General features: G+C 43.9%; 2 protein-coding genes across 3 annotated transcripts; one reads left to right on the forward strand and one right to left on the reverse strand.

The window, feature by feature from the left end:
* Positions 1-11,470: 11,470 nt before the first annotated feature.
* Positions 11,471-34,046, forward strand: MFSD1 (major facilitator superfamily domain containing 1; the record flags this gene model as incomplete). 2 transcript variants are annotated; one of them, XM_084769446.1, is made up of 16 exons in its annotated part: positions 11,471-11,708; positions 14,288-14,340; positions 15,272-15,384; positions 16,941-16,983; positions 17,582-17,649; positions 19,644-19,752; positions 22,484-22,586; positions 24,082-24,180; positions 24,563-24,674; positions 25,582-25,638; positions 25,947-26,103; positions 27,811-27,908; positions 29,689-29,801; positions 30,332-30,379; positions 31,044-31,101; positions 32,628-34,046. In XM_084769446.1, the coding sequence occupies exons 1-16, from the start codon at positions 11,549-11,551 to the stop codon at positions 32,629-32,631; spliced, it is 1,395 nt and encodes a 464-aa protein (XP_084625572.1). In that variant the 5' UTR covers positions 11,471-11,548. The 2 variants fall into 2 exon arrangements, with proteins under 2 accessions (XP_084625572.1, XP_084625573.1); XM_084769447.1 differs by lacking the exon at positions 32,628-34,046 and having other exon boundaries at positions 31,044-31,105.
* A 12,130-nt stretch (positions 34,047-46,176) lies between these two features.
* On the reverse strand, positions 46,177-121,275 carry LOC311589781 (P2Y purinoceptor 3-like; the record flags this gene model as incomplete). The annotated part of the gene is made up of 2 exons (XM_084768442.1): positions 46,177-47,228; positions 121,140-121,275. 2 exons carry the CDS (start codon positions 121,273-121,275, stop codon positions 46,177-46,179), a joined length of 1,188 nt encoding a protein of 395 aa, XP_084624568.1.
* Positions 121,276-121,896: the final 621 nt, after the last annotated feature.

The raw sequence follows: 121,896 nt of genomic DNA on the forward strand, positions 1-121,896 counted from the left end.
TCTTTAACCAACAAAGTAAATAAGGAGGAAGTGAAATTGTTTTCATGTTGTATCATCTTGTGTATAGAAGATTCTAAAAAATTCACTAAAAAGTATTAGAACACACAAATGAGTTCTGTAACTTTGAAGGATACAGTATCAACTTTAAAAAAAATGTAAGCAGGAAGCAGTGGCACTTGCCTGTAATCCCAGCACTCTGGGTGTCAGAGGCAAGCGTATCTCTGTGAGTTCGAGGCCAGCCTGGTCTACAAAGCAAGTACAGGATAGCCAAGGCTACACAGAGAAACCCTGTCTCAAAAAAACAAAAACAAAAACAAAAACAAAAACCAACAACCAACCAAAGAAACAAAAAAAGTGTATTTTCACATACTAGTAAGGAATAATCTGAAAATTAAATTAGAAAACAATTTGATTTGTAAGTGGAAGACTATGATATTTGGAAATAAATTAAGAACAGACTAAAATTAAATAAAATGAAAATAAATGAAAAGATATTCTATGCTGAATGTTGTTAAGCTGGCAATATCCCCAAGTTGATGTACAGACAATGCAGTCATTGTACAAAATGTCTAAACATCAAAGTCCAAAATTCAAGTTGAATTTTCTTTAAAAAAAAAAAAAACAGAGATTGATAAATTGTTCATAAAATTCACATGAAAATGCAAGGGGCTTGTAATAGCTGAATATTCTTGGGTAAAAACAAACAACAGGTTGGGCATAGTGGCATACATCTTTAATCTCAGCACTTGGGAGGCAGAGGCAGGAGGATCTCTGTGAGTTCAAGGCCAGTCTAGTCTACAAAGTAAGTCTAGGATGCCAAAGCTACACAGAGAAACCCTGTCTTGAAAAGAACAAAACAACAACAACAACAAAACAAACAACAAAATAAAGCAAAACAAAACACTTTCGAGAGATCACAATACTTCGCTCCAAAATTTATTACAAAAACATTGTAGTATTGTTAAAATGGTAGAAATACATATTAGTGAGATATGATTGACAGACAAGAAATAAACTGTTATGTTTATAGTTGGCTAATTTTGACAAGGTTCCACAGCAACACCATCTGGAAAAAATAGCCTTTTCAACAAACTGTGCTGGATAAACTGGATAAAATTCTCTTCTTACACATAGCAACAGATTTAAGGTGGATCACAGCTGGGAACGCTGGCTCATTCCTTTAGGAACAGCATTTGGGAGGCAGAGGCAGGCAGTTAGTTCTCTATGAGTTAGAGGCCAGTTTAGTTTATAGAGTGAGTTCCAGGACAGCTAGAGCGGTGCGTGTTACAGTTTGTGGGAGTTGATTTTCTTCTTGGGAGTGAACTCAGGCTTGATGGCATGTGACCTCTCTTCCTGTGCCACCTTGCGAGCCCCATCTTAACCTTTCTTCTTCAATTCATCATTCAGTGCTTTAGGAATTTGGTCAAAGATCTTTTTTTTTTTTTAAGGTTATGTTAGAAGAAGGACTGCAAGCCCCCAGATGTTTGCCTGTTCTCACTGACAACTGTTCTCTAAGATGCAAAAGCCATCGCCCTCAGGTGGAGAGTGGCCTGCGGAGTGCAGGGGAGACTCCCAGTGGATCTCTGTGCCTGCATATATTTTTTCATCAGAGGACAGAAACGCCAAGCAGTTAAGGGTTGCAGACACTGAGTTCACGTGATTATGGTTTTATTTACACCACCATGGACTTCGCTCTTGATGTAGATTGTCTGAGTTATCACAGCAAAGCCACCGCACACTTTCTGAGGATGTGCTTCAACTGGGCTACGCTAGCTTTTCAGAAAGGTTCCTCCTGTGAAGCATGGCAGCTCTGGGCTTCTCAAAATAAACTCAACCCTGGGGAAGGCCTGTCTCCATTCATCTAATGAACGTGTGCCTTTTACTTGAAGAAGTTTAGATTAAAATATAATTACATAATTCCCCCTTCCCTTTCCTCTTTCTAGCCCATCCCATCCCTCACTGACCAAGTGGATTTTTAAGAGATGATTATTCTAAAATAAACCAAGAGGACTGTAGCTGTGAAAGTTGTCCTAGAGTGACATCCTCTGGCCACAGGACCTGAGTGACTGGGCGATGGTGACAGGACTCTGACAAGCATGCTAGGAATGCTTTGAAGATATGAGCACATCCACTCCGAGATGAATGATTTCCTGTTTTAAGAAACTTACATCCATTACTGTCCCAGGAAAGACAGGCTGCTGGCTCCCAGGCTAGCCAGCCTCGCCCTACTTGACAAATTTCCAGCCAGTAAAACACTATTTAAGTTTGGGCCATGGTAGAGCAGGAAGCAGAGGCAGGTGGACCTCTATGATTCTGAGACCACTCTGGTCTAGAGAGCTAGTTCCTGGCCAGCCAAGGCGACACAGAGAAAGCATGTCTCACAACCACCACCACCACCACCACTGCCGCCGCTGCCGCTGCCACCACCACTACACACACACACACACACACACACACACACACACACACACAGACTTTTTTTTAAAAAGGTAGATGGTACCAGAAAAATGTTAAGAGTATGACACCTAGAATGTTCTTTGGCCTTTATGTTCATGTGCACACATGTGTACTTACACACCCAAACATGCACATGTGTGGCCATTATTTATATCCATTATGACAGACATTTTATGCAACATGTGCATTACAGACCCTCAAACATCCAAAAGCAGCACATTATCTTGCTTTTGGTTGTGGGAAAAGAGAGATTTTCTTTGGATTTTTAAAAAATTGTAAGGTTTTAATTTCATCATTTGTTAGTATGTGCAGTTGATGCTCAGACAATTCACATTCCCACCACAAGCATCTCTGCTCCACTGCAGTTCTCACAGACAAGTGCTGGACGGGGTGGTGGCAGCTGACTACGGCAAGTCTGCCTCATTTCTTGTTAGTCCCTTTCTGTTCTGACAAGGTGGTGTTGGCACCACTTGAGAAACATCCCAGGTGTAAAATCTGCTTCTGTAGAGGTGTGCTCCTCTCTCCTCAGTGCTGTCATTCCAGTGGCATTAAAAATCCCAAACTAAAATCCTTCCCATCCCCAGAGGCCCTTTGAGAGAGGGGGGGGGGGGAGGGAGGGAGGGAGGGAGGGAGGACGGACTCATTCTGGTTTTGTTTTTTTGTTTTTATTTTTGTTTTTTCCCTTAGAAAAACCACATTAGTCCATGTTGTGAGGCTGTGGTCCAGATCAGCAGCCTTTTGGCTGTGGAAGAAGAGAGATGCAGCTCCTCCCTCTGGATGTCTTTCCTGCGCCATCTACTGGCAGAGGTGAACATCGCAGAGGCTGGCACAGGAAAATACCACTTCACGCAGCCCGGGAAAAGGGTAACCTTGGGCGCAAAGGCAGTAAATCCAAAACTCAAGGTGGAGCGTGCTTATTGACACGCCTCACAGTTATTCCTGCTTCATGTTTGTCTTTCTCTTCAGTGTGTGATTCACAAATACACGTGCACCGTTTTAACAGCTTAATGTATATCGACGTATTTCCTTTACTAAGCTAAAAGTCTTCTTTATGAACTTTGCACACCATGGCTTAATGGGTAGAGGGGCTTGATGTCAAGCACGATGACCTGGGTTTCATCCCCAGAACACACAGGGCAGAAGAAGAGAACCTATTTCAGCAAGTTGTCACCTTACCATATACCTATTCGTAAATAAATGAATAAGTAACTGAAAAACCAAATTAGAACCATTCACGACTATCTGGTTTTCTGATTCTCTCATCCCTTAAGGGGGAGGAAAAAAATATAATGTGTTTATTTTTGCAACTGACTTTAATACAGACTTCCAAGCATCTGAGTAGGAGGGTGTGGCAGAGGAAAACTGCTCATCTTGTGGTGGCCAAGAGTCAGGGCAGAGAAGGAAGTGTGTGTGTGTGTGTGTGTGTGTGTGTGTGTGTGTGTGTGTGTGTGTGTGTCTGTGGTGGGGGTGAGAGCAGAGAAGATATAGTAAAAGAGGAGAGAAGGGGGCAGAGAGCAAAGGGGCCTGGGGCTGGATGTATTTCCCAAGGGCGTGTCCCAGTGCACACTCCCTTAATTACACCCATACTGTTTCCTTGCATCTGTTTCCCTGCAAATGTCTCAATGCCATTTATCTTTGGGATCAAATAGATTTCCATTTGGTGTATGTACCACATTTTATTCATTCATGCACTCTGTTGATAGACATCTAGGCCTTTCCCATGTTGCAGCTATTGTGAATAGTGTATCAGTAAATAGGGATGTGTAAACACCTCTGTGGTGCATTGAGTTAGATTCCTTTGGACATGTATCTAAGAGTGCTATGGTTGTACCACATGGCTGCTCTATTTTTATGTTGAAATTGCCCATATTGATCTTCACTGTGGCTGTGTGTAAGGGTTCTCCTTCCCTCATAGCTTGGGTAACATTTGGTGTGTGTGTGTGTGTGTGTGTGTGTGTGTGTGTGTGTGTGTGTGTGTGTGTATTAACCATAGGGCAAAGGGCGGGGAGGAGGAGGGAATTCAAAGTCGTTTTGTCTTTTCATGATGGCTAAAGGGGTTGAAACCCTTCCCACCTATTTACTGGTCACTTTTGTTTCTTCTTTTGCAATCTGTCTATTCATTTCAACAGCCCTCTTATTAACTGGAAGGTTTATGAGGGTGTTATATTCTTGCAATTCTTTATATATTTATGTACTGCTTGATATAGAGTTGATGAAGATCTTCTAATCTGTAGGCTGTCTCTCACTTGTGATTATTTACTCCACATTTTCATTTAATGAAGTCCCATTGTCAGTTCTCGGGGGCAACTTCATGGACCACTGCAGTCCTTTCCGGGAAGTAACCTGCCTCTGTGGAGACCTTGAAATGTTTCCCCATCTTCTTCAGTCACAAAGTTCCGGGTCTTACTCTTAAGGACTTCAGTACATTCTTCTGCATGTGGATATCCATTCTTTCTAGCACCGGTTGTTAAAGAGCCGCCCCCTCCCCAGGCTTTGTTGTGCTGAGGATCGAACCTGGGGTTTTGTGTGAACTAAGGAAACACTCTACTACTGCACCAAGTCCCCAGCTCTGCAATGTACGCTTAGAAGAAAAAGAATCAGGGGGAGCAGAACGGGGAGATGACACCATGGAGGTGGCTGTAGCCATGTGGTTTTTTTTCTAGGTCCTCTGTTCTACTCCTTCGCTCTACATGAGTTTGTGCCAGCACAACGCTTTTTTTTTTTTTATTGCTATGGCTTACTGGTCCATCCAGTGAGCTCCATTGATCCGTCTGTCTTCACTGCCCAGCACTGGCATCGTGGATGCAGGCCACAGCTTTATGTGAATGCTGAGAACTCTGGGCTTCATGCCTGTGTGTCAAGCGCTTTGCCCAGAGGCATCTCTCCAGCACCCTCTTGTGGCTTTCAGGAGACCGTCTTTGTTTTGTACCTTCAGTGTTTTTACAAACAAAAATGTCGGGCTTTCTTTCCTAGTCTTGTTTATTTGGTGTTTTCAATGCCTCTTTTACCTGGATGGGTATCACTTTCCTTGAATATGGAGAAATTTCTGCTATGATCCCCTGTACAATCTTATTAATTTATCCATATGCCCTTGACTGAGTGTTCCAATTCCCATACCTTGTCTTCCAGCCCTGATATTTGTTCTTGCTATGATCTAGTCTACTGGTGAGGTTTTCTACTGAGCTTTTTATTTAGCTTATTGGAAACTTCATTTAAAGAATTTCAGTTTTTTTTCAGTATTTCTATCTCTATAGAATTCTATATTCTGTATAAACTTTATTTTATTTATTTGTTTTCTCTTGGAATTCATATAGGAGTTTGAGTCCTCTGTGATTTCTTTGAACATACTTAAGATAATTATTTTGAATCCTTTGCCATACATTTTCTAGAATTCACTTTTATTGGTGGCTGTTACTTTGGGATGGGTAATTTTTGGAGGACAAATCTTATCTTGGTTTGTCTTGTATATGTTTTTACATTGGGGCTGGAAGGGTTTTCTAGAAGGATGGAAACTATTATGTCTGGTAACTCCGTCTTGACCTAGTGGTTTGCAGGGTACACCACCAGAAGTGAATGCTTGTCCTTTGTGCCGTTACCAATGTTGTTCAAGTCAGATCCAAGGCCCTGGTAGACCGAACCAGCTAGACTCACTCACCTGTCCTCAATAAGCCAATTAAAGAGTCAGGTAATGGTGAAAGGCAGAGAGAGACTTATTTGGCGTGGCCACACTGGGAAGAGGAGCAGCTCCAGTGACCTCCTCCCCAGCCAACCTTTAGGTTTAAGTAGAAGGTAAGAATACATAGCTAAATGGTCCTGGTCAGGGTGCTAACCCACCCACCAGGGACCCATCGATGCCTTTGTTTTTGTCTCTTCTGCAAGGTGGTCTGATGTGTTGTCAGAACTGTGTAAAATCTTTTCTGGAGACAAGCCTCCACTCTGGCTGCCCGCCACATTTCCCATCCCCACTTTTCCTTTCCCAGCAGGAAATTCGAGGGAAATGCCAACTCCATAGGGGTGCACTGTCTCAACAGTTGTATAGCCGAAGGGATGGTCACAAATACACCCAAGATAATCATAAAAGGCAACTGGAAATGTCTGGTTAATAGGTAAAGCAGAGGAGAGATGCCTCCTGCATTTAGGATACAGAAAGTTGCAATAAGCGGCCTTTAGAAATAAGAGGGAAAAGCCGGGCATGGTGGCCTTTAATCCCAGCACTCAGGACGCAGAGACGGGCGGATCGTTGTGAGTTCGAGGCCAGCCTGGTCTACAAAGTGAGTCCAGGACAGCCAAGGCTAACACAGAGAGACCCTGTCTGGAAAAACAAAACAACAACAACAACAACAACAAACCAAAACAAAACAAAAAAAGAAATAAGAGGGAAAGTCACATAAACTACAAGACCCTTTTACTGATGCCACTAGGTGCAGCTGTGGGTACCTGGTAACCAAGCCACCTGGTGTCCTGTGGAGGGCTTCTTACCTCTGAAGCAAAGAAAGCTCTGCTGAGTCTTTGGGGTGCACAGATCAGCGGGTAGAGAACTGGTGGTCATGTGACTCTGTGACTTTCTCACTTGGACGTTTTTGGGGTGGGCTCCCGGGTTTTAATTCCAGGGTCTCTTGCATGTGAGGCATCACTGAGTGATACCCCAACCCTGATTTCTAAAACAACTAAAAAGGCAATTCTTGAGACTGAAAGCAAGCTTCTGTCTTTTCAGAACAAGTTTTAACAAAACCTTGATCAATTCACAACTGCCTCCATTAATGGCTTTGACTCCCTCCCTTCCCACCATGGAGCTAATTACTTCACTGGTGTATGACGAGGGTCTCAGCAGCACACTTGCTCCCCTCAGAGAGCACAGGGCTTCTTTACCTCTAAAAAGAACTTGCCTGTGCCTGGATTGATTCTTCCTAAAAGCCGTCCACATGCTCAACAGCCTGCTCTGCTCAGGGACACTGTGCCTCATCTGCATAGCCCTTCCTGGAGTATGGCTATGCAGAAAAGCTGGGGTCGGCTGGGCCACAGGTGCCCTGATGGAGCTACACCTACTGCTGCTCAGAGTTTACTATGCAAGGAGGTCTCTGCAGATGAGCGCTCGCAGGCTGTAAGCATCTGGGAGGAGGAAGCTGCACTTGCTGGGTTTTGCACACATCACTTATAAGCACTTGTACTTGGGCCAGAGGAAGAAGACCTTGCGAATTCTGAGCCTGACCCCATGTTGGAGAAGGCTTTGCAATTTACTATGGCTCTGAGTGCTTGGACCTTGTCATGGCTGTGCCCATGTCAACAATAAACATTCCCTCCTGACTTCCCTCACTCGGGGCTTCCTCTGCACCATACAACTCCTGTCTAAGTCTTGGCAGCATTAAAAGCTACATACCTGGGATTACAGGCATGCGATCCCATACTCAGCTTTCAGGGTGTTGAAATCTTATTTCAGACGAAAGCCCTGACATTGAGGGGAAAAATTGATTTGGCATGAAAAACTATATATAGAGAAAAATAAGCACAGTTTAAGAAAATTGCAAGTCATAGGCACAGTGGTGATTCCATTTAAGCAATTAGTAAAGGAATAAACCCCAGGAACTCTTCTGAAAACATGGCGTAAAGAGAACATAAAGAGAATGCGTGGAAAGCTGAAAAACATCCATGTGAGAAAAATACTGACCACCACACTAATGGAAGCAATTAAGATTGAGTCCTTTACCGCTGTCCAGATGTAGCTGATGGACAGCTCATTCTCCATGTGGGGAAGGTGGGGGGGGGGGTGGAGAGTGGAGCAGGAACTCTGACATGAACTCTGGTGCCTGCTATTTGACCGCAGCCCTTTGGCGGAGAGGCCCTGTGGGCACACAGAGGAAGAGGATGCAGACTATCCTGAAGAGATCTGATAGGCTGTGTTCAGATGGTGGGGGAGGAGGATGCCCCCGGTCAGAGGTCTAGGGGAAGGAGAATAGGGTGGAAGAGGGAGGGAGGGTGGGGACAGGAAGATAAGAGTGAGGGGATCACAATCAGGATGTAATGTGAATATATATATATAGTCTTGTAGTTGGTGGGTTGCTAAAATGGGCTCATGCCTCAAAGTCTCTTGGTGCCAGTGCTCAGGCATACAGCATTTTAAAGGCAACCTCCACAAAGATCATAATTTACATAAAAGTTAGATGAGGGTGGGACTAGCACCAAAACATCCTCATCCTCATCATCGTTATCTCAGATACAATATATCTATTGTTTTTGACTTATACCTCCTTCAGCTATCTAAGTTTGTATCTAATTAGTTTTGTGAATTCATCTGGACCTGTGTGGTAAGGGTCGTGGAAATCCCAAATGTGCAGCCAGGGCAGATACAGTGGGGCTTTCAGACCTGCTAGTGCTATGAAAAACAACACAGAGGCTTTTTAATCTTTTAAAGCTTAGGGGTTTGGCTGGGCAGATCCCCAGGCAGCTTTTCTAGCTTGTCCCTACTAATCCTGGCATTTTGGCCAGCTCCACCTCTCGGATCCTGTTCATGCCCCTCCATTCACCTGAGTGTCCCTCTGGTGAATCTCCCACTTCTGCTTTCTTCTCCCAGAAACCATCTCTCTCCTGGAAGTTCCACCTTCCACTCTCTGCCCAGATATTAGCCCTCAGCTCTTTATTACATCCAATAGACAAGTGAGGAAGGATGGGTGTTTACGAAGTCTGAGACTGGTGATGGGCCACAGAGATCACGATACCAAGATTGGGCTAGTAGTTAGCCCTCTACCCCAGCTTGGCAATCAGCAGTCAACTCTACAGAGACACAGCTTCAAACAATATACCCCATCAGGCAGACATGGCTGCTGGGAGGCCAGAGGGCTGAGAACTGTCTAAGCAAACACAAAATGGGGTCAGCACAAGACGGTGTTATCTTTGTCATTTCATTAAAATACAGGCGACTACTGTTCAAAAGAAGATCAACCTCCTTCAGCACAAAAGAACCACAGACTGACTATACTGTGATAGTTATTTCTACTTAGACCTTCGAAGACTTAAATTTTGGTAGCAAACTCAATTAGAGATAGTGGCGACCAGGCTCTTGCCTGTATTGCTGATAGACATGTAAATGGAGACAGTTTTTTTTTTTAGTATGAATACTATTTAAAAAATATGGAACATTATAAATATAACTGCTGTTTGATGTAGCCACTAGACTTGTCTTAGGATTTCTATTGGTATGAAACCTGCTTTCCCTGTATACTCAGGTAATTAATTTTATTCCTTCTCAAGTCTCTGATGGGGTTGAAGACCAGATAGTTTAGTTTTACAATTAAGCTTAGTTGTTTAGGGGGTAAGATGTTTTTAGGTCTAGATAGATGTTTTAAGTTGATAAAGGTAAGATATGATAGACTTGGATTTATATTCAGAATTTTAGAAACGTCAAGATATAGGGAAGATGTTTTCTTCAAGGATACAAATAGCCAACACACACACACACACACACACACACTTCCTGATTATTTCGTAGCTCTTCTCGCTGTGGGTGGTTTATTGTATATATGTGTAATAATGTAAATGTATATGTAAAATATCTAATAAAAAAAGAAATCCATGACCAAAGCAAGCTGGGGAGGGAAGAATTTATTTGGCTTAAACTTCCACATTGCAGGCCATCACTAAAGGAAGTCAGGGCAGGAACTCAAACAGGGCAAGGACCTGGAGGCAGGAGCTGATGCAGAGGCCATGAAGGGGTGCTGCTTACTTGCTTGCTGCCCATGGCTTGCTCAGCCTGCTTTCTCATAGAACCCAGGACCACCAGCACAAGGATGGCACCGCCCACAATGGGCTGGGCCTTTCCCCGTCAATCACTAATTAAGAAAATCCCATGGAGTCATTTTCTCAGGGGAGGTTCTCTCCTCTCAGATGACATAAAAGTACCCAAACAGGACACTTAGTAATCTGTCCTGTGGGCAAAGTCAACAAACGTCAAATGAAATTTCGGGCCATTCACTGTAGTACAGTTGATGCTGAGTGAAAAGAGTAAGCCCAAGATGGCGTATAATCATTGTGCTGGTAAAGATGGAGTTGCTAGTCCGGGGAATGGGAGGCAGAAAGCCGCTGTGTATAAACATTCCAAACTGTATTTCTTCCCTGACACTGTCCCTCAGCTTTCCCATGCCCCTATATTTGACACTCTTTGGAGGGTCCAACCTAGAAATCTGGGAGCCATTCCTCCTCTTTCAGAACTCATTTGCTGTTGTTTAAACTCATCACCATTTTACCTTGTAAAGCTCTGCGTCATCCCTTACTGACCCTCCGGGGTCAGGCTTTGAGTCTCTCACTTTCACTTCTGCGGCGTGCTTCATAGCTATTTACCACCTAAACTCGCTCCACTTAAAATTCTTCTGGCAGAGACGTGGGGCACCTAGAAAAGTGGGGCAGAAGGCTGCGCTGCCAAATCCAATTTCTCAAAACAAGCCTAGGGGTTCTTGATACTCTGCGGCACATCTTTGAACAGCTCCTCTTTTAGGACGTTTCGTGTTTCTACTCTCAACTTCCTTCTCTTATGCCAAGATCACCTAAATGTGTAGTTATAAACCTATGAAACCCAGATCAGACATTAGTGAGAAATTTGATGGCTATTGAGGCTGCAGTCATTCGGCCCCAGGCACACTTTTAGTGTCTCTCCCACCCAGCCACCTTGTTAGTGTCTCTCCATTTCTAAGTAAATTCTGTCACCCGTTTCTCAAGGTGAGGGAATTTGTCGGCTTCCCGGTACATCAGAAACAGTTCCATCAGGTCTGGGAGGATGAAGAGTTGGCTTAAGTGAAGGAGGAAAGGACTCAGCTGTGAGAAGGACGTTGTAATTTGGAGTCCCTAGCTGCTCAAGTCAAGCCATCCACCAGGACTTCGGCACTCTAGACTTTAATGGGGCCCGGACAGGACTCAACCCCACTGCATCCCCATAACAGAACAGAAAGGCATTATACTTGTCCCACGCCACCACGTGAACAGCCGTTCACGTGATCACGACAGGGCGTGACCCGCGGGAGTCACGTGAGCGCACGTGGTCACGTGAACCCTGCCTCTCCAGTCTTCCTTTTTGCTTCCTGCTCCATTGCAGGGCTGCAGGCCGATGGAGGAGGAGGATGAGGAGGCGCGGGCGCTGCTTGGGGGCCTCCCCGCGGCGGACAGCGCAGTCCAGGGCGCCCCGCGCTCTCTGTCCGCGCTCTGCGACCCCCGCCGCTTGGCGCACCGGCTCCTGGTGCTGTTGCTGATGTGCTTCCTTGGCTTCGGTGAGTCGGAGAGGGCAGGGGCAGAGGATCGAGGGATTCCGGGGTTCGGTTCCCCGGATCCGTGCTGCCTCGGGGTTTGGGAACCCGATTTTTCCTAACGTCGCGAGCGAGGCCTGGGGCTGAGCTGGCGACTTTTGTTCCTGCTTGGTACCGGAGCGCAGCGAGAGCTCCCTCCCTGGGGACGCCCATGAGAAGGAACCACAGATCTTCCCCCTGGAGCATCGTGCTCAGGAGAATTTCAGAGCGTTGACTAAGTCCCCTTTCCTCACCCCCACCCCCGGCGATCTCTTCCCACCCCCTAGTACTTTTCTTGGCATTCCTTTAGAGCTCGTATCCGTTTTGCATAGTGCTCACCTTCTTGGCAGTTTAGTAGTGATTTCTTACCTTTACTTTGTAAGGCAGCCCTGCGGGACCGCACTTGTTTGGTTGAAGTTGGTTTCACTTAAGAAATCTGATCCCTCGGAAGGCACTTGCTTTAGATACTTTTACAGATGTCTTTCCTCCGGTGTTACAGTTTTTAGTTTACCCTGAAACTGTTCTGATTCGTAAATACTGACTTGGCTTGAAAGTGTGTTTCCGGGGATCAGATTCAGAAATACATGCCCTGGTGTGTAAAAGATACTTTAGACTTTGTTTTCTTTGCAATTAGTATGCACTATGGACTAGTTTTGGGGAAGATGGTACCCATTTTTTTTTTTCTTTAAAGCATGGTATTTAATCCCAGTACTGGAAGGCAGAGACATGAGTCCCTAAGTGTTAGAGAGGCCAGCCAGGGCTACCAAGTGAGATCTTGTCTCAGTAAACCAACAAACCAACCATAGTATTGATTTTCTTATATGCGGTTAAGTCAGGAACCAGAAGTTTCTAGGTCAATAACCAAGAGCTGACAGCTTATTTTTGGTAGGAAGATTGGACTAAAAGTTTGGGTTTGAGAAGCCAACTCCTGCCTCTCTGGTCACCTTCTCCACCTTTGAACTGGTAGTTTGTGTATTTACAGAGTCAGTATGGGAATAGGCCGTGTTATCTTGGGGCCTCTTCAAGCCTGTCAATGACCTTTGAGGTCATGCATAACGGCTCTTGCTCCACTTCTGTTTCTGATTGCTTAGGAGACATTACTGTATTTACATTTGCTCCTTTAGACTCTCAGTTGTGTTGTTCTTGTTTCTAGCACTGCATGCACTCGGTTATTTGCTCCTGGGTACTATTTATTTGTTTCTTGGCAGGATCAGCCCTTATTTCAATTACTGGTTTGCTTTGAATAGCTGAAGTTCATTCACTTTTCTTTTTCTTTTCTTTCTTTCGTTTTTTTGTTTTTCGAGACAGGTTTTTTCTGTTGTAGCCTTGGCTGTCCTGGACTCACTGTGTAGGTCAAGCTGGCCTCGAACTCACAGCATCCGACTGCCTCTGCCTTCCGAATGCTGGGTTTAAAGGCGTGTGCCACCACGCCCGTCTCATTCAGTTTTCAAGAAAAGTGATGACAGCTAACATTCAACTGTGGAGGGTGTTTGTAGAGTTTTTTAAGTAAGGAAAACGCAGCTATTTCATGTAGACGCTAATGCAGTAACAAGCATGGAAGCACGAAGAAAACAAAATGATTAAAACCAGTCCATGTTGACTTCTTAATTAAGTCTCTGGTATTTGCTGTGTGTGCATATTGCTAAATTGTGGAAGTGCCTTTGGATGGTAGATAAGGAAGTGGTTAAAAAAAAAATCAAAATGTTTTCATAGTGTCAGCTGTCCTGGACTTGCTTTGTAGACCAGGCTGGCCTTGAACTCACATCGATCCACCTGTCTCTGCCTCCCGAGTGCTGGGATTAAAGGTGTGTGCCCACACCTGGCAAGAGTGTAAAACTTAAACACCTCTGGGAAGTTACTAGTTATGAGTTGTAACTTGACACTTTTGAGTAGACATTTGTAGAGAAATCCTAATTGAGAACATGGCTTCTCTGAAGAGATCCCATTCAAAGACCTTCTTCTAGGTCTGTGTGATCTGGCTGGAATACAAACACACCTTTAATCCAGGAGAGAGAGGCAAGCAGATCTGAGTTCAAGGCCAGCCTGGTACAGAGCAAGTTTCAGATAAAGAAAAGCTTAGGTCTAGGCTTGGTGGTACATACCTTTGATTCCAAACAATGAATGTAAAGTTAGTTTGTAGAAGGAAGCACCCATGTTTGAAAGTGATGTTTATTTGGTGAGGACAGAATGTTCCAGAGAGTGGGTACGAGGAGCCAGGAGGTGAGAGCAGATTGCTGGAGTCAGTGTGAGGCCAAGCAGAGCCATTCCGGGGCCAAGAGAGAAGCCAGATTGAATAAGTCAGCTGGGAGAGGAGGTTGAGCCAGAACAGCTGAGTTGAACCAGCCAGCCCAGAGCTCAAAAAGAGCAAGAAAGGGTGAGCGTATCAAGCAGTAAGTCTCAAGAGGCTAAAAGCATCCCAGATCTAGGTTAGAATGTATGGAGGACTAGGCCTAGGTTAGCAGAAGGAGGCAGTAAGTCTCTGAGACAACAACTGAAACAGGCGAATAAAAGTTCCTTTTATAGACACTATTGTTCTGAGTGGAACTGTGCTCTTTCTTTTCTAGGGAGCTATTTTTGCTATGACAATCCTGCTGCCCTTCAGACGCAGGTTAAGCAGGTGAGTGGTTCCCCCCCACCCCCCTCACCCCCCGTTCTTGTGCTGCTTTGTTGGAGCACTGACTTACCAGGCTGAGATACCGTGAGCTCCCAGGGTGCCCATCCCAAATGTCCACTTACTTCCTCTTCTAATGCCTGTTAGCCTCAGACACAGGAGCTGAAGAGTTCTTGGGATCAAGTCTGTTTCCCCAAAGAACTCGGTTTGGATAATACATACATGACTGAGATAGTTTCCTTCCTTAGGTATGCAGTTATAAACTCCGTCCACAGTGTTGCTAAAAATGCTAGTTTGCTTACTTGTCTGAATGCTAAGTGAGTTTTTGGGGGATGGCTTTGGCCTCTTAGATAAACTTTGCTGTTATTTACTATTACAAGTGTGGATACTGGTGGCTGGGTATTGTCCCTATCTGCCTTCTTAGTCTGGTTTTGATTTGTAAAATTATATTTGATATTTGTCGTTTCTTGGGCATTTAGACCATTGATATTGTGTGCCTTCTTTTTTTTTTTTTTTAAATCTCTGAGCAGAGTGAAATGCGCAAGCTGTCCTTTTGCATTCCAGTGGGGACTAAAGAGTCCGTAAGGCTAGGAAGGATGATTTTTTTTCTCTCTGTGGGAGGAGTCCGTAATGCAGGCAGAAATAAAGAAGTGAGAGTGTAGGAGGAAGAAACAGACTGAGTTGGCCCCGCGTTGGTGGCTGGGCCTGGAATCCATGAGAAATAGTATGTGGACTTAAGAGGTTCCCAGGTGTGGTTTTTTTCCCTAAGGGCAAGGATTGTAGCATTCACGAGAGTCTCGAGGAAGTAAATAGTTCACAAATGGTTAAGAAACGTACTGCATACAGAAACACAGCTGTAGCCACGTTTGGTTTGGATTTGTTGATTACTAAACTTGTTTGAAAAAAGTTTTCTTTTTTTCCTTTTCTTCCCACATAGGACATGCAAGTGAATACTACGAAATTCATGCTGCTCTATGCCTGGTATTCTTGGCCTAATGTCATTTTGTGTTTCTTGGGTGGCTTTTTGATTGACCGAATATTTGGAATACGGTGAGCTTGAAAAAAAAATTCATTTGTGGGCAAATTTAACCTGGTCGATATGAGAAAGCCTTGTTTTTGTCTCTGGACTTGGGCCTTGAAGCCTGGTTGAATCATCAGTTAGGTCTGGCCTACCAACTGCTGCTGACAGAGTAAGGCCATCAGCTTCTGGAGGCTAGTTATGCTTTTAATTTGGGTCAGATGAGCGAGGGGTGGGTCCACTCGCTGCCTCTTGGTCAGCCCCTTCTGCGCTCACACTTAGCATTTCAGCTCCCCTGCTGAGTAGGGGTAACTAAGCGAGCGATGGAGTTGTAGAGTCTTTGCACATAGGAGGAGATACATCCCTCAGCTCTGCAAAGAAGTAAGATTTCCTTCCCTCAGTTTCTGTCTTTCTTTGGCCATTGGATTTCTTGTGGCCTCACACATTAGATTCTGAAGAGGAATAGTCCTATAAGGTTTGTCCCTTAACATCTTTCTCATCAGCCGCGGAGTTTCTTCAGAAGGCAGAAGTGAAGCTGCTGGCGTGGTATCAAGCCACTTCTGATGGAGAAGGGTTGAAAAACTCCATGTGCTTAGGTTTGGGGGTTGAGTATGGAGGACGTGTTAATTCAGTTTTCCTGGGTCTCAAGGGGTAGAATTAGCTGAGTTTTCAGGGAAACAAATTCCACTACTTGGAGGAGGAGCTTCCTTTTCATAGGGCTGATATCAACCATCCTGGGACGTTGCCATGGAGCTTATATCAGTCATCCTGGGATGCTGTCATAGGGCTGCTGTAAACCATCTTGGGATGTTGAGTTTTCCAGTTTTAGAGCACATTCAGGTGATGATACGATGATACGGCTGTTTCCCAAGGATTTTGAGTGAATTTCAGTTTCAGAGGTTCATTAGCTCCGATGATGTTTGAAGACTTTTCTAATCCTGCTATCTTAGTGCTCTGGTGAAATATTAATTTTATTTAGACTATAATTGGAATTGTAACTCGATTAACTTGGCCTAGACTTGTCTTCTAAAGTAGTTTTCCGTTGTCAAGAATTACATTATCTACTGTAGAATTTCCTAGAGTCAATTCTAAACTTGTAAAATAAATATTTTTATTGTGTGGTGCACACACGCGCCACATGTGTAGAGGTGTCCACAGAGGCCAGTAGAGGAACTGCCCAGGAACTGAAGGTCCAGGCAGTTGTGAGCTGCCTGGCCTTGGGTCCTCTTCGGGAGCAGTGAGTGCTCCTAACTGCTGAGCCATCGCACTAGCCTCCACTTCTGAATGTGGAGTAGAAACTTAATAAACAATTTCCATTTCGAAATGGCTTGCACCTGGGAACTTTTTGGAGCTTATTACATTTTAAAAGGTGATAATGTGTAATGAGCCCATGCCATGGCAGAAGCTTGGGAACCCTGTCAGAACTTTGAACTTTTGTATATTAGTGGTTGGCTTAGGAAAGTTGCAGGTGAGTGCTCATCTTCCTTAGAATGCAGAGTGGGCAAAGAAAACCCAAACTGCTTATTAATACCGGACTCTGTGATGGTGAGAAATAATGTGAAGAAATGACATTTTCTCTCTCACACAGATGGGGTACGGTTATTTTCAGCTGCTTTGTTTGCATTGGACAGGTAAGAAAGGCCAAAGTATTTAATCATTACTTGACAGTGACTTTGCAGCCTTACATAATTAATTCCCCAGGCCAAAATATGTTAAATGAATGACCAACTTAATTAATCAGGTCCATGAATGGCCACGTGGTAAAATTCACGTTAAGCCTTAAGTTACATTGTCTTAGTCACTCTCCTCATTGCTGTGATTGGCAGAAGCCACTTAGGAGGGGCAAGGGTTTATTCCGGCCCAGTTTGAGGGGAAGGCATGTTGACAGGTGCTTGATATAGCTGGTCACATAGTATCGCAGTCCGGAAACAGAGAGTGGTGGGTGCCTGCTCAGCCTGCTTTCTCCTTCTATGCTGGTGGGTAAATATAATGGTGCCACCCACATTCGGGGAGGGTGTTTGTGTGTGGGTTTACCTAACCCAGAAGACCCCTCACAGGGCTGCCTTCTGGTGATTAAAAATTCTACTAAACGCATGAACATTAATATTTTAATTTCTCAAGATTTATTAGTGCAGGCTAGTAAGATTGTGGTAGAAATGAAGATTTGTCGTATCACTTACTCCTTTCGAATACTCTGAATTTATTTTTCTATTACTGTTTGTATTACAGGTTATTTTTGCTCTGGGTGGAATATTTAATGCTTTTTGGCTGATGGAGCTTGGGAGGTTTGTGTTTGGGTAAGTCACACCATAATTTCATGTTATCCTAGCATGTTTATTAAGGATCTGTGCTGCTAAGGATTAAAGCCGGGCCCTCCCTATTCCAGCCAATCTAGTGGCCCATCTATTGGTCCTTTATTAAGGGTTTAAAAGAAATACATAGTAATTGTTTCTTGAGAGATGTTTATGGTCTTAGAGGTGGTAGAACCTGGGAGAATGGAGCTGAAAACTGAGGCAGGCTAATGTCTCATGCGATAGCCAGCTTCATTAAGTGTCAGACAGTTTATATGCTGAGGCTTAAGAAGAGGCACTTGAGTGAAGTATACAATCACAAGGACAAGCCGCACGTGGGGGCAGCCAGGCGCTTGTGGCCGAAACATGCATAATCAGCAATAGCCAGCTGTGATGATGTGGACTCCTGCCCACCTGGGAAGGAGGCAGAAACACATCAAAGAACAATTTTCCTTTATCTTTTCTTCCTTCCTTCCTTCCTGAAGAAACTGAGGTCACAAGACTCTTGTCTTTTTTTTCTTGGGGTTTCTCACAAGTACTCAGAATTCTCTTCGCATGACTCTGTCCCTGGACCATCAGTGATGACTTATTGAAAATCCTTGAAATGTAGCCCAATTATGTGAGTGTGCTTCTTGGTCACAGGCGTTAACTAAGACTTAGCTTTCTGAGAGATCACGGTTACCTTGTAGAGCTTGAATGTTGTAAGCTGCTTCAGAAACGATGCTTCTGGGCTTTTGGAACTTGATTATATTGAAGACTGATTTAAATCTCATTCACAAAAGCATGGACCATCAATTTCTAGGTCGGTTACTGGCATCTTACTTCTCCTTAGTTAGTGGCATATGTATCTCTCCACTCCCTGTTCAGGTGTCTGGAAGAAGCTCAGTATCTCTAGGGTGACTGCCCCATGTGCATTTCAGTGTCATTACACAAACCTGCTCTGAGTCCAGCCTTCTGGTTTCCTACCCTGGGGGATACAGTTGACAGAAAGGAGACTTTTTTTTTTTCAGAGGCCCCAGGGGCAAGCAGACAGAGGTGGCATATACCCAAAGGAAACAAAACACATATAAGAACATGAAAGAGATTCTGGAACAAAAATGTGGTTAAAATGGCCACATGGGTGAAGTGGGACACTTACAGCAGGAAGTGTGGGAGCTGATTTGTAGCTGAGAAAGAAGGTGACTTCAAGCTAGGACAGAGCATGGCAGCACTTACCTTAAGGATGTGGAGGAGACAAAGCTCTGAATTGGGTCTCAAGGGGTGTGATGAACAGTGGAACTAAGTGAAAGAAAATTAGAACCCCGGAAGTACGAGAGTGTTGACTGTGCAAGAGCTTTGCGTGTTGGCCTGAAGAGTGAGTTTTCATTTGTACAAAATGTGGATGAAGACTCTCCTCCATATCTGATTTGCACAGGACAGATGGCGTAGAAGCCAGGTTCCTTCACTTCCTGTCATGGTTACTGACTGTGCATGCCAGATCACTGTAATCCACCACAATAGAAAATAGTAATTGCATTTTGTTTACAACTGGAGACAGGTAGACTGTAGGGGTGGGCTGTCTGTGTCCAGCTGTGTGGGATCTCTGTTGTGGATATCTGTGGAAGGTGGCGGGGTCAGCATCATCTGGAGATCCGTGGAAGGCGGGGGGTCAGCATCATCTGGAAGCTTGTTCTCCATGTTGAATACTTGGGTCCCTTGAAGAACATGTTTATGTTCAAGTGATATCTCTTGGCTTCCTTGCTTTCTTGTAGCATGAGTGTGGTTGCCTTTCATACAAGTAGCTTGGGACTCCAGCTGTGAGCGTTGGACTTATGTGGCAGATGCCATCTTTGGGCTGCTAATGGTCACACAGCATTGCTTCAGTGTATCTTACTCTCTGAAGCACTCAGGCCCTTCCTCCACTCAAGAGGAGACAAAATCCCACTTCTCTCTGTGAAGAGTGTCAAAATCACTAACTGGTATTTCTTTCAAAGCTGTGACTCTTCTTCTCCCATATTTAGGATTGGTGGAGAGTCCTTAGCAGTTGCCCAGAATACATACGCTGTGAGTTGGTTTAAAGGCAAAGAATTAAACCTGGTGTTTGGACTTCAACTCAGCATGGCCAGAATTGTAAGTATGCAGATGGACCTGGGAGAAGCAAAAGACTCAGTCTTATAATGATCTCTGCAAGGTCATAGAAGGAAGTGTGCTAGGGCATACTTGGACCTGAAGAAGTAGGCGTTGATGTTTATAGGTCACTTTTTAAAATGTGTGTGTGTGTGTGTGTGTGTGTGTGTGTGTGTGTGTGTATGTATGTATGTATGTGTGTGTGTATGTAGGTGCCTCTGCCTGCAGAGGACAGATGAGGACATTGGGTGTGTTCCTTGTCAGTCTCTACTTGGCCATTTGAAGGCAGCCATCTCCAGCCTCAGAGCTGTGTTATTAGGCATGCAGGGGCGCTCGCTTGTTAGTGGGTGCTGTGATGGGAACTCATGCCCTCCTGATTGCACAGCAGGCACTGCAACCATGGAGCCACTGCTCCAGCCCCTGATGCCACATAGTTCTCTAGGGCGTAGACTCCATTTACTTTGTCTTCAGGAAAGTACTAAAAAAAAAAAAAAAAGGTAAGACAGCAAAGTCTTCGTCACTGATTTCTCACCCGTTTTGGTGCCCTGCGTCCAAAGTCTCTACAGCCATCGCTCCAGGCTCTGCTCCCACCTTCCCATTGGTAGGAAGCTCACGCTGTGGTGGGCCTGCCCATCCTCCCCCAGTTAACCTTTTATTTTATATTATTTTATTTTTAAAGGCAGCCTCTCTATGGAGTTCTGGTTGGCCTAGAATGTGCTGTGTGGATCAAGCTGGTCTTGAACTCACAGAGATCTACTTGCCTCTGCCTTTAGAGTACTGTCTTTAAAGACGTATGGCACCACAAACTTCTGAAGCCCAGCGTTCCCCCCAAAGGCCTTCCCTGACTGCCCCCACTGTTTTGCTTCCAATCTTCATTTTTACCTTGTTTGCCACGCGATAAGACATACGTTGGCTCTTCAGTTCTTGGTCAGGGATGTCACCTCCTGTGGTCGCCTAAGCCATCTGACAGGAATTTCAGCTTCCTCACCATAATGCTCTCATCTCATTGGTCGTGTCTCTGTCAGCTAGGTTCCTGGTGTTTAGAACTAGAAGTGATCGTACTGTTTTACAGTTTGTCTCAGGGAGGGTACCAGGAGACCAGCATTAGATTTTGATTGATGTATCCTGCGAGTTAGGCATCCCTAAGAACCCCGACCCCGGCTGATATTCCCGCAGCAGCTCCGCCCCTGAGGAGTTTGTATTTGCGGTCTGTTAGGAAGTTTGCTTTAATTCCCGGACAAGCAGTGCCACCATATCCCCCACCCGCTCCGATACTTCTTGAGATTCAGGTCCCATCTCATGTTTCTCCAGCCGATCTGTCGCGTCCCCCCCTCCCTGTCCTCAGGGCTGTAAATGTGTGAGTGCTTGCTTCCGAGTTAATGCCACGTGTCTAGGCTTTCTCTTGGATTCTTTACTTACACAGGCAGCTGCCTGCTCAGTGTTTCCCCTTGGCTGTCTCTGTCTAGGCCTTTCTCCTCAGTTCCCGACCCATCCACCCTGTTCAGACTTTCCCTGAACTGAACTTACGCTGTCCCCAGTTCTTCATATTCTCCCCCCCCCCCTTTGCTGGAGTTCCTCCTCCTCAGCAAGGGCCACTCTCTTCATGGGGCTTATTATGCAGAACTAAGTTATTTATTATGTCATCCTAAGTTCCACCTCCTTCCGTCCTCCCACATGCTTTTTGTTAGCAGATGCTATTGGTTGCACCAAGAAAACACATACATATCCTGAGCATGCCTTACCGTCGTCCTGCCAGTCGCCTGACCTCAGACCCATCCTTCCTGTTTTGGCCAGTAGCTGCAGTGTGATGCTGCCTTGTATCTGCCTCTGATCAAATCTGAGGAGAATAGCCAGGCCAGAGGTGCTTTTCAGGACTGCGGAGAGAGGCTTCTCCAGGATGGCAGGCTTTCTCACCTCTAGCCCGCTGTCTTAGTTTCTTTTCTATTGGGGTGACAACACCGTGACCATGATCAAGGCAGTGTATTAAAAAAAAAGTGTTTAGTTGGGATTATGGTTTCAGAGGGTTGGAGCCTATGGTGGCAGGAACAGTGGAGAGAGAGCTCATGCCTTGCTCTGTAAGTTGGAGGCAGAGAGAACACTGGGAATTGCATGGGCCTTTTAAAACCATATAGCACATCCAAGGTGTGTTCGCCAGGGCCCTAAAGAGTAACAACTTACAGAATGAATTGATCTCTCTCTCTCTCTCTTCTCTCCCTCTCTTTTCTCCCTCTCTCTCATACACACACACACACATACATACGCACACGTATGTATGTATGTATATGTATGGATGTATGTAAAGGGATTTATTAGGCTGACTTACAGACTGCAGTCTACCTAGTCCAACAATGGCTGTCTTTGAGCAGATGGTCCAAGAGCCTAGTAGTTGTTCAGTCCAGGAGGCTGCATGTCTCGGCTGGTCTCATACACCCTGGAATGCTGAAGAAGTGGGCTCTAATGCCAGTGTAGGAATGGACTTGCTAGCAAAGAGAGAGCAAGCAGGCAGAGAGCAAGAGCTTCCTTCCATGTTTTCAGCAGAAGGTGTGGCTCGCTTAGAGGTGGGTCTTCTGCCTCAAAGGGTCTGGATTAAAGGCGTGTCTTCTCACCTCCGTCTAATCCAGACTATCCTCGAGTAATCTGGTTCTGATTATACGTCCTCTCTTAAGCCACCATAAGTAGGGATTTCCCCCCAGAGTGCTAATTATGAGAGACCTGTCGCCTTCTCCCTCCTCAGGGAAGCACAGTGAACATGAACCTCATGGGGTGGCTCTATGGAAAGATTGAAGCCTTACTGGGTTCAGCTGGCCACACGACGCTGGGAGTGACGCTGATGATCGGTGAGTGAAGCCTTGTGCCCCACGTCGTGTCTCTCTCGAAGGCCTGTGGAAGGAGATACTCTAGACGCAGTGCTGAACGGCTGTAGTTACAGGTCGGGGTTCCCCTCCACAGTACCCTAGTTACTCTGACTGTTGTGAAATAGACAGGCATAGGCCTTGTGTCTGAAGGAGAATCTGATTTCCCCTGTGGGCCTCAGTGCTGTCATTTGCATGTCGTGTGTTCAGGGAGGTTGTGTATGAAGTCAGGTCCTCTAGAGAGTGTGTCCACATGGCTCACAGTAATGGGCAAAAAGAAGACTGCGCGTGCGGAGCAGTGGGAAAGCCACGCAGCTGCAACCTAGGTTCATTCTTTGCTGCCCATAACTAATTCCTTTATCAAGGACAAGAGAATTTTATCTCAGTGTTCTGAAGAACTGTAGGTCTTTGCATACTGTGTGGGTCCCTCCTGTCCCTAAGTTCTCTGAGCCCAAGTTCCATGGTGCCCATTGCTGAGTCTCCAAGGAGAATGCGAAGCTCTGTGTGAACGAGCCATGCTGCCCTCAGCACAGAGTCTCAGACTATGGCAGAGTCCCTTGCGTCACTGGCCTCTCACAGGGCCCAATGGTGGCTTTTGTGGCACAGTGGGATGAAAACTCAGTTTTGCATCTTTGATTCCTTGTGTTTACTTGAAGCACACAGCCTGGTTAATGAGAGTAATGGGGGGGGGGCAGTGCTAACAGTAGTCCTGTCTCGACTGCCCTTTCTCAGACCCTCCTTCTCAAATGCTTTGTCTTAGTTAATTTTATTTATTTATTTATTTTAACTCTCAGGGGCTCTTCACCATTCCATTTAGTTTCTTACAGGGAATTGAGCCTCACAGAATCCAAGTCTGTGCCCAGAACCGTCACCCTGTCAGTGGCGGCATTCGAATCTGTCCCCTGGCTCCTGTTACAGCAGTTTCTAGAGTGTGCAGGTCGGATAAAGATCCCTCCCCCTGCTCTTTCTTTCCGTGATGCATGTATGTGTCCACATTGTTCTGTGCACATGTGTATGTGGCTAACCATGTTACATGCATGTAGAGGCCAGAGGCCAGTGTTAGGTGTCTTCTACAATCATTGGCCTTCTTAGTGTTTATGACAAAGTCTCTCAGTGAAACTTGAGCTCACTCCATCACCTAAGCCTGGCTGTCCAGTAGCCTCCAGGGACCTGTGTGTCTTCACCTCCCAAAGCTAGTCGTTGGCTCCTGCTGACTTACAAGACTATTTTGTTCTAATATTTTCCTTCTAATTTCCAACTTTCTATTGAGAAGCAACTGTGATAAACGGATACCCTTGCTTACTGGGTATCTGCCGTTCCAGTGCTCCTCTGTGTGTACTTGGCGTCGGTAGGCTTCTCTTAGCCCCGTCTCTAATGCTTTTCCTTTCAGTGGCCACGCTGCTGCTCCTTAGGTAGCGTGCTGCCTTTCCCATACTCCTGGAATTTTCTTTCTAAAATTTCTCTCCTTTTATTTTTTTAGGGGGTATAACGTGCATTCTTTCACTAATCTGTGCCTTGGCTCTTGCTTACTTGGATCGGAGAGCAGAGAAAATCCTTAATAAAGAACAAGGAAAAACAGGTACATCAGTGTGAGGGAAGAGCGGGACCTGGGGACCCTTAGAGGGGATTACAGCAACGTGAGCACACGGTCCTGTGCTGTGACGCTCAGTGGTTTTATAGTTCCAGATTCAGTTCGACTTAGCTGAGATTTTGGATGCATCCCCCACTTGTAGTGTTTTAGCAGAACGTTCATTCTTGACTTTGTTTTGTATATTAGTAAAATGATTCCAGTTCCTGTAGAACTAGCTTCTGCCTTTTTCCTCCTGTTACTTGGTAAGTTATCAGAGATGATGCTTATGGAGTTTTCTAGAAAAGTGTTTTATTATTACTACTATATGAATAAAAATGATTAGATGGAAGGTCCTTAGGTTTATGAAATAATGTGTCTTCCCTTTCTCAAGGTGAAGTCATTAAATTGACTGATATAAAGGACTTCTCCTTACCCCTGTGGCTGGTCTTCATCATCTGTGTCTGCTACTACGTAGCCGTGTTCCCTTTCATCGGCCTGGGCAAGTGAGTGCTCTCTGGCATCGCTGAGTCACATCAGTGAGTGGGTACCATCTGGAGTTAATTCTACTGCTCTGGATGCTGTATATTTAGACTAGTTATTTTATTTTTAATTTATTTATTCAGCTTACATCTCAATTGCTATCTCCTTGCTTGTCTCCTCCCGTTCTTCCCTCCCTCCCTCTCTCACCCTATTCCCCTCCCCTAGGTCTGTGACAGAAGGGGACCTCCTCCCCCACCATATGGTCACAGCCTATCAAGTCTCATCTTGGTAGCCTGCCTATTCTTTCTCTGAGCTGTCAGGCCTCCCAACCAAGGGTAGACTAGTTATTTTATATTCTAAGATACGGTGGGCAATTTTAGCTCCAGGATTAGCATTGTTTTAATTCTTACATTATCCTCTTGAAGAAATACTTTAAATTTTTTCTTTCTGTTCTCGAATCAGGAGAATGCCTACTGTGAATGGAGGCTGTGCATCCGATCCTGTCCACTTAAGGCTAATTCTGTCAGGCTTAGAGTTAGGGCTCAAGGCAGGCTCTTGCTCATCGTGTCTGCTTTTCTCATTGGCTGCTGTGGTGTGAGAGTGCACGTGTGATTTTATGTCTTCATAACCTTTAAAGCTACATAGTCAGTCTGTGGCAAGAGCTCAATTAAATGGCAAAGGACCTCTGCAGCCTGCTTTTACACATGGTGTTTTGAAGCCATGGGGGCCAAGCATGGCTTAGTCAGTGAAACAGGTTCCGTGAGCACTTAAGCTGCGGCAGATTGCTTTAGGATGGATAAGAGAGAACAGTGGGAGACTAGTGTCAGGAAGGAAAAGCTTATTAAATGGTAGACTTATTTCTAACTTTTTTATATTTCTTGAAAACAAAGTAGTTCTTTCTAATGTGCATACTTTTCTTTTCAATTTTAGAGTTTTCTTCATAGAGAAATTCAGTTTTTCTTCCCAATCAGCAAGTGCAATTAACAGGTATTTGGTGTAATTCTGTCAGTGCTCGTTGCATGTGATGTATGGGGCTTTCATGAACAGGGGCCATGTATGACAGGCCATGAAGACTGCATGACCGGAGCCTCCAACACGACAGACCCAGATCCCAGGGGCCTGGCTTTGAGCTAAGGGAAAACCCAGATAATTCTGTATTTTTATTTTCTGGCAGTCATTTTGGAAGAGTGCTAAGTTAGAGGAGTTAGGCTTTGCTTTGTCTGGTAGTTTTGGGGATATTTTGACACTTAGTTTCTAACTGGTACCTTCTGTTACCTTCGCATGCTCCCCGGCAGTGTTGTGTATATCATCTCAGCTCCCATGTCCCCAATATTTGGACTCTTGGTGGATAAAACTGGGAAGAACATCATCTGGGTTCTGTGTGCGGTAGCTACCACCCTCCTGTCCCACATGATGCTGGCCTTCACCTTTTGGAACCCATGGATTGCTATGGTAATGCTTAGGGGGATGTTCAGGGCTTTAGAGAGAACCCCAAGCCCATGTTGGTGTGCCCAGAAAACTCAGCTGGCAACTGAGGGGGATATGACTAGACTTTTAATTTTTACCACGTAAATATTTTTTAAAAAAGAATTATCAATTGTTACTTTATAAGGTTTGTTTTTCATTTGGCTTATTCAGTAGGGAATCTTCAACGCTGAAGTAGAATTAGAAAGCTAGTTACTTCCAGTCATTTTTCTGAGCTTCATTAAGATAAGTCACTTCACTAAAAGTGACCAGTCTTTCAGCCCAGTATCCTTTCTCTCTCTCTCTCTCTCTCTCTCTCTCTCTCTCTCTCTCTCTTTTTTTTTTTTTTTGCTTTGATGAAAGATTTAAAAAGTAGCAATAAGGGGGCTGGAGAGATGGCTCAGAGGTTAAAAGCACTGGATGCTCTTCCAGAGGTCCTGAGTTCAATTCCCAGCAACCACATGGTGGCTCACAACCATCTACAATGGGATCAGTGTCCTCATGTACATTAAATGAATAAAGAAATAAATCTTTAAAAAAAAAGTAGCAATAAATCCACGAGATTTTAGTTATCCTCAGGATGTCAGGTTTTGGAGTACAGGCTAAAGTGCTGTGCCCTACTTGCTCATAAAGGAACATTTTGAGCATAAGTAGTTATGGATTTGGTAGGCAGATCCACAAGTAAGTCTTCCTGTAGGGGCACCCAGGTTCTAGGAGGAGGGGTGCTGGCACAGAGCTTTTGCACAGTGAACATCTGGACAGATGTTACAGTGCTCAAGAACTTCTCATTTGTAAGGTTGCCAGCAGTGCACAGATATGTCCATTTTCCTTGGTAGTGTTGGCATCAGCATTAGTTTGCTATTTAACTAGTCTGATAGGTATATGCAATACCTAATTTAAACTCAAGTCATACCTTTCCTTTCTTTTTAAAACATTTTTGAGACATTCCTCCTATATATAGCTACTGTTACCTCCAAATTCACTGTGCAGCCTCGACTGACTTGCACTTAGAGCTCTCCTCCACCCACAGGCATGCCACCACTGTGCTTGGCAAGCCCTTTCTTTCTTTTTTTCTTTCTTCCTTTTTTTTTTTTTTTTTTTTTTTTGAGACAGGGATTCTCTGTGTAGCCTTGGCTGTCATAGACTCACTTTGTAGACCAGGCTGGCCTCGAACTTACAGAGATCCGCCTGCCTCTGCCTCCCGATTGCTGGGATTAAAGGCGTGCACCACCATGCCCAGTGGCAATTTCTTTTTCTATTGAGGAAAAAGCAGTGTTTACATAGTGTGTGACAAGTGCTGGTGATGGCAATTGGGTGTCTGCTCTGCTTTTCAGTTCAGAATTAATCATCGAGAGGCAGCAGCGGAATAATGTCACTGTGCTGCCTTTATCACTTCATCTGTAATTCAGGAAAGTGAGTTTGCCTGAAACTTGGAAAAGAACTTTTTGCCAGTTAGCTGTACCCTTGACTGGACGGTGGGCCCAGAGAGTTTTATATGTTTATGTCACAAGAGAAAATGCATAAAACAGTGGAGGGTACTGAGAGAGGCAAGACCTATATATTTAAGTTTTTAGTCTAATTATAGAAAAATGTGTTCACATTGTGTTTTGGCTAGTCTGTCACTTTCATTAATCTTCATCAATGGAAATCACCCGTCACCTGATATATACCATACCTCTCTGCCTTCTTGTCTAGTGTCTCCTGGGGCTGTCCTACTCATTGCTTGCCTGTGCATTGTGGCCGATGGTGGCATTTGTAGTTCCTGAGCACCAGCTGGGAACTGCATATGGTTTGTAAGTATTGCCTTTTCACTGCAGCACATACATGTTGCCTTCTGCAACACATTACAGTGCAACAGTTACAGTGTGTTCTAATTGTAGTTATGCTTGCAAGAACAGAGCTCTGGACAGCTCTGCAGATGCCTAGAAACATCAGTTGATCTACTTTAGCACGTGTTATGCCTGGAGTTTCTTGTCTCTTTCCCTAATTGTGATCTGAGAAAGCCACCCAATGGAGGAGGGTTTATTTTAGATTCTGGCTCTAGAGATTTCTGGCCATAATTCTTGGCTTTGTGGATTCTGGGCCTGTGGTGAGGCAGATCCATCATGGCGCCCAGGAGCAGGCAGGCAGACAGACAGATGTGCATGTATGCACACACTCATACACATACGTCTGCAACAGATGTACATGCATGCACACACACACACACACACATACATCTGCAACAGATGTACACGCATGCACACACACGCACACACATACACCTGCAACAGACATACATGCGTGCATACATGCACACACATATGTCTGCACTAAGGCTGTTCTTTCTTCTCCCCTGTATTAGTCAGAGTTCTCTAGAGTAGCAGAACCTGTAGAATGTATAGAAAATATCTCTCTATATACAGGAAGGGACTTAGTAGAATGATTAACAGATCATGGTCCGGATGATCCAATGTCTAGTCAGGGTTTTATTGCTGTGAAAGAGGCACCATGACCACAGCAACTCTTTTAAAGGAGAACGCCAACCCCCCCCCCCACCCCCCCAAATCACCACATCCAACAATGGCTGTCTATGTAGGGAAAGTCCAAGAGTCCAGTAGTTGTTCAGTCCACGAGGCTGGATGTCTCAGTTGGTCTTCAGCATGTGCTGGAATAGTACCAGAGAAGGGATAGACCTGCCAGGGAAGTGAGAGCAAGTAGGCAAAGAGCAAAGCTTCCTTTGTGTCCTTATAGTCACGTCTAGCAGGAGGCAGGGCTCAGGTTAGAGGTGTGTCTTCCAGCCTCCGAGATCCACACTAGAAGTGGCTCTTCCCACTTGAGATTAAGCAAATACCCCTCATGACGGGCCCTCCATCTTTGGGTTCTAGTTAATTCAGATGTAGTCAAGGTGACAACCAAGAACAGCGGTCACCCTTCCCTTTTATTCTACGCAGGCCTCCAGCCTGGGTTGCTGCTGTCCATATGCAGGCCTTTTCCACTTAAGTTATTCCTCTTTGGACGTGACTGTCACACACCTGGAAGAGTGCTTTTCTACCTGTTAGGTGCTTAGACAAATGGCTGAAACCCGTGAGAGGCGATTGTAGACATGGCCACGCCTGTCCACCTGAGGTCTTCTCAGTGAGAGGTTGACTTCTATCCCAGGCCCTGAGAGGCAGAGGGGGACATCGGCTGCTGTGGCCGCCATGGCCGCTGTGCAGCAGCTCTCCTTTGCACTCACTAGGCAGACATTTTATACTTCGCTTGCCTTGGAGCAGATGGTTTAGAAGCAGATGCAGTCTAGGATGAAACCCAAAACCTGCTGGCTGTGGTGGTGCACCCCGTTAGTCCCAGCACTGTGGAGGGAGAACCAGGTAGATCTTGGTGAGTTTGAGGCAACCTTGGTCTAGAGAGTTCCAGGCCAGCCAGGGCTACATAGTCTCCTTGTCTCAAAAATCAAAATAATATTCATACGCTCCCTGATGGAAATCTTTCATACACCAGTAGTGTTTGGTTCATGATGTTAATATTAATAGTCACGTTGCTATGTGATGAAGACTTTTGACAATGAAATGCTATTTTATCTTAAAATTGTAGCATGCAGTCTATTCAGAATCTCGGGCTGGCCGTCATCGCCATCCTGGCTGGCATGATACTGGACACGCGGGGATACTTGCTTTTGGAGGTTTTCTTCATTGCCTGTGTTTCTTGTGAGTGTGCCATGTGGCAGCGTCTGGTTCCTGTTTTCACAGTTGGGTTTTGCCGTATTGTTTAAAGTAAACTAGACTGTGTCTCAGCAAGTAAGGGCAGAAAGTCGAGCTGTGCCTTGCGGACCCTGAGCTGGCGCTGGGCTTCTGGGAAGCCAAGGGCGAAGCTTTGATCGTGTTTCTTTGTAGAGGCACATGTTGTTCTCAGAAGAGAAATCCCGCCAGAGCTGCTTCTTTGAAACAACAAGCTGGCCAGAAGCTGCCAGGGGTTCTGGGGACAAGAAGAGAGGAAGCGGGGTCAGGGTGGGTGCTGGGTGGGGGGGTGTGGCTCCCTCTCCTGTGGGGTCTCTTCTCTGGCTCTGCCATGCCTGGGCTAAGAAGTGGTGGTTCCCTGTGGGGAAATGCGTGGCCTGTCAGTGCTCAGAAGTAAAACTGTGCAGTGACTTTAAAATGGCAATTATGAGGAATTTGGGTTGTGCTTTACTTTAGATTTTACAAAGGCGTCACTTACAAGTGTGCCTTGTGTTTTTCAGTGTCACTATTAGCTGTGGTCTCCCTGTATCTGGTGAATCGCGCCCGGGGTAAGCAGCTCTTCATCTCCGGTGGATCATCTCGAGGGCTTGAGCCTCCTTTAGTTTGTGTTAGTGATTTCCCAGTCATAGTGACAAGAATGTGTGTTTATAACTGCACGCGCTGGACGTTCGCATGCTAGGATTGCTGTTACGATGTTTCATCTCTAGTCAATTCAGTGTTTCATAATATAAAATCTCAAGTGTTTATTAGCAAAAACCCCTAAGCCTCTCATATATTCTCATTTCTTAAATAAATAAATAAATAAATAAATAATAGCTTTTTACTTTTAAGTTATTTGGCTTAGAATTAGAAATAACAGTTTTTTTTACTAGTATACACTAATATGCATTAGTGTATTTTTTAATAAGCATTTGATGTTACCTTTATTAATCTTTCTAATTCCTTGCTCCTAAGGGGCATGATATACTTTAAGAGAATATAACATAATATTACCTGTATACATTTAGATTTCATTTAACACAGTGTTTCCATTAAAATCTGAAGCAACACATACCTTCATACTTAATAGCACAAAGCTAAAATTAAAGCATGATAATATGACATACTCTCTTTTAATCTTGCATAACTTTTTATGGAAAAATTTTCTAGTATGTTTGATTGAATTTTAATTAGTTATGTTACTTAAAATGATTATGTTCATTTATGTTTTAGGTGGGACTCTAAATTATTCTGCAAAACAAAGGGAAGAATTGAAACTTTCTCAAACCGAGTGAGTACTAAAAGGGAGGAAATTTTATCTTGAAAATCTTAACTATGAGCATTTTATTTTAAGTTAGATTTAGACTTTAATATATTGGTTGCTTCCTTGATTTTTAAGAGCTAACAATTAGGTCTGGATACAGCACTACAAAATTCTTTTGTTGTTGTTTTTCGAGACAGGGTTTCTCTGTGTAGCCTTGGCTGTCCTGGACTTGCTCTGTAGACTAGTCTGGCCTGGAACTCACAGAGATCCACCTGCCTCTGCCTCCTTGAGTGCTGGAATTGAGGCATGCGCCATCACACCTGGCCAAAATTCGTGCCCCCACCCCCCACACCCCAGACAGAGTTTCCCTGTGTAGCCTTGGCTGTCCTGGACTTCTTTGCAGACCAGGCTGGCCTTGAACTCACAGCAATCTGCCTGCCTCTGCCTCCTAAGTGCTGGGATTAAAGGCGTGTGCCACCATGCCCAGCTCATGGCCAAAATTCTTTTTCAAAAAATTTAAGATGGGTATCAAGGCTTAAAAATGAAAGAGTGAAAAAGAATTGGACTTGCCATCTTCTATGCAGTGCAAGCCGTGGGACTTGAGGGAGAGGAGCAAGGCCTTGCCCCTGCCCTGTGCTGCCTGTGCCTACTCCCATTCTGTTGCTGGGCTAAAGACGCTCTCTGACTGAAGGTAGCTTGGGGAGGAAACCATTTATTTGAAGTCAGAATCCCATCCATCACTGAGGGAAGCTGAAACAGAAGCTGGAGGAAGTCCACTTGTGGCTCCTTCTCACTGGCTCCCTTGCCTGCCTTTCTTGTACAGCCTGTGCTCACCTGAGTAGGGATGCTACTGCCCCACAGTGCATAGGACCGAATCAATTAGCCGCCCACAGGCCAGTGTGGTCTAGCACTTCTTCGAAGAGCATATATATTACCCTCTGTCCCTGGTGACTTGAGGCTGTGTCCAGTTGACATCCTGATATCAGTATGCTGTTTGCTTTTTCTCAGATTCCTTCCTAACAGATTAGAGACTGTAGTATGGGGGTTAACTTACTTTTTCTACGCATGTGTTAAAACATGTGATGGTAATTCTGTTTCCTGTTATTTCTAAAATGTTTAGCCATTAAATGTCTTACGATTTAAAGATTTGTTTGTAAATATGCAAATCACCTGATTGTTATGTTTTGTGACTTAAATAGGTTGAAGTCTGGTGTAACAGCCTGTGTTTTTACAAGTAGGGTGGTAGTCTTGGTGTTATCCATGTTTAAAAAAAAATGGAAATGAAAGGTTACAGAGCTAGCTTGGTGGTTGAAAGTGCATGCTGCCCTTACAGAGGCCAGTTTCCATTGTCCATGAATGGCAGTAACACCAGCCCTGGGAGCCCAGTGGTCTCTTCTGTGGGCATTTGCACTCATGTTCACCCCTGCCCCAATAAAAATGATAATATTTTACACTGTGTATTTGACAATGTTACACTTTTCATTTTGAAAACTGCATGGAGCTTCCTGGTTTTTTCTGCTGCTTTTAGGTATTTCTTGTATTGTGTTTTGCAGATAAGGCTGTGATGACTGTGTCTTGAGAATGGGTGACATGCACCACTGATTGGAAACCTTCATGAAGATTTTCTTTTTAAAGAAGTCATTTAGAAAAATCATAGAGTGGAAAGTATATTTATATTTGAAATACACCTACTTGAAGTGTATTCATGCAGACTGTTAGCCTGTGGCTTTTGTGCCATGTGTTACTAAAGAATTTCATCAGCAGTGAATAGTCTAGAAAATCTGGAACATTCAGGCAAGCTTCAGCAAGGACCACTGTAAGATCTGCATCTTCTGCTGGGGTAATTTTCAGTAAGCACATCATCAGGATGTAGCCCTTCTTTTGTATTATAGCAGGAAAAAGAAAAACCCACACTATATGAGGGAGCAGGGGAGAAGGCTGTTACACAGAGAATAAATGATGGCATTTTAACAGGCACTCACTGTGTCATAGAGGATTGGACACAATTGCATTATATTCTCCACTAGGAGATTATATATGCATGTCGTTAATGGCTGCTGAGTAGCAAACTTTTGCAAGTTTTTTTTCTTTTTTCTTTTCCTTAAAGACAATAAAAGTGTCCTTCAATTTATCATGGCTACCTATGTACATGGGTACATAAAACCAGTGCAAAAGATATACTTCATGTCTTCCTTATATTTGTAAAACATTGCAACAGTGTTTTCAATTTTTCTGTGGAGGATAGTCTCCAGAAATCAACGTTGCAATAAAGAAAGTGTCCTAGATATAGTCTCATTGAATAGGTAGAGGTGTAGGTACATGTGGTAAAAAGTTCAGGAACTGTTTGAAAATGCATTCTTTTTTTTTTATTGTGCCATTATTCACGTGTTAGCTTTAAGGCGTATAAAGTTGAGGACTTGCTGCATTTGCTGGCCGACCCCTCTGTACTGGCCCTGTCCTCTCCACTGTGTCCAGACACAAGCTGTAGGAGCTTGACATGTTTATAAGGGGTTGTGTGCCTGCCCCGCTCACAGGCTTGCCCAATGCTACTCTGTACTCTTAGACTGTTCTCTATGCCCACTAACCTGGTTTCACCTGGATTAAACAAAAACCTGTTTCCAGTCCAGCGTCATTCTTCCATATAGAAACTTCTTCAGGCTACTCAGGCCACATAAATTATGATACCTGTGAACTTTGAAAACCACTTACTGTGCCTTTTTCACTCACCTTGATGTTTGAGGAGTTTGTGGCACTGTGGGTTGGGGGTATATTTTCTCCTCCTTAGATTGTCAGCTCCAGGAGAGCAGGGATGTTGTCTGGTTTTTAGTGACTGTATCCACAGCGTGTAGCACAATGTATGTATAAAACTTTTATTTTTATTTTTAAACAATGTATAAAATAAAAGTAATTGGAGTAACCTGTTTGGAGGATAAATGGCAACACAAATAAAAAGACCCGAACTTTGGCTACAAGCCTTCTGGCTTAGAAACCTTATATTTACTACTTACCCTAAGGAAACCACTGGACAATCACATATATTCTAAGACAGTATCTTCTTTCTTGGTTTTATAATGACAGGGAGCCATTCACATCTGTAGTGTAAGAGTCGTTTCAGTGGTGCCGCAGTTGCCCATTTGAGCCAGGGCAGGCCTGCACGGTTAGGCTTCTGCCAGAGGAACAGCCCCAAGTCGCAGACTTTGGGAAACTCCACAGGCATTCTGTGGATGCTAGACACAGCTCATGGCTAGCCACCTTCCTTCTGTATTACTGGCAAAGGCACTGAGTGTGCCAACTTTAGCCTCTTAGCATTGTACCCACTTGCCAAACATGGGGAGGAGTAACACTTGACTACCCACCCTAGAAGGGAATCCACTACAGACCACACATTGTCAGTCTCTCCTCTTCCCTTCACCCCTCCCCCAACCCCTCTCCTCCCTCCCTCCCCTCTCCCCCTCCCTTCTTCCCTCCTTCCTATTTTGAGACAAAATCTTGCTATTTAGCCTTAACTGTCTTGGAACTTGTTGTGCAGACTATTTGGACTGGAACTCAGATTTGGCTGGGATTAAAGGTGTGTCCCACCACGCTCCAAGAACCAATGGGTTTTTATTGCCATTACAGTGGCAGGGAATGACTCAAGAGTGGTTGCATCACACATACAAACTCAGAGACTGGCTACGCACACAGGGCCTACCCACATTCAGGCCAGATGAGGGAAAGTGGACACCAGCTCCCACTCCTAACCATGATACTATCTGCAGTTGATATGTGTTGGCAAAGGAAAGATTACTTTTTTTCTCATGGAGTCTCACTGGGTATATTAACCACGCTTGAGGGTTGGCCAATACAAAGTGAACTTAACGGTGTATTTGTAGACTTTTGTCTGACTTTGTTTTGTTTTGCCCTTACTAGTCTTTTGCTTGTATAACTTGGTTTCTGTGTCATCGTGTTGTCAGCTCCCCCCTAACCCCCTGTGATCAAACTGCCAAAACTGTCTTGAGGGGATGGGACAGAAAAGCAACATTGTAGAAAAGCAAGAGGTTTTGATATGTCAATCAGCAGGGTGAGGGGGTTTTGAGTTGATACAGGCTGTTTGGACTGGAAACCAGGTGCTATTGCCGGAGGTAGTTGGCCTTTGGAACAGATTAATGAAGGTTCACGCTAAAGAGGCCTGTCTTAAAGTGATTCCTGAAGAATGCTGAACTTAGGCTTCTGTTTAGGGCATTGTCACTAGCACTGCCATTTTGGGGGCCTGATTTGGACCTAACTTTTAAAAAGAGAGAAGGGGCATGGAGTTGGTTGAGTGGGGTGGTAGGGAGGATGTGGGGGGGTTGGGGGAGGGGAAAAGTGTAACCTGAGTATATTGTATGAAAATGATCTAAACAAAGTGGGTTGCCTAACCCAAAACCACACCTCTCATAGTCAAGGACTCAAAGTTGCTTTCTTGGAGCTCTGTGGGCGCAGCTTGCAGGTACCTCACAGCCCTGAGGAAGCGCTGCAGCATGTCTGTTCTGGGCTTTCCCACAGCAGGTGCTTATGGCTTCTGTAACTTTTGGGAGGAGTCTTCTGGTAGTGTAGTACACCCCACTTTTCCCAGACAGAAAGCGTACTTTCCGAGTCTCAGCAGTTCCTCTCTTGGAGGGGATGTTCCAGAAGAAACTTACAACAGCATGCTTCAAGTAGAACTTTTAAGTGGTCATTTTTGGTGTGGTAGGGACCATGCTGCTGTGGAATGGTGCAGATGGTGTTATTTGGTTGTTGCTATTTCTATAAATACAAACATGTATGAAGGATGACTATACAGTGTCTCTGGGGGGATTGCTTCCAGGCTTGTGGTTTTCAATATTTCTACAATAAGTATGTAAAAAAAAAAGTGTTAAAACCCACCATGAAGAGTCACTGTCAAGTTTGAGTTACATTGTTTGAAGAAGGTAACTTCCAAAAAGGGGCTTTTGGGACTAAAACAGGGCGAAGAGTTAGCATTGCATTGATGGGAAAGAAAATTTCACGAGAAAGAATATTCTTGGTGAATTGCCAAAGTGACATGAGGGTCCAGTGAAAATAATGCATGCTTATGGCGGGGGGGGGGGGGGGGGGGAGGTAAGGTGAAAAGGCAGTGCATGTGTGTGTGGGTAAAGTGAAGGAGGCGTGTATTCTTAGTCGTGGTGTGCAGTGGAAGCTAAGAGCTTCTCCAGCTTACTTGCAAGCCGTTGATTCTAGATTGTGTTGTCTGCAGCCTCAGACACCTTAGCGTCTTCTAGAGTGCATGGTGTTCCGTGGGGCAGCTCTGAATAGAGATGTGCCTCTGTGAGGTTGATGAGGAAAGTGCTGGGCTTTTATAAGCAATCCCGGGATCCTCACATCATGCAGGGCAGACAGCTGACCTTCTCCAGCTCCCTTTATTCTCTAAGAGTGGCCAAGTACCCCTGTGCACACACCCATGGTGCTCTTTATCTGCATCCTATCTAGGGACCTGCACAACCTTCTCTGCTTCTGATACTAGGATCTCCCCCTGCCCCCCCCCAGCTCCCCCCCCCCCAAGCAAACGGGTTAGTGACATTCTGTGAAGCGGCACAACATTTCATCTGGGACTGCCATGGTAGGAGTCTTTTGAAGTGGGTTGGGAAAAAAAAAGCTTCTATTCCTTGTCACATTTCCTTTTTTTTTTTATGTTTCATTCTGGATTGAATTTGAGAAACATGACTTTGCAGTGTAGCCCTTGCTGGCCTGGAACTTGCAACAGTCTTTGTATCTATCTTCCCAAGTGCTGGGGATACAGGTGAGACGCTGCCATGACTGACCAACATTTTCTGACATGGAAAAATTGCTCATAATTGTGGATCACCATATGATGTTGTGATACTCTGTATCTTCAAATCAGAACTATCTTAGGGTTCCTATTATTGTAACAAATACCATGACCCATTATGGAGGAATGGGGTTTATTTCACCTTAGAGCTGGCGGTCTACCATCCAGAGAAGTCAGGACCATGGAGGAGCACTCTTTACTGGCTTGCTCTTTGTGGCTTGCTTAGCCTGCTTTCTCATAGCACCCAGGTCCATCAGCCCAGGGGTGGCACTGTTGACAGTGATCTGGGCACTCCCACGTCAGGCCGGAGGTGGTACTGATCACTGTGATCTGGGTACTCCCATGTCAGCCACCAGTAAAATGCACAGGCTTGTTCACAGGCCAATCTGATGGGGTCATTTTCTCAACTGAGGTTTCTTCCAAAGTGACTAGCTTGTGTATAGTGGACACAAAATTAGTTCATACAAGAAAAAAATGTTCTCTTTGAATATAATTTCTTTAAAGCTAAAAAATAAAATATATATTTAGCTTGCATATATTTGTTTATTTTACTGAGATTCTCACATGTAGCTCTGGTTGGCCTGGAACTCACTATTTTTTTTTACTTTTTTTTAAGTTTTAAATTAATTTATTCATATTACATCTAAATTGTTATTCCTTGTATCCTCCCATTCCTTCCTCCCTCCTGCTTTCACCCTACTCTCCTCCCCTATGACTGTGACTGAGGGGGACCTCCTCCCCCTCCATATGATCATAGGGTATCAAGTCTCTTCTTGGTAGCCTGCTATCCTTCCTCTGAGTGACACCAGGTCTCCCCATCAAGGGGGCGTGATCAAATATGGGGCACCAGGGGAACTCAGTATTGTAGACCAATTTGACCTCAAACTTAGGAAAATTCCGCTACCCTCTGCATCCCGAAGGCTGGAATTAAAGGAACATGCAAGCACTTTTGGCTCAGTGTTAAAACACACACACACACACACACACACACACACACACACACACACACACTACATTACTGTGACTTACAGCTGCCCTGCTATGCGTGGACTTGTGTCATCACTGATTCATGGGATCATTGGACATAAGCTTCACTAGTGCTGGCCCTTCAGGGATGCATGGCCTGCCTTGCTCAGGGAGTGGCAGTCCCAGGGCAGGTCAGCAGGTCAGAGACGCTGACAAATGAGTATTATATCACAGAGCAGTGTCTGTGGACTAAGGGTTTAGAAAACCTGAAGCTCCAATATCCCCAGAGGGGAGGATCTTTGAGCCTCATTGTATAGGAGGAGCTTGCTGATTCGTTTAGGTGGAGAAGGGGCAGAGTAAGGGAGAGCAGGGGAGGCAGGGTAGACCTCAAGGCTGAGCAAACCTGCTAGGTGTCTGGAATGATAGAAGCTGCAACAGGAGTTTGGGTTGAAAGGGTCCAGAGTGAGACAGATGGCGGAGGGTCTCTTCTCCACATTTAGCGTTGTGGTCTTTGGAATTTTGGGAAGATTTTTATGCTGGGGATTGTCAAGACTTAGTTTGCATTTTTGGACAACTGGAAGGACAGTAGGAAGGGGATGGATTGTAGTCACAGGGAACACATTTGGAGGCAAGGGTGTGGTTAATAGGTTGTGGAGACAGAATGGTTAATAGACCGGAGCAAGGATGCTGGCACCTCAGCAGGGGCCAGGGTAGAACGGAGAGACAGGCTCTGGCGACGTCTAGAGGTCCAACGGAAAGTGTGGCCATCTGAGGTGGGAAAGAAGGGCGCGAATGAAGGCCCCCCCCCTTTCCAGATTTCTGGCTTGGATGGAAGGTGTTATGAGACCACAGGACAGAGCTGCAGTTTGGGAGGCAAATGAGTTCAGCACTGGCTTTGTGGAGCTTGCAGTTAAGTACCCAAGATGCTTAGAGTAGTTTTTGAGTGGACTTGGATGGGACGGGTTCCTAGTGGGACAAGGTTTCGATTTGGGAGCATCAGGGAGCCAGTGAACTGATCCAGTAAGATGTCAAGATGAGTAGAGGGGTTGGAAGGTCACAGTCCTAAGGGCACACACTCAACAGGATGTAGAACAATCTATAGACACCAAGAGAGCTGGCCGAAGGGGGTACACAGGGAGAAACAGCACGGAAATGTCAAACACAGGCTGGTGGGGTTTGATCATTGTAACTGGCAAGTCATTAGTGTGTTGTTGAAACTGTTGGAGAATGGGGTTGGTGCATGGTGGTGGGCTTTCGTTGGCAGTGGCAGCCAGGGAGAATGATTTAGATTATGAAGTTGGGGTAGACTTGCAAAAGAAAGTGTAGCTTATCCTTGTGAGAAACGAGGCCATAAAAAAGAGCGAGCATAAGGAGCCTTCAGCGCGGGCGGCTGCATTGCTTGACGGGCTGATGCTTTGCGAAGGTCCCTCTCCTAATGTGTTCCTCTCCTTGCGGAGCGGAGCAGAGTTCTCAGACTCTGCGATTCTTTCATTTTCTTGAAATGGCACTTTTGGCTTTGTGTCTGTGATTTAAGCGCTATAAAAATGTCCAGCTCCAGCTTGCTCGGAGAACGTAGGCTCTGCCTCTTCACATGGATTTCTTCATGAAGCCATTACCTTGGAAAGAGTTTGATACATTAGCGACAACAAGCCCATAACAAACCCAGAAGCTGGGAAATGGAAATCCTTAAGAGATTTAGCGTGTTTGTAAGAAAGTAAAAGATAATGAGAACACACAAGTGTATAAGCCCAGGAACATGCTTAACTGCAAGTGATTTTTTTCCCCCCTCAAGAATTGCCACTTCTCAGTGTCTTTGGAATATAGACTGAAAAAAAAAAAAAAAGGTGAAAACCTTTGCAGGTAGTTTGTATTCTGGGATCTTTTCAAATAGAAGTTGGTGGGCACTATGATTTGAGTCTGAAGTGTCCCCCACAGAGTGACATGTGGTTCCCCTGGCTGCTGCACTACTTTGGGGTGGGGAGGGATCTGGAAACTTTGAGAGTTGGGATCTGGCTGGAGGAGGGAGGTCACTGGTTGGGTCAGGAGGACGGGCATAGCCGTGGGGGGCTCTGTTATCGCTGATCACTGTTGGTTCCACTGTGGCTGTGATGTGCCTTTCCCACCATGAGGAACTGAACCTTCTATAACCCAAGCCAAAAGAAATCCTTTATTCGTTTTTATTCCCCCAACATTATATTTTTAATTGATTATTTGGGAATTTCACATTATGCACCCTGGTCATACTTCCCAGTTCTCCCATGACTCCCACCCTTGTGACCTCTCTCCCTCTGACCCCCCAAAAGAAATAAGATTTAAAAAATAGTTCATTTTGTGTAGTCCATATATTCACTGCAGCATGCTCAAACTCCCAGTGGCCTGTCCATTAAGGGAAACTGAGTCCTCTGTCTGTACCACCCTCACCACCTCCACTCCATGGACCAGAAGCCATCATTTATGGAGACCTACACTTCAGCATCCCCATCACATTTTTAGAGAGTTCTCTTTGATGTCTAGGATGTTGTTTGTGTGTTTGTGTTGGGGGTGGGGTGGGGTTGGAGGTAGGGGTTGCCATAGAAGCCTTCTATGTTTCTCTTTCTCCGCTGTGTATCTGCAGTCATTGATATCTCTACAAGAGGAGCTTTCTTGCTCTTTACAGTCAGCAGCAGGAGCATAGGTCTTGGGTTTCAACGTGGGTTCTGGTAACAGCATGGACCATGAACATCCAGATGGGCTCTGGCATCAGCATGGGGCCATGGACCAGCGTGTCCTCCAGGAGAAGTGTGGACCATACAGTGCAATTCACTAAAAGGACCATTCTTCATCTAGAGCATCCTGTTGCTGCTCAGAACCCGGGTGATTGGGCAGCTGCACAGCGTGTTCCTGGGCTGAGTCTGCACAAGCTCTAGGCTACTGCACATCATCCAGCCAACCCTACCGAGTAACTCTCCATTAGCCTCAGCCATCTCTCACAGCTGTCATTTCTCCGGTTTGCCTCCCTCCACCTTGCATGCATCACTCTGCTTCTCCATCTTTCCCACCTCTTCATCACATAATCATAGTGCCATTAGAAGCTGCAGTGGGTCACACAATATACTCTTTTGCCCAAACAGCATTATGTGCAAATGATCATGGCAATGTCATTGATCTGGTTCAAGGCCTCTGCTTTCTGCCACACCATCAATACTGAGCCATTGCTGATATCCTGCTGTGGTCCAGAGTCATGGGATTCCTGCAGCTCTGGTTTTGCAGGACTAGATCCTTCATGAACTCCAGCAGATCATAGGTGGGATAGATGTTGGGATGGACTGACTCAAAGCCCTGGATCTGACCGTGAATAGTAGCCAGGGGTTGTCCCTTTATTCCTTTTAAGTTCTTCTGGGGCCAGAGAGACGGTTCAGTGGTAAAGGACACTGGCTACTTTCCCAGAGGACCCAGGCTCAATTCCCAGCACCCATGTGGCAGCCTACAACCATCTGTAACTGCAGTACTAGGGTTCAGACAACCTCTTCTGACCTCTGCGGGCACTGTACACATATGGTGCACAGACATACATGTAGGCAAAACATCTATAAAAAAATGAAGGAAAAAAAAAAAGACCCATACCTTGTGATTTTTGTAGGCCTACATTAATAAATTGGACTGGGAAGTTATTTCAGAAAAGCACACATGCAGAAAATTTGCTGTATATTCATCGCTGCTGCAAAGGTTATCAAGTTGCCACATGTTCAAGGTCTCGTGAGACCCCATAACCAGGGACTGAGATTAAGTAACACATCTGGCAGAGGTGAGGAGCACCTCAAGTGACAATAACGAGTGGGAGAAAGGAGAGGCCCTGCTGATGTAATTAGTGCGACCACGGGAGGCTTCTTGGGAGAAACGGCCCTTAAGCTCTTTGCTGACACCTCCTCTGCTTGACACAAATGAACCTTGGCTTCTTCCTTCCAAGTGGTCACGTGTTTGATATTTCTATGCTGTATCATCATCCAGTGGCAACCCTTGTCTTCCTGTCTGGAACTGCTGTCTGTCCCAGGTCTTCTGCTCTTTTCCTCAGTCCTTCCTCAGAGAGGCCGTTGACTGATGTGGTCTTGCATATTTGCATACATAGGTGATGTCAAGCCTGGGCCCTGAGTCTGTGTAGCCTCCGTCTTCCATCAAATATTTCTATCTTAAAGTCTCAGCAGCTGTTTACACAGAGCTTGTTTAAGTGGGAACTCTCCTATACACACCCAGTTCCATCCTTCCTTCCATCTGCCCTCCCTTGGCACCACTGAGTGTGTTTTGTGCTAGGTGGTTGCTTTATCTTTCTGTCTTTCTTTTTTTCTTCAGACAGTATCTCATATATCTTAGGCTGGCTTTGAACTCATTATGTAGCTGAGGGTGACTTTGAGCCTCTGGTCCTTCTCTCCTTAAGTGCAAGTGCTAGGCTTAGGGTACAGTGCACCGGGGTTATGGTGTTGGGGGAGTGTCCCAGGTTGGCATGTATGCTAGGCAAGTAGCCTGCCAACTGAGCCACATCTCCACTTCCCAGTGTGTCATTCTTTGAAGCTCAGGGTCATTTTCACTATATTTCCCTTCCCACTGGTTTATTTCTTTTCAGTGTATTTAAAGCATATTTATTCTATGAATGCCACCTTAGTTCTGCCCACTGTCTGGGCACTTGGGTCCCTGCTATGGTTTTCTGGTACTCATCCTTCGGTCTTCCTCCTCTTCATTTTCAGTACCTCTTTGCTTCCTCTGCTCTGACTGTAATGTTGCTAGGGGCAACATTACAGCCCTGTGGGCTGAGAACAGAGTCGTGATGATGGGCATTTCTCTGTAAGAATATCTACGGAAGTGACTGGAAATGAGGGAAGCTGGTGTGTAGAAAAATTCTGCTGCTTCTTGCTTCTTTTTCCTTTGAGGCTGGCTAACCTTGAACTCAGTGTATACCTAAAAATGACCTTGAACTCCCAGTCTTCTTGGGGGTCCAATCCACAGTGCTCAGTGCTGTGCTGAGTGAAAGCATGGCTTTGTGCTTCTTAGGCAAGCATTGTATCAAATGAACTATATCTCCAACCGTCCCCCATCCCCGGCAAGATGCTTAAAAATTGGTGTCTTTCTGTGTGTGTGTGTGTCTGTGTTATGTATGACACATATGTGCATATGTGGAGATCAGAGGACAACCTCTGTTATTGGCTCTCACTTTCCACCTTACTTTTCACAGGCTGTATATGACAGGCTGTCTGCTTTTGATCTCAAGGGATTCTCTGCTCACCCTCTTGCCCTGGTAGTACTGGGGTTACAGTTGTGCGCTAATGCCTCTGCCTTTACCTAGCTTGTGGAAATCTGAACTCTGGTCCCCACAACTCATGCAGCAAGTGCTGGACCCACTGAGGAATATCTGAAGCCCCTTGAAAACACTGTGCTGTGTAAGATGGGTTTGAAGGGAAGGAAATCCAATTTAAGAGAGATGGTAGGCCGCTGTCTATGAGATTTTTCTTTCTTTTCTCTAATTAATTTAAGTTCTGGGGACTGCTAGGCTAATGATCATCTGATGGCTGTGCTCAGATGCACGTGGGAGTCCCCCACATCTTGAGAAGGTGACGCTTCTGCTGGCGTTGGAAGGTTCTGTGGTGGCTGCACTTCAGCCTGTTTTCTAACCATGTCAAATTCCCACCCCACCCCCCCTACCCCATTAGGAGGCAGCTGATGTTTGTCTGCAAATTGGATTTACCCATAACGATCCCACTTCCTGTTTTCTTTGCTGCTTAGAAACTCGTTTGGATAGAAGTCACATTCAGCTTTCAGCATGTGCACACCCCCTTTTGGGCTCCTCTCAGCCAGAGTGCTCCCACCTGACCCCGAAAACCTGGGTGACTACGGGTCTCCATTTGATAATGAATAGCTGACATGGTTTCCTTGTAGCTGCCTCCACTGTTAATTAGTGTTCGCACGTTATTTGTTTTTACGTTTTAATTTTTTCCTCCCGTGGCCTATCACCTCCTGAAGGGCTGGGATCTTGGTGGCTGCAGTCATTTTCATCCGTTATAGCTCTAATTATGGTCATCTGAACATGATACTCGCTGACTTTCAGTTTTATTTTTAGCCTGTCCAAACAACCAGAAAGACTACGGAAGATGCCAAGGAACCAAAGGCTAATGGACTTGAGGGTCCCAGATTTCCCTGCATAGGTGGGCACACTCAGGAGGGACATTTGGTTTTTTGGGTTTCCCCGTGTAAGGAGTTTTTTCACTAGTCATAAAGGATGTGTAGAAAGCTCTCCTGTGTTGGAGGATTCAGGTTCCCTCACGATGGCAACTGACTGATTTGATTCATGATCCTGGGAAACCAAGGATATGGTACTCACTGAGTTAGACTGTTTTTCAGCCCAACTTGCTGCAACTAAGATCAAGACGGCTGCTTACACTTTTTGTTTAGGAGGTAAACAAACAGACTCAAAAATCAGCTTTCCATGTGTCAGAGAGACAACTGCAAGTACATGGGTGAACTGGAGCTTAACGGCAGCAAAACACTGTGTGGGAGTGTGACATAATCTTGAGCTGAGAGGCATTCTGTGCTGAGGATTCCCACCTTCAGGCTTGGAAGGACAGTGGGCATTAGAGAGTGGCTCAGTGTGACACGGCATGGCCCCACACTTTCACTGGGGGACTGGTGCTCTGATTCTGCAGTGTTGTGGACATGTATTAAAACCTAAGTGTGAAAATCAGAATGGTTAAGCTGGCTGAATCTTTCCTATGTGCTGAGCAAAGAAATTGCTAGTGTGTGTGTGTGTGTGTGTGTGTGTGAGAGAGAGAGAGAGAGAGAGAGAGAGAGAGAGAGAGAGAGAGAGAAAGAGAGAATATGCAAACAAACAAACGGCTTTAAGCCCTCTCTGTTCTTGTAGAAACATTTACATGGAAACGGCTGACCTGCTAATTAGAAAGCTTCCTTGCTATTCATTAGACCAATTATCCTAAGGAATTCTTCCAAGCAGCACTTAGTTTTGAGCTAATTATTGCGTGGCCTTGAAAGCAATAAACTGTACTTTTAGAATGAAACTTTATGATTTAGACATATGCCTGGTTTATACAGGCATGTTCCGTAATTAGAGTGCTGTAGTGGGAGGGGGAGGTTTGGTTCTTATGAGAAGGATTTGTTCTTCTCTTCCTGGGGGAGATTATAATGATCATTGTTTAGATCAGAAAGGTCCTTGGGGATGGTATTGTTTCAAAGAAGAGTCATTTTGTGTGTGTCTCAAGGTTATATTATTTTTTGGATTGCTTTGGCCCTTTACTAACTAAAAATATTAATTTATAGGAGAAGTTGGGGGTGAGAGTAATGCATTATATACATATATGAAATTATCAAAGAAGAAAACCAGGGTGTTATATAAAATATATTAAAAGACTGAAAATTAATTTAGAGAATGGAAATTGTGTGTGTTGTCAGGAATGGAAGCACTGTGCTTAAATACAAATAGAAACGATCATTCAGAAAGATATTTGACTCCATAGCTACCATTTTATCCAGTGGAGCTTTTCCTAAGTGGGGCACTGTTGAGAAGTGTAGTAAGAGAGCACGGAGGTAGACTCTATGATCTGTCAGTAATGTGGCAATGAGCCCGCTGCCCTATGGGGACAGGCTGTGTTGTTGAGCACTTGGACATTTGCCATATGGGGGTCACATGCTTCTAGGGCCTCTGACTTGCTTGGAGCTTCCCTTCAGTTATGATCTGAGTGGATCATCTCCAGTTGGGGGAACTTGGCCGTAACCTAACGTGTCGTGCTGCAGTTTCCTTACTGCAAACAGGTGACATCAGCACCCAAGTCTACACAGTGAAGGCTTCATTCACTCCACTCTTCACTCACTCACCCCCTCAGCCTCTGTCCACCGTGCAGCACTCTGCGGGGCCCTGCTGTAGAGACTGGTGTTGGGGGGCGGGGGCTCAGCAGTAACACCAGGTTTCTCTCCTGTTCGAACCAGTGTTCCAACAGGACCACACACATCAGGAAAAAAAAAAATCTCCCACTGACAATGATCAGTGAAGACAAAAGAGTGATCGGGTTATGGGGAGAGGCCAACATCAGGGGATGTGGGGGTGTGGCGGTGTGGCGGTGGGGGAGGGGTGCAGCAGAGGCTTCCAAGGTGCTGACTTTGGAGCTGAGACCATAATGACAAGATATCAGTGTCAGCTTACCCTTGGTTTGGTGGCTTTCTCTATATTCTTATTTCCAAAGCTCTCGCCCTTTCTATAAAGCCCCCCATTTTTTACCAGCACCCCTGTAGGAAGGCTTCAGCCCCTCTCCCACTAACGAGCCCCTGTTCTGTGTCCATTTCTTTCTTTCCAGACTTCATCCTGGCAGGGCCCGGACCTGTCTAGCACCTTCTACCGCACCAGTAGGGTGCTCACCCGCCTTGTTCTGTCTCAGCTTCTGCAGGAGCTGGGCTCTGTTGTTGCCCCGTGACAGGAAGTACAGGACCGGGTTGAGGCAGCTGCTCACACTCACCAGAGGTCTACAGATCTTGTAGGCCATGCTGGCTGCTGACAACAGTCGGCAGTCCTGTGAGTTCAGGAATCGGATGACCAAGTAGAAAGATCGGGCAACGTGGAAGGGCACAAAACAGAGGGCGAAGAGGCTACACACCAGCAGGATGGTCCGAATAGACTTGGCACGGGCCGTGTGGCCCGCGGTGGGGAGGGCCTCCCCTGGATTCGTCAGGCTGCGGATCATCAGAGAGTAGCACACCAAAATCATCAAGGAGGGAAGGACAAAACCGGACAATGTCAGAACCACGCCGTAGGCAAAGAAATGATTAAATTCCTCTGGGCTGGCTGTGTCGTAGCAGACCACCTGTCCATTGACAGAGCCCGTGTGAGAGTAGACCAGCGTGGGCAGCAGTTGGAGGACTACCAGGGTCCAGGTGGCGGCAGCCGCTCGCCAGGCGTGCCGCTGAGTCCTGTAGGACAGTGAGCTCAGCGGGCGGCACACGCCTAGGAAGCGGTGCAGAGAGATGCAGGTCAGCAGCAGGATGCTGCTGTAGAGGTTGGTGTAGAAGAGGAAACGCACCAGCCTGCATGGCGTCTCCCCAAAGAACCAGGTGTCGCCCACTGAGTAGGTGATGATGAGGAAGGGCAGGCTCAGCACGTAAAGCAGGTCGGCCACCATCAGGTTCATCAGGTAGATGGTGGCACAGCTCCAGGGCTTGGTTTGGCACCAGGAGTGCCATAAGACAGCCCCATTGAGGGGCAGCCCCAGGAGGAAGATGAGGCTGTAGGTGAGAGGTAGGTAGACTTGCTTGTAACTCTCTGAGAAGTGGCAGGCACCTTGCTCCTTGGAGGTGTTTGTGTCTAGCTTCTCCATCTCCAGAGAGGCTTCTAAGATGGCCTCTACTTCTGCTTCACCTGGGAGGAAACAAAAGGGACAGTCAGCATCAGGACCTCAGCGGGCTGCTAGTCTCTCCTGACCTGGCATTCAGTTTTGCTCCCAATGTTAGAGTCCTTATTTGAGCACAAGCAATCCAGGGGCCAGATGCCTTAAACCCAGTCTTCTGATTCGGTGCTTAGACTTCTGAGCCTCAGGGTGGTCTTACCTCGACTCTCTGTCAGCTCTCTGCTGTTGATAGAACTGCAACAGGGGAGCCAGTGGGCATGGTGGCTGTCATTTAAATGGAACCTAGAAAACTGCCAGTTCCATGACCCACCCCCGTTGCTAGAATCCTTTGCATAGACTCAGAAGCTCTGTTAGGGCACACACTCTGAGAGGATGGTGCACCCTAAGGTGATCTGATACTGCCCACAGTGTGATGCTAGCCACATATACCATAGTGGAGCAGAAAATGACCCGTGGGGTTTCAGGGGGATTAGGGAAAACACAGGTTTTGCTTATAGGCTCTGTGGGAGGATTTTGATTTGTATCCCTTTCAGGATTTATTAACTGCCTATTTGAATACTGGGGACAATTTGCTTATTAGCCATCTCAACCTCCTGGGCATTTAAGAAAACAATTTCAAACTATGAAGCCAGGTGCAGTTTCCTATTGCTACTCAGGCTGACAAAGCAGCTCCAAAGGATGGGCTTCCATAGCAACAGAGGCTGGAATTTGCTGTCACTTTAGGTAAGCCAGTGTGTGGTCAGCCAATTAGCATGGAGCCCAGGGGCTTGAATGATGTCTAATTCCAGGACTTAACAGTAGGCACTTAATATTTAGAGAGATGATTAAAATTAAAAAGTGATAAAATTAGCGTGGTAGCGTGCACTTGTATTCACACTGCCAGGAAGGCCAAGAGACTGAGACCAAACTAAGCAATATAGCAAGACCTTGTTTCAGGACAAGCCAAATCAAACAACAACAACAACAACAACAACAACAACAACAACAACAACATAAAATCTGGCAAGAAAGAAAATTTTAAAGTAGATATTTGCTGACTGCTGACAACTGTATATAGAGAGCTTTATTCACAATGAAAACAGCAAAACTTGGGTGGAAGAGAGAGATGAGTGGGTGAAGGGCTTGTTGTGTTAAGTGTGAAGACCTGTCTTTGATCCTCCAGATCTTGCATCTCAACAAAAGTCAGGCAAGGTGGCACAAACTTATGAAGCCAGCGTTGGGGAGGTGGAGACTGCAGGATCCCTGTGGCTGGCAAGCCAGTCTAGCCTACCTGGTGAGTTCCTGCCCAGTTGCAGATCTCATCTCTATGAAAATAAAGTAGAATGTTACCTAAAGAATGACATTCAAGTTAACTTCTGGCCTCCACATACATGTGCACAATGTACATATATACCTGCACACACACAAACACACACACACACACACACACACACACACACACACACACAACCTTTGTTCTCCAGAATCTCACACCTTCATGGAGGAAGTTAGAAATGGCTACAGCTAATCGTAATTTGTGAGAAATGATCACAAAAGCTGTGGAACATGGCAGGGTATAGCCACTGAGGGACCAAGTGAAGGTTTCTTAACACAGATAGCATTGAGGGCCAGGCATGGTGGCACACACCTTTAATCCCAGCATTTGGGAGGCAAACAAAGGCAGATCGCTGTGAGTTTGAGGCCAGCCTGGTCTACAAAGCGGGTCTAGGACATCCAAGCCTACACAGGGAAACCCTGTCTCGAAAAACCAAAAAAAAAAAACCCCAAAAACCCCAACCCCCAAAAAAGAAGAAGAAGAAGAAGAAGAAGAAGAAGAAGAAGAAGAAGAAGAAGAAGAAGACAGCATTTGAGCTTCTAGGAGAGAAAGAAAGAGGAGCCTGCTAGGCAGAGGTGAGCAGTGTGAGGCTGGGATGAGGACCATTCAGAGAGATGGCACGTGCAGAGAGTCCACATCTGCAAACAGCAGAGTCAGCACTGGAGATGGTGCCTCTGTGAAGAGGACATTCCTGAGTAGGGTAGTGATGGAGTTAGTCTGGCCCATCTTGGGTGTGCACATGACCGGGTTCAGGGATACCCAGACAGCTGGTAAGATAGTACTTGAATCTTGCCTGTGAGAGTGCTTCCAGATGAGAGACTGCCATCTGCATCAGTGGACTGATAAAGGAAGATCCGCCCTCACCCAGTGTGGCATCATCGACTTAGTTGAGACAAGACAAGAAAAAAAAAATTGAGGAAAGGTAAATTCATCGTCCTCACTGGAGGTGGAAGTCTGTCTTCTGGCGTTGGGCATCAGAGCTCTAAGCTTTCTGGCCTTTAGACTTTCTTCAGGGACCCCGAGTTTACAGATTGAGTAAGCCCTGCTACTAGAACTCCCAGGTCCCAGCTCTCAGATATTACACTGTTGGGAAGTTCAGGTGCATGGTCAACTGTAATAACTCCTAGGTGATGCCTGCATTCAGTTGGTCCTGACTATCTGGAAGCCCCTTCTAACGTGTATTTGAAGAAGACACGGTTAATGCCGTAGACCTGAACCTGGATCAGGAAAGGACCAGCTGGACCGGGAGGGGCTGTTGCAGGATGTAGGGGTGAGTCATCTCTGCCCCATGAAAGGACAATCATGATGGACACAGAGCAGGGAGCTACACGAGAAACACTCCAGAGGCGGGAATGCCAGGCGTTCTGCATGAGGCATGGTGAGGCCTGGGCCGTGGAGGCACAGTGGAGATCTGCTCCTGCGGTTGTCAGGAGGTGGAGGTTCTCTGTGCCTCAGGATGACAACAGTTCACCACTTCTCTGACTGGCTTTAAAATCTGCTGGACAAGAAGGAGGAGGACGAGGGGAAAAAGGAGGAGGAGGAGGAGGAGGAGGAGGAGGAGGAAGAAGAAGAAGAAGAAGAAGAAGAAGAAGAAGAAGAAGAAGAAGAAGAAGAAGAAGAAGAAGAAGAAGAAAGCTTCTTGTCTGGGAGAGGGAGCTAAATGTAGTTTCATTCATTTTGTTCCCTGTAATCTTTCATGCTGGGATGCTGGAAAATACTCAGTTATTTCTAGAGAAGCTCTCTTCCCAGCTGGGCCTTTCCCACATGTGACTGACCTTGTGAATCAAGTATTAACTGGGTTTTACTGAAGAAAGTCAGAGAACCCTTGAGGCACATTGTGGACCTCAGTCTGATGGGCAGCCCCTCTGACTGGGTCACCGATTTGGCCCCATCCAAGAACTCTTGGGTGCTGTTTATAGGACTCAGAAGGCTGAGGCAGGGGATTGTGAGGTCGAGGCCAGCAAGGCTACATTACAGAATAAGTAACAGGCCATCCTAAACTATATGGCAAGATTCTGTTTCTGATAACAACAACAACAACAACAACAACAACAACAACAACAACAATAAAACACTAGAGTCTTACTCTTTTGTAAAGATACAAACTTAAATCTAAGAATTGATTTTAGGGTTTAATATTTTACCTGTGTCTAGAAAAAATGTTTTTGAGGTGATAGGAATTGAAGTAGGAACTCCACACCTGTTAACGCCACTGAGTACATGTAATCATCGGAAACCTCTCTTTAACAAAAGAAGCTATTTAATGGAGGCTCATAAATATCCCTAGGCAGTAATTGGTTATTTTTACCAAGTTTTGTTTTCCAGAAATTGTTGACACATACTTGTATGTTTATATATCAATGTATGTATGTATTTACCTGTTGACACACACATAGTATATATTAATATAATATTCATTTATAAAAAAGAATCATTCAGATAACAGCATACATTTTTGCATTTTTTAAAAAGTGGTGGGTGGTATGTAGGTACAGTTAATTCTATGGTAGATTAATGTAGCAAATGTTTTACCTGGAATTAAATTTGTTTCACATGGCACTAGATAATAATTTGATGTTATTTTGGCAACTGACCACTAGATGGCAATAAAGACCACAGACAGTTTTCACCTCCCCCCCTCCCCTTCATGCAAATGAAAATCTGAATTGGGGTTGGGCTCTGTCTACAGTCTAGTAGCTATAGCAGAAAGCCAATCACTGAGGAACAAACTCCTCCCCCCCCAAAATCATACCAGCCAACCCTTCACTTATCACTCTGCATCTATAGTTACTATGTTGGTTTCACACAAAGAAATGGAGTTACAGTTAGCAGAGGGTAGCTCTTTATGGTGGGTGACTATTGCACAGAATACTCTGGGAGGTAAGCATGGAAGACATTCTTTTCTTCATGTTATAGCGGAAAGTCTAAGGTTCAGAGAGGTTCAGTGGAATTGTGTATTGTGGGGCAACTGATGCAAGGCAAGCTTAAAACTTTTTTTTAAAACAAAACTAAATTTCAACCCCTAACTCACTGTATGTACTGACTTTATTACGTGCAACAGAGTACCGCTTTCAACTCAGAGACTAAACAGATCACAGTAGTTGCTCTTTATCCTGGCTTTCACTTGCTGAGATTGCGGTTGTATGAAGTCAGCCACGGTCCAAGAGTATCAAACAGAAAACCCCAGTAGCACACAATCCCTGAGTTTAAGTTGAGTGCCATGCAGAGCAGTATGGTGCATTCTCTTGATGCACATCCTGTCCCATGAGTCAGCTCTATCAGGGGTATGTACTCTGCTTAGCCTGCCGGTCTGTTAGTCACTTGGTAGCCGTGTAGGTTTTCAGATGCAGTGTCATAGTACTAAAGTGCTTGTGTCAAAGGAACCCTCATTTTACTCAGTAGTGTCGCCAAAGCACAACCTTCCATTATATTGCTATAGTTGCTTTGCTCCGTCATTAGCTACTGGGGTTAGCCCCTTCGTGTGCCTCATTTGTACTTTAGGCTTCATCTCCATACCCATGTGTAGGAAGAAGCAGAGTGAACGTGAGGGTCAGTGCCGAACACAGGGTCAGCACTAAGACACGGTACTAAAGCACAGTACTAAACACAGGTGTCCATCGGGTGGGTGCCTTGGAATGTATGCCCCACAACAAGAACAACTGAATGTGTGCTTTTAGGAAATTGTTAAGTTGCAGATCTACATAGCCACCCACTACCCACTTTTGTAGCTGATACGAAGTCTTAAGAGTTAAATATATGCATACTAGCTTTTTAATGATATTGTATTATAACAGTATGGGCTCATGACTGCTCTATACCTGGACTCTGATTCAACATCTGAAATGAGGGAATCTAAGGATATTTATGTTTTCTTCAATAATTTAAAAGACTATCTAATACAGTGAATACTTACTTTAAAAAAAAGATTTATTTATTATGTATACAGTATTCTGCCTGCATGTACGCCTGCATGCCAGAAGAGGGCACCCGATTTCATTATAGATAGTTGTGAGCCACCATATGGTTGCTGGGAAATGAACTCAGGCCCTCTAGAAGAACCAACAGTGCTCTTAACCTCTGAGCCATCTCTCCAGCCTTGAATACTGACTGTCAGTAGTGAGTTTATATAGCAGTGTGAAGGGTTTTGTTTTCTGTTGACAAGGATGTCAACTGGCAGTTTCAAGTCAGTGTACACGTGGAGATGGATGGCAAACATTGTGTTGTCATAGCAAAGAAGGTTCTGGAGCTGTTATTGCTCTGGACAAGCAGACTTTATGCTCTTGTTGATCCACTGTAGGGGCGTGTGAAATCTTTGTTGTTGTTTTCAAGCCTTGGCTGTCCTGAATTTACTTCATAGACCATGCTGGCCTCGAACTCACATAGATCTGCTTGCCTCTGCCTCCTCCAGCACTGGGATTATAGACATGCACCACCACTCCCAGCTGATATCTTTAAACTCAACTCTGAAATTAGAAACTCAGCTTGGGATGTAAGAAAACATAACAAAACAGCAGCAGCAACAACAAACCCCAGTTATAACATCACTCTATGGCTGTGAACGTAGAACCCGAAGAGATGATGTCTAAGAAAATTTTCTCCTTTCCTTTTCACTTAGCATCAGAGACATTTAACTACATCATGCCTGACTCTCTATGTACTGTGTATGGAGGAATAAAGATTGGTTTGGTGTAGGTCGGGAGAGGAAAGCTTCTTCAGAGCCTGAGGTACAGTTGCTCAGGGCTTCTGAGAGCCAGGATCCTTTCTTCCACGCGTCCTCTCCCCAAAGGCAGAGAGCACCTCTTGTAGCTGGTACTGCAAAAGCTAATAGCAGCATAGCCTGAAGCTATCCAGTGGGAAGACTGGCTCTTTCATGAGGGGAGCAAATGATATTTCCTTAGCTTGCATCATCCAGGAAGCAGAGCCCTGGCTACCTGTGCTTCCATCTTTTTGGGAGGGCACAAAGAGACAAGAGGAACACATTCACAGATAGACTTAAGAGGTATTACTGTGGTGGTCCCCATAAAGGGCACCAGAGTGCCCAGCTCTAAGGGACTGCCTTCTGAGGATCTGAACCACCTCCACCTCAGTGAAAGTCTCTGAGGGACAGGAGGAGGGCAGCAGTGGTCCACTTGCTGCCTCTCCTGCTGGTCAGGCCATGCTACATGGACATCTGTTCTGCTCTTTCTCTGATTTAGAGATGCAGCTTCCTCAGATGGGTCTATAACAACTGATGCAGGGGGTGCCCTGTGATGCAGAGGGCACTGGGAGAGAACACACAGCAAAGTAAAAGCTTTTTCTTTGGTCCTGAGCCTTGTTTTACAACCATCCCTTGAGGTGTCATCCCTTCTCTCCTCACACATTATTTCTTGGGAGAGGAAAGGCGCCTGCATATCCCGACCCAGATAGTTTGGTGTGAAGTGATGTTCCAGAATCTTCTAATCTTTCTTAGTCTGTTTTCTGTTGCTTGATTATTGATAAATTAGTATATATACTTATTTATACATATATGTAAATAATATGTAAACATATTCCATGATGTGTGGGTGGCAAGTGGGACTGAATGGGTGATGAATTGAATATGGGATGAAGGAGGCCTAAAGACTTCTGCCCAAACATATATGTATGTATGTATGTATGTGTGTATGTATGTATGTATGTATGTATGTATGTATGTATGTATGTATATGTATATATTAGGTTAAAATCCTCAAAATTATTCATGTCATAATTTCTTTCCTGTTTCATTCTTTGCTTTCCTGACTTAACGGTATATACATGTCAGTTTTTTGGGGCAGGGGTGGAAAAAAATTCTAAATTTTCTTTTATGACAGGATTTCTCCTTTTGGTCCAGGCTGACCTTAGACTGGCTACAACACCAGCCTCGTCCTTAGTGTGCCTACCGCTCAGCTTGCTGTCTCTTTAAAATTTGTGTGTGTGTGTGTGTGTGTGTGTGTGTGTATGTGTGTGTGTGTGTGTGTGTGTGTGTGTGTGTTTGTAGCAGCTTAAGGATTTTTGTATACTTTGAGTAACCGCTGTGTTAGTGTGTGAAAGCCTGTCCCCTTTGGACACGTTTGGTTGTATCCTCCTCTCTGGGTGTCTGCCTGTGTCCGGGAAAGGCGCAACAATATGGTGGGATTCACATCTTGAAGTCACCGCACCTGCTGTCTGAGTAGCAGAGATGTAGTTCACCGGGGCAGGTGAGGTTCTATTGTGCTAGTCCATGATGGGTGCATCCCATGATGTGTGGAAGTGGGATTGAGTGGGTGATGAAATGAATATGGGATGGAGTAGGCCGAACAGACTTCTGCCTGTACCAACAGCTGTCTCACTCTTCTCCCTTTGCTTCGCTGCTTCATGGCTTCTCTGTTCAGTTTTTTTTCTTTCTACTATCCTCCCATGATTCTCCCTACCCCAGTAGGTCCAACCCATGACCTCTGGGTTGCATGCACTCAGGATAGCTATGAATGGGGCCTGACACAAAATTGTAATCTTTAAAATTATGAAGTATTGTTGTTGTTGTTGTTGTTGTTTTGTTTTGTTTTGTAACTCTATTGAGTATTTCTCAAGCAATGTGTTGCAAGGTTCAAATGTTGGATGAGCCTTCTAGGGTATCCTTTGGTTTCTGGTTTTGCTGGAAATATTTAGATCTCTGTACAAATTCAAAGAAATCTTTTCAGGATATAGTGATTGGTCCCACCAGGCCACTTGTATGATGTGGATCAGCACTTCTATTGTTTGCCTGTGTGGTCCTTCATGGTGCTGGGGTGTGTCACTCATGGAGTTAGGGACAGATCATACGTGGTGAATGAACACCCAGGCCTCCTGCTCTGGGAACACAGTTTCTTTCGAAATGGCTGTATGCTGCTGGTCCACGGTGTGTCCTGTGAGGATAGGAAGCATCCAGAAGAGAAGACACATGGGAAAGAACACGATTCCTTTCTCAACCCATTTTTCTTTAATCATTTCTAAGTTATGAGCTGGATTTCTAAAATACATGACTGTAAAATAAAATGTGGATGGAAAAGAATAATTGAAGTCAGTGCCCAAATGCAGAGTTTCATTTATTAAAAATATATCAGCCAGAGCCTTGCTCTGAGATACTTTGTTTGAGCATAAACCGTAAATTTGAGTTGACATTCCTATTAATGATGGGAGGCAGTTATGTATGTTTATGGTAAAAGAACAAAGTGAAAAAATTTGGAGCTGATTTTATATAAGGCTGATTAAAAACAGTAGTTGTGGAGAATGAGAAAGAGCCTTCATTTCATGTTCAGTAAAACACGTCAGAGGTGAGGTCTCTGAGAGCCCTACAGTGAAATATGAGGGAACAGTGTGGAGTTGCAAGGGGTTTCATTTAAACACAAGGTTTGTGTATTAATATTTTCATTGATTTATTTTCATGCCAATATGTCTTGACATAAATATGGTGATCTATAATGTATCGACCATAAAAGTCAACATTATTTTTAAAGCTGACTCAGGGAAATAAAAGCTTCATTGTTAGTGCTGATATATATGGCTTGTTGCCCTGTGGAAAAGTGCCCTCCTGATCCCAGCTGAGTTCAATAAGAGAGATGCATTTTAGTGGCTCCTAACATTCACCACAAGTTTGGTTTCTTGGCCAGTGTCCAATAGCCCAGGCTATGAAGAAAGGGAAAAGGAGAGCATGTGCTCCACCTGGCAAAACAAACAAACAAACAAACAAACAAAAAACAACAGCAAAACAAAATAACAACAACAACAAAAAACATGGAAAGCTGAGAATGGAGGAAAAAACCTTTACACCTAGTACACAGGATGCAGAGGCAGGAGGATTGCTGTGACTTCTAGGTCAGCCTGGTCTACATGTCAGGTTTCAAGCCAGCCAGGGCCATACCATGAGACCCTGTCCCCCAAAACAAAAACAAAACAAAAACCACACATACACAGCAGCTAAAACAACAACAAAGAAAAAAGCTCTGTTAGGAAGAGAGCTACTTTTCTATTTCCTCCTTTGAGTAATATTTGAGCATCTTCCCTTGGATCCTCCTTGTTACTTAACTTCTTTGGGTCTGTGCATTGTAGTATATTTATCCCATGAAATATAGCTAAAATCCACTCATAAGTGATTATATACCATGCATGTCTTTCTGGGTTACCTCACTCAGGATGATCTTTTCTAGCTCCATCACATTTTGTGATGTCCTTGTTTCTAATAGCTGACTAGTATTCCATTGTATAAACATACCACAGTTTCTTTATCCATTCTTTGGTTGAGGGGCATCTAGGTTGTTTCTAGATTCTGGCTGTTACGACTAAAGCTACTATGAACACAGTTGAGCAAATGTCATTGTTGTACGGTGGAGCATCGTTTGGGTATATGCCCAGGGGTGGTATAGCTGGGTTTTGAGGTAGCCCTATTGCCAATTTTCCGAGAAAGCGCCAGATTGATTTTTAAAGTGGTTGTACAAGTTTGCACTCCCACCAGCAATGGAGGAGTGTTCCCCTTTCTCCACATCCTTGCCAGCATGTGCTGTCACTTAATTTTTTAATCTTTATAGGTGTAAGATGGAATTTCAGAGTTGTTTGATTTGCATTTCCCTGATGGCTAAAGATACTGAGCATTTCTGTAAGTGCTTCTCTGCCATTCTAGATTTTTCTGTTGAGAATTCTCTGTTTAACTGTTCCCCATTTTTAAAATTGGGTTATTTTGTTTACTGGTGTTTAATGTTTTGAGTTCTTTATATATTTTGGATATTAGCCTTTGTCAGAGGTAGGGTTGGTGAAGATCTTTCCCCACTGTGTAGGCTGTCATTTTGTTCTGTTGACAGTGTCCTTTGCCTTACAGAAGCTTTTCAGTTTCATGAAGTCCCATTTATTAATTGTTGATATTAGATACTGAGCTGTTGGTGTTCTGTTCAGAAAGTTGTCTCCTGTTCCAATGAGTTCAGAGCTCTTCTCCACTTTCTCCTCTAAGACAGAGGTAGTGGGAGAAGAGAGGGAACAAAATATCATAGAGAAATATGAGGGTGGAGATCTGACCTGGGGAGAGCGGGATTTGGAGGACAGAGGCCTGGAGAGAAAAGAGAAACTGTGGGCAGGGGTATCTCTGTGCCAAGCTGAAGACCTAACTCAGGGGAGGCTCCTGGGAGAATATGAGAGGGACTCTGGCAGAGACTCCCAAGTAGCAGGGGTCATAGTGGCTGAGAAGGACACCCTCTAACTAGACAAGACCCCTAGTAGATGGAAGAGAACACCAACCCACCCACAAGAACCTCAACCCAAAATTTCCCTGTCTACAAGATGTGCAGGCATAAAGATAGAGCAGATAGAGCAGAGATTGAGGGACCATCCAACCAATGCCTGGCCCAACCCAAGACCCACACCATGGGAGAGAGTCAACCCCTGACACTATTAATGATACTCTGCTATGCTTTCAGAAAGAAGCCTAGCAGAGTTGTTCACTGAGAGGCTACACCCAGCAGTGGTTTCAAAACAGATGCCGAGGCTCACAGCCAAACATTAGGTGATGAGTAGGGGAGTCTAATGGAAAAGGACCTAGAGACGACAAGAGCTACACAGGAAGACCAACAGAGCCAACTAAAAAGGGCCTAGATGGGCCTGTGGAGTCTGAAGCACCAACCAAGGACCATGCAAGAACTGGACATAGGCCCCATCCACAGATATAGCCAATGGGCAGCTCAAACTTCATGTGGATCCTCTAGTAAGGGGAGTGGAGACTGTCTCTGATATCAGCTTTTTGATCAGCCCACCGCCCACCCCCGGCAAGACTGCCTTGTTAGACCACAGGGGAAGAGGACATGTACAATCCTGATGTGACTTATGAGCTGGGGTGGATGGGAAGGGGGGGGGGCTCACCTTTTCTGAGGAATAGGGAAGGAGAGAGAGTAGGGCTGGGAGGAGAAGAGGAATGGGGCCATGAGCAGGATGTAAAGTGAATAATAATAATAATAATAATAATAATAATAATAATAAAAGAAATAAATATAACATTCCAGTGCCCCCCCCCAAAGATAGCTACTTGGCAAACAAGTCAACTTCTTAGGATGAAAGGCCATGAGAACCTCCCAGAACAGACACCATGAGCCCATCACTCTTGTCTTGGGTTGATAGCGAAAGTGGCGATGGACATCAGGGTACTCCAGAATACAGAGAAGACACGGAGATATTGTCAGCTGTGGAAAATGGGAGCAGCTTAGCCTGGGTGCCAGAGGTAAGCTCTGTATACCCCAGCTCTGTACAAGCTACACACAGAGCGATGCAGCCTTTGGTAAAATGATCATCATGGGATGAAACTGAGTCAGAAAGAACATAGTTTAGCAATGTAGTGGGAATGCTAACAAGTGCTGGGAAGACCCGGGTGGCTGCTCTTCTGGCTCACTTTCTGAGCAGTATAAATTTGCTGGAAATAGCAAATAGTGAGACCTTTATAGTGTGTGTGAGGTGGGCTAAGGTGGGAGGTTCCTGGGCAGCAGACAGGAGGAATCACTTAAAAGATTCAGAAACTGTTAAATCTCAAGAAGTTAAACAAGTGATTTGCCCAAAGGAAACAGCTAGTTAGTGCCGAGCCATGCCTGGAATGCACATCCAGGGTGTTCCCTTATCCCACATGATGGATTAGATGCCATATCGACAACATACAGGCATGGAGAACACGCCACAGTATCACAGAATCCTGTTTCTCAGTCACCACTGTGTCATAGCTGGTCTTGCCAAATCTCTGGATGACCCTCAGGGTGCAAAGCCCTGGGTGACCCCTGCTGGCTCAGGTGGAGCCTTCAGCACACACCTCAGCTGAGCTTTCACTCCTGCAGCTCTTTCTCTGGCTTGTATCTGCTGATTGACTTCCCTGCTGGTGAGAAAGACCCGTGTCAAAGGTGACCAAGCAAAAATAGCCATTTGTTGACTCCTACAATCTGTCTGTCCTGGGGGGGCTGGCTTTGGGTAAGGCTTGCAGCAAGAGCCTGCACGGTACCACCTGAACGGCCTAAGCTCTGACTGTTTCCTGTCCACTTTCTCCGAGTCTCCTCTATGCTAATGTACACTGCTTCCTTCTTTTGTGCCATAGACAGAACTCTTCCATCTACACATTGGAAAATCCAGTGAGAAAACTGTGTCTCAGCTAGGAAGTCCTGAGATTAGTCCCCAGCAGCCTTATTCTCTTGTCCCAAGCTTTATGTCTATCCTGGGAAGACATGTATTGGCCAGGCAAGGCCTTTGTTGAATGTTCCACCCACTAAGACCTAAAGCAGAAATGACTATATCCAAATTCTATGCAGAGAGAGAAAGAGCGGAGGGAGGGGGGGGGAGTGAGCAGGGAGCGTTGTCTGAAAACATAATAAGGAATATTTTAGCAGATGAGCTGGACACGGTGCAGCCAACCCAGCCAACACCAGACACTTCTCTGACACAGGAAGTTCATACTGTATCTCTTCCTTACACCTTCATCTTGTTTGTGATGCCATGTTCCCAAAAGTGACCTCTAACACTAGAGTCACCAGGGCCCTAGCTAGCTCCAGGCTTCCTTTCTTCCCAGGTGTGTACTCACTGCCAAGGTGATCTTGTCCAATGCATTATGAAGAGGAAAGAGTCTCATAGCCTTTGCCTACCCCCCTTCCCCCAAGTCAACCTTGGCTAACACTATAGTCAAAACTGAAGGCCATGGAGCTTAATGGGAAATAGTATTTAATGAGGAATCTCAAGAGGGGAAGGAAGGCTGTTGACACAAGTGTTTTGAGAATGGAAAGCACGTGCTGCTCCTCATCCTTTTCTCCAGTACCATGGGGCGCACTAACATGCACACACGGACGCAGTTTTGTAGGAAGGAAAAAGGACTCTCGGAGCTCAGTCTGACCAGTGGGCAGCAAAGTCTCTGAAGAGTGCAGGTGGTTTTGAGCAGTTTGTTAGAAGAGTCCAGATGCAAATGAAAGAGCAGAGAGCTGCTGTCAGGTAGTAGGGGCTGTCAAGGCACAGATGGTGTGAAGAAAACAAACACTGTTTATAAAGTATTCTCCAATAGTCACAAATTCTGTTTCTCAAGTAAACTTACAGTAAGGAAGCTAAGACCGAGGACCTCAGTGATGTCTCTCTAGACCAGTGGACCATGACCCCTTCGGAGAGCGCATATCAGATATCCAGCATCTCAGACACATTACGATTCATGGCACTAAATTACAGTTATGAAGTACAATGAAAATAATATTGTGGTTGGGGGAGGTCACCACAACATGAGGAACTGTATTTAAAGGTCACAGCATTAGGAAAGTTGAGAACCCTTCTTTTAGACAGCGTGTTATGAATTTAAGCGGACAAGGGGTGGTCTCAGAGAGAATATCGTTATGCTGGTGGATGGACACGTGACAGCTCAGGAACATAAATTCAACCTCCTACTCCAAACATCCTAATACATTCCGTTTCTTACAGCATTCAAACTGAGAAGTGCAGTCCTCCATGAAAAACAGGCAAGCAGCCTTGGAATCTCGGGCTTAAAAAGAACATATCCCCAGATCTAGCCAATGGTCAGAACATTCTCCACAGTTTAGTGGAGAGTGGGATATGACTTTCTCACGTACTCTGAAGCCTCACATTTGACCATGTCCCCTGGAGGGGGAGACCTGGTGGCACTCAGAGGAAGGACAGCAGCCTACCAAGAAGAGACTTGATACCCTATGAGCATATACAGGGGGAGGTAATCCCCCTCAGGAACAGTCATAGGGGAGGGGAGTAAGGGGAAAATGAGAGGGAGGGAAGAAGGGGAGGATACAATGGATGGGATAACCATTGAGATGTAACAAGAATAAATTAATTAAAAAAAAAGGAAAAAAAAAGAGGAACATATCCCATAGAGGATTGCAATAAACCTCTATGGAGAAGAAGGAGACATCTCACACAAGAGATTTCATTACTTTTCCAGCAAACAAACCAGCCAGAAATCCAGTTTCACAATGAGAATAGCAAGTATAAAGCATTCTAACCTGACTAGCAGGAGTGCGGCCACCTGGCTAGCTCACTTCATTCTTCCTGCCTCTCTGGTAACTACTTATAAATAGTCTTCAACCTGGTCCCCTACTGTGGAGAACAGGATGAGGAGTCACAAGTCCTTTTCATTCTCCAAACACTTGTGTAAAGGGTGTTTTGTTGTACGTGTATTGTGTGTGTGTGTGTGTGTGTGTGTGTGTGTGTGTGTTTGTGTGTATGTGCACATATCTGTGTGCTCAAAGACAACCTCAGGCTGTCATTCCTCAAGTGTTGTGTTGTCCATTTTGGCTTTTACTTTTCCAAAAAAATGAATCCCATGCCGGGCTCCCGCCCCCAACTCTGGCAGGCTCCAGTGAGAATAACAGAGACTCCCCACTGCACCAAAGGCCAAGCTATCGCCAGAAATCCAGCCCCCGGCCTGGTCAGAGACTCCCTACTGGATCAGAGGTCACGCTGGCCACCAGAAATCCAGGCCACAAAGACCAGAAGACCAAAGAAGAAACAGAAATCAAGGAACAAAACACTGATGCAAGAAAGACAAATCCAGAAGTCAGCACCTAGACCTATAGTCATCCCAATCCCACGTGCCCAAACACCAGTGTAAGACTGCAACAACAGCAGCCAGGGCAATATGGTACCACCACCAGAGCCCAGCTATTCCAGTGCAGCTGAGGCACACAAAATGATCTTCAAGCCAACTTTATGAAGATGATAGAGGTCCTTAAAGAGGAAATGAACAGATCCCTTAAAGAAATTGAGGGAAAGATAAACAAAATCATTGGAAGAAAAAAAAATTCACATATGTATGATTTGCTCACTGGCCATTCTCAACTCTGTACCATTTCTGTACATCCGTCTTTTACCCACAAATCTTTCCCATTCATAGCTGTTCATTTCGTTTGGGACCTAAAAGATGAACCAGAGCCAACTGCGTGACTATAGATTTTGGAGCTACTGATTGTAGCTGGGTAAGATCAGCAGAGAAAACACAAGACAATGATTGTTTCTCTTCCAGAATCTCTATATAACAATAGTGCAAAGATGAAGGCTATGGCCCCGTGAGCCCCTCCTCCTTCTTGATTGACTGTAGGGTCAGTCTTATGTGGGCCCAGTGCAGATAACCACATTTGCCAATGTTGTTACAGCATCCTCTGTGTTCTCAGGTCATGTGGCTGAGAGCTGCAACAGTTGCTCCTTCAGTATCACACTACTTTTCTCATAATAGTAACCCAGACTTCACTGTTGGATTCAGTATGGTGAGTGGACTATAAGTTAGTGCAGGATGACACCTACGCACAGGCTTGCACACATCTTCACACATACCTCCTTATGGTATAGCCAAGGTCCAGAAACACTCGAGAGAAGCGGGTGGTACAGGAGGCAGGAGCAGATGCAGTGGATTTTTAATAGCGCTTTCCTCATCACTAGAGTCCTTATTTGGATGTCTGTTCCAAGCAGGACAGGCCTCCCATGGCTTCAAGGGAAGAGGAAGGCTTTTGACTCACATGTCTTTGATACGCAGGCCTCACATTAAGATGTAACTTTCTTTTTCTTTTTTCTTTTTTTGTACAGTGTGCATGGTCTTGCTTTCTCTGTGCTTAGCTCAGCATCAGCAAAGCAGTAGCACCATTGGAAGGAATCACTTTATAGGAAAAATGTGCCTCTCTCTCTCTCTCTCTCCCTCTCCCTCTCCCTCTCCCTCTCCAGCAGTTTAGAAATTCTGTTTCTCAGCAGCCCTGCTCCTCTGGCTCTGATACAGTCTGCAGTATTCCAGCACTGAGCTGGTCCTAGGACTCAAGGCACAAGTCCACTTCTTGGAAAGCCAATCTGCCCCTGGAATATGTCATGCTCTCTCGGGCCTCAGAATCTTCGTGACCCCTTCCCCCTGCTTCAAGCACACGTTCTCTGCTCTTTCTCCTCCTGACCGAATTCTTATCTTTGGGATTTCAACTAAAATGTCATGTACCACGAGGGCTTTTTACTATCTCAGGAACAATCTGTGCTGCAATTTATACCTTTATCAACTTATTATTTTCCACGTTTCCCACAAAATCTGCCTATTTGTGCTGTGATCGATTTTTGTCTCCCCTCCCCCCAACTGAATTATATAGTAATTGAAGTCAGGGAGCTAGCCTTTGTTTTTACAGCACCGTGCACATGTAGACACTCGGCAATTGTCAACTGGTTTCTCCTAGCTATAGTCTAATGATAGATGTCTAACCTGTAGTCGTGGGCTGCATGTGCCCCAGGATAGCTATGAATGTGGACCAACACAAAATTGTAAAGTTACTTACTTGAAACACTATGTGATTTTTTTGGCATATGTTTTTTTTTTTAAACTTGATTGTGTGGTTCCTGGTATGGACCTTGTAGATGACAACGTCATGTCACAGTGCCAAGGGTCTTGATGTTCCTGCAGGGATGCAAACCTGTGGCTTGCGCTGCTGAGGCTCGCTCTATTTCTCCCGCAGCAGTGGAATGGACGTTACTGATGGATTCATATGGCTGATGACCAGCTGGCCTCGGAGGCAGTGGCTGCTGGTGACTACCATCAGACACAGGCAGGAAGTGAAGCAGTTAGAGTTCAAGATGTAGCTCAGTAGTAGAACATCTGGCTGGTATGCACCAGGCCCTGGCTTTGATCCCTAGCACCTGTTAGTGAATAAATAGATGAGTAAATAGGTAAACAAATAGCATTTAGAAGATTCCAAGGTCTTGGCTTTTTGGATGCTTGAGTTCTTTGTTGCTTCTATTCTTCATCTTCCTTTCCAGGTACCAGCTGTAACAGAGGCATTGGTGCCGACACGGAATGTGTTCTTTCACACTCATTTTGGTATGAAGTGTGTGTTCTTGGGAACAGTAAGTGTGATAAAACAGCTGATCCCACAATGAGCTTTTTGTACTCTTCTTGGAAAAGAAGTTCTGTGCAATGTGGAAGCAAATGCACCAAATCAAAGGATTACTCCGCTATGATTTATCCTCATCTTAAAAAAATAATATGTGATTTGGTTTCTTTGATCATGACTTTCTATGAGGTGTTCAGTGATGACTGGTTAAGTGTCTCTGTTGTTATTGCCATTTGATGTTTACTGTATAAGTCAGCTTTTACTGTGTTACGTTGCCATAACAAAGAGCTCTAAAATTTTAATGGTTTACAACAAAATATTATTTCTCATTCATAGCATCAACTGTGGGCCAATCTCAGCACTTTTCTGATTTGTTCTTTATCTTGAAATCCAGACAGAACAAACAGCTTCCATCAGGGGAATTTAGCTTATAGAAGATGAGTTATAAACTTGTGGCATAGTCAAGCCTGACCTCAATGAGACGGTGTAATCCTCTCAAAGGGAGGCAAAGTATACAACTGAGAAGGTTAACACAATCTACTGAATTTTCTACTGAAGACAGAAGGTTTTGCTGCTGCAAAGTTGTGTGTAGGAGTGTGTGTTATTGTGTTTGTGTGTGTCTGTATCTGTGTGTCTGTGTACCTATGTGTCTGTGTCTGTGTGTCTGGGTGTCTGTGTACCTATGTGTCTGTGTGTCTCTGCACTTATGTGTCCATGTCTGTGTGTCTGTGTACCTATGTGTCTGTGTGTCTGTGTACTTATGTGTCTGTGTCTGTGTGTCTGTGTACTTATGTATCCATGTCTATATGTCTGTGTGTCTGTGTACCTATGTGTCTGTGTGCCTGTGTACCTATGTGTCCATGTGTGTGGATTACAAAAGTCCATGTCAAGCTTCTTCCTCTCTTGCTTTCCACACTATTTTCTGAGACTGGATTTGCCTCTGAATCTGGAGCTCACCAAGTAAACTAGACTGCTAGGCAGTTAGTCCCAGAGAGCACCTCATCTCTGCCCCTCCAAAACTGGGATTAAAAGTGTATGTATGCTGTGTCCAGCTTTTTATGTGGCTGCTGGGGATCTGAGCATGGATCTTCATGCTTGCAAGCCAGCCCTTTGCTGGCTGAGCCATCTCTCTATGGATACAGTCTCACTATGTAGTCCAGAGTGATTTTGAATTTGCTGTGCACAACAGCTTCTGAAATGCTAGGGTTACAGGACTGAACCACCATGCCTAATGGCAACTTCTTAAAATGATTGACAAGCAAAGGAAAAAAAAAGTGTTTTTCATGTGGTATGGATGGAACTTGGCTTTGTGTATGGCAGGCATATGCTCTATCACTGAGCTATAGACCTACTCATTGGGAATAAATATTTTAAATTGCCATCATATATTTTATTATGTGCAATGCACGTAATACAGGCAAGGAGCACAAAATAAAAGACTTTGCAGGCCCACAGCCTACTGTGTGAGCTTGAATACAACACTTCATTGGACCTTTCCCCTGCAAATCAAGCTTAAATTATTTAATGGGCTACCCCCAATCCCTTATAAATCAAAGATACCCATTTTTCTGACTGTACACACATGCACACAGGCACACACACACACTGGCTTGTGTGTCTGAGCTTCAGAATGACAGCACTGAGAGTTCAGTTCACGGGGTCTCTTCCAGATGTTAGAATTATTCTTGGATTCCACGGCAGCTGGCCAGATGTATGACCTCTGTCCTTCACTGGCTTGGGAAGGATGGACTCTGTCATTTTCTCCTATGGAGCTTTGCCTTTCTCCCACAGGGGACTGCTGTTCAGTTTATGTATCTTCACTCTCTCTTCATTTAGCCAAAGGGCAAGTTCTGACAAAGCGGCACTGCTTTGGGTATCACCACAGAGGACCAGTGAAGAAAGTGAAGAAAGCAGCAGTATTGTGTGAACAAAAAACCAGACTCTAGCTTGGCCTGACATTGTAAGATTTGGGACAGAAAAAAAAAATTCAGACTCTGAAGAGCCCCTCTATCTGCAGCTTATGCTGTATGACTGGGTGTTGGATGCACCCCTGGGGTTTTGAAACTTGTTCCATGGAATGTGCGCCCGAACCTGTCAAGGCTTTTTTTCCTCCTTAACACATCGAGTCTCATTTCCTTTGCTATTTAGGTCTCCTTGGCATATATCTTAAATTAGACACACTCAACTCTGTCAACCAGACTTACAGCTTAGATCAAACCCTGCAGAGTCACAGTCAATGAATCAGAGCTTCAGGCTCTGGGCGACTTCTGTGTACCCCACTCTTTATCTCCATTCAGACGATTTTTATATAGTCTCAGTCGTGTCCTGAAAGATGAAACGGCGGCTTCAAAGCACTCTCTGAAACATGGCCGTGCCGTTGTGTTATTTTGATGGTGAGTAATTAGAATGTTGATTTAATTTAGTAGGCTGTGTTTCCTCCAATGTGTTAAAAGTTTACATACACGTCACTTGCCATGTGCATTAGGAGGTAGCTACCGGGCTGCTCATTGGCATGGCTTCTAATCAGAGAAAAGTGAGGAGGAGAAGAAGAAGAAGAAGAAGAAGAAGAAGAAGAAGAAGAAGAAGAAGAAGAAGAAGGGAAGAAGAAGAAGAAGAAGAAGGGAAGAAGAAGAAGAAGAAGGGAAGAAGAAGAAGAAGGGAAGAAGAAGAAGAAGAAGAAGAAGAAGAAGAAGAAGAAGAAGAAGAAGAAGAAGCAGCCTAACATTTATCTTCCAGTGCTACCAGCACACCACAGTCACACAGATGCTAAAGTGAATGAGGCAACCTGCAGAGAATAAGACATCCTTAAATGAGACACCCGTATCATCCCCCCTCCACGAAAGACCCTGTGACCAACACTAAGAAGGACGCAGAAAGATTGTAAGAGCCAAAGGTAGCAGATGACTGCCTTGAAACAACATTTTCTGGACATTGGAGGGCATTGCACACATACAATGTGAAATACTAAAAAGTATAGAAGCATACAAGACCGCACATATTATGCAAACACATAATAAATATTTGGAGAAAGAAGAGAAAATCAGAACAGGTCAATGTATGTCTATAATGTTTTACTTCTAAAAAGAGTTGAGCAAGCAGAGGAAAGAAATAACGACTGTGGAATGTAATGTGGCCTAAACTTTGGTGGTGGCCATGAGGGTGTTTGCCATGGCTTCTTTGTATTGTTGATATTTGGGGGCTGTTTAATCCATTTACTGATAACCAGTTTCTTTCTCCCTTGCTCTTTCCCTTTCTCCTTATGACCTCAGAGAGACACCATAGCATTGCAGTAGGCTACTGAGTTCATTTTGTAAGCTTTGAGGTGACCCTTCTTTTTCTTTTTTAATTGAAAACATCACCTCAAATTCTGATACAAAACAGATTTTTGAGAAAAAAGAAACAGACTCTAGGGGTGTGTGTGTTTGTGTGTTTGTGTGTGTGTGTGTGTGTGTGTGTGTTAATACTACAACCACACATATATTTACTATTCATGAGGCCCCTCTCCTGTTCTGGCCCCTCCCAATGCTTAAAAGCCTCAGCTAGCTCCTTGCTGTCTTCAGAAGCCCGGGCCCCACTGTGGCCACAGCCCTGTAGCATCCGGTCCAGGCATCCTCCCCAGCCTGCTGGGATTCCTCTCAGGCTGCTTTGTGGTCTCCCATAGGGATGGTTCTTCTCAGGTGAGTGGCCTCTGCCTGCTGCCTACCTGGCTCTCTCCACACAGGTACTGGCCTACCATTCTACACAGGAACTCGTGATGGCTGTGGCTATATGTACAGGACCTGTACAAGATCAAGCCACCCCAAACCCCAGTTCCCTTTAGCTCCAGGCTCTAGGTAGTTCTCCAAGGGAGCCTTCCTTTACCCTCTTGTGGGGATCTGCACTGACCTCACTGCAGTTTCTGAGGACGTATGAACAATGCACATTTATTAACTCTCACTAGCCTGAAATTACAGTCATGGGGATTAAACAGAAGCAGCCCATCACCCTATAAACCTAGGTATCACTCTTTAGGAGTGGCGACAACTATTTTTCTATTTTTGCTATGTGGAAAACAATGATAGATTGATAGAACTAGATTAATAGAAATTCCTGCCACATATCTTTGGACCTCCTAAAATGTAACATCACTTTGCATTAGTGACACACAGTGTGAAGGGCGTGTTGCCTCACAGATGAAGTACTGTTAGTTATTTTTAAGTTGGTTACTTATGAAGTAGATTATTTAATCGCCAACTCAGGAGGCCGTGTTGGTGATATATTCCCAAGAATTGCTGTGGAGTAATCAGTACTGGCAGGCATTGTACACAGGAAGGAAAACACTCTAAGAGACCCATCTAAAGCACACTTGTTTTAAACTAACGAGTTTAAAGTCAGGGATAATTTTTTTGATCGTTTTGTTGTGGCAGGCTGCTCTGTGGGATGGATTCATGGGGTGGTGTTAAAATCAGGATCCTCTAAGCCTAATCATGCAAGTGAAAATTTATGTAGTGTCCGTCTTGCTTTTGTGTAAGAGGCCGGATGTCTAGAGATCTTAATAGGGTATATCTAATAACATGTTAATAACCCACAAATTGCTGGCTGTGGACTCTAGCCCTTGAGTGAAAGCGCCTTCATGAATTATACATGCCCGACAAATAGGTGATACATTCTTCAAATCACACAGGCTCTTCAGAAGCAGGAACGCTCTGTGGAGAGAATTAAAGAAAATCGATACGTGTTGATTGATAGAGACTCGACTTGAAAACACATCCTCCATGCTGCCTCAGACCATGGGGCGCCTGAGCTCCAAGATCAGTGTCCTCCAAAGCCAGGGCAAGGCTGAAGGGGCGGGCGGGGGAGCGGGGAGAGGCTCCCTGTGATTTGATTGTGGTGCACAGCTCATTCTAGAGGCTCAGTCCAGCCCTGATCCCTTCTCCCCAAAAGCTGAGGGCAGTGGACTGGGCCTTCTGTCTCTCTCCTTCCCTAGGTCACAGGTGATGACTCCACCTCACTGGGATCCTGGGAGGCTTAATTGGGAGGATGATAAGTGCTGTGTGCATTCTAAGCAACATTATCGATTCAGCTTTTTTTCCCCCCTTGTGGTTAATATAAAATTCTCCACATATCAGGTAATGGGTCAGCATTGCACAAACAGCCAAGAATTCCTGGCAGGAGAGAGGCAGCCTGTGTTTTCTCCTGGGAAAATGGATGTCTATAAAATGCCTTTACTTTCGCTGGAAAAAGACATTATTACATAATTTAAATTTGAGCATCTTGTTACTGTACTTTTATTTGCTTGTTGGAGTATTATTTTCTTTCCTTTATTTATTATTTTTAGTAATTATTGGAAATAAATTTGAGCCAGTAAACCCTTCACATTAAGAAGGGCCTTTATTGGAAACAATTTTCCTTGTCTAATTTTGGTTGTGTTATCAAAAAAATAATAGGAGAATACATGTGCAAACACATGTTCATATGTGTACTGGTATATGTGTAAATGTGTGTATTGTCTGTGAATATGTAAGTGTTATGCAAATATAATGCTAATGTACATTAGCCACAACTCACAATTCTGTTAACTAAATATCAGGGATGTAAATATATATATTTAAGGATATAAGTACATCATGTTAATATGCTTATGTTATTGTTATACTAAATAAGTAACTACTAATATGATATTCAGCCAATCAGACATTTTCAATTTAAAACTTTTCAGGGACAGGGTCTCACACAGCCCAGTTGGCCTAAAACTTGCTGTAGAGTTAAGAATAACCTTGAACTTCTGATCCTCCCAACTCTATGCCCTCGGTGCCATGTATAGGTTTGCCCACATGTGTGGCTTCAATTCTGGATTGTTAAAGATATTTTAGGAATTTCACTCCTGAAGTTGCTTCAACAGAAATTTTTATAAGTATAGAGAAAATCTAGGTCAGTCACTTTATCATTATACTGAATTAAAATTTTTATTTTTATGTTTATGGGCATATTGCCTGTATGCATGGTTGTGTGTCTCTTGTGTGCGTGATGCCGTTGGAAGCCAGAAGAGGGAATCAGATCTCCTGGACTTGTAGTTACAGAGAGCTATGAGCTAATGGGGTGCTGGAAATTGAACCCAGGTCCTTTGGAAGAGCAGCCAGTACTCTTAACTGCTGAGCCATCTCTCCAGCCCACTCATCCATACTTTTTTTTTTAAAGCACAAGTTGGCATAATAGACTTGATTATCTATCTTATTTCATCAGACTTGGATCTAGAACACTTTAAAAAAAATGTTTCCAAATTCTTGGGTAGTAGAGGAAGTGCTTACCCAGCAATTGTAAGGCCCTAGGTTCAACCCCTGTCACCACAACTTAAGTAATATAAACAACAACAGACAACAACCAAATGCCCCAAAGCCTCCATCCCATGTTTCTGAATACTAAATACATCTAGGATTAAACACCGTTGATTATTGAAAAAATTACTGTGCTGTGGGCTACTGCACTGAAAGTGAAAATTCTCTTTTGTTAATTTAAAGTGTATTTTGTTAAAACAGACAAACAAAGCTGTCTAATAGTATTTGTGCTAACATTAAAAATCATCATATTTCACTATATATATTGGATCTAATCAATTTTACAATTTCACAGCCACATTACTTTTGTATGGCTCAGCCATGAAAATAGCCTACATATATACTACCAAGGTTTTTGTTTGTTTGGTTGGTTTCTGTTTTTGGAGACAGTGTTTCTCTGTGTAGCCTTGGCTGTCCTGGACTTGCTTGTAGACCAGGCTGGCTTTTCTCTTGCTCCACCTCCCTCGTAAGGTGGAATCTTTTGTGAAATAATGGACCTTGAATGGCACGTGGCCCATACACTCATTCCATCTGGCCTGCAGAGCACTTGGCACTTGGGAAATGAGTTCCTGGTTAATAACTGAAGAGTTTCACACAAGCAGCCGGAGCCTCAAACCCGGAAGAGTCAGTTCCCACCCAGTAGCAAGTGGAGTAAGTGAGCTAGCACTTGGCCAGGCTTGCTCGCCGGGCTACCCGGACCCACGTTAGTCCCACTTCTTCAGTATCTGAGTTTGAGACCTTTGAAGCAGCCCCCTTTCTCCAGCGCTACTCTTCTCTCGGGTTTCAGTGTCTTACAGCAATCTCTGCTGTCCCAGGCTCCCTCCTGGGTAAAAAAAAAGTGAGCATCCCCCAACCCCTGGTGTTCCTGCTATAGAATCTCACACACCAGCTCTCTGCTGTCTCCCTGGGGAAGAGTCTGACATGTCGCTTTCCTGAAGATGAAGGAGCGGGGTGGTTGCCTGTTGACCACCGCCCCCCGCCCCCGCCCCCAGGAGAGTGATGGAGATTTACTGGCAGAACCCAGGCTGAAAGTCCTGCTTCTGAGCTGCTGCTTGTATGCCTGGCCCTGGAGTTTTCTGCCTGCTCCTAAAGCCCTATAGATGAGCTTGATTGCAGTCTAAAATTAGGAGCAACGCAGTAGTGGGGGACTATTTTTTTTTTTTTTTACCTTCGTGGGATTGTAGGCCGTCTGCATACTAATAGCTATAATTACAGTACAGTTGTTTTATAGGTATTTTTAACTTCCATCACGTACATCCTTCCACTGTGACTGAATGCAGCTCCTCTTATTTGCCCTTGTTCTGCAGATATTCCCATCAAGTGGCACAGAGCACCCGCCCAATGCTTCATTGTCTCTTAGCCCATCAGGCTCTCAAATGTCCATAGTGTTCATTTAAAAAATGAATCAAACTGCATGCTGTGGGGACACCATTTGAACCCTGACTCTTTCGCTCTATGGATGTAGCTTAGCCCCCAAGAGCCTCATGGCTGACAGTTATGTTTACCATGTCACTGAATAACAAATGCCAAAGAGGAAGAAATGCTCCGCCTATTCGGGCTAAAGACGTTCTCAATTGAAATCTCCTGCAGCCTGAACTAAATGGTAAAAATACACATTTTTACTTTAGTGACCATGGGCGTTAGCATTCCTAAGTAATCAGAAACTTGCAAAGCATTATCATTTTATCACTGAATATGCAATTATATTCCTAACATTTAAAACGATTTATTAAGTCTTTATTTATGTATATGTGTGTCCCAGTGTATGTGCATGCATGTGCTTGTGCCTCCATAGGACCAGCAAATACTCTTAACTACTGCTCCATCTCTCTAGCCCCCTATTCTTAACATTTTCAATCTAAATTTATATTAACATAAGCTGAAAAAAATTGGTCACATTTTATAGGCAGTTGTGAGCTGCCATGTGGGTACTGGGAATTGAACCATGGTCCTCTAGAAATGCAGCCAGTGATCTTAACCTCCGAGCTATCTCTCCAGCCCCTTCCCAAGCATTTGTGTTCATGGGTAGAGTTGGTGTGTTGGTGAACACAGAGAGACCAACATGTGTGAAAGGCTGTGTCCTTTGAGGGCCAGGATATCCTCTGCAGATTCTTACCCAACGCTGAGGAGCTGCATCTTCACTTGGCTTTGTGGTGAGTCAGACCTCACGGCTGCCTAAAAGCCTCCATCTCAAGAGCTCACAGGAACAACTGCTTTGTGATTGTGGAGTGTCTCTCATTTTATATGTTAGCTTGATTGGTCTCAGAGACAGTTGGAATATATTTTTTTCATGTCTTACATATGAATGCAAATGAGTTTTAAAGTTGCAACACACTAATTCATCTGTTTTACTTTATATGCTTAGATGTTGAGAATTTTGAACTCAGGCAAAATTATGCACATCATAAGATAGTCATTAATTTTAATAGAATGTTCTGATCCCTTTTTTGCTTTTTAAAGAACAAATAATTTCAAGTACTGAAGAATGGAGGAAAAAAACTAAATGTATTCATTTTGAAAAATCTATTCATGAAAGAAACAACAAAATCAACAGGAATCCTTGCAGTTCTTGTGTGTTAGGAATTCATATTACCAGGACCCAGTTTTCTTTTTAGGAATGAAATTCATTGAATCATCTATGCAGTTCATATAGTAGGGCAAGATGGGGCCACTTTATCACCTTGAGATGTGAGGAAAGGCCTGGGGGAAATGCCCATTGGACTTGTTAAAGGGAAATAAAATCTGGGATATCAACCAATTAGCTTGCTACTTTGAAGACTAACCCACTGCACAACATTACTAAGCATATTTATTTAAAGGTGTGTGTGGCTATTTGGATATGTCTACCCATTCTAACAGCTATAATGGCAATCAGAAAAATTGCAGTTTGGAAGTTATTATATTTTAAAAATGTGTACGTTTGGTTCAGAATAGCTCTCAGAGGGTGTGTTGCTTGTATAAACACCAGACTGCAGGCAGGGTGTGGATTAATAGACCACAAAGGACCATTTTTATGGAGAGTTTAAGTGTATCATATTACTAGTCCTAAATTGTATTAATAATTTCCTACACATGTCCAGCATGTGTGTGTAGGGTTTTGGTGTTCTGCAGAATGATATTGCATATGCCATCTCATTTGTCCCTCCCAACAACCTAGGCAAGGGAGTTGGACCACTCGAAGGTGTTGGTGTTGACGCCCTTTGCTTGAGATAAAGTCCCAGGAATGGGAGACAGGCAAAAGATGCCATGAAAACACAAGCATTCTTCTCAGTAATCAATATCACAACAGTTCATAGTGGCTTAGGAAGTGCTAGTCCAGGGGAGGAGACTATTTCATTATCTCTTCTAGATGCTTGGAGGAAGAAAAAGAAGAAAAAAAAACCACCTTCATGATTAGAGGAAAAAATTATCTCCCATTCCACAATTAATTGTAAGCGCTTAGATTCCTTATTGAACACGGTGCCATCTCTTTCTTGTTGAAAGTGGAAAAAATTTGCCCTTCATACATGTAGCTATTGCAAAAGGAAGTGTCCCATTTTGATATTGCAGTTAACAGTGATGAACTTTATATGTATGTATATTAGTCATGGAATACTGTGGGCCTTCCTGTTTTCCCAACAGAAACACAGGAAAACAGAGACAATGGACTGTGGTAGTACGCCCACAGCTAGAAGGGAATCAGGAACCCAGGACTCCAAAATCCTGTAGTCTGTGCTGAAAAAACACTTAAATACTTTATTGTTATAATTATTTCTACAGGGCACAACTCCAGGATTAGATGGTAATTTTATTTGACTTATATAAAGGGGAATTATTACTGCAGTTACCTTTAAAGAGCTCCCTGGGTTTTCTGGGAGTATCTGAATTAACAGTAAATTGAGCCCCATTACATATTAATGGGTCAGCTGATTTATTGGTGGTGTATCTGGCAATTGGCCACCCTGCACAGTGTCTTCTGTTTGGGCATTACTTTCTTACTACTGAATGCAGGCTCAGGAATGAGCACCTTGAACCAGTGGGCTAGTCTGACTGTCAGCCTAATAGGGCCTTGCATCATCTTAATGGTGAGTTATGGTCTGTCTTGAAGGGTACTTGGACACACTTAATATCTTTGGATGACAACTATTGGAAGCATAAATGAAAGTACATGTTGTCATTGAGCCACTAAAAATCTTTACCCAGTCACCAGGTAGCCGTTATGGTATATGAATTGCTTGGGATGTTTCTTTTCTTTTTTATTTTTTTTTCATATGATAACATTGGCTTTAGTTTCTGTGGCACTTATAGAATGAATTTTTGTGAGTCAGCGGTTGTGTACAGAGTTATGGCCCACAGTATTTATTTGCAAGAGTCACTTTGGGGTGCCTAATTTGTCCTCAAGAGGACAATATATATATACACACACACACACACACTCAGCCTGCAAAATGTTGTAATAGAAATTGGTGACTGATGTTGATTATAAGATGAAGTGGCTGGACCACAATGGCCAAGGTTATAAATCAATGAAACCTAGAGCTGTGATTGGCCCTAGAGAAAGCGTTAAGTACGAGTGGGGTTTTTTTTTTAATGAGTCAATATATTTCAAGTCTTTATAGTATTGACTCCTAAAGTTTATTGAAACTGTATTTAAAACATCATTCTACAGTGTGCTTAATAAGTTTCTAATACAATTTGGTTTTGCTTATCTAAGCATGCAGTTGCAGAAGAAATTACATTAAAATTCTCTTCTAAGAGGGAAAGCAGTTTAAGAGTTGGGGAGGGAATAGGAGTCGCTAAATCCAAGCTAATTGCCTGATCGGTCCATTGGAGAATTAGCTATGAGGTTGCTCAGGATTAATTTCCCTGTCTTAACTCCATGAGGGAAAAAGCTCCCTTTTGAGTGTTTATGGTCTGTCATCATCCTTCTCTGTGTGAGGACTGAGCAGTGCAGACACTGGAAAGATGTGGGGGGTCCCTCATTTCTAGCCTGACCAGACAGAGCTTATCAATCTACTTTTCTGCTTCCCAAGTATGCTTACCTTTGGCCATTATGAGGGCCTGCCACACCTTCCAAATGACCCCCACCCTTCTTAGTCAACTCAGAAGTGGTTTCTCTTGCTTCAAACAACAGACCTTACCTGGGCATCGGTGAACTTATAGGAAGTAAGATTTCTTAATGGGGCTGTATTCATTCATTCATTCACTCATTCACTCATTCATTCATTCAATGTTTCATTCATCTACCAAATGTACTACATTTTAGATATTCTTCTCAATTAGGAAATATCCATAAATTAAAAAAAAATCCCCAAATTGGTCCTTTCATAAAATTAGGGTTTTAACAAATGGAGATATAGAAAAAAAAAAGCAGGACAAGCAAGTAACACACACACATATATAATTATGTTAAATGAAAATATATGATATACACATCAGCTAATGATAAGAACTAAACATGGGGAAAGTATGTTTCACATTGGTCCATTCCCTTTTGGTCCCTCAGGCAGGGCATGCCTGTTTGGTGGTGAGCAGTGGGGTGGAATGGTTGAGAGTGATGCTCTTCCACTTTCTCATACCTTTCTTCCACACATGTCTGCAAAGCTCTCAATGGACTTTCTCCTGGGAGCTGAATCAAGCTCGAGGAACAAGCTAGATAAACAACATGGTAGCCACTGAAAGAGAGGCCTATAGAACGGAGGATTTGGGTTACTCTAAAGTGGCAAGTGTTGGGCAAGGCCTGTAGTCTTCCTCCTAAGGTGTTTCTTTCTTCCAGAGTCCTTAGTTAATTTCAGGTAGGTATCAGGGCAACAAGAGTGAGTGAGGAAAGCTAGGTGAGGACTCGGGCAAGTGTCTGGAGGGTACAAGCTGATCTGTGGTGAGAAGAGAGTTCGAAGGTCAGAAAGGAAAGGGAACATCATGATATCAGGTAGAGATGGCCACTGCCCAGCCTCATCTGAAGCTTTCTGACAGCTGCCAGCCTCAAGCTGGGAGGCCAAGGGAGCTGCAGAGAGTGGGCTGAAAATGGCTGTTACAGCAGTAACAGCAGCCACAGGAAAACCAATCAGTCAGTCAGTCAATCAATCAATCAATCATCAGTCAAACAAACATAAACACCCAAACCAACCAAACAACAATAACAATAACAACAAAACCTAGGCTAAGCAAAGCAGTGGGACACAGCAGTCATCTGCGAAGGTCTTGGTAGCTACCAGGAACAGACAGAAGATTTTCAGAATTTCTCTGTGGACCTGATTGTCGACTTCTGGCAACCGTTGCCTTGCTCAGGGTTCTTCCCTTTCCCCACCAGGTTTGACAACTGTTCCTTGACGAATCTTATTTTTTTCACCTTGTTGCATACCCACAACCAGCCATTTGGGGCCTAGTTGGTACCCTGGTACCTCTGTAAGTTCAGGCAATACAAGGCTGCAGAGCCAGTGGCTGTAGGAGCAACGGAGGATAAGGAAGGCTTCGGGGCTGGCTCCTAGCCAGCCTGTTATTAGAGAAGACTGCCTTTAAGACCTGCTGGGTAAGACCTGTTGGATGCTTCTGCCTTGGGAAGGAAGGTCACTCAAACCAGCCTCCAGGATCTAGACAGACAGACCCCTGCCTCAGCCTCCAAGACTAATTGGCCAAGCTATACAGGGGAGATCATTCTTGAAGCTCCTTTCAACTGCTGCAGAGACATGGGACTATGGTTTTCAACATTTGTTAGAGTCTGGAGTGCTGCTGATCCTGCTACTCCCACAGAAGACCCTCAGCCTTGCTCTGCAGGGGCCGGCTCCTGACTGGTACCCTGAAGCCCTCGGGAACTTTGTAGCTGTAGGACTTCTCAGACTGAATGGCTGGCTTCTGGCGAGTGTTCTGCTGCCTCTGTCCTGTTTCCGTTGTCAAACCTCACGGGGGAATCACTTAAAGGGTTGAGCCCGTTTAGAAGTTGTTAATACCAAATCGACATCAGAGAACCTCCATTTGTATCCTTTGTTGTTTTCCCACACTATTCTTGGAAAAGAGGGGGGAAGAAAGAACCCACTTGAAGGCAGACTGAGTCTCCACTGAGGGCTCCAACGGGCTGGACAGAGACAGGGCTGGGAGTCAGGTTTCAGAATGGTTTAGTCTTGATACCAGGGATGAGAGGTTGTTTCTTTAACCAAGGAAACTGGGAAAAGTATGGAAATCCAGAGAAGGCATCAGATGTCATTGAGGGGAATAAAGACTGAATGGTTGTACGGAGGCTATTTCTTCCCTCCTGTAATAAAAATCTAGAGTTGAGAGCGAGTCCCACACTGGTGTCTGTTGTTTAGGTCAAATGAGAAAGTATTGTTGAAGTATAAAGTGTGCATTTATATGGCTGGAGAGATGGCCAAGCAGTTTAAAGTACTTGCTAGTCTGACAGAGTATCTGGGTTCACTTCTCAACCCCTGCATGGCATCTCACAATTGACTCTAACTCCGGCTCCAGGGGATCTAACTCTCTCTTCTGGCCTCTGAGAGCACCAGGGACACACTGTGCATATACATACATGCAGGCAAAACAATGAAAAACATAAAATAAAAATATATCATAAAAAGATAGAAATAGCTGGGTAGTGTATGTCTGTAACTATGTTGTCATGAAAGCTGAATTAGAGTTTGGAAAACTGACAAGGGCAAAAATAGATTTTTCTTTGGTAGATCCATTTTTAGAGCAAATAAAAATTAGCATACTATTGATTGCTGAACAAAAATAATATGATCTCAGTCAATACTTTTTTTTTTGCATAATGAATGCTCTTTCTTTGAATGCCAAAAGACAAAATAGGAAGGGTCAAAGAGTACTGGAGACTAGGGGTGGGAGGTGACACTTTAAGAGCACTCTGCTTTCTAAATTAGCTATGCATGAGCCACCATAGCTGATTGATGAGGATTCATGAAGAACAAAGTTTCAGAGGTCGAGAGATTCGCACAAGCGTACACAATGGCTGTTATTCACACAGGGGCCTGTGAAAAAGCAGAACCCACAAAATACAGGCCAGATGATCTTAGTGTTGAGGTCAAGCAGGAGTGTGGAGTGAATACTAGTGAGGCAGAGGTCAGTGGCTTTCAGCCAAGGATCAAGGGACGAGTAACTTACTTTCTTTTTTTATTGGATCTTAGACCACAGGTGGCAAAGGCATGGCAGTTGTCAGAATTCAGCGAGGCCTATGATAATGATCTCTGAAACTTCTGCACATGTGTATTTTTGGGAAAATCTATACATTCTTTCTTTGTATAAGTTCTAGAGGATTCAAAGATGAATGAGATTTGTTGCTGAAGAATTTACAGGATTGGTGAGAGATAACTTATAAATAAACACTTATAAAACAGGGGTTGGCAAACCATGACCCATGAGCCAAATCTGGCCAGTTACCCATTTAAATAAGTAACCTGTTGTGGGCAATTGTAATTTAAATCTATTTAACCAAGTCATACAATATTTTAAAAGAATATATTTAAATATTTAAAAAGAACATATTTATGGAGTATCATGTGATGCTTTGATACATGTATATGTAGTGTAATAGTTAAATTAGGGAGAACCCAAATGCATGCTGGGACATTTGTTATTTACTTATGAAAAAAATTCCATTTTTTTGTTCAATTTTTTCAGTAACCTACTCCAGCCAGTGGCTTCTGTGTTATCCTAGCTTGATTTAATACTGACAGGAAAGAGCTCAGTGGTTACAATAGAGGCTACCGGGGCGTCTCCAACTATGGAGAGACCATCCAAGACCCCTAAGGATGCCTCAAGCTGCAACTCATACTGTACTCTATGGCTTACACATTGTCCACATTAACTCACTCATAGTGTGTAGTGTGCCATGGCCATGACCTTTACAGTACGAAGTGTGACAGCAAGTCTAGCATGACTTTATTATTATTATTTTTTCTTCTTCTTCATAATTTCACTGGGAGAAAATTCATCCTCCCTGCAGACTTTTACAACCTCAGCATATTTCCCCCTTAAGTTAAGAACTTTCACCTTTTCATTTAAGGGACACACTTTATGGCTTCTGCTGGCATATGCGAATTGCCAGCACCATGCCTCTTGCCCTTTGCAGCCGTTATTAAATGAGATCAGGGCTAAATGAGCGCAGCACTGTAACAGTGTGGCACACAGGGGAGACAGTGGAGAAAGCAGTGAATTGTGGTGACGGGAGTGCATCTATGAAGGCTCCGAAAGGTAGAAATAGTTCATCTGGGACCAAAAAATACGATAGATGGGTCTAAGGAGATGACTCAATGGGTCAAGTGCTGGCTGAGTTCAGATTCCCAGCACACACATAGAAGCTGGGCTTGGTGGCCCATGCCTTGTAACTGCAGCACTGAGAGTGGAGCTGGGACGATCTCAGGGGCCTGATGGTCAGCTAGGACAACAAACTACAAGTCCACTGAGAGACTGTCTCAAAAACTAAAGTAGGAATAATACACCTCCTAAGAGTGCATGTGTATTGGACACAACAAACACATGCATCTCTCTCTCTCTCTCTCTCTCTCTCTCTCTCTCTCTCTCTCTCAGATACACACACACACACACACACACACACACACACACACACACACACACACACATACACATACAGAGACACACGAGAGAGAGAGAGAGAGAGAGAGAGAGAGAGAGAGAGAGAGAGAGAGAGAGAGAGAGAGAGAGAGAGAGAGAGAGAGAGAGAGAGAGAGAGAGAGAGAGAGAGAGAAAGTAGACATAACACTTTCAGTTCATGATCCAGCTTTCTTAATATGTTTTACTGCATTCTGTTAAAATGTGTGTGTGTGTGTGTGTGTGTATGTGTGTGTGTGTGTGTGTGTGTGTCTGCACCTAACATCTCTTGAGCTTCAATGAGGCAGCATCAGTGGCAATACCAACTTGGCAAATTTTTGTATATCTGGGTTTCTGACTTTCACAACTACCATATTTTTTAAATAGTGGGAAAGTTTCCAGTCTTCTTTTACTAACAGAGAGCTTATCTCTTTCCTCCCCAGACCTTGCCATCATTACAATACCTTCGATTTCCAGATAATTTAAACACATTTGTTAAGTGGATTCATTAGCCACTTCACTGAAGCTCAAACTCACAAGCTCTGTTTCAAACACAAACTTTATGTTGACAGGGGCTGTATCTTTTGGGAACAAATCCAAACTTAATGAGCATGTAAACTTCCAAAGCAAATCCAACAGAATTTAAAATGTTGTATGAATGAAACCACAAAGAAACAATGATATGATTTAATGAAACCTGAGAGGATTATAGGAGGAGACATTCCAGCTTCGTTTCAGTTGCTGTGACAAAATACCATGACGAAAGCAACAGTAGAGGAGAAAGGGCTTATTTTACGTCAAAGTTCCAGCTCTAGTACAGCAGAGAAATCAAGCAACTTGAAATTGTTCATCGTATCATTTCCACAGTCCAGGAGAGAGAGGAATGGCTATAGGCATGCTTCCTGGTCTTAGTGAATTTTCTCCATTCACATGCAGGAAATGGTGTCATCCACAGTGGGCTGGGTTTTCCTACACCAGCTAACAATCAAGACCATCCTCCACAGACATGTCTATGAGCTCACCTGATGGTGCATCAGTAAGACTCCCTTCCCGGGAGATCCTAGATTGTGTTATGTTGACACAATTAATTGTTTTAGACAGCTTCAGTAGAAAAGATTTTGCCTCTTTGGGAGGTGCCTTAATTTGATTTCTATTGCTGTGATAAACGCGCTATGCTCAGAATCAACTTGTGTAGGAAAGTGTTTAGTTCAGCTTATGGTTGTAGTACAGCATGAAGGGAAGTGAGGGCAGAAACTCAAGGTAGGAACCCAGCTATGGCAGGAACTGAAGCAGAAGCCAGTGGACCTGCCTTGTTCAGCCTGCTTTATTATACAACCCAAGACCTCTTGCCAGGGGTAATGCCACTTATAATGGGCTTGCCCACCCAAAAACCATTAATAAAGAAAATACATCACAAGCTTGCTTACAGGCCAGTCTGATAGGGGTATTTTCATCAGTTAATGGTCTTTCTGCCAGATGAATGAAGTTTGTATCAAGCTGATAAACAACAAGAGCAGCAGCAGCAGCAACAACAACAATACCAACTACAACCACTACAACTATCCTTCATCAAACCTAAGTAGCACAGGGGTCTGTATCCAGACCTTTAAATAAAAATTTCAGCATATACAGGGGACGAGGTCCCCCTCAGTCACAGTCATAAGGGAGGGGAGTAGGGGGAAAGCAGGAGGGAGGGAGGAATGGGAGGATACAAGGGATGAGATAACTATTGAGATGTAAAATGAATGAATTAATAAAAAAATAAATTAAAAAAATCTCCCTGTCTAGATCTTTTGGAGGGTGAAAGATTGATTTTTTTTCTTCCTTCCTTCCTTCCTTTTGGAGACAGATCTTACCATGTAACTCAATGCGGTGCCATCCTGCCACATCAAGCGTCCAACTTCTAGGATTATATGTATTTACCACCATGACTTAAATCAAACACACACACACACACACACACACACACACACACACACACACATACACACACTCACACTCACACACACACACACCCACTCACACTCTCACACACACACATGAAGGTCCCATGATTCTGAGAAAATATGTTAGTTGAGGACTCAGATCTATGGAAGAAAATATTTTTTCTTACCTGAAATCACCCAAAGACTGGGCAATAGCATGTTCTTATCCAATTCATTTTACACCCTGATCACAGCTTCCTCCCCCTCCTCTCCTCCCAACCCCTCCCTCTCACCTCAACCCCCTGCCTTCCTCCAGTCCTTCTTTCTTCTCAGAAAAGGTTCAGAAAAAGGGAGGCCTTCCATGGATATCAACCCACCTTGGCACATCAAGTTGTAGTAGGACTAGGTATATCTTCTCCTATTGGGCCTAGGAAAGGCAGCCTTATCATATTCTAATTACAGACAAACATTGTTACCTATTAATGGTTTGTAGCAAGGAAGAGACCAGAGCTATGGGAAAATTTTTCTTCCTCATCAAAAGTTTGTTTCATGGGTATGTTATGTGTTCAGTACTGATGGGTCCTAGCTTTTACCTAGGACTTCCCTAGACAGTGTGAGGTTGTGAAGGTGACAGGGGCAGTGTGAGGATGTGAAGGTGACAGGGGCAGTGTGAGTGTGTGAAGGTGACAGGGGCAGTGTGAGGATGTGAAGGTGACAGGGGCAGTGTGAGGATGTGAAGGTGACAGGGGCAGTGTGAGGGTGTGAAGGTGACAGGGGCAGTGTGAGGGTGTGAAGGTGACAGGGGCAGTGTGAGGGTGTGAAGGTGACAGGGGCAGTGTGAGGGTGTGAAGGTGACAGAGGGAGTGTGAGGGTGTGAAGGTGACAGGGGCAGTGTGAGGATGTGAAGGTGACAGAGGGAGTGTGAGGATGTGAAGGTGACAGGGGCAGTGTGAGGGTGTGAAGGTGACAGGGACAGTGTGAGGGTGTGATGGTGACAGGGACAGTATGAGGATGTGAAGGTGACAGGGAAACTGTAAGGGTGTGATGGTGACAGGGAAAGTGTGAGGATGTGAAGGTGACAGGGGCAGTGTGAGGATGTGAAGGTGACAGGGGCAGTGTGAGGATGACATGGCTGATGCCAGTTCTGAGACTTTCACTTCTCCAGATCATAGTGATCATGACAGGATGGTTTTGATCGTCAGATCAGCACACCTCTCTGCATTAACGTCTGGTTAGTGTAACTTGGTGGCTTAGATGTAAACAGGGTGGGACCACTGGAATCATTACAGCTTTGGTCTGAGTGACAAACTGAGCTTTTCTTCACTCAGCCTCATGCATGGCTTCTTCCAATGCCTTAATTGTTCATTGTGATTCATACATTCTTCTGACAGGATGGCAAATGGAAAATGTGAAATGTAATTAAAATAAGTGTGTGTTTCCAATTATGGAAATCTATCGTCCTGAGATGAGTACCATTATCGGGGAGAACCCTGAGAAGGGTGCATTTGGGCATAGAGGACAAATAGTTTCTTGGTTTGTCTTTTGTAGCAATAATTTATCTCAGGAACATGGGCCAAGAAAATGAAGACTGACAGTTTTTTCTCAGAACTTAAAAATAAAAATCCATTGCCTTTGGTTATAATAAAAACTTTTAGGGCAATTATATATATACATATACATATGCATATATATACATATACATATATATATCAGGAGTGCTGTGAAGTGTGCATGGCAATATTGGCCTTATTTCCTACGGAAATAAAATAGCAATGCAATTATAGTTATTTCTATAAATATTCTTTTAAATAAAACTAGGTGTCACTATACTTTTTTTTTTAACAGAATAAATCTTGAGAACTTAAATATTTAACCTTTGGAGAGTCTGAAACATATCCTCTGATAAATGTTTAATATTTATTATTAAAATACAACAGTGCAAATGGACCACAGTTTCTTTATCCATTCTTCAGTGGAGGGACATCTAGGTTGTTTCCAGATTCTAGCTATTACAAATAAAGCTGCTATGAACATAGTTTAGCAAATGCCCTTGCTGTATTGTGGAGCATCTTTTGGGTATTTGCCCAGGAGTGGAATAGCTGAGTCTTGAGGTAGCACTATTCCCAGTCTTCTGAGAGAGTGCCAGATGGATTTCCAAAGTGGCTGTATAAGTTTGCACTTCCTACTAGCAATGCAGGAATGTTCCTCTTCCTCCACATCCTCTCCAGCAAGTGTTGTCACTTAACTTTTTGATCTTAGCCACTTTGATAGGTGTAAGATGGAATCTCAGAGTTGTTTTGATTTGCATTTCCCTGATGACTATAGACATTGAGCATTTCTTTACGTGTTTCTCAATCATTTCATATTCCTCTGTTTTGAATTCTTTGTTTAGCTCTGCACCCCATTTTTAATTGGGTTATTTGGTTTGGTGGTGTTTAATTTCTTGAGTTCTTTACATATTTTAGATATTATCCCTCTGTCAGATATAGGGTTGGTGAAGATCTTTTCCCCTGTGTAGGCTGTCGTTTTGTTCTCTTGACAATGTCCTTTCCTTTGCCTTACAGAAGCTTTTCAGTTTCATGAGGTGCCATTTATTAATTGTTGATCTTAGAGCCTGAGCTATTGGTGCTCTTGTTCAGGAAGTTGTCTCCTGTGCCAATGAGTTCAAGGCTCTTCCCCACTTTTTCTTTTAATAGATTTTGTGTGTAGTTTATCAGAGGTCTAGGGGAGGGGAATAGGGTGAAAGAGGGAGGGAGGGTGGGAACAGGAAGTTATGAGTGAGGGGATAACAATGGGGATGTAATCTATATAAATTATAATAAAAAATCTTTAAAAGCTAGAAGAAGAAGAAGAAGAAGAAGAAGAAGAAGAAGAAGAAGAAGAAGAAGAAGAAGAGAAAACAGAAAAGTCTAGGTGAGCCGGTGAGCCTGCAATCCAGGAAGAAGGGTCTCACCAGACACCAGCCCTATTGTATGTGCTTCCCATGATACTAAATTAAAAGGTTGATGGCCTCGTGCTTTAAAAAAAAAATGCAACAGTTTCATAGAACAGACTAAACTGTGAAGAGAAGCCTCTCACATTTCCAGTAGACTAAGGGAATCTGATCTTTAGATATGTGATGCGTTTATATATTTTTTAAAATACAAGTTTGTATTTTTTTGTACCATTTTTAGTCATTTCATTTCATTGCAACTCACAGAAAAGCTAGTTTTAATGACTTCATTAAAACTAGTTAAAGTCACTGGGCCACACTCCTCAGCCTCTATCCAGACAATTGGTGGTGACTCTATGACTGATGCCTAAACACATGGTCGCCCAGTTTCTCCATCTACCTATGACAGTGGCAATCTCATGTCACTCGTTAATTTCCTGACATACTCATTACCTAATCTAAACCACATTTCTTACCTAAGGATACTTCTCCAAAAGTCATTTCAAGGAACAGGAAACTATTTTTTTGTTTGTCTTTTTTTGCAGAGGTATAGTCACTTCACAGGATATTTGTCTACTTTTTAACGCCTGAAAATAGGTTCTTCTACATGCTAAAGCCCACACCCTTGAGGGCTATGGCATATATTTCTGCTTGGCTACCTCAGCAGAGTTTGACCCAGAGACAAAACTACAGAGCCTGAAGCAGGATAACTTTAATGTAAGGAAGAATGGGCTGTAATTTTTGGTTTGGACTAGTGAAAAATGAGTCAGCAAGTAAACAGAATTCTGAAAAATACAGCCCGGGCAGCAATAGAAGCACTCACATCTTTAAGTCTGAGACAGAACACCTCAGCAAGGGCCCTATTGTCTCCAATGAGATACTGCAGTGAGGGTATGGCCATAGCTAGGGTTGATGGAGATGACATGTACCATGCTTCCAGAATTTGCTGGAAATCTTCCTCTGTGGTGCTAGGGAGAGCATGTACGGGAAGCGTCCATATCTAAGCGCCCGCCTTGAAGCTGCCCAATGGGAGATTTGGAGAAGCCATTTGCAGGAGATGCCTCGTCAGTGGCCTTTCTTAAGAAGCTTCTTCATGGGTGCTGACTAATGGGTGCTGCTGGGCCCAGCATTGTAGGAGTAGAGTGTGGGAGGAATGTGCTGTAGGGATGACGCTGGCAAAGCTGTGTGGGCCGCACGACTCTCAAGAGAAGAGCAGCCAGAGCCTGGAATGGGGTCTCTTTTTCCTCCATAAAGATGCCTTAAGCACTACCAAGTCCCAAGGACTATCAAGGTGACAAAGAAGAAATATTTATAGCTTTCAGTCACAGAGAAAGAGATAAAGAGTAGGTCAGCTGCCCAGGGGCTGCGTATGGCGAACTGCCACAGTTGTTTGGCTGTTTAGTTTTCATACACAATCTTCTATACACACTTGAACTTGAACTTCTATACTTCAGAGAAGTAGCTCTATATGTCTTTGTGTGGGTGTTGTATCTATGTATTTATGGAGACCAAAGATAGATTTCTTTGCCTTCCACCATAGTTCTTTGAGACAGAGCCTCTCACTGAATGCTGCGCTCCCTTGTCAATCTAGGCTGCGTCACTGGCGATCTCCGGGTTTTGCCTGTTTCAGATGCCTGCGAGCACTGGGCTTATAGATTAGTGCTGCATAGCCCAGCTTTTGACCTTTCTCTGCAGCCCCACAATTGTGTTTATCCCTATCAGGACACAGCTGTCCTTCTTACGGGTAAGGAAATTCTCAGCCATCTGCCCAAGTGAAGCACACAGTCCTCCTATCCGGATTTATTAGCAGCTATAGTCACTGCGCATCAATTTTTATTAAACTCCCCATGTTAGTTTGTTACTGTGTTAGTCAAATCCTTCATCAGAATGACAAATAATTGATTTGAGTCTACGGCTTTCAGGGTTATAGTCTGTGGTCATTCGGGGCTCCATCGTTTCTGGGCCTACAGTAGCACATCATGGTTGAGGGGTGCAGCAAACCCGAGTCTCCATCTCATGGTAGCCAGCAAGCAGACAGCCGAATGGGAAGAGCCCAGGGACAACACGTGCGCTTCAGAGGCAAGCCTCTGGTGACTTCCCCTCCTCCAGCTAGTCTCACCTTCCTCGGTGCTATCACTTCCCCACTGCAGTTGCATTTTGAATCCATTAGTGTGATTAGCATCGGATTATGTTGAACCCCTTTTGGTATAGCCCCTCCCCTTCTCTGCATGTCTGCCGGTGGTGTGTGCGCATGCGCACGTGTTCTCTTGTGAGTTCAGAGAACTACTTCGGGTGTAGATCTTTCCTTTCTCCCTTGTTTGAGGTGAGGTCTCCTGTTGCTCACGGCCACCTGTAACTGTCTACTTGGCTCATGAGGTTCTCGAACCTTTCCTGTCACTGCCTTTCATCTCACCAGAGGACACCTGTGGTTACATCACTGCAATTGGTTTTTATGGACATTCTGGGGACTTGAACTTTGGTCCCCATGCTTGTACAACAAACACTTTGTCCACAGAGCCATCTCCCTAGTCGTGAATGTAATCATTTCTGGGAAGTCCTTTGCAGTCACACACAGAAGTATATTATGTGTCTCTCAATCCCAGTAAGGTGATAAGCTTAACCATATCACTTACCTCTGAATGAAATTACAAGGTTAACACACACACACACACACACACACACACACACACACACACGGAAAATAAAAATTCAGAGACAGAAGAAAATTGCTAGCATATAAAATTAAGCACATACATGAGAGCAAGCAAGGATAAAATACGAAAAGCTGCTACAGACCTTATTTTAAATGAGTCAAAAGCTGTGATTCATGCAAGGACCTCTCTATTCTACTATGGTTGCCACATATGTTCCTTCTGCTTTCAAGACAGCACTGTCGCTGTTTGGATTCTTCACCTGGTATAGAAACCCAGTCCTTTCTGCGATGCCATAATCCTTAATTGTCCTTCTTTTTCCCTTTGGTTGCTATGGGTTTTCATTAACCTTTACTATTATTCTTGGAAGGACTGAGCGAGAAGCACTTTAAAGGACCCCATGTTCCAGATGTAGTTGTTCATCCCTATTTTTTTTTTTGAGGTCTGATTTCCCATGGGTAATTAGTAACAAACTCTCTAGCCAAAAGACCAGCAGCTCCATTTCATTTTTTATCTGCGGCTTCACTGTCATAGGCCTAAAACAGCACCACATAGCTGTTTCCTCTGGATGAACCATCTCCTACTGGAGGAAAGGGGAGGCTTGCTGAGAAACAAGACTCAGAGGCTCATGAAACCTACAAGGCTCAAATAAGCCCGGAGGTCACACCAGCAGTAGGAATAAATGGGGGAGATGTTGTACTCAAATAAGTTAGGGCAGGAACTCAAACATGGCAGGAACCTCGAGGCAGGAGCTGATGCTGAGGCCATAGAGAAGTGCTGCTTCCTGGCTTCCTCCCCACGGCTTGATCAGTCTGCTTCCTTATAGAGCCCAGGACCACGAGCCCAGGGGTGCTACTGCCCACAATGGGCTGAGCCCTCCCCCATCAATCACTAATTAAGAAAATCCCCTACAGGCTGCCTATAGCCTGATCTTATGGAGGTGTTTTTCTCAATTGAGGCTTCCACCTCTCGGATAACTACAGCTTGTGTCAAGTTGACATAAAACTAGCTAGCCAGCACAGCAAGTTAGACTAAGATCCTTTCCTTAGTCTGTTTCTGCCCTTTTAAACCTAGAGTAAATAGAAACAGACTCCCCAGGAAAAGAATGGAACACATAGGCAAGCTGCAATCTCATCTTTCAAGTTAATGTTTCCTTTGTTGTATATCCTTATGTAAATAGTTCTTCACTAGGGAAAGTGCACTCTCCTGACCAGCAGGTGAAGAGCAGCAGGGCAGGATGCATCAATAGTTACCCAGTGTACGAGGACCTGCTCTCATGTGTAATGGGGCAGGGTGTATCAATAGCTACACAGTGTAAGAGGGCCTGCTCTCCCTTACAACTTAGGAGTATCTCCTGACTCCCAAGTCTATGTCTTTTGGAAATGGGAATCTTGACACTACATTGTAGTGTGTCTTAGGAAACACGTACTGAGTTCTGTAAGACAGAGGCCCACTTAAGGGTACAAGACTTCAAGTATTCTGGTAATCTAATACTTTGAAAGCAGTTCTGCCTCTCAGCTCCTTTAATGGTTATACTGCCCTTCCTTTGTGAAATGTGTTCATGGATCCTAACCAATATTAAGGTGAATGCTATGATGGTGGACAAAGAAGTTGGTGGCTGTAACAACAACAGTGCTCAAATGAAACCTTCCTTTCCCAGGCATCACTTTGTAGAGAGGCAAATGACTATCCAGAGTATGTACCTATTGTAGTGAGGACAACTCTCTTTCATGCCCTTGTGGTTGGTTACCTGTGGAAATGATGGTGTGCGTGAGGACAAGTGTTGTTCCCAGAGACTGGCAGATTATCTACTTTCGGCAAGATGTGGAAACTCCATGTTATTTAACCCATGTACAGTCTTCCTCACCTCCATACCCCCTGTGTTAGGACATGACCAAGTCCATGTGTGCAGTACACACATTTCATCTTTCTGATTAGTAGAAGTCTTCCCTGCAGTGGATAAGTTTGGAGACCTAGATGGAATATAAACATTTTCCTAGTAGGTATCAGGAAGCCATAGTCATGAATTAAGAGACAGGAGGAAAGCAATGAACAACTGGATTGAGAAACAACAGTGGTCTGCCTATTCAATATCCTCAACCTCTCCAAGCTTCCTTGGCCTTGGCCTGGCTACATAGCACTCAGTTCATGACAAGGAAGTTCAGACCTCATAGTCACCTGATGGCTCATTGTTCAAGACAAATTACTGAATTAAATGGGGGGTGAAGTAGGTTGCACTATCCATGACCTCTGACATGGATGTTTCCTATATTGATGTCAAGAAGTCTTCCAGAGGCCTCAACTCACAGAATTCTTCCAGCTCCCAGGCATTTCTATTTTACTTATTCATTAAAAAATGAGAGTGACTGTAGCATAGTACCATGGACCAATTGTGTCTACTATAATTAGAATTGATGTTAGAATCCAACCATCACCCGGCCTTGTGAGCCCCGAATGCTCACAGTGGCACTTTAGTTTTCTAGGAATTAGTGTCAATTTAGAGTCAGCGTTTAGTAATCCCTAAAGAGTTTGGGCATTTCTTTCTTTTTTTTTCTCATGTACACATGCTCAGGCTGCTGCTGCAGGCTTTCTGGAAGAAGAACTAGAGAAAGAGTATGAATATATAGTTTCCTTTGAGGCAAAATGCTTCACAAATAAATAGCCAGGCAATACACAAGGAATATAATAGATTTTTGTCTGATAGTAAATTTTATTGGTTAATTTAGCAAATAGCATGGGGAACAATTCTCTGAAAGATGCAGCGTAGGAAAAAAAAAAGAAATCTTGTTTTCTCCTGATTTTCCAGCTGAAATTAAGTTCTGTGGTGTTTTAAGGGTATCATAATTCAAACGCTAGCCCTTTGCAGAATAGTATTTATAATGACCCAGGGCTGATATTAGAAGCAATAAATGTAAGAAAGCCAAGAGATTCATTCTCTTACAGTCCAGAACGAAGCAGATTATTATGATGAAGGTCTTTGTAGCCAGTAAAGGTCAACTTGTCACCCTTCCTTTAGCTGCAAATCCCTTTAAAAAGTCGACTTTGAAAGTGACTTAGGGCAATGGGCCAAGTATGTGTTCCCTGGCTACCTGAAAATACAAAGCACCAGAGAGGCTGAGCATTTTCGGCATGAAAGTTACCCAACTTAAAGCAATCAATATGCTTTAAAATGCTGCCAAGTTAAGAGAAATATTATATTTATGCTTGGTCCTTGTCCTGGTTGACTTTAACTATCAACTTGACACAGTTTAAGAGTCATCAGGGAGGAGAGCCTCAGCTGGAGAATTTTCATGAGAGAATGTGTATGGGGAGATTGTCCTGATTGTTAATTGATGTGGGTGAGCCCATCCCACTGTGGGCAGCACCATCCCTATGTAGGTGGTCCTGAACTACGGAAGAAAGCCAGTCCCGTGAGCCAGCTATCAAGTAACATTCTCCCTAGGTCCTGCTGCACGTCTTTGCCTGTGAGGTGAGTTTTCTTGGTCAGAGGAATGCTGCATGGAAGAGCCATCAGGTCTGCCTTCATGCTGCTGTCTTGAGCTCTATCTTGGCTTTCTTAAATGGTGGGAAATGACCTGGAATTATAAGCTGATTAAATTCTTTCCTCCCCTGTGTTGCTATTTGGCAAGGATATGTAGACACGGCAATAGAAATAAAATGAGGATCATCCCCAAGTCCAGTTAAAAACTGAAGATTCATCATGTACCCAGTTGTGTTTACTAGTCCTACAGATAACATCTGGATCTCTTAGCTTGAGGGGCTTCCTTCCCGTACTGAATGTGCTTTGTTTTTTGCTACTGAGCAGGGTCATGGTTCAAAGCAAGTGAGAACAGAGTGCAAATTAGAAAACCTGACAAGTAATTGATAGTCTAAGGGGCTACACAAGCACAGTCCTGGAGCCTGTTGCTGCAGCCTGAGACTTCCTGGCAGAAAGCATAACCTATGAATTCTGTACTGAAGCTGTCACCATTCAGGCTGAGCTTTCTGTTAAAAAGTATCACCTATTTAATATAGCTCATTTTAAGTTTTTGAGGGCAAGGCTCATTTTCTAAGACCTCCTGTAAGAATAATCCCCTTTATAATCATAGATAATTTTAAAGCCATAGACTCCCCTACTCTAATTTAATTATGGACATTAATAATTATTAGATCTTTTAAGTGGTGAATGCAGAGATTGGGCTGCTTCTTAAGACTGCTTCTATTTATTTATTTATTTTTAAATAGTAAACGCAGTAGTGATGCTCTATTCTTAGAATTATTTTTCTCCTATGCTCCATTTTTGACTTCTATTATTAATTGGAAATTAACCAAACAACAGAAAAACAAATCTCAGGAAACAAATCCCAAGCCACACCATGTATGGATATTACTTTTTTGCTAGGTAATTTTATTATTAATAATAAGTATCAAGTTACATATAGTTTGTAGCTTTATCATTACTTTTTTTTCTTTCAGACAGGCTGTCTCTGGGTAGCCCTGCTTTGTTACAAACTCAGAGATCTACCTGTCTCTGCCTCCTTAATGTTGGGCTAAACTCCATGGGCCACCATGAATGGCATATATATTGCTTTAGAAAATGATAACCACCAAGCCATCAAGGAATTGAGAAGATGGCTTGGCAGTTGAGGGTACTTGCTGGCCCTGCAGTGTACCTGAGTTAGGTTCTTAGCACCCATGCAGGGCAGCACACTGCTACCTATACCTTCAATTTCAGGAGATTCAGTGCCACTTTTACCAGCTGTGAGTTTCTGTGTTAATCACCATCTATTGTACAGAAAAATTTCTCCAATGTAGTCTCAAAGCTGCACTGATACATGAGTAGAGGGATATGGACTTAGAAGGTAGGTTGATATTATGTCTGTTTAGCAGAATAGTAGTAGTGGGTTCATGTCTGAGGCCTGCATGTTCCCGACCATGGGTTCTTGGCCAGATTTAGCAGGCCAGCTATGCATTTCCTCATATGGAGTGGGTCTTAAATTCAACCAGAAAGCATTTGGTGACCCCCCCTCCCCCATTGTATTCCTGCCACGATTGCACCCATGGGAACATTTTGTTGTGCTGGTCATTATTGTAGTTCATATGGTTTACAGATCTAAAAGGCTATTGACAACTGTCCTCTCAAAGTTTTCATAGCTCCTTTCAGTACTCTGAAAAGTAGCCAGCAGTGAGAAAGGCTCCTGATTGGTAACGTGTACTATTGCATGTACTGTTAACAATGTGTTCAGTATCTTCAAGAATAGGGTGGTACCATCAAGTGCTGGTGGACAGCCAAGAGCAATCGCGACAGCTTATATTGCTTTGCAGGTTTCTGGGATAATGCCACTCAACAACTCAGGAGGCAGCATCTCACATTTGATGCTGGGCTTTTTATTCCTGTGGCTTAAGGGATGAGTGTTATTCCCCCACGTAGGTTTTTGTAAGGCATTTCCATAGTGTTAAGTGTTCTCCTAATATATTCCAGGTAAATGTCTATGCAAGAGAATCTGTTTATTATGCATGGTATTCTTCCAAGATATATGTGAATTCATTTTAAATTCAAATATTCAACAGCTTTAAGCCTACTCAACAATGTTTTCCACCACCCCTTTAAAAGTCACAGAATTTGAAGGTCATGTATAAGCCTCTTCAATGCAACTTTTTTCCTATTGAGTTACCCATATTATTTGTGATGAAAGAAAGCATTTATGATAGTACACAACACTACCACCCCATTTGCTATTAGACATGCCTCCAGTTTCATACTCACAGAGGCACTTTAATGACACTCACCTGGATCTAGGAGGAATAGGGTTTTACTTTAATAATTTTTATGTGTACTCAAACATCTCTGCAAGCAGTCCAAAATTCAAGTCATCAGTGATAAAATACAATTTAGAGATAGGAGAGTCGAATATACAAAGAGAGCTTGTAGAATGTGCCCCTCCGCTCTATCACATGGGTCTGGTTCTCGAGGTTCAAGTCCATGGCATCATTGATGAAGAAAGGAAATACACAGGTGAGGAAGGATGTGGGTAAATACCCTGATTTTCAGAAGGGTATCCTGGGTACAGTGGAACACAATCAGTATAGATTCCCTAAGCAAAACTAGCCTTAGTAAATTAAGAAGTGAAACATGGGCTAGCTTTTAGTGGTTTTAATATGGAATGGCTGGTTTTGAACCATTCTGACTTAGGAAGATCAAAGACTTTATGTACACTAAGTATTGTTTTGTCTTCAACAAAGAACTTGAAAAGCCTTTTGAGAGTAAGATGGAATCTAAGCTGCTTTTGCTTAGAGAGAATGGACACTGCCTCAGGACTGCCTTGCCTGAGCGTCTCTTGCCGAGAACCTAAGGGCTCCAGCCTGTCCAGTGTTTTCACTGACGTCTTAGGTAAGGCTGTAAAAGCACACTTATTACATTTAGAGGGAATATGAACGAAGAGACATAACTATCCCTGAGTCTAGACATCGAGTGACATCAGCTAACTGAATCTTGTGGCTGGAATTCAACAGTGAAGTAAGAATGGTGAATCAAGACTGTGATATCACATTTGTTTACCTTATCAGTATTTGCAAAACTCCATACCACTTGATAGAGGCCATTACAGATCCCAGGCCTACTGTGAGAACAAAATCAGCGAGCATCCTATGATGGGGTTTGCATTAAGGACACAGACAAGAGTTAAACCACCGCTGTTCAGGCTAGGAAAGCAAAGAGCCCAAATAGAGTAGGTTTATGCAGAGACAATCTGGAGGGTTTTTGGTTGTCAGAACTTTAGAGTCACAAATGTGTTCAGAAAGTACCATGTGTCAGCAATTGTACCCAAAAATTGTTGATCAAGTTGTTAAACGACAAATGGTCTATGACAGCCTAAGATTTGATACCCAATATCATTTGACCCCAGTTTTCTGAGCATTTCAGAGAATTACCAGGGTGAATCATGAAGTGAGTGAGGGGGAAATCGTATTTTAAATGGTTGGCAAACCAAAGTGTAGACAAGTGGGGTCACAATGTCAAAGGAACCAGAAGTCATGTATTTTAAGGAAGTGTAAATATATATATATATATGTAACTGTAAGGATGTGAAGGTATGTAAAAGGCTGAGGAGAAGACGAGGGAGGAGCCTTACTCGTTACTGTATGTAACAGACATAATACAACGCAGTAGAGCTTTTAGATAAGGAAAACTGTAGTTTCGGAGAACTGTGGTATATCTGTGCTGAATAGTTTTAACTAACAACGTGGCACAATCTAGAATCACCAGGAAAGAGTACTAAGAGTACCAGCAGGGCGTGGCTGGCATGGCCAGCCCTCTACCTAGGGGCGGGGCTTCCCGGCTCGAAGAGACTCACTATATAAACCAGACATTTTGGTTTCACTGGCCCCTTTTGTCCTTTGGCTTGCCCTCGCCCTCGCCATTTCCTCCACCTCCCTGGCCTCTCTCCTTCCCTTTACCACCCTTGCGGCCTTTGTCCTTTTCCCACCTCCCTGCCCTCTCTCCTTTCCTTCCCTCCTCTCTCTGCCCGTCTCATGCCGCTTCCAATAAACCTGCATTTATGTATTATAGCTTCGTCGCCAATTAGCTCATTCCGTTTATTTAAGCAATCACCAAGGAGGGATTGTTTATGTCTGGCTGACCGTGGGCGTGTTAAAGAGTATTGTCTTGTGTTGTTATAAAAATTAAATACCAGTTGTTTGATTTTACCAATGAAGACTCAGGAGCCAGATGCTATGTTGAAAGCCTGTTAGCTCAGAGAGGCAGAGAAAACACCCAGCTGATCTTCCTGCTCAGCTGATGTCCCAAGGGAAAGAGCCTATCTACTCAGCTCATGTCCCAGAAGGAGGAAAAAGCCAAAAGCTAAAAAGCCAAAAGCCCCAAACTCCTCTCCTCTTCTCCACGCTGCCTTAAATATCTTTTTCTCAATGGCCCTTCTTTCTATTTAACCCCTGTCAGATGGTTTCTTACTCCGCCTTTTACCTAGGGTTAATTTTCTTTAGCTGTTGTTTACAGAAAGCTCTTGGGTTAAAGGTGTGTGCTAGGGCTGAGCCGCTCCACAACTAGACACAGGTTTTTCCAGTTCACAATGGGATCAAATACCCCTCAACAGTCTTGGTTACTAAGTGAAGTGGAGTACTGGTCCCTGTGGATGGCGCCATTCCTTTAGCTTGGGTCCTGGACTGTATAGGTATAGAGATGAGTCTGAACACAAGTACGTATGGATGTGTTCGTTTCCTCCTGGCTCTAGGCCATAGATGTAACTAGCTGTTACAAGTTCTTGCCTTGACATCCCTTCAGTGATGGACTGTAATCTGAAATTGTAAGCTGAATATGTTGTCAGGATATTTTATCACAGCAACAGATACAAAATTAAGACAATGTCTCGGACATAGAAGTCATTCATCAGTGTAATGGAATGATACATTACTACAAAGAATCCTCTGCTTCTGGGAATATTTAAAGAGAGGCTGGTCAATTCTTGGCCAGAGACAATGAGATGTTACTCCTACCCTGAATCAGAGGTAAGAGAGCTGCTCTCTCTGTCTTAGTTACTGTTCTATTGCTGTGAAGCAACACCACGACCATAATAGTGATATACAGAAATTCTGAATCCATCTTAGTTACCAAAGAAACTGATATTTTAAACCTTAAAGATACAATTAAAAAAAATAAGCTGGAATGGGTATTTCTCTCATTGGAAACAATTTTATTGGACAACTTCTTTCCCTTGGAGGATTTAATGGTAAAGGAGACAGAATGAACAGCCCCCGCAAACAGCCACTGATACTGACTCATGGGTGGAGTGTGTGAGGGGACCCTGGCTCACCTAGGTGACAACAAAGATGGTGGTGATGCTGACGTCGTGGACATGAGTGGCTTTCCCACCATAACAGTCAGAGCTACAGCCTCAGGGTGGGCCAATCTCATGGGGCAACGCTCAGGGCTCTGTTCTAAATCCTTTCACCTTCGTCATCAGCGGGGCTGTGCATGATGCTGGCAATGATTCTGAGGAAGGAAATGAAGACATAAAAGAGAGCTTTACCTATGGAGTCTTTCTTTGAAGTCTGGAAGGAGCTGCGTTCTCAAATGCTGGAGTGTGTCAGTGGTTAAATCTGATAAGGAGACTATAGGAACATGCGAATACAAAGGAGGAAACTTCCTGAACAGAACACCAACAGCCCAGGCCTTAAAGTCAACAATTAATAAATGGGACCTCATGAGGCTGAGAAGCTTCCGTAAGGCAGGAGACACTGTCAACAGAACAAAGCGACAGCCTACAGACTGGGAAAAGATCTTCACCAACCCTACATCTGATAAAGGTCTAATATCCAAAATATATAAAGAACTCAAGAAATTAAACACCACCAAACCAAATAACCCAATTGAGAAATGGGGCTCAGAACTAAACAGAGAATTCTCAACAGAGGAATATCGAATGGGTGAGAAACACTTAAAGAAATGCTCAATGTCTTTAGTCATCAGAGAAATGCAAATCAAAACAACTCTGAGATTCCATCTTACACCCATCAGTCAGAAAACTGGGAATAGGGTTTCCTCAAGACTCAGAAAATGCTCCACCACACAACAGGGACATATGCTCAACCATGTTCATATCAGCCTTATTCATAATAGCCAGAACATGGAAACAGCCTAAATGTCCCTCAGTTAAAAAAATGGATAAAGAAATGGTAGTACGTTTACACTATGGAATACTCTCAGCTATTAAAAACAAAGAAATCCCCAAAATTGTGGGCAAATGGATGGAACTAGAAATGATCATCCTGAGTGAGTTAACCCAGAAGCAGAAAGACTCACATGGTATATGCTCACTTATAATTGGGCACTAGCCCAAAGGCACATGCCATGAAAGTCTTCACTTACCAGGAGATTGGGATAGATGTGAGGACTTCCTAATGGGACTCTAGGTAAGAGAAATATAGGAGATGGGGAAATAGAAGGATCCAGAGGGTCCTAGAAACCTACAAGAAGAACATTGTGACGGGTGGATCGGGGCCCAGTGGGGTCTGCTCAAACTATTGCACTAACCAAGGACAATACAATAGTAAACATCGAACTCCTACTGTGCTCTAGCCAATGGACAGGACATTCTCCACAGTTGTGTGGAGAGAGGGGACTGACTCTGACATGAACTCTGGTGCCCCATATTTGACCACCTCCCCTTTGTGGGGAGGCCTGATGGCACTCAAAGAAAGAATAAGCAGGCTACTAAAGATGAGACTTGATAGCCTATGACCATATAGTGGGGGAGGAGGTCCCCCTCAGTCATAGACCTAGGGGAAGGGAATAGGGTGAAAGTGGGAGGAGGGAGGAATGGGAGGATACAAGTGAAGGGATAAGAGTTGAGTTGTAATTTGAATAAATTAATAAAATTAAAATTAAATTAAAAGTAAAACAAAGGGGGAAGGGCTGTGATTCTTCTAGTCTAGGAGATGATTCAGTCTTTTTGGGGTTCTCTTTCGCTTTGTTTGTCATGGCCTTGCCTCATTCTGCATGACCCCCTTTCCCTTCCAAGTCTAGTTCTACAGGACTTGATATATGCTGATGTTTGGTGTAAAATTAATGCTTTTTTTCTCCTAGCACATTTATCCTATTTGCTCACAATTTTGTTTTTTAAGCCGTGTTCTTCCCATATTGTTATTATAGGATTAACTCCTGGGTGATGCCATGCACAAGATTTAGAATGATTAAAATACTTGTAAGACTGACAACTCTGAATAAAAACTGATCTAGCATTATTGTGTAAGCAACCGGTTATTAAAGTGCCTCAGAGTCAATAGAGTCTCTTTTGTATAAATATGACTCCAGCATTCAGCATGGATAAGATATTAAGCATCATTTTACTCATGTACATATTTATCTCCTGTTAAATCATGTCTTTCAGTGCTAGCATCTCAGCTAGGATCAGATAGGTTGTCAGCTATTCAAGGAATGAAAATGACAAGAATGCTCATTTCTAGTCAGATCACAATGAGGCATTTTTTTTTGTGAGAGCAGTCTTATTTTTATTCTGGTTTTACATAATGCCCACAGATGTTACCATTGCTCTATCTGTGATAGCAAGTGACATATGTGGTGGTAAGAACATATATAATTAGCTTCCAGAGAGTACTGTATCATCCAGACGGGTAGGAAATCCACTTAACAAGTGCAAATAATTATACTTTGCTAAATTATTAATATGATTGTCTAAAAATATTAAAAGTCCCAGTGCCACATGAAATGAGCAGGTTAACATCTGTGATTGGTGAATCCTAGGAGTCTGACAAGTCAGCTTATAGGGAGGAGGGAAGGAGAGAGAGAGAGAGAGAGGGAGGGAGGGAGAGAGAGGGAAGGAGGGAGGGAGAGAAGGGGGTAGGGAGGGAGGGGGAGGGAGGGAGAGGTGGGGAGGAGATGTCTAGGAGCTGAATGGAAGGCATTTATTTCTTCAAACCTTCCTTTTTCTGCTTGTAGAATTTCTAAGTGCTATCTAGGAATGCTTTCCACTTGAGGAAGCTGTAGCTTCGTTCTTTCAGAATCTCTATAAAAGCCACTTGGGTATTCAGTTATTTTCTCTAGCTTGGAATTTAAGCTGTAAATGCAATAGGTGGAAAAGGGCAAATGGAACATTTTATAAGCTTGAACATTTTCTTAGAAGACTGAAAGTTTTATGTAATTCTGAACATCAGGTGCATCATCAGGTGCATCACAGAGAATTTTAATAAACACAAAACATCCTTTCAAGGCAAGGTTTAATTTTAAAATTGTCCACATATCCACCCTTCTCCTCTAGGCTATAACCAATATATTAGTGCTGGAAGTACAAGTGGTTTCCCACTAAATTATATTACACAGTGCAAACGTAGCCAATATTCTTCAGCATTCCTCTTACTTAGTAACTTGTATTTGTGTGTGGCTTTCTGGTGTTGTCTTGACAGATTTTGCATTATTTGAGTGACTGTGTATCTTTTGGCAGATAGACTTGTTTTTCAAGAGGGCTTTGCTATTGTCTTTATATGGTGTCCAGGAGGTGCCAATGTGTGCTTCTTTTCAGTTTGGGTTCTGGCTCACAGAGGTTGATTTCTGTTCAAATAGTGTGGATGGTGCCTGGCAGAGATCACATGATAGGTGTAGGAGACCTCTGCTCAGTGTCTATCCCACTTGGAGGGTGCCTGTAATTCCAATTTATGGCTTTGGTGCTTTGGATTAAGCATTGCTTTCTTTGGTTAATCTTCCTTGAAACTCATAAGTCATATCATTAAGTATGTTTTCTCCTAGTTGTAGTTATCCTGCATTGTTAAATAAACTTTTTATTCATTAGTAGGTATTCCTAAAAGAACAGCAAGTGAATAGAAGGTTTTTAAAAATTTATTTATTTATTTAATTATTTATTTAATTATTTATTTATTTTTAACGTAAATCCAGAACCTTGAATTCAATTGTGGAATAACAATCTTGATGGTTAAAAACATTCTTCTCTTTACTTTATTTTCCCCTAATATAATATTTTTATTTGAGAATTTCATACAATGCACCCCAATCACACTCTGTTCCCATAGCCCCCGGATCCACCCTCCCATCCTTACACCTTCTCCACTAAAAGAAAAAAAAAAGCACACTAAAAAAAAAAAGTCCATTTTGTGTTGCCCATATATGCTCACTGAAGCATGGTCACACTCCCAGTGTCCAGCCCCTTAAAGATAACTGAGGGTCCCATCCTACACTTCCCTGAAGCCATCAACTGTGAAGAGCTGCTCGTGAGCATTGGTGTTTTCATTTTTAAGGTCTCTCTTCAGTAGCTTCCTGTCTGGACTGTTTCTTGTTTGGGGGACAGGGAACGTCTCTCATTCTCAGCTCTGAGCCTGCAGAGGAAGCTCCCCTGTTGCTAACATGCAGCAGCTTTCCCATTTTCCCCTTATTCCCCTCCCCTATGACTGTTCCCGAGGGGGACTTCCTCCCCCTGTATATGCTCATAGGGTATCAAGTCTCTTCTTGGTAACCTGCTGTCCTTCCTCTGAGTGTCCCCAGGTCTCCCCCTCCAGGGGATAATTGGATCACTTGTTTTCTTGATTCTTGTTTTGTTTTAGTTCTTTATATCTTCTGGCTATGTATCTTCTACTGAATGTGTAGCTGAAAAATCTCTCCTACTCTGTAGGCTTCTTCTCCACTGGGCTAGTTATTTCCTTTGCTTTTTAGTTTTATAAGCCCCATTTGCCAGTTGTTGGTCTTAATTTCTAAGTGAATAGAGTTCTATTCAGGAAGTTCTGTCCTGATCTATGTCTTGTAGAGCACCCATGTTTTCTTTGAGCAGTTTCAGAGTTTCATATTCCATCTTGAGGTCTTTGCTTTATCTGGAGTTGGTTTTTCTGCAAGGTGATGCAGATCCAAGTTCATCCTTCTCCATGCGGCCATCTGGCTTTCTCACTATTATTTGTTGAAGATGCCGCCTTTCCTCCAGGATGCGTTTTTGGCATCTTTGTCAAATAGGAGATGGCTGTAGCTATGTGTGCTAACGTCTGGGCCTTCTGTTTTGTCCCGCTGATGTGGATGCCTGTTTTTGTAGAATTTCTTTTCGTAGAATAATCATTTTCACAATAGTAGTTTTCCAATCCATGAGCATGGGAGGGTTTTCCATCTTGTACTGTTTCCTTCAGTTATGTTCTTCAGAAATTTAAAGTTTTCATTGCAGAGGTCTTTCCCCTCCCTGGTTGCATCATTCCTTTAGTTTTCTTTTTCCGCTTTTTTTTTTTTTTGAAATAGTCATGTAGCCCAGGCTGGCCTCAAACTCTCAGTATGTAGATGAGGATGATCTTGAACTTCCGATCTTCCTGCTTCCACTGCCAGAGTGTTGGGACCACAGGTATGTGTCGCCACACCAGGCTTAGGTGGAGTGGGGATTGAATCATGGAGTCTGTGCAAGTTAGGTAAGCATCCTACTAACAGTAGCATTAGCTTTGCCTTTTCTTTTCTTCTTTTCTTTATTCTGTTCTCATGCAACACATCTCAACTGCAGTTTCTTCTCCTTCCATTCATTTCAGTTCTCACCCTCTTTCCCCCCCACCCATTTACCTTCAGAAAAGAGCAGGCCTCCTGGGGACATTGATGGAACATGGCATAACAAGATATGATAGGACTAGACCAAAACATTCATATTAAGGCTGGACGAGGAAACCCAGTAGGATAAAAAGGTCCCAAGAGCAGGCAAATGAGTCAGAGATACCCCCACTTCCACTGTTAGGAGTCCCACCAAACCTCAAGCCAAACCACCCTAACATATACGCAGAGGACTCAGTGCAGACCCGTGGCGGCTCTAATTGTTGCTTCAGTCTCTGTGGTCCAATATGAATCTTGCTTAGTTGATTCTGGGGGCTGTGTTCTCCTGGTGTCCTTGACCCCTATGGCTCCTATAATCCTTCCTCCTCCTCTTCTGTTGAGTTCTGAAAGCTCTGCTTAATGATTTGCTGTGGGTCTCTTCATCTGCTCCCATCAGCTGCTGGAGGAAGCCTCACTGGTATTGATTAGGTTAGGCACTAATCTATGAGTATAGCAGATCATCAGAAGTAATCATTTCATTGACTTTTTTTTTCCGCCAGTCATGTTTGGTTTTATCGTAGGTCTCTGGCCATCCAGGTAGTGTCTGGCACATCCACCTTCCCTTGGCATGGGTCCCAAGTTAGACCAATCATTGCTTGGCTACTCCCACATGTTCTGTGCCACCATCGCCCCAACACATCTTGCAGGTGGGACAGGTTATGGGTCGAAAGTTTTGTGGCTGGGTTAATGTTCCAGTCCCATCACTGGATGGCTTGCCTGGTTACAGAGGATGGCAAGTTCAGGCTCCGTATTCTCCGTTACCAGGATACCTTGGCAGGGTCACCTTATAGATTTCAGGAATTCTTCTCTACTAGGTTTCTACGTCTGCCCCTAATACCACCAGTTCCAGTTTTTTCTCCCTCCATCTCTTACTCCCACCTATCCTTCCTGTTCCCATCCTGACCCACCCCTAATCCAACCACAAAGTCTATTGTATTTTCCCTTCCCAGGGAGATCCATGTGCCCTGCCTAGAGCCCTTCTTGTGTCTTATCCTCTCTGGGTCTGTGGGTTAAAGCTGGATTATCTTTTACTTAACAGCTAACATCCACTTGCAAGTGAATATCATGCTTATCTTTCTGAGTTTGAGTTGCTTCACTCAGGTTAAGAATTTTCTAGTTCCATTCATTTGCCTGTAAATTTCATGTCACTTTGTTTTAACAGCTGAGCAATGCTCCATTGTATAAATGTACCACATTTTCTTTATCCATTCTTTGGTTGAGGCCTGCTTTTTAGTTTTAAGACAGCTTCTTGCTATGTAGTGATGTCAGGCTTGGCACTCACTGTGTGGTTTAAGGCTGTCCTCAAACTCATCGACATCTTCCTCCTCAACTCACTAAGTCCTGAGATTATAAAAATGAGCCACCATGCCCGGCTAGTATTTAAAACTCTGCTTTAAAAGATTGCCTTTGAGCTATTAATATTAATTCTGAATTATTAATATGTTTACCAAATTGATTTATTTTTTTGAGACAAGGACTTTGTAGCCTATAATAGTCTGGAACCTATATGTAGTTCTGGCTGGCTTCAAATTTCCAGCAATCCTCCTGCCTCAGTTTCTAGAGTGATGAATTTAGAGCTAGTCTTTGAATTTTAAAATATAGATGAAAGCATTATTCTCGTTTAAACAAGATTCTGCCGGGTTTTATGTAGACAATCAATCATACACATGTGAACATTGTAAATATATCATTAATAATTTATGTATACTGTACTTAGTTTCATAGTGATGCTTATATGCACTTTACTTCTTTTAAACAAATTATTCATGTATTTGAGCATCTAGTTACTATTTTTCTCCCCCACACAAATAACCAGGAATGAGGCTTCAGGGTCAAATCATAGGCTTACTGGATTGTAGCTGTGATTTCTATGCATGCCATTGGGTGAGACTGTGTGTTCCAGGCTTGCTTCCACACTCTGGATGAAGCTGCACTGGGAAGTTTGCATTCATCTGATATCAGAACAAGGGACTTAATTTTGCTTCATTTGTATTTTTTTCAGCAAACTGCACATCTCTTGCAGGGTTACTACTGCTTGTTACACAACATAGCTTTGAACTATCTTTTAATCGGATAGTGTTTTTTGTTCATTAAGATGTAGAAGTTTCATATGTATTATGAATGATAATTTTTTTGACCATCGGGATTGCAATCTCGTTCACTGTACATCATTTTGGCCCATGGATGACACCTTTGGCAAAGCAAAAATCTCTTATGTTTTGGCTTAAAGATATCTGGTCTCATTTAGAAAACATCTCCAGTCCTAGTTTATAAAAACATTTTTCTTACTTTTTAAAGTTTTTATATTAAGTCATTAACAATATATGTAAACACTGACTACTTTTGAGTTTATTGCTAGAGTAATGGGAGGTAAAAATTCGCCTATTTTCCTTGCAGACATATGAGCAGTTATCCAAGCACTATTTATAAATAAATCATTTTGCCTATTTGAATTTAAATGGTGCCTTTATGTTAGATGTGCTTGCTGATTGGTACAGGTGATTAAAATACACACCTCAAAGTATACACTTTGTCAAGTCTGGTTGCCACTGCTGTTTAATTGCAAGCAAGACATGTGTTTTAAACACAACAGGTGCATGCAGGTAGACACAACCTCCAAACTGCCCTTAAATTCACACAATGCCACCGTTTATTCATGATCTGTTACCAGTTTTCGTTCTTCTACCTTGTGAGGTGTGGCTTGACCAGGAAACATACCTGATGCTTTAGGATGTTTTGTGTTTAACAGTCCCAGTATTTGGTTAATCATAGGCTTTAGTTTCCATTCAATTATAAGCCCTGGGAACTGGTGTTTACTTCTTCAGTTTAGTCCATCCAAACCCAGCAGATTTTAGTATGCAGTCAGCTTCCTTTCTGGTGAATATTGATTCATGGTATGTATTTGTGGTGGTTCATGCAGAAGATGTTGCACTAACGATATTTCAAAACAGAAATGTCCCTAGAAGCCATGAGATTTTAGGCTAGATAAATGTTTTCTTTTCTTTTAAAGTAGTTTATTTTGAGAATGTTATACACAAATCTAATGAAATAATGAAGTATAGTTATATCTACATCCTACTCCATCCCCCAACTCCTGAATTCCCCTACACCACACATCATTCTCAACTTCACGTCATTTTTGATAACAAACTAAGTTCAGCTAGTGCTGTCCGTATGTGCATGGGTGTGGGGCCATATGTCCTGGAGTGTGGGAATCCTACTAGAGGCTGAACAAAGGATGGTTCTCCCTTCCCCAGCAACTGTAGGTGGCCAATAGCTCCTCAGTGCAGGGTAGGGCCTGGAGATCATCTACCCCTCTATCTCACTCACTTTCTTTTACTGTTGTGATAACATCCTATGACCAAGGCAATTTTATAGGAAGGGTTTATTTAGGACTTCCAGTTCCAGAGAGAAAGGAGTCATGCAGTAGGCAGGCAGCCATGTTCCTGGAGCAGCATCTGAGAGCTCATGTCTCAATCCACAGACAGGAAGCTGAGAGTACACTGGAAATGAAAAGAGTCCTTTGAAACCTCACGTCCAACCCCTAGTGACACACCTTTTCCAACAGGGCCACGCCTCCCAATCCTTCCCAAACAGTTCTACCAACTGTGGACCAATTATTCAAACATACATGTCCTGGCCCGCAGGGTCTTCAACCGATACCTGTGGAGGGGGAAGAGGAGTGGGGAGACAGGAGACACAAAGCAATGAGGGCAAGTCTGCGTTCTGATCAAGCCCCGTTTATTGAAAAATTTCACACGGTTTTTATAGTCACGGGGGCATGGGTATTTGTGTAAGCGAGGGTTGCTATGGATACCTAACTGTGAAATGTTTCAGCAAGTGTCTACCTTTAAAGCTAATATAATCACAGAAAATGGAGAAATTCGAGAGAGAAAGGGAAGTTGTAAAAGATCTGGTTAGTCAGGAAAAAGTTCCTGGAACTGCTGCTCGTGGGCAGCTGGCCTTTAATCTGATTTTACCAGTAGTCTTACTGGAAAAGCCAGTTTATAGCCAGAAAGGAGTAGCTCTTACTATGAGCTCGGGGGTCTTAGAATGGACCGTCCCTCACACATACGAGCCCACAAGAGCCACTCTCATTCAAACCACCTTACCATCTACTGACTTGATTATTTTCTTTATCTGATGGAACACCCTTGACCTCATTTAAGGAGATATATTGAATTGGCATTAGTACTTATAATGTCAGAGTAATTGATTTCATGGAGTGCTGGCCTTCAAGGACCACAGATTTGAATGTCACCCATGTTATTAGGTTAGAATCGGTGTTAACAAAAATAGTTACAGACATTAAGTAGGCACACAGGTTTTGTCTTAACTGTAAGTTAAGAGGATCTAAATTTCTCCCCACCCTACTATTAGCTATTTGCAAGATAGCTAATACTGATCAATAAATTATGTCTGATTATTTAATTAAATGCCCAGTGAGTTAGGAATAGATGAAGTGAACAGAAGGGATCAGGGCTCAGTGGGAATGAGTAAATGTAGATCCCGGATCTTCTCATGGCTGGGAGCTAGTGATGCTTCTGAGGAGAAGGCAATCCCTTATTTCAGCATCCTTACTATGGTCTCACCTCTGCCTGTTGACAGTCTAGCTTACCTCCTGTTGGACACATTCCTAGGTACCTCCTCACTGACCCCATGAATTAGGTGTTAGTTTTAATTATTAATTTGCATCACAACTTAGAATCACCTGGGAAGAAACTCTCAATCCTTCATAGGTCTGTCTGGCTCAGACTGGCCTACGGGAATTCTAGGGAATTGTCTTAAATGATGTCATTGATGTAGAGAAGCCCAGTCTAAGGTGGATGGCATCATTCCCTGGCTCGGGACTATATAGCAGTAGAGAAAGTGAGCTATGCACAGAGCATGCGTGCATTCATTATCTCTTCTCTTGACTGAATGTGATATGACCAGTTTGCTCAAGCTCCTGTTGCTATTTCTCTGCCTCAATGAACTGTAATTTGGAATTGTGAACTGAAACAAACCTTTTCTCTCCTAAGTTGATTTTTTTTATAGAGGTTTTTTTTTCCTCCTTTATTAATTTATTCTTGTTACATCTCAATGGTTATCCCATCCCTTGTATCCTCCTTTAAACGAAGAAAACATATAACAAGGGAGGAAGAAACCAAGTTCATCCCTCCCTCCTTCCCTCTCTCATATATAATTTATCTAATCTCTTTACAGCCTGATCCTAGCAGCCTCCCTTCCTGCTCTCCTCCCAGTCCGACCCTCATGCCTCCTTCCCCCATTCCTCCCTTTCCTTCTCAGGGAAGGAGAGATCTGCAAGGGGTACCAACCCACCCTGGCACTTTAAGTCACAGCAAGATTAAGCTCATCCTCTCCCACTGGGGGGAAGGGAAAAGCGATCCTCAGGCAGGCAACAGAGTCAGAGACAGCCCCCACTTCCACGTGTTGACCAGACTGCACATCTGCTACATATGTATAGGGGGTCTGGGTCCAGCCCAGGCATGCTCCTTGATTGGTAGTTTAGTCTCTATGAGCCCCCATGGGCCAGGGTTAGTTTACCTAGTAGGTCTTTTGTGGTGTCCTTGACCTCTCTGACCCCTCCAATCCTTCCTCCCCTTCTTCCCCAGAACTCCCTGAACTTGGCATATTGTTTGGCAATGGGTCTCTGCATCTGTTTTCCTCCGCTGCTGGATGAAGCCTCTCAGAAGACAGTTATGTTAGGCTTCTGTCTGCAAGCACAGCAGAGTATCATTAATAGTGTCAAGGGTTGGCTCTCTCCTGTGGGAGGGGTCTCAAATTGGGCCAGTCATTGGTTTGCCATTTCCTCAAAATCTGCTCCATCTTTATACCTACACTTCTTGTAGGCAAGACAAATTTGAGGTCAAAGGTTTTATGGGTGGGTTGGTGTCCCCCCCACCCTTTACTGGAAGTCCTACCTAGCTATAGCAGGTGGGAACAGGCCCCCACTGCTAGAAGTCTCAGCTAGGGTCACCCCATAGACTCCTGGGAGCCTCCCCTGTCCGAGAGATGACCCCCTCATCCATTTCTGTTCTCTCTCCTGACCCTCCCCACCTTCCCACACCTGGTCCCCAACCCCTCTCCTACCTGCTTACCTCCCTGTATCTACTTCAAATGTCTACTTTATTTCCTATTCTGAACTTTATTTTTGACAGAATATTTTATCATAAGGGAAAGAAATGAAATTAGGATGCCAGCTGACTTGGTTTGGCCAATGAAACACAAGAGAAAGTGATGTTTTTCCATGTGGGCTCAGTATCAGAGAGCTGTGCATGATCACCATGTTGTGGTGTTCTGTTTGACCTGACACACTCCTGATGCTAGAGGCATAGCCTGAGTCCCGGAGTGAGGGTGACACACAGAAGAACGTCCCCTTAGCTTGCGGCGTCACATGATTATAAATAGGAACAAGACCTTTGTTGTTTGAGAGGTTTTATGATTTGGAGGTGGTTTGTTATTACGACACAACGTAGCTTGTGTTTTTAGATGTTTCCTTATGGCTAGTACCGAGGAGTTGCTCCACCCTTCTACAATTATGAAAGGTGGCTGTCGCAAACTCTCTATGCCCTCCTTCCTTATACAGATGCACTCTCAGTAGCCAAACATCATTTGTCTGATCCGCTGTTTTTTGGCTGTAATTGATCGACTGCCTCACTTAAAAATTTTCACGGGATTCGGAGCGGGCTTTGAGAGAACTGCAGTCCTAGGAGGGATGCAGTGAGCAGTGACATCCACCTGGGAGCTGGTAGGCACTTGCAGGCACAGAGAAGCAGGGGATAAGCAGCTGGGTAAGCAGAACCAAGCACGCATGCCTGAACAGCAGCCCAGAGACTGCAGACAGAGGAAGCGGAAGTGTGGAGCAGGGCCCCCTCCTCTCTGGTTTGCCCCGAAGATGGTCTGAAGTGTGTTTCTGTAACACAATAAGAAGTTTCTAGATAAGGCATGAACCCCTCATCATAGGGGCTGTAGCCCAGCTCTGCCAGTGTTCCTAGGAGGATTCAGGGTTGCAGTTTTCCCATTGCCTGGGGTGTAAGTAGCCCTTCCATAGGGCCACCTGGCAAAAATGCCCTAAAAGGCCTGTTAAGGATGCAGGCAGCCTGGCTCCTGCTGCTCAGCGGCGACTTCTGTAGCTGCTCTGCTTCTACCGACACTACCTGAGGAAAACAGAGCCCCAGACATCGCAAAGCATCGAATGTTGTTCCAACACTAATTGTGGAAGACACTCCTCGTTAGAGGGAAAGCAATGGGCATCATATCCAGCACAGAACCTCAGGGAGAGCTCGTTGCTTGTTGGGGATAACTTGGGGGATCAGGTAGGAAGACCTTTGGGGATAATCTCTGTGAAGACAGGGAAACGCATGCAGCCTCTAAGCTGTGAAATGAATAAGAACATTCACTTCAGGGAGAGCCAGGCAAATCCCAATTGTGTCCTTGATGTCTTCCCACGATGGGCAAAATCTGGAAGCGTTGCGGCAGGACTGCTGTAAAACGGCAGCCATGTGAAGGTCTCTAATTGCCAAAGTGTGTCTTGGGACCTGTGTTAACCACTGCTGCTTTAAATCCCAGACTGAAGTGCCGACCCGAGGAGGAGTTGGGCGTGCTGGCTGTGGATGAATGGGGCGGAATAAGGATACGATACGGTAAGGGTGCTGTTTAGATTTGTATTTAAAACGTATCGGAGGAGTCCCAGTCACAGGGGCTTGTGGGAGTAGATATGATCTAGATGTAGAAATGTATGACGTGTTCGAAGAATAAATAAAAAAAATTATTTTCAAAGAAGAAAACGAGGGACGGAGTTAGTTGAAATGAGGAAATATTTCAACTAGATCTCATGTGTGTTCAATGATTGTTCCAGCGGAGAGAATAACTTCAGGTGAATTAAGCGTTCTCATTCATGGGACTGGGAGATGGCTTGGTGGTTTAAGAGCTACCGTCTGCTCTTCCAGAAGACTCAGGTTTGATTCTGAGCACCCAGCTGCCTGTAACCCTAATTCCAGCAATCTGATGCCCTCTCTGGCCTTCTCAGGCACTGCATATATGTGGTGCACACATACACAAAGGCAACACATCCATGCACGTAAAAATAATAAAAATTAAAAAAAAGAAAATAAAAACTTCTCTTCCATCCATTTATTAACACGTTTTTACTAATACACATTTCTGCCAGAAAATGCATAGATAGATCCTAAGATTATTTGGTGGTTCTGTTTTCTTAGGTCTTTTTGTCTAACATGAGTATGGTGGCTATGAAGTTATAGTTTGCTAATAAGAGTTTCATTCATTAATTCTGTTTCTATGCTGCTCTAAGAGAAATCTGAAGAGACTCAAGTGATTTTAATTAACTTCAGATGGGCTGTCTTTGAATTATTTAAGCCCCATTCATCGGAATCAATGCAGACGGCTGTTCTGAGCTTCTAGGCCCATATGCTTGTCCTCTCCTGGTGATGAGTAAGGAAAATAGATGAAGACTCTCTACAGCTGTCACAAAAAAACACCAAACTCTGTGTCCTGTCCACATATCCCGTAACAGATGACAGCCTATGAATGTAGCAAGGAGAATATTATCTTAAGATGTATTTAAAATGTGTTTTATTTTAGGCATGTTAGTGTTTTTGCCTGCATGTATGTAAGTACATCACACGTGTATCTAGTACCCTTGGAGGTCAGAAGAGGGTGTCAGTGCCTTTGGAACTGGAGTTATAGCCACCATGAGTGCTCTGGGAATTGAACCCAGGCCCTCTGCAAGAACAACAGTATCTCTTAGTTGCAGAGCCATCTCTCTCCATTTTTTAATGTTTAATTTAGACTAGGTGATATGACCCCATGCCACAATATTTTAAAGAAAGAAAATAGTATACTGTAAAAAATAAATTTACCATCCTCTCCTGTTCCCTAGTTACTTGCTCAAAGGCAATCAAGTTATTTAATTTCAAGATAATGTATGCAATTGATAAACAAGTGTGCATTAATCCCTACATAAATGATAGCACACTTACATTGTTGTACACCTTCCTCTTTGTTTAATGTGTTTTATAGATTATTCTTCATTCATATGCAATGCCATCCCTTTAACAACTTTTAGAAGTAATTTTTTTTACTAAGTTTACAAGGTAGCAGGCTTCCTTGCAGTATTTTCATGTGTGTGTCCTTATATTTTGTACTTTATTAGAAGCTCATGCACTGTCCAGTGCCCTCTTTGTGCCTCTGCCTCATTCTGGATGGGCCTCTTCTCCTTACAGACTGAAACCTCTTCTGCTTCTGTGCCACATGTATTCTAGCCCCCTTTCCTTCCTCTACCCTTAAGGTCTGTTCTTCCCTGCTCATGATGCCCCCTCCCTCCCTCCTTCCCTCCCTTCCTTTCTCCCTCCCTCTCTCTCCCTCCCTCCCTCCCTTCCCTGCTCTCCTTCTGTCTCTTGTTCAAATCCAGGTTTAAGATATGAGGAAAAATGAAATATTTCTCTATTCGAGTCTTCTGGCTTATTTTGGTAACATAATGATTTTCACTTCTATCTTTCTGCAAATGTCATTTCATTTTTTTTTAACACTTGAATGAAATTCTGTTGTGCATATGTACCATGGTTTTAAAAATCTATGTTAATGGATCTCTAGGCTGGTTCCCTTTCCTGCTATTGTGACTAGTACATCAGTGTACATCTTTCTGTGGTATGTTGACTTACTGACCTGCACGTATAGAGCTAGGAGTGGTATATCTGGGCCATATGATAATTTTATTTGTAGATCTAAAAAAAAAAAAAAACAGCTCCATACTGATATCTATAGGGAGTGATCCTGTTTTTAATACCTTAGAGCATATAACATGTAAATAATCTATAATTTATTTGTCAGTTTCCAGTGTGTGGCCATTTAGGTTTCTAGTAATCTTTTTCTTCTATAAAACAGATCCCTGTTCAAATATCTTACACTTAGAAGTGGATCTATAGAACAAAGAGTGTGCCAAATTTTCTCTGTGTACATGCTCGTGTGTGTGTGTGTGTGTGTGTGTGTGTGTGTGTGTGTGAACGTGCCAACCTCTATTGTTATGTTTGAGACAAAGGTCTTTTCTCTGACACACTAGACTACTTGGCCAGTGATCTCTGGGGATCTTCTTGTCTCTGCCTTGACCCCCAGGACTGGAGCTACAGGTGTTGTTGCCATGCTTGGCTTTTATGTGGGTGTTGGAGATCCAAACTCAGCTCTCCGTGGTGGCACCACAAAGCAGTTTACCCATCAAGCTATATTCCTAGCTCCAGCATACACATGGAAAATTTGATGGCTACTATTAATCATCTTACATGTACATTGTATCAATTTATAGTTTTAATGGTAATATATTCCATCCTCTTTTATATTCTGTGTTGTTAAGTACTTTGATCTTTAATACCTAGTATTAAATAACAATTCAATGTAGTTTTAATTTGTATTTATTTTATTGTAAGAAAAGTTGAATATTTTCATAGGCTTTAAACAGCTCACAGCCTCCCTCTGCCTTCCTAGTGTTGGGGCTAAAGGTGTGCACCACCACCACCACCACCACCACCACCACTATCACCATCACCACCACCATCTAGTATGAACATTTTTTAACATAACATTTTTATCAATCGATCCTCTGAGACTTTCACATCATGCACACTGATCACTTCCCAATCCTTCCATCGTCTGCCTCCAGCCCTTGTAAGCCCCCCTCCCTCCCACCCAAAAAAAGTAAAAATAAAAATAAGATTTAAAAAAAGCCCAATTTGTGTTATCTGGAGCATGCAAACTCTTAGTGGCCCGCCCCTTAAATAGAACTGAGTCCTTCCCCTCTTACACCCCTCCAGAAGCCATCAGTTGTGGAGAGCCACACTTCAGCACCCTGTCACACTTTTAAATAGTTCTCTTCAGTGTCTTCTCGTCTAGGTTGTTACTTTTCGGAGTAGGGGTGGTAGCTGAGGTAAGGGTAGGGGTTGTCACAGAAGCCTTCTGTGACCTTCCCTCTCAGCCGGCACCTGCAGTCAACAGTATCACAACAAAAGTGGCCTCCTCGCTCTTCACGGTCAGCAGGAGCATGGATCATGGACCCCCACATGCTTTCTGGTGACAGCACAGACCACAACCACCACTCCCAGATGCAGTGGGACCAAGGACACAGACATGGCCCTCAGGGGCAGCACACCAGATATAACCGTGGTCTCACATGGCAGAGCAGGTCACTCACATCGATATGGGCCCCTGGCAGCAGCAGGGCCCTATAGACATCAGTGTGGCTTCAGGGTATAGCACAGACCACAGGAGTAACATGGGCCACAGCTATCAATGCAGCCCTGCTGGTGGCTTGCTGGTGGCCCTGTTGGCAGCTTTGAGTTGTGAATATTTTTATCTGATTTATGTTTTAAGTGTGTTGAAAATTTAAATGTCAGTCAGTCTTATTACTGTTCCATTTTTATTGCTTCTGGATTTTGTGTCATTCTTAGGTCTTTCTAAGTCAGTTTTTACAAAATTCTCCTGGGTTTGGTCTATGTGGTTTTCACATTTTGATGTATCTATAGCGAATGAGGAATGACTTCGTGTCCTTACTTTCTTCATTGGCTGGAAATGTCCCCATTTTCTCATTTCCTCACAGCATGTGATGCTTCTTAGGATGTCTTGGGACAGTGTTACAGTTTCTGTGTCACTATGATGTACAGAAAGGCATCTGAGAGAACCAAGGGATTCCCCCAACCCATTTGCTTTTGCCTGTATTACTTTTCTCTCTCTTTTTTTCTATTTCCAGTTGGGTGCTTCTTGAATTTTGATGCATTTGCTAATTCTTAGACATTCCTATCAGAGCAAACTGAACCAGCCTTCCTACCTCATGCTGAAGGAATGGAAGGAAGGGGCAGGTGCAGGACACGGGTAGGCTCATTTGGGTGGGCCTTGGGGAGTTGCCCTGGGGTGTGTAGGGGGCCTGGTGCTCTATGCTGTTCAGTGTTCCAACTTCTTTGGGCCTCTGAATAGTGGCTGGTCACCTAGGGAGTTCAGAGATGCTCACAAAAACCGAAGACTCCAAGCCAGGTGTGTGCATATGCCTGTACTTCTAATGCTTAGGAGGGCTAAGAGGAAAGCAAATTCAGAGCCCACTGTTGCTACTCAGTCATCTTTGTCACAAAACAAACAAACAAACAAGTAGCAAACTCACAAGTCAGTGATGTTATCATATACGTCATTTTTCCCCATTGACTTAAACAATTATTTATTGTAGGATATTGTTTAGAAGTTTGTACACTGTAGCCTTAATGAATATGCTTATGTCTCTGTGGGCAAACATGTTTATCAATGCAAATAATTTGTTTTATTATTTTTTCAGTTCTTTGTCAATCAAAATTCTAGAAGTTGAAGTTGACCCCTCCCTCCCTCCCTCTCTTTCTCTCCTTCTCCCTCTCTCTCCCTCCCTCCTTGTTTTTTAAGATACTAGGTTTGAAGCTTTCCTGATGACTGCTTCTCTGTTATAGCAGTGGGATGCAAAAACACAGTTCTCACTTCCTAGGAAATAAGAGATATCTTATTCTGGAGCCGAATTTGAGTGATCATAGCCCAATAATGGAGATTTAGGTTAGCCCAAGGTCCATGTTCCAACATGAAAGTGGTTTAATGGATATTTTACTGGAACAGAACAAACAATGTTATAAATCAAGGCAGTTTTAAAATAGACTGGTGTTAAGTATTAGAGAGGCAAAGTATAGGTAAGCTGGGGGCATCTCAGCTATTGGCCTCGGATAAAGTCTGATAGCATCCTTAGGCTTTGATTGGTGGATACTATGGTTTTATTAAGTTAATACATTCCTAATGTTTTTATTTATTTATCAGGATGCTAGCCCAGGAGATATCATAATTAGGCTCTGGACCATCAGTGTTCCAAATTCACATTGAAAATTTAATTACTCAGCCTTTGTAGACACAGCTTCTTTTCAGGAATATTCCTTCACAGTAGCGACTTTATGAGAAAACACAGGACAGTTCTCTGTGTTATCTGGAGGAAAACTTGTCAGATGCATGGTAGACAACAGGGTAGTTCTGGATCCAGGCTCAGCTAACTATTTTTTGATTTGGCACACTCTCTCTTTTCCCTTCTTGAACTTCATAATTGGTCTATCTCGGTTGTCTTTGAAAAATCTTATTTTTAAATGTGGTGTGTGCATATGTACATGTTTGGGAATGTGCCTGTGTGTCTGTGTGCATGCACGTAGAGGCAAACGATTGATTTCAGGAGTTTTTCCTCTATCAGTTTCCACATTATTATTGTTATTGCTATTTGTATTATTATTATTGTTTTCTTCTTCTTCTTCTTCTTCTTCTTCTTCTTCTTCTTCTTCTTCTTCTTCTTCTTCTTCTTCTTCTTCTTCTTCTACAGAGTTCCTTGAAGTCAGGTTTTAGATTTGGCAAGACTGGCTGGCCAATACAATCAGAAGACCCTGCTTGCTATACCTGCCTCCCTAGCTCTAGGATTAGAGGTGCCCACTTCCACGGGGATTCATACTCGGGCCTCACACTTGCATGGAAAGTACTTCACTGACTGAACAATGTCCTTAGCCAATAAGCTCTTTTATTATTGTTTACTGTTTATTTTTATCTTGAGACAGGGCCTCACTAGGTATCTCAGGACCCTACTATATAGACCGGGCCAGCCTTGATCTCATAGAGATCCGCTGCCTCTGCCTTCCCAGAGCTGGGGTAAAGGTGTGCCACCATCATGCCTGAACTTAGTCATCTCTGAGACTGTGATGGATACGTGAGAAGAAGAACATATGGGGAGACGTCTGCCTCAGTCCACAGCTTCAGAGACTGCAGGCTATCCCTTGAGCATGAGACAGTGCAGACTATCACAGAGGGAGAGCATTGAGAGAACACAGACTACAAGGATTGGGAGCATGTGAGGTGACATAGACTGTTGTGATGGAGGGGCATGTGTAGGAGGAGGCTACTCAACCTGGTGCAGCTGGGAATGGGGGGGGGCGTGGTGGTTTTTGGAGTTGTCATGGTCAGAAGCTGGGTTCTGCAACTCTCTCAAGATAAGCTGGGCCACCATCTTCCGTACCTCAGTTGAAGACACAGTGAACAGCAGAACAAGGAGAGTGTTTCATACAGAGAAGTTAGGAAGAGGCCCAGTGGTCTCCCAAGTCCATCTTTGGGGTCTCCTCATGAGACTTAGGATCCAATAGAGGGCGATACCCATGCACAACCAAGCAGTCCTGGTCCAGATGTGTGGTCTTATCCCTCATGATCTAGGCTCTAGACTCTCTTGAAAGGTTGTCTGACAAATTGTTGTACCTGTGTGACTATTTCCAGGAGGGAAGCTCCTTCTCTGCTGGCATGGGTTTCCAGCCTTTTCCTTCTCTCAGCAGGAGATGCCTGGGAGAATTTTGTCTGTAGTAGAGGTGGAGTGAGGGAGGGTGGAGGAGGGAGGGGATGAGGGATGTTTATTGTTTCAATAGTCTATACTTAAAGGGAGGACAAGGGCCTCTTTAGAATGCCTTCCTTGCTATTGGCACAGTTAGTCATGAGGTGATCAGCAATGGGTGCCCACTTCCTCTAGCTAGGTCTCCCCTAATAGCCTCCGAATGCATTGATGAATTCTTCAGTGCACTAAAGTTATATAATACACATTGAAGTTAGCACCTTCATTATCCAATCACGGTTTAGAAAGATATAGGTCTTTAGGCCAAGTGAGCCTTGAACTTGCCATGTAGCCAACCTTGAATTCTTGATCCTCCTGACTGCACCTTTCAAGTACTTGGAGTGTAAACTTGTGCTACTGTGCCAATTCATGTGATACTGGGAGACTGAATCCAGGGCAAAGGTAAGCACGCCAATCACCTAGTACTAGCACCAAGAGCTATTAAACAAGTCCTTCATTAGTGAGGCTGAAGGTGATACTTCATATCCAAATACTGACCCTCTGTTTGTTGTCCCCAAGTATCTCAAAGTCTCAACCATTACAGCATTTCATGAAAGTTCAAACCTAGAGTTTTCTCTAACTTGTGTCTGTAAAAGTGTACATTTGAGTATATTCAGAATACAGTGGTGGAGTGGGATATATTTCATCTGGGAAAAAGTATTAGAAAAAAATAGCAAGCAGGAATCAGATCAAAGGAAGCCTCAAGTCAAGTAAGGTAACACTGAGTCCTGTAGCTCCACACCTGGAATCATGGGGGCATGACAAGAGCTGTGATGACCTGGGGAGCCCACTCCTGTGCTTTTGCTATTTATAATCCTTGTAGCATCTTGGGTGGGCTTATGTGCCTTGGGTACCATTAGGGACGTGTGCATCCTCTTATTGTGGTGTTACTTAAAAAGTATAGCCCCGATAGTGAAACGAGATATTCATAAATATAGGACTGCGCAACCGAAGAAGTGTCTTGAGAAGTCTTTCAAGGCCATCCGGAGCCATTTTCCTTCTGAAACACCAAAAAGTCGTAGAACCATCCCTTCAGAATGGGTGGTGTTACTTGGGAGAGGGGACACTGCACTTGTGGTGCCTTGTCATGAATTCCTCCGTGAAGCAGGTACTCAAAACCCAGCCCAGATCCTCCTCAAGTTACCGTGTTGGTAGCAGTCCCTTGAAGGACATGTTTACTGACTGACACCCTAACAACACTGATCACTGATAAATGGTCTTTGGTCATCGTTCCGTGTCACTGAGCTTTCAGCCCTACTCAATCAATCACTGAAGCAGCCTGCTGCATTGGAAACGAGGGTGAGCTCTTGTTCATTAGTGTGTTTGATAAATTCAATCTTGTAAGCTTGGAACTAGGTGATGATATGGCTAGCCTATATTCAAATCAAATAATTTATTGTGATTTTTTTTTTGGCATGGAATTTCACCCCTACTGATCCAGAAACTTATTACAAGGCGGAAGTGAATGCTAATGAAGATTTCCGGACTGCTCCTTCCCTGATAAGTCCTCCTACTCCGCCTACTCTGGGCATTTTATCCCTTCTTTCAGCTGATATCAGCATGTGGCACATCCTGTGTAATAAAAATCCAGAGAAGGCTATGTGATATTTTAAAATATTAGGGCCTAGTCATAAATCATGTAAAACGATTTTCCTATGTTTGGACTTTATGATTGTGGTATTTTTCTAGGGGAGGGGGAATGTTTGAACCTGAGGCTTGTGAGTATTAGCATGACCCATTATCTGGACTCTCGTAGCTTGTAAAGTGCTTCATCATGCCTGCTCCACAACCATGCTCTCCTGAAGCCCTGCCTGGGGGAGCAGCCCAGGGCGGGTGTCTGTGGAATCTTGGATGGAGCTGATGTGACATTTACATCTGGGATGGGAATGTTTCCAGGACTTTGAGAGATGTGAAAGCTGAGGGTGGCATGGCTGAGGGTGGGGTGTCTGAGGGTGGGGTGACTGAGGGTGGGGTGTCTGAGGGTGGGGTGTCTGAGGGTGGGGTGACTGAGGGTGGGGTGACTGAGGGCGGGGTGTCTGAGGGTGGGGTGTCTGAGCATGGAGTGTCTGAGTGTGGGGTGACTGAGGGTGGGGTGACTGAGGGTGGGGTGACTGAGGGTGGGGTGACTGAGGGTGGGGTGTCTGAGGGTGGGGTGACTGAGGGTGGGGTGACTGAGGGCAGGGTGTCTGAGGGTGGGGTGTCTGAGCATGGAGTGTCTGAGTGTGGGGTGACTGAGGGTGGGGTGTCTGAGGGTGGGGTGACTGAGGGTGGGGTGACTGAGGGTGGGGTGACTGAGGGTGGAGTGACTGAGGGTGGGGTGTCTGAGGGGGGGTGTCTGAGGGTGGGGTGTCTGAGGGTGGGGTGTCTGAGGGTGGGGTGACTGAGGGTGGGGTGACTGAGGGTGGGGTGTCTGAGGGTGGGGTGACTGAGGGTGGGGTGACTGAGGGCGGGGTGTCTGAGGGTGGGGTGTCTGAGCGTGGAGTGTCTGAGTGTGGGGTGACTGAGGGTGGGGTGACTGAGGGTGGGGTGACTGAGGGTGGGGTGACTGAGGGTGGGGTGTCTGAGGGTGGGGTGACTGAGGGTGGGGTGACTGAGGGCAGGGTGTCTGAGGGTGGGGTGTCTGAGCATGGAGTGTCTGAGTGTGGGGTGACTGAGGGTGGGGTGTCTGAGGGTGGGGTGACTGAGGGTGGGGTGACTGAGGGTGGGGTGACTGAGGGTGGGGTGTCTGAGGGGGGGGTGTCTGAGGGTGGGGTGTCTGAGGGTGGGGTGTCTGAGGGTGGGGTGACTGAGGGCAGGGTGTCTGAGGGTGGGGTGTCTGAGCATGGAGTGTCTGAGTGTGGGGTGTCTGAAGGTGAAATGGCTGAGGGTGGTGTGTCTGAAGGTGGGGTGGCTGAGGGTCGGGTGTCTGAGGGTGGGGTGGCTGAGGTGTAGTTTGGAGCAGGTCATATGGGAGAAATGCTGGATGTTCTCATTCCTAATTATCTCATGAACCATTACTGTTGAAAAATACTCCTTCATTGCTGGTGGGAACGCAAACTTGTACAACCACTTTGGAGATCTATCTGACGCTTTCTCAGAAAGCTGGGAATAGGGCTTCCTCAAGACCCAGCTATTCCACTCTTTGGAATATACCCAGAAAATGCTCCACCACACCACAAGGACATATGCTCAACCATATTCATAGCAGCCTTATTCATAATAGCCAGAACCTGGAAACAGCCTAAATGTCCCTTGGTTAAAGAATGGATAAAGAAAATGTGGTACATTTACACCATGGAATACTACCCAGCTATAAAAAACAAGAAAAGGCTGAAATTTGTAGACAAATGGATAGAACTAGAAATGATCATAATGAGTGAGTAAATCCAGAAGCAGAAAGACTCACATGGTATATACTCACTTATAATTGGGCACTTGCCCAAAAGGCATGTCCCACAAAAGTCTTCACTTACCAGGAGATTGGGATAGATGTGAGGGCATCCTACTGGGACTCTAGGTAAGAGACATATAGGAGATGGGGAAATAGAAAAACCCAGAGGGTCCTAGAAACCTACAAGAAGAACATTGTGATGCGTGGATTGGGGCCCAGGGGTGTCTGCTCAATCTATTGCACTAACCAAGGACAATACAAGTACTAACATCGGATCCCTACTCTGATCTACCCAATGGACAGGACATTCTCCACAGTTAAGTGGAGAGAGGGCATCACATGAACTCTGGTGCCCCATATTTGACCACCTCCCCTTTGTGGGGATGCCTGATGACACTCAAAGAAAGAATAAACAGGCTACCAAGATGAGACCTGATAGCCTATGACCATATAGTGGGGGAGGAGGTCCCCCTTGGTCTTAGACCTAGGGGAGGGGTGTAGGGTGAAAGCGAAAGGGAAGAAGGAATGGGAGGATACAAGTGATGGGATAACAATTGAGTTGTAATCTGAATAAATTAAATTAAAAATAATAAAATGAATGATCACATAAAAAAAGAAAACTAAAAATTTTGACAAGACATTTGCTTTTGAGATTTAAATCATTAAATGAACTTGATGGTGGTTAATCCACATCTCAGAAAAATATTATTTATACTTTTATATAGCTTGCAAAATATTACTACTTTTATTGAGATGTTCAACAGTTATTCATTGCACTCATCACAGAGTGTGAGTATTCTTCATATTTGCAGGGTTTTTTTTTCTGTCACTTTGAAATCTATTTAACAGCAAAGTCTTATTGGTACCTGAGTAATGAGGAGGTGGGACACTCTCCTAACGCACTAGTTATGAACCAAAATGTGCACACGTTTTTAATGTTGATTTTTAAATGCTGGCAGAGAAGGCTGCATTTAAACAGAATTTCAGTGAAAGCTTTCTCCTGATCAGGATGTTTAAGTGGTAGGCTTATTTAGAGTAATGCATGCAATGATATTCACAATGCCAGTGGATTTAGTATCCAACAGAAAGTAAGGTTTGATTGTGGTTAGATTTAAAGATACAATCTTTTTTTTTTTTTTTTAAATTCTGATTCTTAATGAGCTTTTATGGAACATTCAAAGTGTTATTTTTAAAATTAAAAGTTGGGGCTAGAGAAATAGCTCAGTGGTTAAGGGTGCTTGTTGCTCTTCCAGAGGGCTTGAGTTTGGTTCCCAGCACCAACACTGGGCAGCTCACAGCCTGTTGCAACATCAGGTCTAGGAGATCTAATACTCTCTTCTGGCCTCCATGGGCTCTCATGCATGTGTGACCATTCTCTCTCTCCTGGTCTCTCCCTTCCCCTCTCTCCCTCATCCCTTCTCTCACTTGTCTTCCTGCCCCCCCCCCTCCTTCGTAGCATTGCTCCTTTCTCTCTCACACACATAAATGTAAAATAAATCTTTAAAAAAAAACATTACAAAGCTGCCTCTATTAAAAAGCAGATAAGAGGGTTCTCCGCTCGGAGCACCTTGCCCTGTGGCCCTCCAGGCGGTCAGCGTCTCCCGGGTGGGCACCACGTGCAAGGGCGGCCCCATCTCACTCACGAGGCTTCTCTCTCCATATCTTCCACCTCGCTGCTGCTTCAGGTCGAAAGCCAGCGCCATAACGTGCTCATTTCCTTTTTCAAATTAAACTGACATTGTCTCCATGATTTGGCTAACTTTGAGGAAAAGGTGTGTAGGTCATAGGTCAAATCCATGTCTCGCCACTTAGGACAGCTGGTGCTATGGACCTCTGCCTGTCACTTTCGTTGGTCTCACACAGTTCATTCAAACACTGGCATTTCCTTGGATTTTTGGCTCCAAACCACTCCAAGGGAAAAAAAAAACATACTTACGTTCAAAATTAAATACACAAAAAGGGGGCACTTGAAGCACAGTGTAATAAAAAATGGCTATCATGAAGAGCCAGCTGACGACTCTGCGAGCTTTGTTTTGTGACACCCATAGCAGACTGATTCTGCCTCATTTGACATTTGGTAAAATGTCACTGCATTGATAACCGACATTGCCAGTGGATGAGGTTGTCTTGCTAGAAGTGCTTTCTGGGTACGGATGACAGATGGCCCGGCCTCTTTACTGAGCACTGTTATCTTGACCTTTTGTGTCCATATTTGAAGATTTCCTTAGGCTTTAGTAGGGAGCTGATTGTTCTAAATGATCCCCAGCATTATGGATGTGAGAGCCACAGATGTATGGACACTTGACACTTACTGCCAACTTCAG

The sequence above is a fragment of the Acomys minous genome, assembly GCF_964271855.1.
Source record: "Acomys minous genome assembly, chromosome: 19".
NCBI classification, from domain to species: Eukaryota; Metazoa; Chordata; class Mammalia; order Rodentia; family Muridae; genus Acomys; species Acomys minous.